Below are 144,179 nucleotides of genomic sequence, written 5' to 3'. Positions count from 1 at the left end.
TCTGGCAGGATGAAGATGGTGCCGTAGGCAAGGATGATGGCCGGCAGAGCTCCGACACCCAGCATGAGCCGCCAGTTGTAGCTGGGGTCGAGAAACTGGAAGACAAAGCCAACGACATAGCCAAGCAAGATGCCAACATCAACAAAGATCTCGGTGAAGGAGACAAGGAAGCCGCGGACTCGGGCAGGAGAGATTTCTGCAGAGTAGAGTGGTGCAATCATCATAGCAAAGCCAACACCGATGCCTGTAGAAAAATATCCCATCAAAAAGGGTTTCAAAGCTACATGCATAGCACTCAAACTTCACACTAACCAGTAATGGGGCAAGGATTCCATGCATATATGTGTGTTATAACCAGAGAAAGAATTGGACCATGTATACATGATTAGTACAGATCATGAGAAAGGTTTAAGGATTTCTGATTCATGTGATTAGTACATTATTTACGATTATGAGAAATATTTAAGAATTTGATTAGTACACTCTTTGTGATTATGAGAAAAAAATTAGGCTTTCTGATTCATGTGATTAGTACATGATTAGTGATTATGAGAAAGGTGTAAGGATTCTGATTCATGTGATTGGTACACTCTTTGTGATTATGGGAAAGGTTTAAGAATTTATGATTCATGTGATTAATGAATGTATATTTGACACAATTGGTTATCTGCTGTTTACATAAGAATCGATGCCGTTACCTAGTACGGACACTCATACAGAAAATTGTCACAAATAATTCTTGGTATTGTGACCCATGTAAAATTTTACTATATCAATTGGGGTCACTCAAATTCAATCATGATTATGTATAAGGAATTAATCCCGGTGAGCGAGAATTAACCCATGTAATTAATCCCTGTGATCAAGAAATTTATGTCATATCTATGTGACACTCAAGTTTGAGCATGTGCTATACTTTCTGTGAGGAAGTAGTTAATGTCATATTCATATGATCACTCAAATTTAATTCCTTACCTGTCAGAACCCTGCCCACCATAAGAAGAGAGAAGCCGGGAGCCGCTGCCAGGATGACAGCGCCAACAAAGAAGACGAAGGCGGCAAAGCCGAGTGTGTCGCGGCGGCCAAAGCGATTGGCGAAGAAGCCGGCAGCAATGGCGCCCACTGCTGCCACCAGATTCAGGGACCCTACAATCACTTCCTGCTTCAAGGTACTGAGCTTTAGCTCCTCTGTGATGAACAGAATGGCGCTGCTCATGATGCCGACGTCGTAGCCCATCAGCATTGCGCTCACGGTGGTCAGCAGTATACAGCACCATGTGTGGAACGTCAACCTTCTGTTCTGCTGCTCGTTTGTTGGGGCATCTTCCGAGACCGCCATAGCTGAGTGCTAGAGCTTTGCTGCGGCAAAGTTGACAGAAAGGCTCTATATTTAACGAGCACGCAGTCGTACTTTTTGCCACCTTTTACGTATGCAAAACATGAATGTCCTAATTCAATCCCAATTAGAGAGAACGCGTCCTCATGAAAGGTCCGTTAAGACGATTTTGGTGAGAGTGGAGCACCTCTGCAAAGAAACATTGAGGTGCACTAAGATCGCCACATGACTATTTGACACCACCTTGTCACGTGGGATCTGCAATCAAGGATCTTTGAGAGATATGGACCGTTTGTTTATTCTCAAGAATTAAAAGATTCTGACCGGTCTGCCCCCACGATTTAAACCCACCATCTTCCACACTAGAGCCGTCGGCTCTCCCATTAAGCTATCACACGTCACTTGAAAAGAGGGTAAGAACATAGTATTATATGGATAGTATTATATGACAAAAGTGACGGGGTGGGGATCATACGTTGTACACTTGGAGATCACTTTGGAATGGTTGGGGTCACACGGTGATCACTTGGAGATCACTTTAGAATGGTTGGGATCACACGGTGATCACTTTGGAATAGATAGGTTCACAGGGTGATCACATCTCAATTGGGAATCACACGGGGATCACTTACGATCACTTGATGTTCACATTGAGTTTCTTTGGGGTTCACTTCGATTATGATCACATGACGATCACTTGGGGATTAGTGGGGGATTAGTTCGCCATCGGATGGCGCAAAACCAATTCCGTCGCCCCCCATTAATAGCGACCATTGATCCCACCTGACACAAGTGGTGTCAAATAATCACGAGGGATAAGATGGGTAAATAAAGCGGTCACCGCTAGAGTCAACAGAGTTTATTTATTGTAGCTTTGATGGTGAAGAAGGTGTTTGTCCAATTGTTCCCTTTGTCCTCGATTGAGGAATGCATGCTTTCTTGGTATCCTTAATTCTTCTGGGTGTTCAAATTCCATCGGTGTTCAAATAAAAGGACACCTTACCAAGTTGGGTGCTTGATCCCCAAATTACCTCCTGCACTACCCCTTTGTCTTGAGCCCTCTTTCTCTCTTTCATATGCACAAATGTGCTACGGTGTTTGAGCAGTAGGAGAGAAGCCTATTATTAATAGTGAACGAGGTGGCAAATGGCTATCCCAAACCACATGCACTAGCTATTGGCCATATACTGTTTTGGATAATGTTGCACAACATGAGATTGTTAGGGGGGCGCCACAATGGATGTCCATAGCACAGTCTTCTAGCACTAACATACTCTTGTCAGTACTCAAGGAAGTGACTCCAATGGGACATGGAGACTCTTTGAGGGTGTCAACACCAAGAAGTGAACCTAACAAGCAAGGATGTTAATCTCTATAAGCTAATTAACAACTCAAAGACCAAAAAATCTGTTTATGTTCTATCGCACCGCTCTCGTACGTCATCATGTTATTTGAATGACTAAACGGATTCAGATAGCCACAAAAGTTTAGGAGAAGCTATACTAGGTCTAAGAGACAAGTCTACGTACAAAATTTGACAACATTTCGAAAAGGTAGAAAAATCACGATCCATCATGAACCAAATCATCAAAACAGCAAGAAAACCATCCAAACAGATCGCCCTATAGTCTAATAACACTCTTCTATAGTCAAAATGACATAAAACAAAGTTTTGATTAAGCACTCAAAACTGAAGACGTAGCTCGTAGACACTTAGTCACAAACCACCATAGAACTTGAAAAGCAAGAGGAGAGGAACACAATCTCAACACAATATTGCAAATTTCAAATTTTCAAATAGATTACCCATTCAAGAGTTATATTGACTACAAAGTAGAGTTGAGAAGCCGCTTGACATCACGCACAATGAGATATCTTTTGTTATCTTAAAAAAGTTGTAATTTCAAACTCAAGCTATTGTCTTATATACCTAGGGCTTTAAAAAATGGTCATTCACCGGCTACTTTGGGCCTTACATGCATAATAAGACATTTACAGCTCAAAAATACGTAGCTCTAGGATCAAAATGACATTAGCTTATGTACATGGCTCTCAAAAAAATCAATACAATGTATCAAAAATGTGGCTCTAAAATCTATGTTTGGCTAGGAGGTCTCCCATAAGCTATAATGGCCAAACACTCCCCCTTCCTAGCTGATGCACATCCTTCTACATGTTGGAGAATATCTATATCTAATTTTTGTGTCGCTTCTCAAGCGCTTCTCAAGATACTTTAGTAGTTCATTGAATTTTGATACACGTGCCAATATGTCCGCCTTATAGGAGAGCACTCGTAGAGGGTTGTTGAGCAGGGTACTTTGATAGGTCACATCCTCCCCTTGTTTCTCCACGTTGCTTTTATTTTTTCCATTGCTCTTGAGGTTAGCCTCTATTAGGTTCTCCAAGATATAGCTACCAATGTCGCACTTGATGACACGGCGCTCCGACAATCCGATAGCCATGACCAACACCATATGCAAAAGTGTCTCTTTGTATCTCGGCTTTTGTACTTTAATATGCTATGAAATCAACCTCAAGGGGAGCTCTGTTCTTGCATAAATCACATCGTTTGCATAATCATGAACTTTAATGCATCCTCTTGCTAATCAGGAGTTGCTTTGTATGTCCGCATCCAAGGAACACCTAGGATATATGACTGCCTCATTGATATTTGTATCTGCTAGGACATATAACTAATGTGGGCATTGATGGTCTTCAATAGTGATTGGTTCTTTGATTTGGCCTAAGCTCACAATCTGCCCTCAGTTTGTAGCCTTTGGTTCCATCTAATTTGTTGATAGTGGTGCATTTGTCCTCTTCCTATATGTAGAATAATTGACGACATTAGCTCTTGCTCCTACGTCCACAAGAGCTCATTATGTTGATCTTTCTGGAATCTATATTTTGATGAGTATGCCCATGTCTCCAAGCCAATTATGCTCCATATAAATGGCTTCTATTTGAAAAGGCTCCATTTGTAGTTGTAAATGAATTTGCAAGTTGTTTCTTTGTACTTTGCGGCTTAAAATCTTGAGCTTAGCTTCCTGTTGAGCCTTTGCTTTATTAGCCTTGAATTGTTTCCTTCTTTCAGTAGCTCATTCATCTTCTCCATCATTTTGGTGGTTAGTGGACATTGATATTTCTTTAACCTACATCCATTAATCCGGTTGAGAATCTCTTCTCCCTATATTATAACAAGCTTTATGGCTCCACTAGGTGATATGTCATGAATCACAAATGGGCCATTACCTCGCTTCCTTGATTTCTTGGAGTGTTGTTTCAAGGTGTAGACTAACACATAGTCTCCCCTTTTGAACTCTATATTAATCACATGTTGATCATGAAATTCTTCCGTGCGTCGTTTTATTGCATAAATGCCCGCGACAGCTCTTAAGCATGTCTCATCTAGATTCTTAAGACTATCTAACCTCTCACATAACGCATGACATGTCCAATCTAAGCCTTTGGCTACTCTAAGTGTTGGAATCAAGAAATCGATGGGCAATATGGAATTTAGACCAAACACCATATTAAAAGGCATTGTTCCAATTGATGTTTGGTAGGCCACTCTGTAAGCACATAAAGCTAAATGTAACTTTTGATCCCAATATTCTCTTAATTCACTTACTATCTTGGTGAGCATTGTGCAAAGATTTTTTTTATGCTCTCAATCTTTCCTTTAGCTTAAGGGTAATAGGATGTTGATTTGCAATGAGCCACCATGAAGTCATCAAGTGATATGGAGAATGAAGAGGGCTTAGACACTAATCAATTTGATGTACCCTCTCACTACAAGAAGTACAAAATACAAGATCAAAGGATAGTAGTTCAACAACCAATGTGGTCTTGAGAAAGCCAATCGCATAGATTTAGTTGAACCAAGAGAGGAATCAAAATCTGCAAACCTTTGCGAAGAAGATTACGAAGGAGATATACAAGCTTAAAGAAGCAGATTTTATCTATGAGATTAAGCACACACATTGGGTTTTACCAATCGTGATAGTAACCAAGAAAAATAAGAAGTTACGAGTATGTGTGAATCTTAAGTAGGTAAACACAACTATGATAAGAGACGACTATCTCCTAGCTATTAAAGATCATGTGATAGAACTAGTTGCAGAAAAGGATACTTATAGCTTTATTGATATCTTTTCAAGCTATTACCATCTTGCCATAAAGCCCAAGGATCACCATGAGATAGCATTTGCTACAGAATGGGGCATATTTGCTTATAGAATAATGTCATTTGGGTTAACAAATACATGTGCCACATTCTAAAGACTAATGAGCCATACTTTTAAGGACTATTGAAGACTATTCTTAGATACTTACATGGATGACTTGAAGATCTTTGAAAAGTGTAGAACATATTGTATTTGCTCAAATCTAGAGAAATGTGTCTTCATGGTAAGATAGGAAAGATTATAGGGCACATTGTATCCGAGAAATGTATTTCTGTTAAGTACGGAGCCTGATTTACCCCTTGTAGTTTTTGTGGTAAAAACGCACATTTGTAAGGCCCCCATTATGAGGAGAAGCCATCGTGCGCGAAGAAAAATCACTCGCCGAAAACCAAAATTTTCACGCCTAGTCTCGAGCCCAAGCTCGAGATTGGATTCACCGGAATATTATGGCCGGAGGGCGGCCAAAAAGTGGTCGAAAAACGATCGATCGGTTGGCCGATTGACCGGTGGCCGGTGGTTGGAAGTCAATGGTCGGTGGCCAGTGACAGAATTCAATGGTCAATGGCCAAATTCAAAAGTGGACTTGTCTTCTCAAGAGTGGCCACACATGGGCGGATTGGAGGGTCCAATTTGGACTTATCTACACAAGGGTGGCTACACATGGTTGTCTCTCATGAGAGAAAGCAGTCCTTTTGGCTTATAAAAGGAGTCCATTTCTACACACATTTCATAGTGTGAAGTTGATGCAACAAGGTGGCTGTGAGGTGGTGACAGTGAAGCAAGGTGGGAGCTCCAAAAGGGTATAATCCCTTTGTAACCTACTTCTTGTTTTGAAGTACTAATTGAGTGGCTGCTTTCCTGTGTGGACGTAGCCCACATTGGGTGAACCACATTATCGTGTGTAATCTCTCTCTCTCTCTCTCTCTCTCTCTCTCTCTCTCTCTCTCTAATCTCTTGTGTGTGAAAATTATCTCTCTCCATTAAGTAATCTACTCAATTATCTACTTCGCTATGTCATATTTCCTAACAACTGGTATCAAAGAAAGGTTTTCTCGTAGCTAAATTATATGACTCCTTGAATTGAGTGGGAGTAATGGAGGAGGAACGGAAGCTCAAGATCGATAAGTTCAATGGCAAAAACTACCAACATTGGAAGATGCAGATTGAAGACTATCTCTACCAGAAGGACCTCTATTTGCCACTAGGCGGTCTTGCAAAGAAGCCCGCAATGATGGCAGATGAAGCATGGATTGTTCTTGATCGAAAGGCACTAGGAACAATCCGGTTAAGTTTGGTGTCAACGGTGGCCTTCAACGTTTTGGAGATGAAGACCACGGAGGACTTGATGAAGTCACTTGACGACTTCTACAAGAAACCATCGGCATCCAATAAGGTATTTCTCATGAAGTGCTTGTTCAATCTAAAGATGGCGGAGAATGGTTCAGTTGCAGAACATCTAAATGACTTTAACACCAACATAAGTCAACTTCGATCGGTGTAAAGTAATTTCGATGACAAGTGCGAGCTCTCCTTATACTATCATCTCTACCAGATAGTTGGAACAGCCTTGTGATGGCTGTAAGTAATTTCTGGCACAAATACTCTTAAGTTTGATGATGTTGTGGATGTTCTACTAAGCGAGGAGATGTGAAGGAAAAGCATAGGAGAATCATCAAGTCTACAGTGTCAGTGGAAACAAGAGGAAGGCCTAAGGAGAGGTTCAAAAACCAAAAAGGTCGTGATCGCTCAAGACGGAGCAAGTCACGCACAAAGTCAGTTCTTGAATGTTGGAACTGCAGCAAAAAGGGCCACGTCAAGAAGGATTGATGGTCCAAGAAGGAGTCGGAGTCTCAAGACAACAAGCAACATCGGAGGCTAATGTGGCAGGTAAAGTAGAGCAAGATGCTCTAATTATCTCATTAATCAATGTGTCTATTTCCTGGATAGTAGATTCCGGGGCTTCATTCCATGCGACACCACACAAGCAACATTTCCAAGATTACACCAAAGGTAATTTTGGGTATCTATACTTGGGAGATGATGAAGCTTATGAAATTGTCGGCAAAGGTATAGTTTGTGTCAAAACTGCTAATGAAAATGAATGGAAGCTTAAATATGTTAGGCATGTTCCTTCTCTTCGCAAAAATTTGATCTCTACAGGACAATTGGACGATGAAGGTCACGCCAAAGGAGAAAAGGTTGGTACACTTTACTTGTGTACTGTTAGCACGCAACCTTCAGCTTGTGTAGCAACTACAGAAGTCGACAGTGTGGTGTGGCACTATCGGCTTGGGCATATGAGTGCCAAAGGAATGCAAATCCTTCAAACAAAGAAGCTTCTACCACGTTTGAAAGAAGTGGACTTAGAGTTCTGTGAAGATTATGTTTATGGTAAAGAAAAGAGGGTAAAAATTCAAAAATCAAGAAATGAAAGAAAAAATAAAAAACTTGAGTAAGTTCATTCTGACGTTTGGGGTCTTGCAAGTACACCATCACTTGGTGGCTCATTGTACTATGTAACATCCATAAACGATGCGACCAGGAAAACATGGTTTTATGTAATGAAGAATAAATCCAATGTGTTTTCCATATTTCAAGGTGGAAAGCCTTGGGGAGAATGAAACAGGTACTAAGGTTAAATGCCTCAGATTCGACAATGGAGGCGAATATTGCAGCCAAGCTTTTGAAAGCTTTTGTGCTAGCAATGGCATTCAGAGGCAAAGAACAACCCCAAGGACACTTCAACAAAATGGTATTTCCGAAAGGATGAACAAAACAATCATGGAGCGAGCACGAAGCATGCGGCTACATGCAGGCCTACCGCTTGAGCTTTGGGCGGAAGCTATAAGTACGTCTGTGTACTTAATCAACTGGTCACCCTCAACGGCATTGGATGGGGGAGTGTCAGAAGAGGCATGGACAGGTAAACCAGTGAATTATGCTTCTCAAAGTTTTTGGGTGTGAGGCTTTTATGCACATAGATAGAAGCCTAAGATCAAAGCTAGATGCAAAGTCCAAAAAGTGTTTCTTCATTGGCTATGGAGAAGGTAATTTTGGTATCGCCTATGAAATCCTGAAGATGGTAAAATCTTTAGGAGTAGGGATGTAATTTTTAACGAACAAAATATGTACGAAGATTACTTAGAAAGAAAACAAACAAAAGAGACAGGTGATGAGTACATGGAGCTTGAGGACGGTGAAGACTCAAGGACTGCAAATGGTGACAATGTGCAACAACGTCAACCAAATGAGGAGCCTCAACCTATTCCTTGAAAATCTACAAGAGCAAGTAGACATCCAGAAAGGTTCGTTCCATCCTTCAACCATCTCTTGATCTCAAATTCTGGAAATCCAAAATCATATGAAGAGGCTATGCATCACGAATCCAAAGAAGAATGGATGAAGAGCATGCAAGTGGAGATGGACTCACTACATCGCAACCAAACATGGGAGTTGGTTGAGTTTCCTAAAGGTAAGCGGGCACTTCAAAACAAATGGGTGTACAAGCTGAAGGAAGAAGAAGGTGGGAAAAAAAGGTACAAGTCTAAGCTTGTGGTAAAAGGGTTTTCTCAAAAGAAAGGTATTGACTTCAATGAAAGCAGGTTTGGTTTGGAGATCAGTCTCCAAGTGGGAGATTGTTGAGTATGGAGCCTGATTTACCCCTTGTAGTTTTCTGTGGTAAAAACGCACATTTGTAAAGCCTCCGTTATGAGGAGAAGCCATCGTACGTGAAGAAAAATCACTCGTCGCAAATAAAAATCACTCGTCGGAAACCAAAATTTTCATGCCCAGTCTCGAGCCCAAGCTCGAGACCGGAATATTATGGCCGAACGACGGTCGGAAAGTGGTCAAAAAACGATCGGTCGGTTGGCCAGTTGGCCGGTGCCGGTAGTCAATGGCCGGTGGCCGGTGGTTGGAAGATAATGGCCAGTGGGCCAGTGGCCGAATTCAAAAGCGGACTTCTCCGCAAGGGCGGACACACATGGGCGAATTGGAGAGTCCGATTTGGATTTATTTACACAAGGGGGGATACACATGGTTGCCTCTCATGAGAGAGGGCAGCCCTTTTGGCCTATAAAAGGAGGCCATTTCTACACACATTTCATAGTGTGAAGTTGATGCAACAAGGTGGGTGTGAGGTGGTGAGAGCGAAGCAAGGTGGGAGCTCCAAAAGGGTATAATCCCTTTGTAACCTACTTCTTGTTTTGAAGTATTAAAGCCATTGAGTGGTTGCTTTCCCGTGGACGTAGCGCACATTGGGTGAACCACGTATATTGTGTGTACTCTCTCTCTCTCTCTCTCTCTCTCTCTCTCTCTCTCTCTCTCTCTCTCCTTATAATCTCTTGTGTGTGAAAATTATCTCTCTCCATTAAGTAATCTACTCAATTATCTACTTAGCTACGTCATATTTCCTAACAATTTCTACTAATCTTGAGAAGATTCAAGTTATCATTGCTCTACCAAGACCTACAAAATCTAGGTAGGTACAAGCCTTGATGGGCCATTGCGGATATTGATGATTTATCTACATGTATGCAATTATTTCCAAACCTCTCTACTCTCTTATCACGAAGTTTGAGTGGACTAATGAATGTGAGGAAGCATTCCAAACATTGAAGCAAAGATAATTTTTGCTCAAATCCTAAAGGCTCTTGATTGGACAAATATTTCTCTTGTCCACATTGTTGCTTATGCTATAGGATACATTCTAGCACAGCTTAGAGAGACAACATGGAATTTTCTATATGTTACTCCAACATATAGTTGAGGAGTGCAAAAAATAATTATACAACCATGGAAAGAGAAGGATTAGAAATGATTTTATAATGTAAAGAAGTTTAGACACTTCCTTCTCGTAAACAAGCTTGTATTCTTTCTAGATCATCGGACACTATTGTACTTGGTGAACAAACCTTGCAATACATGGCCTATTGTTAGATGGTTCATTATATTGTTTGATTTCACAGTTTTGGTGAAAAAAGGAGAAACTCATTAGAGGGCTCATGGGGAAGCACCCATTCGGGTTGATAATGACTTGTTTGATTCATATCTTTCTAACATTGAGGTGGTACCGAGGTGGAGTGAACATGTTATACCTTTGCTCATAATTGGATCATTACAAGTTGAAAGGCAGCCATCTATCTTTGACAAAACCAAAACACTTGTGCTATTAGCTGGAAGGTTATACAAGCAAGGAAATGATAGCATATTATGACTATGCATAGAGCTAAACGAGAGACAGGTGTATTTGAGCCTTGCTCATGTACAAAGCACGGGGATTCACAATGGGGATACACATATATATCAAAGATTGAGGAGACTAGGTGTATATTGACCTAAAATGCTAAAAATTATTCATGACTTTATTGGTTTATGCAACATTTGTGCAACCAAAGCACCTATAGAACATGTGACATTATTCAAAATCTCTATAGCACCTAACTGGAGCTCGTACATTGTGAATTACCTTACAACAAGAATCTTTCCGGAAGGGTTGAGCAAAGTAAGGATTAGATCCCTTCATAACAAAGCAAGTAATTATGTATTGATTGAAGATCACCTCTATAGGAGAGGAAAAGATAATCAACTATGGACGTGTGCCATAGAGAATGAATACATTCCTATTCTAGAGCAGGCTCTAGAGCAAGCTCATGTTGGACAAGTAGGTGGATATTTTTCGACCTGACAAAACTGCAAAAGCAATTTTTGTAGCATGAATTTAGTGGCCTACCTTTTTGATGGATAGTGAAGCTTACATGAGAAGATGTAACAACTTTCAACAAGCAAAGGTACCGATGCGAAGAGATGAGATGCCTCTACAACCAATGATGAGGAAAATAGTATTTTGCAAATGGGACATAGATTTTGTAGGACCTATAACACCTCCAGAATATTGTACACATGCTGCAATACATTATAGTGGCCACAGACTATTTGACCAAATAGGTAGAAATAATGGCAAAAAAAATTTGATGTGAGAACGACAACATGTTCTTGTATGAGAATATCTTTACAAGAGAAATAATGGCAAAAAAAATTTGATGTGAGAACGACAACATGTTCTTGTATGAGAATATCTTTACAAGATATGGGATAGCAATTGAGATAATTAGCAACAGATGGACTCATACTATAAATGAAGTGATCTTTTCCAAGGTTTGTCTCAATTTTTGATATTCTCACTTATGCTCAGTTATTGTCATCATAGATGACGTCTCAATTGTGCCTTATCGGAGATTCCAAAGTTTGCAGTAGACCTTTCTTTCAAATTTTGGATAACCACATTAATGCTCTAGCACCTTCTCCTTCTCATGCTCTCCCCAATGTTGATCCTTGGCCAAAAACTACTAGAGAACCTCACAAGAATTTTGAATTCTATAAGTGGACCACTGCTTTGATCACTTTGCAAATAGGTGTTCCATTTCTAAGGGGTCCAACAACAATAACCATAAATCCTCCAATAACAACAACCGCAACATCCACAAGAAGTCCACATCGATCAATATAACCAAATGTGGACCTCAAATGAAAGATGACCTTGAAGCAAATTGCAATTTTGATAAGGCTTACAACCCAAGATATAACAATAATCACAATCAAGTTTCACCTAATTAGCTTACTTCTCCTCACTCTTTATTTAGTTAAAGGCACAATGCAAGGCACTGACATCACTTTTTTTCCTATGATGGGAGTAATCTTGATTTTATTTCTTCACATCTAGCACTATAGCTTTCACTCCCTTCGATCACATTAAAATACAAAGTAAAAAAAGGGTTTAATACCCACACGTACAATTGCAAGCACTATGTTGGAACAGATAAGCATGCTTATTGTCACACAACAAGGAATATTTTGGTTGCACCATTGCATGGTACTAATAGGATACTTTGTATTCCAATCCATTACTAATTCTTTTTTATGATTCCAAATTGGTGGTTTGGTCAACAAATCTTCCAAATTGGCAGGGGCAGGAGTCAACATAATGGGAGCCCACTAGGGATTGCACATGTAACTTGTGGGTTCTTTGAATTTCTATTCAATTCCCTGGAGATGACAATGTGTTGGACATTAGTGTGAAGGAGTGTAGACGGCTGGAAGTCACTATGTGGGAACGTCTTCTTAGAAGATGGGCAGCGAACTACTTAGTAATTACTATGGTAATTACTACAGTAAACCCGAAGTGTATAAATAGGGCCCATTACATTGTAATCAGGTTGGCAATTGTTATCACTTGGGTTAGCGCTTTGGCCATAATTGTACTTGAGAATCATTGGCAGTATTGTCGGCTGTACTTTCTCTCTGTAATCATATTCGTTGTAATCTTGATCTGTAATTCCAATCATGGCATATATTTCAGTTATACTTACTTCTCGTCCAGTCTTCTGAATCTGAATTTGAACCTTATTCCAGTACCTAAGTCTGATTCTTATTTCAATACCCACATTCCAGTTTAGTCTTTGATTCCTGTTCAGTCTGCTGTCTGAAATCTTCCCATACTAGTAGCTGAAATCTTTCAACACTGGAATTAGCTGTCTCAAGAGATCAACTCCAATTCCATTTTGGCGATCACGGTGGCTCGAGCTGAAGCTCGTTAACTGAAAGACTCTTCTCCCAGTTGAAGTTTTCAGCAATGGCACCAAAATCCAATCGTGGCCGGAAATATACCATTCGTGTGGACCCCATTCCTGAGGAGTCGGGAAGAGAGTCTGACCCAAAGCAAGAGAAGATGACTGACACTGAGGCTCACGAGGAGCATAGTCAAGCTGATGAGGCGCAGGACTCACAGCACTCCAGTCATTCTCGACGCCGACGGGCAGAACGGGAGGCACGGAAGGCAAAGAGTTCCAAGAATTCTCAATCTCGCTAGAGAGAGGAGGATACCAAGGGCAGTAAGGGAAGTCACCGTACTTCTAGCAGACACACCAGAGAAGACATTGACACTGAGGCAGAGACAGAGATTGATTGGGATGCTGACACTGACAATTGCAAGCAGGCTCCCAAGCGTCATTTTGAAGCCAAGAAGAGAAGAGGCAAGATCAGTAGTAATCGAAATGATTACACAGCTTCTCTGAAGATTTCCTTTCCAATATTCAAAGGGGGGAAAAAGGATGATCCAGATGTTGACATACAAGCTTTCGAGCAGTATGCTGAACTAAAAAACATTGATGAAGATGATATATTTTCCACAAACCTTGAAGGAGGCAGCGAGGAAATGGTATTACCATTACCCTGCATGCCAACTGAGATCATATAACAAATTGCTTAAGGCCTTCAGGTTGGAATATTCGACAATAGAGGGGACAAAGATATTCTCTGTGAATTAGATAAGATCAAACAGAGGAATTTGTCCGCAGCTATGTGGAAAAGATAAAAGAGCTAAGTAGGCAGTTGCAAGAACCGCCGTCTGAGAAGAGATTGAGGGCATGGTTCCTGAATGGGTTCAGAAGCAAGAAGCTTAGGGAACAAGAAGTACCAGCCCCTACAAAAAAATTCAATGATTTGGTCCAAAGGGCATTAAAGCTGGAACAGCAGGCTAAGAAGAAAAAGAGCCACAAGAAGCGAAGGACCGGTAGCAGTAGCTCTACTACTAAAACTTCTGATTCCAGTGAAATGTCGAGTAGCTCCGAGAGTAGCTCCAATGAACGAGCAAAGAAGAAATCAAAGAAAGGATCATGGACCAAGAAAATTGAAGAGATGGCTAGGCAAATTGCAGAAATTAGTCACACAAGACAGCCAGTCCGAAAGATGGAGACTTGGTGTTCAAGATGCAAATCCAAGGACCATATCTCCACTGAATGTCCACAATGTACCTACTGCAAGGCCTTTTGTCACTTATGGAATAATTGTGGCATCAGAATTCACCATTTTAAAAAAGGGAAGGATCTGTCAGTGGTTGCCTACACTGAACCAGTGAAGGAGAACCAGTCAAAGTAGCTCAAGAGGAGAGACCAGGTACCAGTGGTACTGGTCAAGGACGTGGCAGATACCAACCAGGATGTTGGAATTAGGGTTGCAGAGAAACACACACAGCTTGGAGAAGACGAAGGAAGCTCAAGGCACACAATAGAGAGTGTGTTACTTAGTGTGCAATGGAAAGATAGATAGCCCTAGAGTGATGGGCGTATATACAATGCACGGGGGAAAAAACCTCCTAAAGAGGGAAAAAATGCCCCGGCGGTCCTAGTGTGTTCACACACATCACTACCACATGTATATGGTAACAAATCCCCCCTGGAGTGATGCGGTGAACGAGAGCTGGCACATGAGTAAAGGGAAGTGCCATGCCCTGAGGACAGGATCAGTCCACAAAGGGGAGTAAGCCCAAAGCTTTGCGGAAAGCTTCAAGCTTCTCACGAGACAATGCCTTTGTGAAAAGATCTGCAAGGTTGTCCTGTGTTGGCACATAAGCCAAGCTGATCTTTCCTGCTGAGAGCCTCTCCCTGACATAGTGGTAATGCACCTCAATGTGCTTTGTGCGAGCATGAAAAACTGGGTTCCTCGCAACTGCCAATGCGATCTGACTGTCAGTGTAGATAGTGTTGGCAGTGTCCTGTCCAACACCCAAGTCAGCCATAAGGCGTCTGAGCCATACACACTCAACCGTAGCTGTGAAGACTGCCCTGTACTCAGCCTCACAACTCGAAGTGGCCACAGTAGGTTGCTTCTTGCTCAACCATGATATACATGAACTGCCAAGCATGAAACAAAAACCACTTGTGGACACTCACGTGTCAAAACAACCAGCCCAATCTGAGTCCGAAAAAGCATGTAAGTCTGGCGGCAATGATCCCCCCTTGGGATAAAACAAGCCAAGATGTAAAGTGCCACTAAGGTAGCGGAAAATCCTCTTGACAGCCTGCCAATGCTTAGACCCTGGGCTATGCATAAATCTGCTGACCTGCGAGACTGCAAACTGAATATTTGGCCTCGTGTTGCATACATAAATGAGGCAGCCAACAGCAGTTTGGTAAAGAGTGACATCAGCAGGATCGCCAGCATCATGTAGACTCAACTTCAAACCTGTTTCCATGGGAGTGGCAATAGGTTTGCAATCCTCAAGTCCAAACTTACATAGCAATGTCTCTATGTAACTTTTCTGACACAAGGCAATACCACCATCACACTGCTTAAACTGTATACCCAAGTAATGATGCAACAGCCCCAAATCTTTCATCTTGAAAGTAGCATTCAAATCAGCCTTAAATTCAGCAATATGTCTCTCATTTGGTCCAGTGATCAGCAAATCATCAACATAAAGAACCACAATGAGAAATACATCATCCTCACGCTTTACATACAATGTGCTTTCTGTTGGACTGTTACGAAAGCCTCGTTTAACCAAATGAGTGTCAGCTTTCTCATACCAAGCACGAGGAGATTGCTTCAACCCATACAAAGCCTTCTTACATTTGCACACTTTGTCCTCTTGTCCTTTTATGACAAAACCGCGAGGCTGCGTTACATAAACTTCCTCAAATATGTCACCATTCAAGAAAGCAGTAACAATGTCTGATTGATGTACATCCCAACCAAAATGAGCTGCCAATGCACATAGAAAACGCACAGTAGTCATACGACAAGTGGGAGCAAAAGTCTCTTCATAATCTATGCCTTTTTGTTGTGCATAACCCTTTGCAACAAGTCGAGCCTTATGGCGATCGATCTCACCATCCGGCTTGCGTTTCAACTTGTAAACCCACTTCGTACCAATGGCCTTTTTGCCAGGAGGCAAATCACATAAAGTCCATGTGTCATTCTCTATAAGTGCATCATATTCTGATTTCATGGCAGCAATCCAATTTTCTGAATTCTGTGCTTCATCAAAAGACAGAGGCTCCTCAACATCATGTAAACTAGACACAGCCAAAGCATAACAATCTGATGCATAAGATGCATGGCGAGAGCCTGAACGAGTACGACTAGATAAAGGTGCATCCAATTTACTGTCACGCAAAGTGTGCACCAGCCATTTTGGCATACCTCTAGCCTGCTCATTTTCAGCCCTTTCCTCATCAAGTACATCATGTACATCTGCATCAGTAATAGGCTGTTCTAAAACATTTTCAGAAACCCCCATAGGCTGTACATTTGCCTCATTGGAACTTACATTCGTATTTCCACCACTGAAAAGAGGCAACAAAGTGTCATAAATGTCCTGTGAGCTTACATTACTGTCTCTAGTACATGACAGCAAGGGTTGAACAGAATCTTCCACAAACACTACATCCCGTGAAACCAAAATACGTTTTGTTTGCGGATGATACAACCTGTAACCTTTGCTTTCAGCACTATAACCAACAAAAATACATTTGACAGCCTTATCATCCAATTTTCTGCGCTGCACTTGTGGCACCAAAGCATATGCCAAACAGCCAAAAACACGCATGTGCTCAATAGAAGGTTTTCTATCATGCCATGCTTCATATGGAGTAATAGACTGCAAAGCTTTCGTAGGACACCTGTTAAGTACATAAGTGGCATAGATAATGGCCTCAAGCCAAAAAGAATGCAGCAAAGCTTGACTTTTGACCATACATCGTGCCATTTCTGTCAGTGACCTGTTTGTCCTCTCAGCAACACCATTTTGCTGAGGTGTATAAGGCACTGTACATTGGTGTTTTATCCCACGACTAGCTAGAAATGCATTAAATTCATGAGACATATACTCCCCCCCTCGATCGGAACGGAGGGTGCCCATAGTACATTTCGAGACATTTTCAGCCATAGCCAGAAATTGTTTGAAGCACATAAAAACTTCGGACTTCGCTTTAAGCGGAAATACCCACGCATGCCTGGAGTAATCATCAATGAAAGTCACGAAGTACAGGTAATTGCCCAAGGACGGAGTTTGCATGGGCCCACAAACGTCACTATGCACAAGCTGCAACCTGCATGTGGCCCTAACTGAACCATCCTTTGGAAACTTAGAACGCTGCATTTTACCCAGAATACAGCCTTCACAAACATGTTTGATAGGTGCTTCAAGAGGCGGCAAAGAAGCAACCATATCAGATTTTTGCAAACGCAGCAAACTGGCAAAATTCAGATGACCAAAACGTGCATGCCAAAGTTTTGCATCTGAAATAGCCCTTGAATCTGCAACAGCATTTGCAAAATTTTGTCCACACTTGTCATACAAAGTGAGCTTATACAGCCCACGGCACAAAAGCCCAGATGCAACAATTTCATCACCAAAACTGAGATCATGAACTGTACATCTGTCATCCACAAATTTGACTACAAGTCCAAGTCTAGCAAGTGCGGATACAGACAAGAGATTCTTCTTGATCCCAAGTACATAAAGTGCATCAACAAGTGTGAAGGAACTGCCATTAGCAGTAGTGAGCACAATCTTTCCAACTCCCTGAACTGGATAAGAGGCGTTGTTGGCACAAGTGACTGAATTCCCATGAGGGACAGACTCGAGAGAGGTAAACAATTCACGATGTGAGGTAATGTGCTTTGTAGCACCACTGTCGAAATACCACACATGTGAATCTGCAGCAACTGACAAGCATGCATCATGGACAGCAGGATTGTAAGTGCACTCTGCGCTAAAAGCCCATTCTGCATCAACATCAGCATCACAATCTCCTTTCACAGAAGACTCAACAATGGCTGCATTTGTAGTGGAACCAGCATTTGCAGTGGAACCACCCTCTTTCTTCTTAGCCTCTTTGGCCTTCAACTTAGGACACGACTTGATCAAGTGATCATTGGCTTTACAATAATGGCAACGCATCTTCTTTTTGCCCTTATCACCAGAATTGCCAGACGAAGTGCTGCCAGCAGAAGCATTAGGAACAGAATTTTTGCCACTCGCAGCAGAACCATAAGAAGTGGCTGCATTACTGTTACCACCCTTTCTTTGAGAAGCAATAAAAGCCTGTTCAACTGCACGCTGCCTAGTCCTGTTTTTTCTAGAAAGTGACTCTTGCAACAGCAATGTGCATAATGCATCAAACTTGACAACTTCAGGATTTCCTTGGGTCATCAGTCTCCAAGTACTAGCAAAAGTCTGGTAGGAATCTGGTAAGGCATCAAGAACAGTCTGCACAAGGGAACTGTCAGAAATGACTTCACCTGCAGAAATGAGTTGCTCATTGATATCCTTGACACTAGCAAGGAAAGTGTCCATATCATCTTCCTCATGCATAATCTTCGACTCTAGCTCTTTACGCAGCAAAGCAATTTTAGCCTCATTGCGGCTTGCATAAAGACCTGCTAGAATATCCCAAGCCTGTTTTGCAGATTTTGCTGAACGGATGTGAGGAATAATGGTGCGCTTCACAGACAACGCAATCAATGCATGAGCCTGCGCATCCTTAACATCCCAACGAGCTTGTTCTGCTGTAGGCAAAACAACTCTAACAGCTGCAATCCTTGCAGCAAGACCTGCAACATCCTCAATATCGCCTACATCTTCAGAACCAGGACGTACATCAATGCCCTGCACAATGTTCCAGACACCTTTTGACACAAGAACGTGTTGCATCATATAAGCCCACATAGGGTAGTTGTCCCCATCCAACCTGTCCTCAGCAGCAAACATCTTGAACACATCTGTGTTGTTGTTGTCAGCCATGGTAAATGCTGCACCTGATGTGAAAACTGCCCGAAAATAGGAGAAAATGGAGCGGGAACAACTTGTGCTATATAGCACAAACCGTAGAAGACTATAAGGCACCTGTTATGCAGAAAACGGCACTGACAGAAAATCTGCACAAAATGACGAAATAACCTGTGCAGTACTGTCCGTAGTGGAAACGGAGGCCGAAATGAGCCCAAATCAAAATTCTGAGCAGACCGAGCTCTTTGAGCTCACCCAAAATATTTGTCGACCTGCGAACGCTTGCCAAAGCTCACTGAAATCGGAGAAAGTGAGCAGGCGTGTGCTGGAGCAGCTGGCGACTAAGCCCGGGAGGACGTGACCTGCTCTGATACCAATTGTTGGAATTAGGGTTGCAGAGAAACACACACAGCTTGGAGAAGACGAAGGAAGCTCAAGGCACACAATAGAGAGTGTGTTACTTAGTGTGCAATGGAAAGATAGATAGCCCTAGAGTGATGGGCGTATATACAATGCACGGGGGAAAAAACCTCCTAAAGAGGGAAAAAATGCCCCGGCGGTCCTAGTGTGTTCACACACATCACTACCACATGTATATGGTAACACAGGAATGGGCAGAGGAAGAGGAAGAGGCAATTTCCATAACACGAGCATGAATTGCTATACTGGTGGGAAGTATGGTCATTTTGCAACCCAATGTCTAGATGCACTTGTAACGACTACTACTGAGGCTAAGGCACCAGAGCCAGTCCCAGTCAGGGTGGTTACCAGGAGCAAGGGAGTAGTCATTAAAGAAATCCCAGACATTTCAGAAGTACCAATCAATCCTAACAGCAGCAAGTGGGCTCAATAGAGGGAAGTTTGGAAGGCCAAAGGTAAAGAAAAGGTGGTAGATGAGTGGCAAGAGCAGCAGGAACTAGCAGCTAAAATCATGGAGGATTTAGCTAAGAAGCTTCCAGAGCAGCCAGAAAGTTACGAAGCTAGAGTCATTCAGAGGATACCAGCCCAATCAACTGATAAAGATCAGTCAGTACCGGCCATGACAGAGACCATGCTGGCTGTGGTACATGGACTAGCTGATGAAATGGCAGTGGATGGAAAGAGTAGAAGCACTGCAAAAGAAGAATGGCAGTGTGAAGATACCAGTTCTTCAAGCTCTGACAATCAGTCTAACCAAGAGAGAGAAGAAATTCATGTGAAAATTTGTGATAGAATCCAGCAGCTGACCGTAGAGCTGGAGGATATAAGAAAGACCTTGCCTGAGGTAGCCAACTTTATCAGACAGCGCAGGAAGACTGAGGCAGAGGCTAGAACAGTGGACCTGACGGCTGTCCGGGATGATAAAGTTCCACTTATCCGGGTACACTACAAGGTCAGGAAGCAGTGGGAACCTCTTTCAAGCGTTATTCTGGATGCAGGGGCAGGAGTCAACATAATGGGAGCCCATCTTCAGCAAAGAATGGGTATCACTAATATGAAACCAGCACCATTCAAAGTAAGAATGGCAGATCATAGAGTCGTACAGGCGATAGGTATGATTGAAAACATGCAAATAAGAGTTGGGAGGAAGAAATTCAAAACCAGTTTCCTAGTCCTAGATGTGCAGGGAGCATATGGAATACTACTAGGGCGCCCATGGTTAAGAACAGCACATGCTGTTCATGACTATGCAAACTAAACTTTGACCATAGAAGGGGCCAGTAGTAGCAGAATCCAAATCCAGACCAACAATACCAGGAGCTGGAAAAAGGAACTGAGGCCGAAGGAGTTGTGTCAGAAGTACAGAGCCAAGAAAATCGAGCAAATGCTAGCGGCTATGAACATTTTCCCTTTGGCAGAAATCGACTTGAATGCAGTCTTGCTGAACAAAGAGCAGGCTGACAAGCGGAAGAGACAATTCCCTGATCAGTTTACCAAAGTCAATACAGGTGAAAGAACATTTCAGCTAACTGGAAGGATGGAGGAACCAACTGATACTGGTATAGTAGAGGAACCAGTATGTTCTGAGGAATACCCACTGGATCAGAATAATGATTCAAAAATAAATGGACCATCCTGCGACTACGCTGAAAAATCGACCAAACGAAAAGGAGGCGGACTAAACTGGTTGCTCCCAGATGATCAGGAAGTAGAAGAGTGGAACCTGGGATAAGAGGAAAATCCCAGAATGATCAAGGTTAACAAGCACCTCAAACCGGAAATGAAGGAAAAAGCACGAAAAATGTTCCAGAACTATAAAGATGTGTTTGTCTGGGAACATACAGATTTGAAGGGAGTAGATCCTGAAGTCTGTCAGCACCGAACCGGATGCTAGGCCAGTAAGATTACAAAGATATCAAATGAACCCCAACTATGCTAAGAAGGTCAAGGAGGAAATTGATAATCTTCTCAAGGCTGGGTTCATTACGGAAGTGGCAAGCAGTGATTGGCTATTTCCCATAGTTGTCGTTCCCAAAAAGAATGGGAAATTGAGAGTTTGTGTCGACTATAGTAAACTAAATGCCCAGACCATTAAGGATCCATTTCCCTTACCTTTTACTGATATGTTGCTTGATGAGATTGCAGGATATGAGATGTATAGCTTCATGGATGGTTATAGCGGCTATAACCAGTTATTACAGATCGCTTCTGAAGATAGAGCCAAGACCACTTTCATCCTCACTGAGTGGGGAGCTTTCATGTATCTGGTGATGCCTTTTGGCTGTTGGAATTAGGGTTGCAGAGAAACACACACAGCTTGGAGAAGACGAAGGAAGCTCAAGGCACACAATAGAGAGTGTGTTACTTAGTGTGCAATGGAAAGATAGATAGCCCTAGAGTGATGGGCGTATATACAATGCACGGGGGAAAAAACCTCCTAAAGAGGGAAAAAATGCCCCGGCGGTCCTAGTGTGTTCACACACATCACTACCACATGTATATGGTAACAAATCCCCCCTGGAGTGATGCGGTGAACGAGAGCTGGCACATGAGTAAAGGGAAGTGCCATGCCCTGAGGACAGGATCAGTCCACAAAGGGGAGTAAGCCCAAAGCTTTGCGGAAAGCTTCAAGCTTCTCACGAGACAATGCCTTTGTGAAAAGATCTGCAAGGTTGTCCTGTGTTGGCACATAAGCCAAGCTGATCTCTCCTGCTGAGAGCCTTTCCCTGACATAGTGGTAATGCACCTCAATGTGCTTTGTGCGAGCATGAAAAACTGGGTTCCTCGCAACTGCCAATGCGCTCTGACTGTCAGTGAAGATAGTGTTGGCAGTGTCCTGTCCAACACCCAAGTCAGCCATAAGGCGTCTGAGCCATACACACTCAACCGTAGCTGTGAAGACTGCCCTGTACTCAGCCTCACAACTCGAAGTGGCCACAGTAGGTTGCTTCTTGCTCAACCATGATATACATGAACTGCCAAGCATGAAACAAAAACCACTTGTGGACACTCGCGTGTCAAAACAACCAGCCCAATCTGAGTCCGAAAAAGCATGTAAGTCTGGCGGCAATGATCCCCCCTTGGGATAAAACAAGCCAAGATGTAAAGTGCCACTAAGGTAGCGGAAAATCCTCTTGACAGCCTGCCAATGCTTAGACCCTGGGCTATGCATAAATCTGCTGACCTGCGAGACTGCAAACTGAATATCTGGCCTCGTGTTGCATACATAAATGAGGCAGCCAACAGCAGTTTGGTAAAGAGTGACATCAGCAGGATCGCCAGCATCATGTAGACTCAACTTCAAACCTGTTTCCATGGGAGTGGCAATAGGTTTGCAATCCTCAAGTCCAAACTTACATAGCAATGTCTCTATGTAACTTTTCTGACACAAGGCAATACCACCATCACACTGCTTAAACTGTATACCCAAGTAATGATGCAACAGCCCCAAATCTTTCATCTTGAAAGTAGCATTCAAATCAGCCTTAAATTCAGCAATATGTCTCTCATTTGGTCCAGTGATCAGCAAATCATCAACATAAAGAACCACAATGAGAAATACATCATCCTCACGCTTTACATACAATGTGCTTTCTGTTGGACTGTTACGAAAGCCTCGTTTAACCAAATGAGTGTCAGCTTTCTCATACCAAGCACGAGGAGATTGCTTCAACCCATACAAAGCCTTCCTACATTTGCACACTTTGTCCTCTTGTCCTTTTATGACAAAACCGCGAGGCTGCGTTACATAAACTTCCTCAAATATGTCACCATTCAAGAAAGCAGTAACAATGTCTGATTGATGTACATCCCAACCAAAATGAGCTGCCAATGCACATAGAAAACGCACAGTAGTCATACGACAAGTGGGAGCAAAAGTCTCTTCATAATCTATGCCTTTTTGTTGTGCATAACCTTTTGCAACAAGTCGAGCCTTATGGCGATCGATCTCACCATCCGGCTTGCGTTTCAACTTGTAAACCCACTTCGTACCAATGGCCTTTTTGCCAGGAGGCAAATCACATAAAGTCCATGTGTCATTCTCTATAAGTGCATCATATTCTGATTTCATGGCAGCAATCCAATTTTCTGAATTCTGTGCTTCATCAAAAGACAGAGGCTCCTCAACATCATGTAAACTAGACACAGCCAAAGCATAACAATCTGATGCATAAGATGCATGGCGAGAGCCTGAACGAGTACGACTAGATAAAGGTGCATCCAATTTACTGTCACGCAAAGTGTGCACCAGCCATTTTGGCATACCTCTAGCCTGCTCATTTTCAGCCCTTTCCTCATCAAGTACATCATGTACATCTGCATCAGTAATAGGCTGTTCTAAAACATTTTCAGAAACCCCCATAGGCTGTACATTTGCCTCATTGGAACTTACATTCGTATTTCCACCACTGAAAAGAGGCAACAAAGTGTCATAAATGTCCTGTGAGCTTACATTACTGTCTCTAGTACATGACAGCAAGGGTTGAACAGAATCTTCCACAAACACTACATCCCGTGAAACCAAAATACGTTTTGTTTGCGGGTGATACAACCTGTAACCTTTGCTTTCAGCACTATAACCAACAAAAATACATTTGACAGCCTTATCATCCAATTTTCTGCGCTGCACTTGTGGCACCAAAGCATATGCCAAACAGCCAAAAACACGCATGTGCTCAATAGAAGGTTTTCTATCATGCCATGCTTCATATGGAGTAATAGACTGCAAAGCTTTCGTAGGACACCTGTTAAGTACATAAGTGGCACACATGATGGCCTCAAGCCAAAAAGAATGCGGCAAAGCTTGACTTTTGACCATACATCGTGCCATTTCCGTTACTGACCTGTTTTTCCTCTCAGCAACACCATTTTGCTGAGGTGTATAAGGCACTGTACATTGGTGTTTTATCCCACGACTAGCCAGAAATGCATTAAATTCATGCGACATATACTCCCCCCCTCGATCGGAACGGAGGGTGCCCATAGTACATTTTGAGACATTTTCATCCATAGCCAAAAATTGTTTGAAGCACATAAAAACTTCGGACTTCGCTTTAAGCGGAAATACCCACGCATGCCTGGAGTAATCATCAATGAAAGTCACGAAGTACAGGTAATTGCCCAAGGACGGAGTTTGCATGGGCCCACAAACGTCACTATGCACAAGCTGCAACCTGCATGTGGCCCTAACTGAACCATCCTTTGGAAACTTAGAACGCTGCATTTTACCCAGAATACAGCCTTCACAAACATGTTTGATAGGTGCTTCAAGAGGCGGCAAAGAAGCAACCATATCAGATTTCTGCAAACGCAGCAAACTGGCAAAATTCAGATGACCAAAACGTGCATGCCAAAGTTTTGCATCTGAAATAGCCCTTGAATCTGCAACAGCATTTGCAAAATTTTGTCCACACTTGTCATACAAAGTGAGCTTATACAGCCCACGGCACAAAAGCCCAGATGCAACAATTTCATCACCAAAACTGAGATCATGAACTGTACATCTATCATCCACAAATTTGACTACAAGTCCAAGTCTAGCAAGTGCGGATACAGACAATAGATTCTTCTTGATCCCAGGTACATAAAGTGCATCAACAAGTGTGAAGGAACTGCCATTAGCAGCAGTGAGCACAATCTTTCCAACTCCCTGAACTGGATAAGAGGCGTTGTTGGCACAAGTGACTGAATTCCCATGAGGGACAGACTCGAGAGAGGTAAACAATTCACGATGTGAGGTAATGTGCTTTGTAGCACCACTGTCGAAATACCACACATGTGAATCTGCAGCAACTGACAAGCATGCATCATGGACAGCAGGATTGTAAGTGCACTCTGCGCTAAAAGCCCATTCTGCATCAACATCAGCATCACAATCTCCTTTCACAGAAGACTCAACAATGGCTGCATTTGTAGTGGAACCAGCATTTGCAGTGGAACCACCCTCTTTCTTCTTAGCCTCTTTGGCCTTCAACTTAGGACACGACTTGATCAAGTGATCATTGGCTTTACAATAATGGCAACGCATTTTCTTTTTGCCCTTATCACCAGAATTGCCAGACGAAGTGCTGCCAGCAGAAGCATTAGGAACATAAATTTTGCCACTCGCAGCAGAACCATAAGAAGTGGCTGCATTACTGTTACCACCCTTTCTTTGAGAAGCAATAAAAGCCTGTTCAACTGCACGCTGCCTAGTCCTGTTTTTTCTAGAAAGTGACTCTTGCAACAGCAATGTGCATAATGCATCAAATTTGACAACTTCAGGATTTCCTTGGGTCATCAGTCTCCAAGTACTAGCAAAAGTCTGGTAGGAATCTGGTAAGGCATCAAGAACAGTCTGCACAAGGGAACTGTCAGAAATGACTTCACCTGCAGAAATGAGTTGCTCATTGATATCCTTGACACTAGCAAGGAAAGTGTCCATATCATCTTCCTCATGCATAATCTTCGACTCTAGCTCTTTACGCAGCAAAGCAATTTTAGCCTCATTGCGGCTTGCATAAAGACCTGCTAGAATATCCCAAGCCTGTTTTGCAGATTTTGCTGAACGGATGTGAGGAATAATGGTGCGCTTCACAGACAACGCAATCAATGCATGAGCCTGCGCATCCTTAACATCCCAACGAGCTTGTTCTGCTGTAGGCAAAACAACTCTAACAGCTGCAATCCTTGCAGCAAGACCTGCAACATCCTCAATATCGCCTACATCTTCAGAACCAGGACGTACATCAATGCCCTGCACAATGTTCCAGACACCTTTTGACACAAGAACGTGTTGCATCATATAAGCCCACATAGGGTAGTTGTCCCCATCCAACCTGTCCTCAGCAGCAAACATCTTGAACACATCTGTGTTGTTGTTGTCAGCCATGGTAAATGCTGCACCTGATGTGAAAACTGCCCGAAAATAGGAGAAATGGAGCGGGAACAACTTGTGCTATATAGCACAAACCGTAGAAGACTATAAGGCACCTGTTATGCAGAAAACGGCACTGACAGAAAATCTGCACAAAATGACGAAATAGCCTGTGCAGTACTGCCCGTAGTGGAAACGGAGGCCGAAATGAGCCCAAATCAAAATTCTGAGCAGACCGAGCTCTTCGAGCTCACCCAAAATATTTGTCGACCTGCGAACGCTTGCCAAAGCTCACTGAAATCGGAGAAAGTGAGCAGGCGTGTGCTGGAGCAGCTGGCGACTAAGCCCGGGAGGACGTGACCTGCTCTGATACCAATTGTTGGAATTAGGGTTGCAGAGAAACACACACAGCTTGGAGAAGACGAAGGAAGCTCAAGGCACACAATAGAGAGTGTGTTACTTAGTGTGCAATGGAAAGATAGATAGCCCTAGAGTGATGGGCGTATATACAATGCACGGGGGAAAAAACCTCCTAAAGAGGGAAAAAATGCCCCGGCGGTCCTAGTGTGTTCACACACATCACTACCACATGTATATGGTAACATTGGCATGTGCAATGCACCAGCTACTTTTCAGCGGTGTATGATGGAGATGTTTAATGAATTTCTTCATCGGTTCCTCGCCATTTTCATGGATGACTTCACTGTATATTCAGATGAGGACCAACACCTTCTATTCCTAGAGATGGTTTTTAAACGCTGTCAGGAGAAGAGAATTTGTTTGAATCCATTCAAATCTGTTTTTCTAGTATGGAAGGGATAGCTACTGGGACATGTGGTTTCCCGCAATGGAATAGAGATGGCCAATGACAAAATACAGTGTGTCCAGCAAGCTAAAGCACCCAGAACTGCTTCAGAGTTGAGTTCTTTCTTGGGTTATGTTAATTTCTATAGAAGATTTTTGCTTCTCAAGCAGTACCACTATATGAGCTTACAAAGAAGACCATTAAGTTCAACTGGATTGCTGAGTGTGAGGAGAGTTACCAGAATTTGAAAAAAGCCATTACCAGTAAACCAGTCCTTAGGCAGCCGAATTGGGATATTATTTTCCACGTACATGTAGATGCTTCAGGATTGGCAATGGGGACAATATTAGCTCAGCCAGATGGCAGAACAGACTATCCGGTTTATTTTGCTAGTCGCTCACAGATTCAATCAGGCTGAACAAGGCTATACGACTACTGAGAGAGAAGCTCTCGGAATGGTTTTTAGCGCCACGAAGTTCAGGCATTACCAATTGGGAAAGTTATTTCATTTTTATGTGGATCATCAAGCTCTTCTGTTTCTGATTAACAAAGTCATTATTCAAGGCAGGCTGATAAGATGGATGATGTTCCTTATGGAATTTGAATTCAGAATTTTCCATAAGCCTGGCCAAAACCATTGTGGAGCTAATTTTCTTTCAAGAAGTATGAAAGGATATTCAGAATCACCCTTGAGAGATGAGGCAGTGGATGCTGATTTATTTCAGTTAGAGACAGAAGAATCGGTGGATCCTGAATGGTATGATATTTATCAATTCCTTTCCCAAGGTGCCTTTCCAGAGGATTGAAAGCAAAATCAGAAGAAAGCTCTGATAATAAAAAGCCTGAAATTTACCATCATAGGAGGATTACTTTATAGACTGGGTGTGGACGGTGTACTTCGATGATGTGTCCCTATGGAAGGAAGAATGCAAGTGATTTCAGAAGCTCATAATGGTGAGTCTGGTGGACACTTTTCCAACGAAGTAACCTACAAGAAGATTCTGCAAGCTGGTATGTGGTGGCAAACACTGATTGATGATGTCAGAAGTTTTTGTAAAACTTGTGACATATGCCAAAGAATGGGCCGACCAACAGCTGCAGATATGACTCCCTTAATGCCAATACAACCACTGGGAGTATTCATGAAATGGGGACTAGATTTTATGGGACCTTTTAAGAAGGTAACTCCCAGGAAGAACAAGTACATAGTGATGGCTACTTGTTATGTTACCAAGTGGGTTGAAGCTAAGGCTCTTCGTGACAACACAGCCAAGTCAACTGCAAGGTTTCTGTTTGAGAATATTATCTGCCGATATGGATGTCCATTACAGATTGTGACCGATCAAGGAACACATTTTATCAATGACACTATGGAAATCCTATTGGATATGCTTTCAGTCAAGCATCGGAAATCTACTCCTTATTATCCCATATGCAATGGGCAAGCTGAAAGTAGCAATAAGACAATAAAGACTATTCTCACTAAGGTGGTGCAAAAGAAACCAGACCAGTGGGATTTGAAACTTCAGACTGATCTATGGGCTTATAGGACATCTTATAAAGTAACTATTGGAATGACACCATTCAGAATGGTATATGGTACTGAAGCTATGGTTTCTATGGAGTTTGTAATCCCCATTCTGAGAATGGCTGTGAAGTATGCATTAGATTTCAACCATAATCTTAAGAAGAGGTTGGATGAACTGATGCAATTCGATGAACTCAGGCAAAGGGCTATATTGGAACAAGAAATTGTTCAACAACGAAGGAAGCACTGGCATGATCGCCGAATTAAAGTTCGAGAATTCCAGAAAGGAGACTTAGTGCTTCTATATCAGTCTAGACTGGGTCCAAAGAAGCCGAACTTGAAAATGCCTAGGCAGGACCTTTCGAGGTAGACTAGGTCTTCTCCAATGGCACAATCAGACTCAAAGATTTATCCGGGTTGATGTTTCTAGAAGTATATAATGGAGCAAAGATCAAGCTTTATTATTTAGAGACTAGAGAAACTGAGCCGGAACAAGGTACTAAGGAACTGGAGGTTGTTGATCAAGAGATACCGGAATCAGACATTTTTGGACTTTTTCATGTACAACCAGTTCCAAGTTCAGAACCAGTACCAGAAGGACCAGATCAAGCTGACCTTAGAATCAGTACCAATATGGTCAAGCCAAACTGGAAATCAGTTAAGTACCAGTATGGACACACTTTCCAAATTTTAAGCGCCCAACGGTCAAATGGCACGCCAGTGGTAATTATTACAAGGATGGGTCGCAGTCTTGTCCAATGCATGTCTGCCACGACAGCAACGACACACAAAAGTCTAGGAGCGGCGAGTGGTGGAGCTTTTATGGCGCGAACGCGTATAACAGTCACGAGAGTTAGCATTTTTCCTCATAAATCCCCTGTGCGACGTTGCCCTCCTGTCAACCATTTGCCATCGCCGAGCTCCGAGGTTTCTTCGCTGCAGCCGCAAACTTCTACCTCTGATGAGACAGTTGACTGTCAGATAGTCTTGCCAGCGACACCAGGAAACGGCTTCGACACAACAAGTAAGTCATCTTCTCCTTCGCCTGTTTCATCGTCATCGATCTCACAATGCATGGGTAGAAAGAAACGCTCAGAAAAGATGCAAGAGTCTCTTGAGGAAACCCAGGCCATAGTTGCTGAGGCAAAGGCAAGCCTTCTTGTTATCCCGTACAGTAAAATTCAACATTATGTATTTACTGATCAAGCAATGACTCTGCTACAACTCTGGGATCTTCGAGTTGTATTGCAAGCCACAAGGATTGCTTTTGATGCAGACATCATCAAGCAAGTTCTTGATTCCTTCAACGCTGAGAATGGCAGTGCCATGGTAAATGGAAGGAAGGTGTCAGTAACAGCAGAAGCCATAGCATTTGCATTCCGGATGCCCAATGAGCCCAAACCTTCTGTGGAAAATGCGCAGCAAATAAGTATCGCTCTGAAGGAAGATGAAACGGCTATACAGAAGCGCAAGGCAAGTGCTCAAGGAGTTCCAGTAGTCAGACTGGAAGCCTCCGCTGCTTATAGGTTTGTAGCTGAGGCAGTAAGTCTTAAGAATAACCCAACGTATGTGTCAGAAAAAAATTTTGCTATGCTATTGGCCAACATACTGGATCCACAAGTCGATATCAACCTTTGTCAAATTCTCTCGCATAATGTACTCCAGCAGACTGCCAAGCTAAAATCTCAAATTGTTTTCAAAGCCTGGTATGTTTGGCAATTCCTGTATTGGGCTACTGCTGCAGATGTTAAGGAGCAAGTAAAGAAGGCTTGGAGTGAAAAACCAATTTCTGAACCAAAGAACATTGAACTGTCCTCAGACGACGAGGAAACAGACAGTCAAACCATTTCAGCCGGCGTGAAAAGGAAAGCAACTACAGAAGAAGCTGGCAGTTCAAAGAAGCAAAAAATTACACTGACAAAAAGCAGTGAATTTTTGAAGCAAATAGAAAGCCAGGTCAAGGCAGTAACCACTGAGAAAGCTGTAGTGAGTCAGACTGAGCAGCAATCTGCTCCAAAGACTGTGTCTGACCAGTCATTTGTAAAGAATACAGTTGCTACTGGGTCTGGAAAAGATCATGGCAAGCCAGTCACTGTGGAGCAGATAGCAGACCAGTCAGGGGACAAAGGCAAGAGTCAACTGGACAAAGGTAAAGATCCAGTGTTCTAGACTTTGCCTGGTGGAGTTCCTACAAATACTGGAAACCTTCTGCAACTGGTAAAACAAGATAAGCTGCAGCAAATGCAGACTCAGCCATTGAAAGGGCATCTTCTGCTCAGCAAAGCTGATTATGCAACTCTACCCTATGTGGCTCCTGTGGCAATATATGAGCCTATTGATTCTGATCCAACCATAATCAAAGATAGATGTTCAGTCCTTATACAGTCTTATTGGAATACCATTGTCAGTTGTATGGGACAATTTATGGAGGCTGCTGGATCAGAAGAAGAAGTCAAAAAGCTCAAAGAGGACTTGGCACAAGCACAGCATCAGATTGAAACGCTCCAGAAAGCCAAGGAAGTGCAGAACATACAACACAGGGTCTTGGAAGCTCAATCAAAAAGAACTAATGAGTTGTTAAACAAAAAGATAGCTAAGGCTGAATCTGAAATCATGATCATCAAGAGTCAAAGGAATAAAGCACTAAGAGCTGTCGAGCGAGCTGAAACAATGCTCAGGATGAAGCGGGCGGAATTCAGAAAACTGCTACTGCACCATACAGCTCTGAAGGCTTCTCTAATTGAAAGATACATCTACAATAGCTTGTCTGAAATTTTAAATCCATCAGGCAATGTTGTTTTCAATTTAGAGAATTTGAAGTCCTTGATGGAAAGTATGCAGAGCGATTTGCAGGACAAGATAAGTGAGTTCAATAATGCTCTGATTGAGCCAAGCTATAATGGATTATATTGAGCAGCAGACTTCTCCGGATGAGGATGAAGAAGACAAAGAAGATGAAGCTGATCAGGGGGAGGATGATCAAGAAGTTGGGCATACAAAGCATGATGATGATGCCCCACCACCATCTCCACCTCCAGGACCTGGTACTGGTGGAACATGGCCAAATGAAGGAGGCCACTCTCACAGCCAGACCAGCCAGATCAGAATGAGGGCCAGCAGGAAGGATAGGACAAAGAGCACCAATCAGGTGACCAGCAGATTGAAGAGCAACAGCCTAGTAACACTGGGAATCAGTCAACTGATTAGTCCCATCTCAGCAGAGATGCTAAAGGGAAAATGAAAGTACAGGATGAGAGACCAATTTCTCATCATTAGCATTCACTGCAGCTCATTACCCTGAATAGGCAACTGAGACATCAACAGGCCTCCATCACCAGACAGTATTTGGAGGATGATGATCTCTTGACTGACTTGGAAAGATTTCAAAGGCTATATGTGGGAGCCAGGAAAATGGTAGAACATTAAAAATCAGCAGCTTTCCATGATAAAGAAACTTGCCGACTACCTGCGCATCCCAGTACAGTCCAGCTGTTGGAACGAGTTCCTGAATGGATACTCAATGCTGATGAGAAAGTGGTAAACCCGCACTGGCAAAGGCAGTCTACTGCAGATTGTCACTCCCTAGCTCTGGAACTGGAACTTCTGTTGGGTAACAAACCAACTTACCGTTGTATGAGGGTACAACTCAAGGAAGTTTTTGTGCAAATGCAAACTGCGAGAGTTGTTTTGGATCAGAGAGTTAAAGCCATTCTTGAGGACCAGACAGCCACTAGCAGAGGACCTCAGACACGAATGTCAGTCAGAGCACAAGCAACTGCTCTCCAAAAACAGTTCCAGCTAGTGAGAATCACTAGAAATATGATGCAGCAGGAGAACCAAGTTTTTCTCAATTTCTTAGAATTTGTGTCTGATTCTCCAGTTCTCTTGTATGTTGTTCCAGCAAGAGAAACCGAGCTGCCAAGATTCTTTCCAGCTCTGTATCCTCAACATCAAGAACCAGTTGATCGTCTCACATACTTCAAAATTACTGATGAGCTTCAGGATTGGTATAAGCGGTCAACTGTGGAATGGAAGACTTGGCTGACGTTGTTAGTTGATGCTCTCCAAATCAATGACATTCAGGCACTAAAAGAGGAGATGCAAAGGATCCAGCTGTGTATGGGCCAGTGGAAGATTCAAGTCAGAGGACTGACCAGGATTACTAATCATTTGCTACAACTTACGGTCGAATCTTCCAAATTACCAGAAAAAAGACATTGCAGCAAAGCCGGGTCTAGCACCACAATATCGGGAGATGGCTGAGATTCTTTTCGAAGCTCGAGTCAAAACTAATCAGCCTCTTCCAGAAGGATGGATCCATACTGCTTCGCATTGTCATAAGCTGTCCAGAACCAGACTGAGTAAGGGCAGGCGTACACTCTATGATCCTGACACCAAAACCTATCATTCTCTCACGCCTTATGAAGAAGAGATGACCACCGTCCGGCGGGATCAACTGGAGCAGGAGGTCATTTACCTACTGATTCAGAAGGAGAATGCTGGTACTGGGACTTCTCAAGCACCATCCCGGTCAAAAGGCAAAGGCAAACGAAAGACGTTCCAATGGAAGGATACTGGGTAGTTCCATCTCAGAATTCAGTGGCGACTTTTCTTCTCAGCAAGCAGGGAGAGATGAGAGCTCCACCTTGGTCTTTTCTGCACCCTCTCGCAATCCCTGGTCCTTCTTGAACTCCTACTCGTAATCCTTGAATGGCCAGTCTATCAGTGGTCAAGCCGACATCTCAACACCAGAACCAGACGATGGATTTTTCAGTCTCACATCAGATTCAGACAAGGGAATTTTTTTTTTCAGAAATTTTGGAGTCTTGTCAAAATTCAAGAAAGAAGGGAAGGATGTAGACGGTTGGAAGTCACTATGTGGGAACGTCTTCTTAGAAGATGGGCAGCGAACTACTTAGTAATTACTATGGTAATTACTACAGTAAACCCGAAGTGTATAAATAGGGCCCATTACATTGTAATCGGGTTGGCAATTGTTATCACTTGGGTTAGCGCTTTGGCCATAATTGTACTTGAGAATCATTGACAGTATTGTCGGCTGTACTTTCTTTCTGTAATCATATTCGCTGTAATCTTGATCTGTAATTCGAATCATGGCATATATTTCAGTTATACTTACTTCTCGTCTATGCTTTTGAATCTGAATCTGAATCTGAACCTTATTCCAGTACCTAAGTCTCATTCTTATTTCAGTACCCACATTCCAGTTTAGTCTCTGATTCCTCTTCAGTCTGCTGTCTGAAATCTTCCCATACTAGTAGCTGAAATCTTTCAACACTGGAATTAGTTGTCTCAAAAGATCAGCTCCAATTCCAAGGAGCTACCAAGGGTGCAAAGAAGCATGGCCCACTCTTACAAGGAGGGGCACTCCAACCAATGCAGGTATTGGGGCATCATTCAATTTTTGCAATATGGCATGCAATGTGTGGCTTCCCCCTCCACACTCTCATGTCTTATTCTCTTCCTCTCTATAGCATTGTCTCATTCTCCACCTCTCTCTCTCTCTCTCTCTCTCTCTCTCTCTTTGGTTGAGGCTGCAAATCCCCCCAATAGCTACACGTTTATTTTTGAAGTACATAATTCAAGAAAACTTGATTTATTTCAAGCATAAGCATTCTTTGACTAAACCTTTTCATCTTATGATTATGGAAGAGTTGCAAAATCCTCCTTATGCTAGACATCAAAATTTATGTCATCATTTCTTATGGCCAACTATGAGGATTGATGTTAAGAAATATATTTCATCCTTCTAGGTATGTAAAACAGTTCTCTATTTATACAAGTAAAACTTTTGATCTCTGGCACCCTCTTTGTATTGTTGGGAGACCTTGGGAAGATGTTTGAATCGATTTTCTCACTTGTTTTTATGTCATTGTTCATAAACATGATATGATTTGGACCAAAGATGATCGATTTAGCAAACAGGCACACTTCATTCCTTGTAATTAAGCTCATTGCCCATCAAGCCGCACTTGTGTATTTAAAGTTCGTTTTCACACATCATGGCTTACGTTAAGAGCCAAAATTGATGCATCATTTGAGCAGATGATTTTGGACTCTTGATAAAACATAAAAGGCACATAAGGCTACACATGGAATGACTTAGGATCGATCATGGGAAACACACTGAACGATGTTAAGTGCAAAGGAGGGGTGGTTTTTGGAAAAATATATAAGCATATAAGTTAAAGGTAAGAACGGTTTCCCAAACTCATGTGCATACAATTTTTAATATATAAATGTGGCAAACACTCTTATATTCAACTTGGAATCTTTATTTGTGGTAAGCACAAAAAACATAAGAACATAGGGGTGTCTTTTCATCATAAGGTTTGTATGGCTTTCTATTATGGCAGTCATAGATTTTGGCTTGATGCTATGACTCCTCTTTGCAACCCGTGTTAATGCAAAATGAATCATGGACACTAATTTATCTTGGAATTTACTTTAAAGACAGCTTCTTTGCCTGTTGTGCTATATTCTTATTAAGAAGGTCGAGGCTTTCTATGGATGACATTGATGTGTGATCTCACTCTAGGAAGTTAGACATCAAAACTGCTTTTTTCGCTTGTAGTGTTTTATTGCCCTTCGAAGGTCAGCATTGTTGTAGAGGAGTTTTTTGTGTGATCTCATTCTTCGCAATCTTGTTTCCCACAAGCATTTATGGACATACCTGAGTGTAAAGCTTAGTCAACCTTCCCATGCTCTATGCTTAAAGCAAGATCTATATATAGTCTTGGTTAGATCCTACACATTTCAACCAGCCCCGTATTCTATTGCATGGAACCGATTGGAAGTCTTGAATTTTACTATGAAATGTCGACATGCTCTCCCAAACCACCTTTTTGTGGTGTTTGAATTTTGCTTGACAACTTGTGGTTTGGCTCAGAATCCTGCTAGGAAATACTTCATTGAAGTTCAACAGCTCCTTTTGAAGCACTAGCACAACATAGTGTTCATAATGTGTATGTGCACTGTCAACAATTCGTCCTATTGGACACCTTGCTAGATGTAACCTGTACCAAGCTTGTTGTAGACACCAATAAGGAACCTTTTCATTTGGATGTAGCATGCACAGTCAACATGTTTTTCATTTGTCTATGATTGGCTATCAAATATATAGAGATCAAACTAGGCACTATTTAATAATAGTCGCTTACAGAGGCATCACTTTTGTCATACCTTGCATCCAAAACATTGTTAAGACTACAAAATGTGAGTGGCTAGAAACTTGGCCATTGCCACTATACCTAACGCTTAATGGTTTAGGTCTCATGGCAGCACGTATCTACCCATCAAAGAATAGCTTGGGGATCAATTGTGGATTAAGAGACATATATAATAGCCCATCATTGGAGCCTTTTTCACAATATATGTGTTTATTCCATGGAGCTGCAAGTTTAACCGCAACTATTTAATATGTGAAGCGTGTCTTCCACACTGCAAGACTGTGAGAGAGGCACGCACCATGGTAGCATATTGCATGCAAATCACCCATTCATATGTAGGAAAGCTCGTTGCTTACATGCTTAATGCTTTCAAGATGGCAAGAGGTATTTAAGGTCATAATTTCAAGCCACCACATGCATCAAAAAAGAAAACTCTCCACAATTTGAGGTGCTTGCCAATACTCTTTGAACATCACTACCAACGATTCAAATACAAGGCTAGGCTAGGTCTTGTTAACCTCTTCAATGCCATTTTACCACATCACAACTATCTTTTCTTCCTTGGTAGTGTGCGCCATGTTACCCTCATCGGTATCAAGTCTTTTGGAGCAACATCATGGTTGCCTGTCCTCTTTTAGTGCTCCATGCCATGCTCACTAGCCACCCTTTCAAAATTGAAAGTCAAATGCAAAAATTGCCGAGCCTTTATTTCCTGTCGCTGGCAAATCTCTTCCCCCTCATGACTAGGCTTTCAAGAAGCACTCTCATGCACCTCATCGTGAGCATTTGACACGCTTCTACACAACTGAAATTTCTTGCATAATGTACCAAGAATGCGTCCATTGTTTATGGTGCAAGTGGTACTCAAATACATGTATTCATATTGCTGAGGGCATTTTGCCTTAAGATCACTATTGAGCAAGAGGATAAATTCCATGGCAACTGCACTGGTTTTGAGAAATGGCATCTTGGTGAGGATAGTCACTGGCTAACTTTCTAGCATAGCTACTTTGTTATCCTGGTTACTTGTATCATTAGTTTTCAACGCATCTTTTACAAAGAAAAAGGGGAGACAAGTCTTGTGAAAGTATATCGCATGGAAATTGTTCATATCAATGGAATATAAACAATTAAGTATAATAAATCACTTGTGCAATGTGTGCACCTATATAGATGCTCACCCCTACATAGCTTTTACCTGCACGATAGCTGGAAAACTGTTTGCAAAAGTATAAAGCTTTAAACTCAAGTTTTGCAACACTCATTTTCCTCAAGTATGTCTAGAGTTCGAGAGCAATTCTCTGACCATCAAAATGGCAAAAGTCGTAAAAAACAATTGATTTGACTTGCTTTCAACTCACAATTTTCTTGTGATTTATGTATCCATTGAATTGACTTGCTTTTATTTCACCAATATGACAATTTTTCTTGGGATTTACCTGTAATTTTAAGTAAATTGTACACAAGGTGATTACCAAATCATACAGTGAAGAAAGAAATCAGGCCTGGAGAGATGTTTATATCATCACTTACTCAACTTCAGCTAAAAATCTCAAGTCCAATTGAACACCATTAATCATTTGACCAAATCTTTCAACCCTTGATGGAGGACTCTAAACAAGCCCCATGACCATGAGAGAGCTGTGTGCTTAAGGTGAACATATTTGGAACTCCACACTCTCAAGAACACAACAAACGGGGAAAGGCCCAAACACTCAGAATAGAGTTGTATCTCCACCATAGCAACGGCCAGTTGCGACCAGCATCGACATTCAAAAGTTCATTAGGGCAAGATCACATCAGAAAAGAGCTCTGACATAACAGCAGCTCACCGTTATTTACTCTGCATCTGAAGTGAATTTTGTCCAAGAGAACCGTGTCGACGTCAAGGGGGTGATCCACTTGTGCTACTTGATCATCAATCGTGAAGAGTGGAATGCCTGGAATAGATGTCAGTTTGTCAGATGCGGTCTCCAGCAGGGAGACTCCACCTGCCTTTCTTGCTCCATTGGATTTGGCACTCCCAGGCCTATAAAACTGATCATTACTACCCCCAGCCCGATTGAATGAAGCACTTCGGCCACTGCTACTGCTTGCTCTCGGCGACGTATGCTTCTTCGTCACCTACAAAAGAAACAAAAAGGACTGTGATCATACCTAAAATTCATCTACAAAGCACAATCCAAATCTCAAACCCCTGCTAATCATCCACCAGATCAAGTAACCACTAACTCCATCCATTGAACATTACATCATCCTATCATCAGTGCCAAATAGAGGGTGTAGAACTATGATCACTATAAGCTCCTACACACACCAAACCACAGCCATATGAGCACTTGCATACGCAAGAGAGAGTACAGTAAAACAAACATGTGTACTCACCTCGGGGAGTGCACTAATAAGAAACCATCTATATCATGTGCGTTCAAATGTTGTTGAAAATACCCCTGTACTCACATATTGTGAGGTAATAAAATTACCCCCTTTTCCTGTTCAACTTATGGGCTTTTCCTACTTTTTTGTGAGTAAATAATCTAAAATAAAATAAATTTGATAAATTAAAACACCCCTCCTTTAACATTTTTTGAGGTGCACCCCCTAATGTACTCAATGACTTGCATGGCTCTGAAGATGTAGGGAAAGCAGCCATACTGAGTCCTAGCACTAAACAAAAGAATCAATATAAAAGTGATGTAGTGAGTACTTTGACTACTCACAGGGTTGTCCTCACAGACTGAAAGCAGCTATAGCAAAATCATAACCGTAAACACTTTATTTTGTCTCATCTCTCTGCATTTGTAAGTTGTGTTTTTTAGGTAAAGCAAGCCGTTTTGCCTCTATACTTGTTAAGTGAAGTTTCAAAGCCCATGGTAATACCGGTTTACACCCTCTCCTCAAGCAATCTGAGGAAGAAATTTTTCTAGTAACGATGGACTTCAAAAGACACTTGCAGCTGGTCTCAAAGGTGGCCATTACGGAAGAGACACCCCAAAGACGTGAAAATTCCTACTTAATCAAGGGTAACTACTCAGCAGCTATTTCAGCAGTAACTAGTGCCACTCAGACAGCAGTGGAAGATGCACACAATGATATCTATGACTCCAATCATGAACAACTGCAAACTTATAACACATTGCGCTAGAAAGCCAACAAGAGAAGGGTATGACACAGTCCATGGAGCTAGAATGCTCTTGCATACGGCGAGTCCATGGCCCTAAACCGCCACTGTCAGCACCGCAGTGAGTGTTCTTTTTAATGCTATAGCACCTAAGTCTCAGTCACAGGAAACGAGAACGAGACGGGTAAGTGTGCAGTTTTGGCCAAACAAGCATACAAAGCATAATACTGGTCGCCGAGAAGACACCGATGGGATGCTTCTGGTCCAATCGTGAATCTGAATAGGAATCCCTGTATGTCCATGCATCCCCTTCTCCCCCAAACCTATTGAGAACCAATGCTGTGAATCAGCGCTAATCCGGAGAAGTAAAACAAGGGGTCCTCTGTGATGGGTATGGGCACAGCTTGAGTCGGAAACTTTGTACTGAGATCGATGTGGAAAAACCAGCTAATAGAATTACTCTTTGAAGGGTTCCTCACTGAAGGACGCAAAGACAGAAATGACGATAGCATAAATGTACATGCCAAGACCTGGAGAAAGCAAAGATGGCAATCTGGCAATAATTGATGGAGAAAGAAAGCGGTTGCGCTTGATTTGAAGTGCAAGCTGATGGCCTGATGGGAATGTTTTTTGATGGACGGATTTGAAGGACATGGCAAAACACAGCGAGCAAAAGGTCCACGCCACGCCACAGGATTGTCGCCTACCAATCCATCATCGATAGCCTCTACATCGTTATTGGTGAGAGTTCCACACCCGTAGAAGCTCGTCGGCCCTTTCGTAAGGGGGAGGGAAAAATTGAACAAGCTAAGCATACTCTTCTGCTAACCTTCCGTGATGATGGAGCCGGAAACACGATTTGGTACAATTGACAACCTCTTGTTGATCTGAGACTCAAGCTGCGGAGAGAGCAGCGCCTTATACACAAGCTCTACAGAATCAGCTACAAAATTTTATCTACTCTCCTCCTTGAGCCTTAGGGGGTTCTATGCAGAACTATCCCTCTATCCCATTTCAGACTCTATTCCCAGAGTTCGTTTCCATAGAAATCCTAACAGAGGCTCCGCTTTCCTAGACACGAAGTCCTTCCTTGGAAGTCAACTTCCGGATTCCGACTCTAGAGTCTAGCGCTCTATGATTCGTGAATCTTCTTCCCAGACTCAGGTACAAAACCCTTGGGCGGATCTCACTCTAGTTCATCAAAGCGCTTTTCTCTTGCAAAGGCTCATGCCTTCCTCTGACCCTACCCCCTCGCGAAGAGTGCAAACAAATAATCAGAGATCAAAACATGAGACACACTACCTTTGAAGTCTCAGTGCTCGAAAAGCAACTCGATTCTCAAAAAAAGCAATTCCCTGAAAGAGATCTCGTCGCAGAAAATCCTTTCTTCCAATCCTACACACTGAAGAGGTGTGATCTTGGGTTCCTTCTCGCAAATCAGCACCGTCTACGACGTTTATGCCCTGAAAACAAAGAAAAACAGCACTTCTTCGCAATGGAATTCGCCTACATGGTCTGGGCGTCATTTGGTACACACAGAACAACCATGTGTATCACCTGCGGCGGCATCTGAAACCGGCCGTAGGACGGTACACTTTAGCTTTCACCCGAATCTTGACATTGTTTACTTGAACTTTACAACACAAAGGAACTTCACGAATACAACACTTCAAAACAAAACACGACTTGGCAGCTAGAGCGCTTCCAAGAAGACACCGACACCCTGTTGGCCCCAAAGGATGGCGCCCCTTTCGATATTTCTTTATTCTTATTACACTTAAGAAAAACTTGTAAACTTCTACAAGCTGTCCCACTTCTATTGGGCTGAAATTCCCCTACTCTACCCCGATTTCGGCAGATAACCACAATAGAAGTCTCCTCGAACAAAATCCCAAGTAAAAAAGATGACTTTCCACGCACTTTAGAGCACTTTACAAAACCTAGCGTTAAATTACAGCACGCTGAAATCTCTATTTTTGGCTTCCAGTTTGCGCCAAAACACCTGTTCAATAATTCCCTAGCTTCCCCGAAGCTCCTCAGCTAAACTTGATATAATTCTCTCTTTTGCACTGCGATTTGTGTGCCGATCATTCTTGTAGGTAGGGTAGCCCTCGAGCTCCCGCACCTGTAGGGTCACTTGCCCCTTGAATTAAACGAGATTCCTCGCGGAAAATCTCTCTAAACTGTCTTGAACAAGCACCCACAGTTTTCCCGAGGCTCCTCTGACGATAACTATGTGAGAAACCCTAAACCTACAGAAAACCACAGTAGGCTATAATTTTCTATTTCGCAACATTGTGATGAAACAAACACGTCTACACGTGTGTCAAGAGCTCCCGCACACAATGGGACACTTCTCTTGTAAATCGGACGAGTTTCCACGTGAGAAAACTCTCCGGTTCTCATTCCTTCGCGATGGAGCTGTGCGTACCTGAAGGGAATTAGCTAAAAAAATGTTCTTGCGTTGGCAAATGCGCATAAAACCCCCAAAATTGTACACTGTCATCTAAGAAGCCCAACTAGTGGGGCATTACTATATGTGCAAAGGGGAGAGAGATGCGCGAGAGAAAATCATCGCGCTACATGAGTCAAGGGAGAAGGCAAGCTTTCCATTAAAGCTGTGAGCACCTACACACACACTGTGTGGCACTTATGATAAAAATCAACTTTCTTCCTCACTTTTGGACGCCACCTCTTGGATGAGGCTTCTGCAAAGTGTGTGTTGGCTTGCATGCAGCTCTTCTGCAGCCATGTGTCCAGTTGACTCCCTCTGATTTAATTTCCTAGTACCCACCAACTTATAACGTCTTGCTGAGGGGCCTAAATGACTTTAAACTGAGCCTAGCCACCTTTTACTCCTCGGATTTCAGTGTCGATTGGCCCGACCATCTCGTGACAACTTGCCCTTCCTAACTGCGGGTGAAACTCTCAGCCGACGGTCGTTTCACATTGGCCATGCAATGTCCGAGCATTTCTGATTTTAACAAGAGGGTCCCAAAAATTAAATAAAAAATCAAGGGAAAGAAACCAACAAATATATATAGTGGTTGTCACAATCTCGTGACATACCCCCATCTTAAGATCGCAAACGTCCTCGATTGCATGCCATAGATAATTTAGTGTCGTTAGCACCCTTTTATCATCGCATGTATCCGCAAGAAAGATTGTCAAGCATGTGTACAAATGACTTAATGAGACCTCATACTTTTGTCAAGCAATGTACACTTCTATTGCACTGAATCCTTACGTACATGTGAAGTGCTAGCTCTATCATCACCGCTCTTTTAAGCATGTGCCAAGCCCTTTGACCTTTGCTCTACTAAAGTGACCTGAGTTGAGGGATACGTGGGTTGCAAACCAAAAGCTTCAAGATAGCACTGCAATACATTGGTGACTGTACATACCATAGATGATTTAGTGTGGTATGCACCCTTTTATCATGGCATGCATCCGCAAGAAAAACTGTTAAAACATGTGTACAAATGACTTAATGAGACCTTCATACTTCTGTCAAACAATGTACACATCCATTGCATTGAAACCCTTGCTGGATGCCAATGTTACCATACATGGGGTTTTGCATCATGCCTGCATATCCCCAAAGACTGTTTCTAGCATATATTGCTGGTTTACAAGCGCATAACCTGCCATGCTATGAAACATTGTTCCACCCCCGAAATTCCCAGGATGTACCTTAAGTGGTGGTAAAACCCGACACATAGCCTGACCTCTCCATTTAAACCAACATTTGGACTCCAAAAGGTGGATGGTTGAACCGGTATAGCCTATGGAACTAGCGTCCTAACCACCTGTTCGGGGATAAAACGAATTTGCCTTGGAGCCCCAACTCACTCCGCAACATGTGCGTGCTCCCTGCCCTTCTAGGATGCATAAGGGACCTGGGCTTGAGCCTCAACGGGCTCTCCTACATGACAAAGTTGCCTTGTCTGTTGTGACATTGGTAGCGCTTGCAAGAATTCCATAAACCTAGGATTCTGAGAAAACGCTTTCACAACAACAACCAATTGTGTCCTAAATGCATCCTCGTCTAGTTGCCCAATCCTAAACCCTTGAACTTGTGAAGCATTCACATCAACAAAAGGTACGGACAGTGGTGGCCGTGAACTCTTGCCACGCTCGAACACTGGAAATACAACTTGTCTGTACTATGAAGAGACCCTCTTCCCTAGCCTCATTGCCTTGTCAACCATAGTGTAATTCCAAGTTCATGTGCTTTGTGTCTTTGCCGAAACCAACCAAGGCTCACTTCTTGAGAAAAAAGTAATTATATCTCGACGACAGAACCATGAAACCGGCCCGTAGGGCAGTAGACTTTAGCTTTTACCCAATCATTACTTTAACTTTACGACACATAGGAACTTCACGAATAAGCCTGTGACTATAATTACACTTCAAAACAAAACACGGCTTGTCAGCTAGAGTGCTTCCTAGCAAACATCGACACCCTGTTGTCCTCAAAGAATGGCGTCCCTTTCGATATTTCTTTAATCTTATTACACTTCAGAAAAACTTGTAAACTTCTACAAGCTGTCCCACTTTTATCAGGCTGAGATTCCCCTACTCTAACCCGATTTCGGCAACATAACCACAGTAGAAGTCTCCACGGACAAAATCCCAAGTAAAAGAAAATGTTTTTCCACGCACATTAGAGCACTTTACAAAACCTAGCGAGAAATTACAGCACGCTGAAATCTCTGTTTTTGGCTTCCAATTTGCGCCAAAACAACTGTTCGGTCATTCCCTAGCTTCCCCGAAGCTCCTAAGACTTGAAGGCGTCAAAACTAGCCAAAACCCTAAACCTAAACATATTTCAGCAAGCTGTAATTCTCTGTTTTGCGTGTGGATCATTCTTGTAGGTAGCCCTTGAGCTCCCGCACCTGTAGGGTCACTTGCCCCTTGAATTAAACGAGATTCCTCGCGGGAAATCTCTCTAAACTGTCTTGAACAAGCACCCACAGCTTTCCCGAGGCTCCCCTAGCGATAACTTGCAATTTAGGTGCGAAACCCTAAACCCGCAGAAAAACACAGCAGGCTGTAATTTCATCCTGAGCGGAGCAAACATGTCTACCTGTGTGTCAAGAGCTCCCACAAGCAATGGGACAGTTCCCCTATAACTCTAATGAGTTTTCACGCTAGAAAACTCTCCGTTTTATTATTCCTTCGTGATAGAACTGTGCATACATGAAGGGGATTAGCAATTAGCTAATCTGGTTCCTGTAAAAAAAAGGCTCTTGCCTTGGCAAATGCGCATAAAACCCCAGAACTGTACACGGTCATTTGAGAAACCAACTACTGGGGCATTGTCACGTGACACATCCAACCCTATGTGTCCGTGGACAAGCTACACCATAGCAGGGTTTCCTTCAGTCCAGTCAGTCTAGATTAGAAATGATCTGGCACCTTTGTGAGTCTATTCGTAGACAGTGCATGCCCAATCACTTAGTATAGATGCATATCCTCTGGTTGCACGCTGCATAAGCATAAGCATTTACATCAGATTCCATCAGAGTCAGTTTGGGGATTTTTCCAATGACTATCCTATTTTCCCTATTTTTGACATTTTTCACTTATTAATTTAAGTGACTTCCCAACAAAAGTAGGTAGTGCAAATTGGGTAAGAAAATATATAAGCAAACCCAAGTTAGCACTCTTGGGCAAATGAGCAAGGAGCACAACAAGCCCTCAGGCAACAGGTTCTCTCTCTCTCTCTACAAGAACCCATCAAGCACCTTCCCGCCGGCATCCTCCCAACCCTAACGTTTTTGCCATCGCCAGCCTCCACCACAGCCTGGCGTTTTCAGCATTCCCTGACCGCAGATGACCCCTACCCCCTAGCGTTTGTGATCGCCATCAAAGGCTGCCATTTCAGCATTTTATTCCTCAGCGTTTTCAGCCCTAAAAACACAGCAAAAACGCAGCCTTTCAGCAGGTTAAACAGCGTATGTTTTCAGCCCTAGGCCACTGCAGACAGTACGTTTTTTATCAAGAAGATCAGCCCTCAAAACGCAGCCACAACAGGGATTTTTCAGCCACAAGAACAGCAACAAAACAGTCATTTTCAGCACCCCAAAGAGGTCCCAGAATTTCAGCCATTACCCCTTTGTGGACAGCAGATAGAAGAACATCGATTTAAGCCATAAAGTCATCGTCGTCGTCACCGACATAGTCACAAATTGCATCAGTCCATGCATCATCATTGTACACCTTTGTGCAATCAAAAGTAGACCACTCTCACCGTCGAGAGTGGGGCCTTCGGAGGAGGGTTTTACAACCTCTCGGGTGTCGTATCTCTCTTCTCTCTTTCTCTCAGTCTCATACACTTGCACGCACAATATCCACTCACTTTGTTCGTGATCATAGCACTCTCCATAAGGACGGAAGGCTCTCCCTTCTAAAAGGAACCTTGAGCAAATATAGATCACTAATCTTGAGAAAATACAACATTCATTCGGCTGCACCTTACAGGCATTGACAACAAGCTTTGCATCTTCATGTGTTTTCCATGTACGCAAAGGTGTACATAAAACTCATGCTATGTTAGAGCTTTTGTGAACTCCGAAGATTTCCTTCCCTTCCAAAGATCCTTAGAGCAAAAACGCTTAATGTGATTATCCCTCAACTTGATCTAAGAGCAAACCCGCTCATCAAGTAAACTGGGACTTCAAATCTGGAATTCCTAGAGCACGGGCCATAGCCGTCTCTTGCTCCTTCTTTCATAAAGAGAGTGCTCATTCACTTGTGCGAAAAGCACTACCATATCTTTCCTTACTGGGTAGGGGGTGGTTCCTTCATAACGTCCTACCCGTAGTAGCAAGTAATCTGTTAGAAACTACCAGATACTAGATCAATCAAGGACCTTCCAGATGGTTGAGCAAACCAGTTCATCGCATAAAACAATGTTGCAACTCGACTCTACTCTCATAAACACTCCTGAGTGATCAGTCCTAGTTAGACATATGCATCCCTCGTGCGGAAAAAAAAAAAACGCACTTTAAAATTTCCTCAAAGATGAATCTTTGATCAAAGACCTGCCCCCTCTCACTTAAAGTTTGAGGGCCTTTTGTTCAGAATCTCAGAAGTTAGATTGAATGCCTTACTCCAAAACTTTCTCCGGATAACAACGCATCCTTCGAGGAGAGGCAGCAAAGATTTGTTGTTTCTATGTTCAATGGTTCCCATCCCACCATGGGAATCAAATTCTATGTACACTGATGTGTACACTTTCAGCTTGTATTGTTGACTCCACCATCATCTGCAAAGTATCTTGCGCAAATATCTACATGCTTCTACGAAGTTCAGATAGAAGTCCGTTGTTAAACTTCTTCATCTTTTCTCCCTCAAAGAGGTTCAAGAATGGAGCCACCTTGGAAAGAGTGAACCGATACGAATCCCGAATCTGTGGTACCCATCAATTCTGGTTCATAAGAGAATAATGAAGATTCTAACAGACATGCCATCTCCACCTACTAAGGACAAAAGGATGGAAATGCAACGACAACAGCAGGTTGACACTTGTACCCAGCAGATGCTTCAGTACTCCAAGGATCCTCAGTATGCGAAATTTTTGGCCAAGCACCCACTTGACGAGATGCATTTCAGATGACGCACCGCCATCCGATCACCTTTGAAGTCAGCCTTGAAGAAGACGACTACACCAAGAACTCCCGCTCCAAAGACGTATTGAGAGGATGAATTCGAGGAAGCAGTAGAACGACGAGTCAACAGGCTCATGAATACCAAGAAGTGACCACGGAAGCAGAGTCTATCCGGGCTACTTGGGTCGGAGATCTACTTTTGTGAATTTCAAGAAGGCAAAGAAACGTGTGAGGTTCGAGAATGTCTTCAGTTCATCCTCATCCTCTTTTGACAGCTTGGACAATTCTTTACCTCTAAGTCCAATGGCGAGGGAAGAAAGAGCAAGAAGAGGAGAAAGATCTGGAGACATAGCAAAGGCAAGAAGAAGGCGAAGAAGAGCTTATCCCATAGAAGATCTCGGAAGTATTTTGACATATCAGACAATGTTTCTTCTTCCTCGAATAGCACAGATTCTAATGAGCCAATGTTTTCAAAGAGGAAGCACTTTTACAGAGCCAACCACTATAATTTTTTTTGAGGACAAGAGCAAGAAGCCCAAGGATTTCAAGGAGGGCGGGCAAGCAATAAAGTTCAATACTTTTTCTCGCTTTAAGGATACCCAACAGGCCCTCACTTTTATCCAACAATATGACATCGCGTACTCTGAAGGACGCTATTCAAAGGATTCCAAGGTCCGAAGGGAAGCATCTTACCTTAAGGGGACGCACAAACTTGGTGGTCTACCCTACTGCTGCGCAGGGAGGCACCAACAAAGTGGCTTCAATTCAAGCGAAACTTTACTTCCACACGGCTCACTCAAGAATACGAACACAATGTGATCACAGCTTGGAATCGCTTGAGGGTGACCAAGGAAGACACACTAGAAACTTGTTGTAAGAGATTCTGGGACACTTTCTTACCGACCTCTTCTTCCAAGAAAATTAGGCCAAGCAACAGAAAGAGCGATTTTGTTGTGGTCTACCTAAAGAGATACGGGATTATTGTCTAGCAGAAGTCAGAGTCCATGCAACAATTGATGGGACATGCAAAGCAAGGGTTTGCAATGCATGGGGGCACTCTTACGTACTCGGATAGATTGGTCACAATTCGGACCGAACAAGATACGAACAACAGTAACAAAAGGAAGGGAAACAACCCTTGATTGTCAGCGGAGCAACGCTCTGAATACTCGAAAGAGGGCAATGTTACGATTGTAGGGAACACGAGCATGTGATTGCTTAGTGCCCTAACAAAGCACCAAAAGAACAGCCAGAGGACAAGCCAGAGAGTTCTAAAGCAATAGAGGAGCGAGCAAAGGAAGGAAAGACAAAAGCAAGACTGGTAGCAAATTTTGTGGGGATCGACCTTGAGCAAATGGATGAAAGTACAGAGCTCCGCAAAGCGTGGGGCAAAGTACAAGATCAAGAAGCCCTTATCTTCTTCGACGAAGGAGCCAACGCCAACTTCATTTTGATTGAAATGGCGGCTCAACTGGAAATTACAACCACCAGTTGAGGCAATTGTCACAAATCGCTAACGTCTCAAGCCACTCAAGAACGGAGCAAACCTACAAATTCCAGCCGAGGGGCCTAAACCCTAAGAAGACACAACAGAAGAAGTAGAAGCGGCACAAGAACTTTTACCAACTTCCAAGTGACAGTGGTATCAGAGCCACGTTACAAGACAAATGCAACACGAATGCTCACATATGCATGTTACAAGACACAACGAACAACGCCGTTGAGTACTCCCCTGAGACAGACGGTCTGCGGTATGAAGCTACTCAACGACCACCTCGTCGCTCCCCCCGCAAATAACCTAAAAAGGTCCGGGCCATGAGCTCAGAGGATCGATACAACCAAATGCTCTCCAAACTACAGCCTGCGTCGCTTGAAGATTCAAGCATACAACCAAACGCTCCCTAGACATCCCGTCTGCGTCGTTCCGAGGTTTTCAAGCATACAACAAAACTCTCGCAAGACATCCCATCTACGTCGTTCCGAGGTTTTCAAGCATACAATGAAACGCTTCCCAGACATCCCGTTTGCGTCGTTTCAAGGTTCAGACAATAGCAATACAGCATTTCTCGCTACTCCACCAGCATTGAAACCAGTAATGAAACCAAAGTCAAACAATTCAAATCGGCACCAAGACAAGTCCAAAATAGATACCATCCAACAAGATCACCAATCGAGTTCTCAAACAAAATTCGAAAGATTGAAAGCATTCTCGACAGTAATCGAGCTCAAAAGTCGACAGCGTTTCCATCCTAAAACCTGCACCAAAATTAGGGTTAGATTTCTTCCAGAAGGTTGTAGCCGACCGCAGCATGGTCCATAAGCTCTCGAATAGTCAAAACAAGCCTCGACAGACATTGTTCCTGTGGCAGTGATGGTAGTCCCAAGAAATAGCACTCACACTAGATCTCCAAGGTTTTCGGTTTGAAACGCCTGCTGAGAGATGTCGAGAAATTTCAAGTTATAATCTGCTAGGGTTTCCGTGGCAAGCATTTCAGGAAACCCGACTCTGCCAGAAGCTACACTCCGAAGAAAGATGTCCATAACTTCAAGCAAAAAAAAATCTTGAAAGTTTGCCAAGTCCTTGGAGTGTGCAGCTTGGTAGCTATACACATCCACCATTGCATGGCACTGCCTCTGGAAAAACGACGGCTTGAAAAAAAAACATAGATCCTTCTCTTGCAAGTAATCTTTATGGCTTATGCCCGGTAAGACGGAACGAACAAGACGGGAGCGTGCCTGATTCGTGATGAAGCAAGGGTGGGAGTGGCTAGTAAGTCCGGGTTCGGAACACAAAGATTCTTTGTGAAACTTGGAAGCACCATCTTGCTTTGTCTGCTCTTTGGTAGGACCAGTATGCTTTCAAAAAAGCACACACCTGAAGCTCTAATACAACTGTCACGGGGATGGGCACCACGTGCCAAACAGACTGAACAACTTTAAGCACTTCAAAATAACAACTAAACTCAAAGAGATGCACGACACGAGACGGGAAGTGGCGGAGTTCCACCCCGAGAGAGCACTGGCCCCAAACCTTGGCGCCCCTTTCGGTATTTCTTTATATTGCTTGAACTCAGTACAGCGTCGGTGCTCCATCCTCTACACCTCTACGCGCGAGCACGCCAGAGATTGAGCCCTTGGCTCATATTTAAAGGCCCTTGGCCTATGAAAAGTGGTTACATAAAAAGCTCCAAACTCAAAATCATTTGACCCTAAAAGCACTAGAGCCAAAAGCTTCCAACGTGTTTTGCGAAAATCAGTATAAGTGCAACGTCAACACAGCCAGCGTAAAACGCGAAATTCCGTACTGTCTGCAATGTCACCACAACCAACGCAAATTGCATAAATCTATCCGTACAACTGCCACATCATTAACTCTCCACGCAAAAGATTGTGAGTGTGTGTGTGCGCGGTCCTACTTTATTTTAATGCCTTTATGTTAGGGAATAAAGGCCTAAGTGCCTTGTACTTATAACTTATAAGTTAAAAAGACTTATAAGTGAGGGGGCCCAAGTGTGAATGGCCCCCTAGTCACTTACTCATATACTCAAATGTGAAGCCCAAAAAAATAATAACGTGACTTTTCCCAAAAACTTCAACGAGCGTTCTCTCTCTCTCTCACGTTCTTCCCTGCGTGTGCTTCTTCAACGCTTATCTCCCCTTCTCCTTCACTCTCATTGCATAGGACAGCAAGTGGGCTCTCTCTCCTGCTCCCCCACACATGGTATCAGAGCTTTAGGGTTTCCAAGAGAGCCATCTTCGCAACACAGATCAGAATTCTGTTCTTGCTCGCTGCGGGAAGGATATTCAACCGTTTTCGATCAACTCTGTCGCGAAGGGATCCTCTCACCGTGTAGAATCGACCTCCGGTGACAGTTTCCCCAAAATTAGGGTTTCAAAAACTGGCGAACAGCAGCCTATTTCTGCTGAAATTGACCAATTTCGGGGTCAATTTGATGCAATTTCATTAGGGCAAGTCTCACAGGTCAATCTTACAGGTGTTTCCACCAACGAGGTTCTGAAAATTCAGCAAAATAGGTGTTTACAGGTCTGATTTTTGCCCTAAAACAGGGAATTTCAGCAAGCAAATGATGTATACACCTTGTGGAAACCTTTGGTAAGGGTTTGGCAGTGAATGTACGCTGTTTTGGGGTGATTTCGCGTGAAATTTGCTCGCTGTTTTTCTGTAACAGCAAGCTGTTTTTTGCCCGATTGCGCACATTTGGGCGTGTTTAGGTCGGCAAAACAGGGTTTCAGTGTTTGCAATCACTCAGAATGGCTTCTAGCAGTGAAAGTGGCAATTTGTTGCACATTCGCAAGCTTGAAGGTGCCCATAACTTTGCTATATGGAAGAAGCAATGTTATAATGTGATGTTGCAGAAGAAACAGGCGAAACCTATTAAGTTACAGGGTGTGAAACCGGTTGATATGGAGATTGAAGAATGGGAAGAAGTGGACGAGTTGGCTCGCTCCACGATCATGCTTTCGGTGTCTGACAATTTACTCTTCAATGTAGAGAATGAGCAGACAGCATGGGGCATGTGGAAGCGTTTAGACGAGTTGTATGCACAGCAGAGTGCTGCCAGTAAAGTGTATTGGCTCAAGAAGCTTATGGATCTCCGCATGAAGGAGGGCACGCACATGTCAGTGCACCTCAATGAATTCAATTCTATTTTCAGCCAACTGACAGAGCTGAAATTCACGATTGATGAGGAGTTCAAAGCTACTTTTCTGCTATGCACATTGCCCGAGAGTTGGGATATATTCCGGACAGCTCTTAGTAACTCAAGTGCGTCACTTAAGTATGCAGATGTAGAGAGTTCTCTCTTGATGGAAGAGATGAACAGGAAGAACACCACAGGTGGTCTTCTAATGCATTGCACTTGAGAGGCAGGTCTCAACAGAGGGAGAAATCTGACAGTAAGGACAGGGCACGCAGCAAATCTCGTAGGAAAGATGTTGTGTGTCATCATTGTGGAAAGAAAGGGCATTATAAACGGGAATGCTATGAGTGGAAGAAAGAGAAGAACAAGGGTGCTGAAACTGATGCAAAGGACAAGGGAAATGCCAAGAAGAGCACTGTGTTGATTGAGGAAATCAATGTTGCTAGTAGTTGTGACAGTGACAGCAGCACTGATGTACTCAATGCCTCTTCTGTGGATGCACATACCCTTGCTATGGGTTCTGATGTGGACATGCATACTTGGATTCTTGATTCAGGTGCCTCCTTTCATGTATCACCTCATAGGGATTGGTTTACACAGTACTCAGGTGAGGTGCAGGGCACTGTTTATTTGGGAGACAACTATGCATGTGACATTGCAGGTATTGGCAGTGTCCAGTTTTCTTTTGCTGATGGTATGACTTTTGTTTTGCACAAAGTGCGTCATGTGCCACAACTCAAGAAGAGTTTGATTAGTACAAGGCAGCTAGATGATGCAGGCTATCACACCACTTTTGGTGATAGCAAGTGGAAAATTTGTAAAGGGGCCCGGATTGTAGCCAAGGGTTGTAAATCGGACACTTTGTATCCTTTGCATGTATCTAGTGTGCGTGACCATGTTGTCGCCGTAACCGAGCAGCCAAGTGTCTCTTTGTGGCATGGCCGGTTGGAACACATGAGTAAAAGAGGAATGGAAACTCTGTCTCGTTGTGGTTATTTGCCGTGTTTGAGGTATGCTAATTTTTCTCATTGTGAGCACTGTATTTATGGTAAGCACAGTCAAACACCGCACAAAAGGTCACTTTCTTTGAAGTCTGACAGGTTAGACTTAGTGCATTCCGATGTATGTGAAATGCCACAGTTGTCCTTAGGGGGAAAGAAATATTTTGTCTCGTTTATCGATGATGCTACACGTAAGGTGTGGGTGTATCCAATACGTGCTAAAAGCGATGTTTTGGATACTTTCAAGAAGTTTCTTGCGCTTGTTGAAAATCAAACTGACAAGAAGCTTAGGTCTTTGCGCTCAGACAATGGGGGGGAGTATGTATCAAAAGCATTTATTGACTTTTTTGCTACTAAAGGTATTAAAAGAGAGCTCACGGCTCCTTTTAATCCCTCTCAGAATGGAGTTGCAGAGAGGTTGAACCGGACTATCCAAGAGAAAGTTCGGAGTATGCTGTCACATGCTGCATTACCTCATGGTTTTTGGGCAGAAGCTGTGCAAACAGCTATTCACTTGATTAATCGCTCACCTAGCAAGGCTTTGGGTGGAAAGGTGCCTGAGGAGGTGTGGTCTGGCAAGCCACCCTCATATGCACATTTAAGAGTGTTTGGTTGTGAGGCCTATGTTCACATCCGGAGTGAACTGCGCACCAAACTAGAACCAAAGTCTCATAAATGCATTTTCCTAGGATATGGTGAGGATGGTGAAATGGGGTATAGATTATGGGATCCCGCATTACGGAAAATCATACGCAGCAATGATGTCATCTTCAATGAGAATTGCATGCACAAACAGCCCACAAAGGTCGAGGAAGTGCGTCGGGTTGTTTTTCGTGAAGATGTTACATATGGACAGCCAAGAAGGCCCAATGTTCAGCAGCCTTTACATGCTGAAAATGGTGCTGAAAATCAGCCCCAACAAGTTGCCATTGATGCACCACAGGTAGGGGCACAGGTTGATGCTCCTAGACCGCCCGTTGTTGCGATGCAACCGGCTGAACAGCCTGCTGTTTTTGATGGTTTACAGGCTGAAAATCCACCTGTTATGGATCATTGGGTGCGTAGGTCTACTCGGGTGACAAGGCCCCCCGATAGATATGAACCGTCTTTGGACTATGTCATGCTTACTGATTGTGGTGAGCCGTCTTGCTATAAAGAGGCTATGCAACGGGAAGACAGTAAGAAATGGTTCAAAGCAATGGTTTCGGAAATGCAGTCTTTGGAGAAAAACCATACATGGGACTTGGTTGATTTGCCTAAAGGGCATAAGGCTCTGCCATGTAAATGGGTTTACAAGACCAAGGTCACATCTGATGCTTCTTCTAAGTACAAAGCACGTTTGGTTGCTAAAGGGTACAAGCAAAAGCATGGTGTGGATTTTGATGAGATTTTTTCTCCTGTTGTAAAGCTTGCCACATTACGTCTTGTTTTAGGCCTGGTTGCTTCTGAAGATATGGAGTTAAAGCAAATGGATGTCAAAACAGCGTTTTTGCATGGCGATTTGCTTGAGATGATCTATATGATGCAGCCAGAAGGTTTTGTGTCAAAGGGGCAAGAGAAGAAAGTATGTAAACTCTTGAAGAGCTTGTATGGTTTGAAACAGTCTCCCCGTGCATGGTATCACAAGTTTGATACATTCATGAGGTCTCAAGGATACAAAAGAAGTAATTCTGATCACTGTTTGTATATCAAAACGGCAAGTGATGGATCTCTTCTATTGCTGATTTTGTATGTTGATGACATGCTTATTGCGGGTAACAATGTCACGGAGTTGGATGCACTACAGCAAAGCTTAAAGAATCGCTTTGACATGAAGGATCTTGGTAATGCTAATCATATTTTGGGCATGCGTATCTCTCGAGATAGACTCAACAGGCGTCTGTATCTATCTCAACGAGATTATGTTAATAAGGTGCTACATCGTTTTCATATGGATGGGGGAAAGGCACTTGGTACTCCGCTGCCTCCATATGTAAAACTGACTGCACATGACTGCCCAAACACAGATGATATGCGGGCTGAAATGGCCAAGATTCCTTATGCATCAGCCGTTGGCAGTTTGATGTATGCTATGGTTGCTACACGTCCGGACATTGCATTTGCGGTGGGAGTGGTAAGCAAGTATATGAGCAATCCTGGCAAAAAGCATTGGGAAGCAGTGAAGTGTATCTTGAGATACTTGAAAGGCACTAAAGACTTGTGCATTTGTTTTGGGAAGAGTGAGACATCTGTGCATGGCTTTACAGATGCAGATTTTGCTGGACATCCAGATTGCAGGAAGTCTACCTCTGGATATGTGTTTACATTCACAGGAGGTGCAGTTTCTTGGATTTCTAGACTGCAAAAATGTGTTGCTTTGTCTACCACTGAGGCTGAGTATGTGGCTGCCACTGAGGCATGCAAAGAAGCCTTGTGGCTCATGCGTTTGGTAGAAGAGCTTGGCATTAAGTCACCCGTTCCTGTGCTACACTGTGATAGTCAAAGTGCTATTATGCTTGCAAGGAATCCTGTTTTTCATGCCAAGACAAAGCACATAGAGGTGAAGTATCATTTTATCAGGAGTGTGCTTGATGACAAGAGCATTACACTTGTCAAGGTGCACACAGATGACAATCCTGCAGATCTTTTGACCAAGAGTCTTCCAGCAGAGCGGTTTGCATATTGCCGTCAGATGATGGGTGTTGGATGAGTAAGTGCATGATCAGCTGTTGTATTATAGTTAGCTGATTCTTTGATCTCCCAAGGTACATTGCCTTTAGGTGGGAGGTTGTTAGGGAATAAAGGCCTAAGTGCCTTGTACTTATAACTTATAAGTTAAAAAGACTTATAAGTGAGGGGGTCCAAGTGTGAATGGCCCCCTAGTCACTTACTCATATACTCAAATGTGAAGCCCAAAAAAATAATAACGTGACTTTTCCCAAAAACTTCAACGAGCGTTCTCTCTCTCTCTCACGTTCTTCCCTGCGTGTGCTTCTTCAGCGCTTATCTCCCCTTCTCCTTCACTCTCATTGCATAGGACAGCAAGTGGGCTCTCTCTCCTGCTCCCCCACACTTTAGGTCCCTGGGCCCCACTGGACGGGGTCCCATAAGTTGGTGGGAATTCTTCTTTAAAAAGAAGGCCACTCGACGAGACTTTGCAAGTTGGTAAAACTTCATGTGCCGCTTCCATTTCTTATGTTGCGTCTTCTTAGGGTTTAGACCCCTCGGTCGGGATCTACAGGTTGGCTCCGTTCTTCAGTGGCTTCACAAGTCAGTGATTTGTGACAACAGTTCTAGCGGCGATATTGCCATTACACCTATCATCGGCAAACTTCGGTTGCATTGCCAGGGGTATATAGGGCACGAGTACTTTTACATCATGCCCTTGGAAGGGTGTGACGCACTTTTGGGAATCCCTTGGTTCCATAAGAAAAATGTGGTGGTCGACTACAAGGCAAGAAAAGTAACTTTCAAGAATGAAAAGGGTAGAGATATAGTTCAAGCTGTGAAATGAAGGCCGAGTCAGTCCCATTCGTATCGACTTCTCAGCTATTTCTAGATTAATGAAATCCAATCCGTTTGTTTATTCAGTCTTCTTACATGAAATAGATGACAAGAAAATGTCAAATTTGTCCAACCTTGAGAAGGAATGTTGCAAGCTCACGCGATGTTTCTCTGAAGGCTTACCAGGAGAATTACCTCTTCAGCGTCCTAAAGATCACACCATTGATTTGATTCTGTGCAGTACGCCACCGAACTGGCCACCTTACAGAGTAAGCAAAGCCTAAAATGAAGAAATTATGAACCAAGGAAAGAACTCTTAGAGAAGGGTCTCATTCAACCCAATACATCACCTTACTGATCACAAGTGTTGTTGGTTTTAAAGAAAGATGGATCTTCGAGAATGTGCATTGAATACAGGGCTCTCAATAAAATCACCATCAAGAACAGGTTTCCTTACCTAGGATCGATGATATACTGGACAGGTTACAAGGTTCTATGTGCTTCACTATAATCGATTTGAGAAGTGGCTATCATAATATTAAGATCGCTCTTGGAGATGTATACAAGACCGCGTTCACGACGTCCTTTGGATTGTACGGGTATTTGGTGATGCCTTTTGGTCTCACAAATGCTCCTCCAACGTTCAACAGAATGATGGATAGGATTTTTCAAGAATATAGGTCATTTGTGGGCACCTTTTTTGACGATATCATTACATTTTCCAAGAAGGAGGTCGAGTATCGACACCATCGATTACAGCCTTTTCAAGCACTATGGCAACATCGGTAGGTGGTTAATGGAAAGAAGAGCGAGTTTTTCTTACCAAAGATCCAATTTTTGGGATACATCGTCTCTGCAGGGGGTGTCAAGACTCAAAATGGATCCGGCCAAAGTTGAAACCATTCGAGATTGGCCACATTTGAAGAATGTTCACGAGGTTCGAAGGTTTTTGGGTTTGTGCTCTTATTACCGACGATTCATTCGAAAATTCGCAGAGGGGTTCTTTTCACATGGGGATCATCAGAGATTGCTACCTTCAAGTCTCTCAAAGAGAAGTTCCAGTGTTGCTTTTGCCAGACTTGCAAAAGCCATTTGAGGTATACAGTGATGCCTGTGGTTGCAATCTGGGAGGGGCCTTAATGCAGGAGGACCATGTTATAGCTTATGAGGCCAGAATGTTTTCCAAACCAAAACGTGTTGCACAGATTTATGAGAGAGAGCTTTTGGCAATTATCCATGCTCTTACTCAGTGGCGACACTTTCTACACGAAGCCGATTTTACAATGTTCACCAATCACCAGAGTTTGTGATATTTCTTGTCTCACAAACAGCTTTGGACAAGCAAATGCCGTGGGCAAACATTTTGTCACAATTTCACTTTCACATTGTGCATGTTTAGGGACAGAAGAATGCGGTGGCCCATGCACTATCTCGTAAGCCCTTGGTTTTGGCTATTTTGGCAGTTCATCACCACCAGAGCTTCAAGGATATGGTACATCAGTATGCCACAGATCGGTTTTTGCAAACATCTTTGACCGATTTATAGAGTGGGGAAGTAGTTGCGGGCTATTCTCTCAAGCAATGCTATTTGATGTGAAAAAACTTGTTTTGTGTTACACAAACACTCTGCGGAATAAGGTTTTGACAGAGTGCCACTATCCACTCTTTTTGGGCCATCACGGCACAGAAACCACCTTGAAAGGTGTTGAACGGTTTTTCTATTAGCCAAGGCTCAAAAAGGTTGTGGACAAGTTTGTTCGCATTTGTTTAGTATGCCAGAAGGTCAAGTTTGAAACACACCAAGTCTTTTGCAACCTTTACCTATACCTAGCCGACCTTGGGAAAGTATAGCAATGGATTTCATTTTTGACCTTCCAAAGAGTCACAGCGGGTACGATAGCATTTGGATAGTCGTCGCCAAATTTAGCAAGCAGGCTCATTTTGTTCCAACAAGAAGGCAGATAAGCTAGATCATTTGGCTAAACTGTTTGTCTCACAGATATTTCGACTACAAGGCATGCCTCAGTCTATAGTTTCAGATAGAGATCCTTGTTTTACTAGTTTCTTTTGGAGGGCAATGCGGGAGAATATTGATACTCGGCTTCAATTCTCGTCCTCTTTCCGTCCACAGACAGATGGGAAATCGGAGATAGCGAATTCAATGGTTCTGGACTTGTTGAAGTCTTACATCTTTGATCAGAAGGCTAAGTGGGAGAAGTATTTGCCCTTGGTCTACAACAACACACGTACGGGAAGGCACCATTTGAGATCATCAAGGGTGCTAAGAAGGTTCCACCTCTGCTAAGAACCAAGGATAAGAATTTTGAAGCAGATCGAGAGGTTCAGGATCTCGACACTACTTTTGCAAAGAAGGTGCGCGAGGCTCTTGAGACTTCTCAAGCACGGCATAAGAAGACAAGCATCGACGTGACTTGCATTTGAAGGAAGATGACTGGGTGCTTCTAGGGTTTGAGAAGGCACGCCTACGGAAACAAAAGGATAAGGAGCAACTTTTTCCAAAGTTGAGTATGTGATACTATGGCCCTTTCCACATTCACGACAAGATAAATGATGCATCCTTCATGCTGATGTTACCAGATACTTAATAGATTCACAATGCATTTCATGTGAGTTTGTTGAGACCTTTCAAAGGTGACATGCCAGTCGACAAGGAGCCAAAGGAGCAACCTGAGGTTGAAGAGACAAAGGAGATTCTCATTCCAGAACAGATACTCGCTCACAAGGAAAGGAAAGTGAAAGGTAAGCTGATACGCTCGTATTTAATCAAGTTTAAGAACTATCTGGCATTGGTTGCGGAATGGATGGAGGAGAAGGACCTAGCAGATAGTAGATACTCCACGGATTTTAGAGCTTTCCCTTGAGGCTTTTGGTCTAGCTTTGATTATTCCAAGAGTTACCGATAATCAGTGGGTCAAATTCGGATGCGATGCGGACTTCGCAAGAGGGGAGTCACTCTACTCCTTTGTCACAAGAGGGGAGTTACTCTGCTCCCATATGGAATAAAGTCACTGATTTCTTTTGAGATTTTAGAGGTACTGACGGGCTGACAGTATTCTGTTGTATGACTTTATGAAAAGAAGTACTTTGAAATGAGAATTCCTAAAATGAATCTGTTATATGTGCTTTCTCATGTGTGTCGTGTTTGAGTGCATGTTTGAAAGACGAAATGACTGCAGCATTTCGGTCTTCCTCACTTGAGGGGTGATGTGGATATGATAGTAACAAGATTTCGTCAATCAAGACATCCGCTAGAAATCGGTGAGATCTGGATGTGATTGCTAAATACGTTGCGGTGATCATGATTCTTATCTAAGATCTCGACGGGGATAGTGATGTGAAAGTTTAGTGGTTGTCGTCTTCATGCAAGTATTGGATATGGTATTGTCTAGTGCGTTGGTACTTATAGTTATTGTCTATTGAACTGATTTTTGGCTTATGTTGGTTTTTCACGCATAATCGAGGGCGATTACAATTCTTTCAAGAGGGGTGTATGTCACAAAGTGATGATGTGGCATGACCTAAAGGAAAGCGGACTCGAGACAAAGAGAGGTCATAACCCTACAGAAAGATGCAGAAGAAGTTGTACCAACTTGCAAAACCATTCCGAGAAGCCTTAAATTAAAGGTCATCAATTTTATAAGTCGTTCCAACTTATGGGGCCCTGTTCGATAAGGCCTAAGGGACACAAGGTTTAGAGTGGCGTGGAGTGCAAATGACGTGGCAGTTGTACAGATGCCCGCAAATTCTGTTGATGATATGACAGGCCATACGGAACTCCTTGATTTGCGTTGCTGACCTGGCACCTGTACGGATTTCCACAAATCGCGTTGACTGCCCCTAGTGCTCGCTTGTGGGCCAAGATGCTTTTAGACTTGAAGCTTTTCATGTGTACTGCTTTTGGAAGGCCTAGGGCCTATAAATTGAGTGTCAGGGTCTCAATCTCAAGCAGATGAGCTTGGGAGCATTGCTGAGACGATATTGGACTTAGTGAAGCATTCATCATAAAGAAATACCGAAAGGGGAATCAATCTTTGGGGCCGGTCTCTCTGGGTGCGGAACTACGCCGTGCCGTGTCGTCTCTCTCAGTTTTGTTTAGTTCTTATGGCCTCAATGTCCTCCATAGTCAGCTCTCTAGGGGAGCTAGCTCAATGTCACTAAACAATGCTCTCTAACCTCCAATATAGACCTTGTTTGTGATGTGAAGATCCTTGCATCCTCGAGCATTGTGAGTGGCCAAGCTAGATGGCTCGATCAAGAAGGATCTCCCAATGAGGGTGTGACAAGGTAACCTGTGGTGGGCCATCCCCAAAATAGTCCCTCTGTAAAAAGAAGTGATCTGCCTTTCTGTGGACCCTCTAGGTGTAGGTCCTCTACTCTTGAGAGGTCTCTGGAGTCTAGGGATCTCTAGCAAGAAGAGACCTAGGCACCTTTGATCATAGAAATCCATGATGCGGGAAAATGGGCCAAATCTCTCTCTTAATAAGCAATGAAAACGCACGTGGATCTCATAGTATGTTGTGCACCGGCAAATATAATGCTCCTCCGTCTCTAGCGCTCTCTAGCAAACTCGGCCTGATCTCTCCTTTGGGGCTATACCTCTATATTGGCCAGTCTCTTATTTCCATGAGATGAGGGGCGTAGCTAGCCAATAACACATCTAATGCCATTAGATAGGTGGGAGTGCATATACATGGGGCGAAAGATAAACCCATCATCTGTCGTGCAGAGAAGATGGCCTCGATAAAAAGACATCTACATCCCCAACTCATGTGATGGAGACAGCTAAGTCCTCCTAGTATCCAACTGAAGGAGATCATGTTTGATAATCTGTCCATACTAAATCCATGTAGCTCAAACCAAGATGATATCTGTGCAAACCAACATGAAGTATCACCCTCACTGGCCAACTGTCGTGATGACTCAAGCACTAGTCGTGCATATCTATCATGTGGGAGCTCTGGTGCACCAATCTCAGCTCTAATACTCTCATGCAGTACTGAGGCTTTCGCCCGGCGATCAGCCTAGAGATCATGGATACAAGTGCATTTGCATTCCATAAAGCATGGTAGAAGTGACCAAAGTGTCAGATAGCCACAACTTAGTGCGTGGCCCCTGAAATTGCACATGTGAACATGCGCGCTTCGCTCACACAGAATTGCCCAAAGAGAATTTGTTTTTAGGGATAGGTGAATGAAATGAAATGTTTATTTTTGTCTCCAAAAGTTCTAATAGACCTATGAGACAAGAAAAATACATCATCGTCATAAGTTTCAAATGTCCAGTACAAAAAATGTGAAAGAGAGAAAATCAGCCAGCTTTTCAGAGAGAGAAAGTGGGCTTGATTTTAAAGAGAGAATCTTCCAAGAGAGAGAAAACTGTTCAAAAAGCACATGGTCTAGAGTGTGGATCGATTTTAGTGAGAGAAACTCAGCAAACTCTACTGAGAGGACAAAGGGTCAATGCAAAGCTATCAGGACTTTCACTCCAACTCAGAATTTCGCATGGACCGCCCCTAAAACCTGTCACGCATTTCATAACTCTATTAACATAATTTACCAACCTCTGGCATTTTTGAACTGATTGAAGAAAAGTATTGGTCTTAAGAACCCAGCAACAAGGCTACTTGAAATGCCACTACAAAAGTTACACCTTACCTGCTTTGTGCTCTTGTCACTACCACCAGTCTCAGATTCCCATTTTAGCCAAGGAAGAACAACTCCATCACTTCCAATCAACATATCTTTCATCTGTGCAGAACCTTTGACAGAAGATTCGCCAATAGCTGGCTCAAGAGCTGCTTCTAAGTCAGCAGATCTACCTCTTCTGCTTGTATTTGTGCTTTCCTTCACACGCATGGAATCATCAGAGTCCCCATGGCAGTCGAAGGACGATATAGAGACACACTCTTCAAAGTATTTCTGTGCTTCAACATCCAAACTCTCCAAGACAAGTTGCCTTTCAGCACTATTCTACAAACAAAAAGCCAAAACCTGTATGAGAGACTCACACGTGACGCCCTATTAATAGGACTTGATATGAGAGACTTACCCTTCTTCTGGGAGGCCGCCTTCCACTGGAAGAGACCTGCGGCGTAGAGGTTTCCAAGCAAGCAGGAGGTGGTGTTGGTAACAGCTCATTGACTATCTTAGTAAGCTCTAAGCAGCGTCTTTCTTCTACAGCTATTTGTGACCAAAGCTCCCGTACCTTCCTTTCAGACTGCAGGAAACATAAAATTCAGGGGAAATACTATATATAACAGAGAGCACTAAGGGTTTACAAGTAGCGCAAGCCGGTTTACAATTGGTTTGTTCTCTATGCAGAAGGTAGAAGCTAAGAACACTTTTTACAGACTCCCTTCCCTTTTATCCTTAACGCCACAATGAAATGTTATCAATAAGCAAAACCTGAAACATTTCATGACTCGCAACTGCGTGGATAGACTGTAGAAAGTAAGCTCAAATAAAGCATTCAACCTCCTCAATTGGAAAGGACGCAGGCACCTTGCTAAAGGGGGAGAAAATGTAACTTGGCAACACATTTCTGTACAGAATTTTTGCACATTTTACCTCCTCAAGTTTTGTGGTGTACTCATTCTGAATATCAGCCACAGAACGAATCACAACTGGTCCTTCTGCCTCCCTTCTGCTCACTTCATCAGAGGCAGCAGATCCAGCTTCATTTCTTTGCAATGCCTGGTGAAGGGGCAAAAAAGACCTTAGCTACCATGCAAAAAGGATAAAATGTACGAGTATGGCCCCCTTCACTCAAAGTTATGATCCTAGTAATTATCCTCAATTTCTCAAGCAAGATAAATCAGCTGTGAAGATCCAGGATTGATTGGTGATGCTGATTATCACCTCTTGATCCATTACCATCTGAGTCAGCCTTCAGGCCAAGAACAGCTTTGACTGAATTCACCCGGTATAACAAGGCTAATTTTGCAAAATTGGAGAAAGATAATCACAAGGCTTGACTTTTCTTTTGAAAACCTGAAATGTTTTGTTCTGGTCCTATCAAAACCCAACACGGTCAACTATGCCCTGTTCTCTTACATGCACACACACACACGCACGCTTCCATCTTTCATGCAGAAAGAAACATATACATGATTAGAATACATTTATGCTGAACACTAGTGGAGGTTCAGCTGGCAAACGAGTCATAAACACTTGATTAGAAAGTCATACTGGGGTCTTATCCAATACTTTAGCAAGAAACAAAGGACATCTAAAGGAAGTACAAGTATCAAAGGCAGAACACTCGAGCGGCAGCGTTACTGAGTTTGCACAATGTCCAAAGAACCCAGATAAAGAAGGTGGCATAATGCTATAAGCGTCAAGATAACACCAAAAATCGAAAACTGTTTCCCACAATCAAAGATGGAAACAAAGGTGAAGGGATAAGGACAACAGCTAAATGAAATTCTTTGAGCATGAGCAAAGATGCAGAGTGGTCTCTAATGTGGCTATACATCGTGGACAAGATGCAGAAGATAACCTTTTTTTAAAGACAAGTGACCCTGAAGGGAAACTCCAAGCAAATACCACCATATAATCAATCTGTCCTATACTGGCTGATCCTTAGTTCTACTCTTCTTTTCCAGACAAGTGGTTGCAAAATCTGTACAATGCAGTGAAGAGTTGTTCATACGAAGCCATGAAGACATGCATGTTCAGATAACCAGGGTTTTGGTTGCAACATCAGATTCAACCTTTTGGCTGTGCAATCATAAAGAGAAGAAGAGATAATTGAATCCCATAGCCATTCCTCAGAAATTCAGGACTGGAACAAAATAAATGTCTGAAGTATTTGCTGCATTCATGCCAGAGAGTGCGATAGGTAATAGCCCAATCCACACGTTTGATGAGCAACCAGAAAGGACATGACACTACCTTGGTTGTAAGAAAGTGAACTTCACATGGTTCACCAAAGGCGGAAGGTGGGTGAAACCAGCCCGTAGGGCGGTAGGCGTAGGCTTTCACCCGAAACTTTACTTTAGACTTTCCGACACAGAGAAACTTTGCAAATATAACTTGTAACAAGAATTGTTACTTCAAACACACACGGCTTGGAAGCTAGAGCGCTACCAAGCAGACGCCGACACCTGTTGGCCCCAAACACTGGCGCCCCTTTCGGTATTTCTTTATTGTATTCAAAGAGGGAATAAAACCTGTGGTTTCCTACATGCTGCCCCGCATAATCCGGGCTGAAAATGACCTGTTCTGGCCCGATTTCGGCAACATAACCGTACTAGAACGCTTCACAAACAATATCCTCACACAAAAAGTGACTTTCCCGGCGCATACGAATACTTTGAAAAACCTGGCGAGAATCTGCAGCATGCTGAATTCCCTATTTTCTGCCCTGAAAATGTGCCAGATCACTCGCACAGCAGTCCCCTCGGGTCCCCAGACCTCTTGGGGGTATTAGGGACCGTTTAGGGCCGAAACACTAAACCTGCAAAAATACAGAGCAGGCTGTACTTTCCTGTCTTGGGCTCTATTTCGCCAGCCGGTCGCATCAAAAGCAAGTCCTTCAGCTCCCGCACCTCTAGGGCTCCTTGCCCTTTGAATCGGCCAAGATTTCTCGCGTGAAATCTCTCTGAATTCACCTGTACCTGCGAGAGATTAGCAACTAGCTAATCCAATACCTGTGCAAGAGGCTCTTGCATCGGTAATCGCACATGAACCCACACAACTCTTACAGGTCAAATGAAGAGCCCTCTTGTGGGGCATCACATAACTACACGGAGGGGAGAGAGATAGAGAGAGAGAGCCGTGAATGTTGTGCAAGGCTTCAATTCTTGCACTTCACTGTACATAGAGGGTAGGCAAGCACACAGTCGCTTTGGTACCTACGACAATCCACCATACGGCTGAAAATGCAGCCCCACGTTTAATTTCAACGCCTCTCTCTCTCTCAAGCTAGAAAGTGCCCAAAAATGTGCCAAATAGCACTCATGCATGGTTTTTCTTTGCACCTTCCGTTCTAAAGATATCTCAATCGGTTGCTCGATTGACTTAGCGGCAAAGTAATAAAATGTTCCTCTTGTCATTCCGGAGCTAATGACGCGAACAGATTTCATGGCCCAAAATAGCAGTTTCCTAAATTTTAGGAGATGCTTCCATGGCACTTCCACTCGTCATCTGACCATCTATCACCACTGGGACCACATCCAAAAATGCAACGTAGCCCAGTTATCTGGTGATCTTCTCTTCAAACTTTGAGTAGAGCCTAGAAATACTTTTACTGCTCAGATTCCAGGGCCGGCCGGCTCGACTCGTTGCGACAAGGCCTTCCCGTCAGCGGGTGAAACTCTCGGCCGTCGGCCGTTTCACATTGGCCATCCATTTGCAATTCCAAAAAGAGGGCCCCAAAAATTAAACAAAGATCAAGGAAAAGAAACCAACAACTAAGGTAAGAAACCAACAACTAAGGTTAGCAGTTGCCACGTCCTCGTGACAGTAGGCTTGCTACAATGCTTTCCAAATGCAAGGAATTAACGTCCAGCTCAGTTCAATCAGTCCTTTCGGATTGATTGGCCAATTGCAGCCAGAAGGCAAGACGAATAACACTTTTAAAGCAGCCCAATATCCAATCTTCGCACATATAATCCAATTGCCAAAGACATAAATTTGTCAATATCAACCTTGGTGCAGACGATCAACAGCAGATAAAGTCACATGTATGATGATTGCTCAATTCTAGGCCACATATAGAGTGTTCAATAGTCTCTCTCCTTTTCAATCTATATAGAACTTGATTTAACATCTACTTAAATATATATTCCAGCCAACACGACATCTTAATTCCCTCTCACGATGAGGACACTCTCAATGCAAAAACACCAAGGGCAACTGTTTAACATTCAATGCAAGCAGCTTGGTCTTCTGGAAGTTAACAACAAGTAAACCAGCAACCAACACAAAAGAACTCAGCTAGATTTCCATTTCCGGGTACCAGTAGAAGGCAAAAGAGCAACAGCAGATCGCTTGAACTCGCGGTGCACCTTCTCAACAAGACGGCAGATCACCTAGCGTTTTCAGCCAACGGAAGTAGCTAGGGTTTTTGGATCCCAGATCCCTTAACGTTTTTCTGCAGTAGATCTTCCCCGTCGTTTCCTCCAGCAGCAGAGCTCCTACTTTTGCAATTCCGTCGCCGGATCTTGTCCAAATAAGGTAGCGTTTTCAGTTTTCAACCCTTAACCTTTGAAGATTCAGCCCCTAGCCTCGCAGATCTCACCAACGCGCAGTAGATCCTAGCTGTACCGTCGGATCAACCAGTGTTTATAGTTTCAGCCGATTGTTTTCAGATTTCAGCATCTTCATTTTCAGCGCATCGTCGTCGAGTCGTCATTGTCGCCAATACAGTATCAGTGTTTAGCAGAAAGTCAGTGTTTTCCAGATTTCAACATTTCAGCCCTAGCGTTTTCAGTTTCCAGCCCGGCCTCGTCGTCATCATCATTGTCGTCGACATCGTCGGCAAGTCCATTGCATCTAGACCATTGTACCAGATTTGTGCAATCTATAGCATAGACCTCTCTCGCCATAGAGAAGAAGCCCCTTGGAGGAGGGTTTGAGAACCGTTTGGTATCGTATTCTTCTCTCTCTCTTTCTCCACTCTCAGTAATTTCATTCACAATAGCATTCCCTTTGTTTGTGATCACTACACTCTCTCTCTCTCTACAGGAACGGAAGGCTCTCCCTTCCGTAAGTAAAAGGAACCCTTGAGCACAGTTCGGAGCAATCATCTTGAGCAATATCAACTTTCACTTCCGCTACACCTTACATTGGTATCAGAGCTTTTTGGCAGTGTTCTGTATCACTCAAGGAAAGAACGAGTGGGCACAGGGGAATCGACATCACTTTCGAAAAAAAAGAAATATTCTTTTATTGGCCTAAAATGCGAAAAGATGTGTTTCATTATGTCACACATTCCACTATTTGTCAAAAAGTAAAAGCTCCTCGGATAAGCAGCAAGGCCTCTTGCTACCGCTGCCTATTCTTGACGGGGCTTTTCAGGAGATTTCTATGGATTTTGTGATTAACCTTCCACCTAGTTTGCATTCAAGGAACACTCAATGTTTGACAATTGTTGACCGTTTCAGAAAATTTTACATCTTGAATCCTTGTAAGGCCACAGTCACAGCACAGGATGTAGCACGGTTGTTCATTAAGCATTGGTATCCCCCTCTGCGGTTTGCCAAAGTCAATCGTTTCAGAAAGGGATGTTAAGTTCACGTCAAGTTTTTGGCAAGCTCTCTTTGAAAATTTTGGCACAAATTTAAATTTTTCATTTGCTTTTCATACACAGTCAGATGGTCAAACAGAAATTTACAATCAGTTGGATTTTGATACTTTAAAGTCATATGTGTATGATCAACACTCTCATTAGGAGCTCTATCTCCCATTGGTCCAAGCAATTTTGAATGACTCTTAATCCTTTGCCATTCATAGAACTCCGTATGAGGCAACGTTGGGCCCTCCGTTCCAGTCACTTTTGACTCGCTCGGTCAATCAAATACCTGATGCCAATGCTGAAAGTAAGTCAGTGGATGAGATTTTTGAAATGCTTGATGCCAATGCTGAAAGTAAGTCGTTGGATGAGATTTTTGAGAGTGTGAAGCTTCGGCTAAGCAAGGCTCAAGAATCTTACTCACAACACGCTAACAAGCATCATCAGGATGTTAGTATCAAGGAAAAGGATTTGGTCTATTTGAGAATCATGAAGCAACGTCTTAAACAAGTCAGAAACAAATGTCCTAAGTTGTCTTTCAAAATATATGGTCCTTTTCCTGTCATTCAAAAGATCAATGAGGTTTCGATGAAATTACAATTGCCTAACTCATGGTCAATGCACAACGTTTTCCATGTTTCTTAAAAGTGTTTCAGGGTACACCTCCATAGGACATTTCCAAAGAAGAAGAACCAGAGATCACCATGGCTCAAAGAAGCAAGTGCGACAATACTTTTTGAAGTTCAAGGATCGAGGAACCCACGAGGCAGTGTCGGTAGAATTTTTCCGAGATATTTGTTGTTGGCAGACTACAAGGAAGCCATGCAGCTCGGTACCAGTACCTCACTCTAAAAAGGAGGGGATGTCACGTGCACATCTAACCCTATGCGTATGTGGACAAGCTATCTCAGGTCTAGGGTTCATATCAGCCTAGGAAGTGTTTTTGCATACTTGTGAGCCTATGAGCAACACATGCATGTCCAAGCACTTAGAGTAGTTGCATACCCTCTGATTGCACAACCATTAGTGCCCAGCATGATCATTTTCCAACCAGTGGACATGATTTGGGGATAGTACCTAATTATGGCGACAACTATGACTTAATTAATCATTTAGGGGGTCATTTGGCTGTTGGTATACCTGCTCGACCCAGTTTGATGTACATATATAAGGAGGGCCCTAGTTTGATGTACATATATAAGGAGGGCCCTGGGCGCCAATTGTAATGGAAATGGCCTATGAACTTTGAGAGTAGCGGAATTAGAAAATTAGGTGAAGCACTTTTGAGAGATTACTTCGTGAGCATAGCAGGTGAACTTAATCGATGGTAGCAACATAAACATGGTACTTAGTTAACTTTGCATGAACAATACTTTTGCAAGAGAGAGAGAGAAAAGAGAAAGCAAATGCTCTGATACCAATGTAATTAAGGACCTCTCTTCTTAAGCACGAAAAGAGAAACCAAATGCTCTGATACCAATGTAATGGAAATGGCCTATGAACTTTGAGAGTAGCGGAATTAGGAAATTAGGTGAAGTACTTTTGAGAGATTACTTTGTGAGCATAACGGGTGAACTTAATCGATGGTAGCAACATAAACATGGTACTTAGTTAACTTGGCATGAACAATACTTTTGCAAGAGAGAGAGAGAGAGAGTTTAGAGAACATGACAATAGTTGAGGACCGGATTCATATGGAGCCGGTCCCCTCTCCAATAGGCATTTGTATTATAGTTTCTCCCATCAAGAGAGACTTGGTACAATACAATCTTTGTGTTCCTTGTAACCTAGGTGATGCAATGAAGATGGAAAGCTTCATGTATCACAAGCATAACATAAACTTGAAGAAAGCATTAACTATCCCAAGCCTCAGTCCCAAGGCCTCAAACACCTTCGAAGGTAGAGAGAGCTAGCGGGCAATGAGGATAGGGAAGAGAAAAAAGAAACATTCCATAGAAGAAAGAAATAGTTCCTCACTTATAATTACTCTTCTTGCTATCATACATAATAGCATAGTAAGGAAGATGGAGAAGATGGCAAGCTTAAGCATTGAAGCACGACTCTTGGTTGGATTTGCATTCCATAGCCAAGAGTATTGGTGTAGACTTGACTCTCACAAGCATGGAGAAGGAGATGGTGTTCCTCCACTTTCACCAAGTGAGAATTGCCTTGCAAATGAGCGTGTGTGTGGAGTATATCCCCCTAGCACCCCCTTCCTTGCTTTGGGCGAAATTTCTACATGCTACAAGCTCATTGGACCCCTCTCCCCCTAGCCAACCACATGCAGCCTGCAGTCAAGCACATGGGTAGTCGTTTGACAAGTGTCCTCCTTACCCCCTTAGAGAGAGAGAGCTTGAAAATATCTAGATATTTGTTAGATGGAAGTAGAATCTCATTCGACCCCTCTTTAGCCCAACCAATAGCATTCAAGCACACCATGTGGTTAAGCTTAGTGAGAGTCTGACATGTGTGCTATGTGCTCTTTTAGAATTCCCCTAACTTGGAGATTTTTATGCATAAGAAGTTTCTCAAGCAACTTTCTCATTAAGTGTGTAGGTTCTCTTTTTGACTCAAGCATCTTACTCCCCATGCATAGGAAGCTTTTCAAGCAACTTCTTCATTAAATGTGACAAGTACCTCAAGTACCTTAGTCATCAAGCATGACAAGCACCTTAAGTGGAGTTCCCACCTCAAGCACGGCCCTAGCTTGCTTAAGGTTCCCACCTCAAGCACAGCCCTAGCTTGCTTAAGTTTAGGTCGGGTTTCCACCACCTCCAGCACAGCCCTAGCTTGCTTAAGTTTAGGTCGGGTTCCCACCTCAAGCTCAGTCCTAGCTTGCTTAAGGTCAAAGGACTTTTAACACTAACCATTGAAGGTCTTTAATGAGGCTAACCCTAAGGTCTTTTAAGCTTCATTAGTTAACCTTGCTCTTTGACAGACCATCTCTCATTTGACCCCTTTACCATTGGCCCCGTGTTGAGATAGATCCGTAAGCACATACCTATATTCTAACCCTTGTTCCCGTTTATTATCCCATATTAAATGATCACTTTAATATGAGAAAATCATTTGGGTTGGTTAGATATTAGATATTTAAGGACATTACCTCTCTTTTGAAATCATAGTCGTCCTCGACTATGAGGTAAAAGAGATAAAGTCATAGTCATTAATCAATTTGTCTTAGCGGGTAGAGGATCCCTTTTTACCCTATGACATCATTCCAAGATAGATGACTAATCCATTTGGTGCTTAGGAGACATAGCTGCCACAAGCATGTCTGCTCTTTAGTCCATTTCATCCTCCCAAGTAGAGTGACAAATTCTACATGGTGTTTGAGAGACGTCGTCATCCCAAACATGATTCTTAGTATGCATACTCTGTGCACAATAAAGAGAGAATTATTCTTATAAGACATAAACATTGATCATTTAGAAGAAACATGTACATTTGGTTACTCTAATGTAGCATTGTAAGCATTGACAAGGTTCATACTATCCTTAAGCTGGATTCCTTGCATCCATCTAGCATCTTCAAAAGGATAATTTTTTAACTTAATAAGACACCGTCGGATAATCTTACCATACCGTAGTGCCTTGTCTTCATGCCGAAGGATAGCTTCGGGTTGTAGTACCTCTTCTTGATCTTCGATTTCAGAAGGGTCTTCATTTGGAGACTCTCCTTTGTAAGGCTTGAGTAGGCTCACATGAAAAACATGATGCATAAGCCAATAATTGGGCAACTTTAATTAATAAGCCATCTCATTGATTAGCTTAAGAATTTAAAAAGGACCATAATATCTTTCTGCTAGTTTAGCATAATACTTTTGATGACCCATTGGATTTTTGCCCGTCATTTGCCTCAATCGAGCCCTAGGAAACTTAAGTAAGACCCAATCATTTTCCTTAAAGGCTAAGGCTCTTCTGTGCTTATTAGTAGCAGCCCTTTTTGCCTTTCCTGTGAGATGGATATAACCCTTTTAATCTTTGGAAAAGATTTTTGTAGGTCTCGGCTATATTCATCAGCAGCGGAGATCTTTCCATGTACTTTAACTAGTAAGGGACTTTTGGATCTTCCTTCTTTAACCTCAAAAGGTACTTTTCCCATAGAAGTATGTACAATATCATTGTACACATATTCTATAAGAGGTAGGTACTTCTAGCATTGAGAACATTGATCTACTTCCATGACATAGGCTTTTAGTAGATCAAGAATCGTTAGATTAGTTATTTCACTTTGGTCATCCATTTGTGGATGATAGACCGACTTCCTAGATTCTCAAAGAGACCCTTCTAGAAATTACTGGTCATTCTAGGATCTTTGTCCAACACTATGGGTGTTGAAAATCCATGATGCTTGAAAATTTGAGATCTGAAAAGGGTTGCCATTTGATGTGCCTCAATATTCTTTTTGACAGGCATAGAGTGTGTTTTCTTGTTAAGCCTGTCGACTGAAACAATCCAAGTTGCTTTCCTCGATCAAATTTCAACTTTTGGTATACCACGCATTTTGAAACATACTCTTGTATGTTTACTTTTCATGGTAGACCAACAGAAATACATTTCTACTCCTTGAAGAGTAGATTATGGATTTCCTCTTTGCCCCGCATAAGGAGATGTATGGGATTCATGCATGACGTTCTTATTGTATGGGTGATTAACACATAGCCGATTGCCATTTGGAAGATAACCATCAGTCAAGGTGAATGGTTCTTGTTACTTCCCTATTGCAAAGGTTGTAATTACGTACTTAAAGTCTCGGTCAGTAGCAAACTCATCTATCATAAAAGATAGATCATTGTGAGTTGCCAAAGACACCACATTTACCCTTGCTCGTCGTGAAAGTACATCGACCACTTGATTGTGCTTGTCAACAATGTGAGCAATATGAAATTTAAATTGCAAAAGAAATTTTGCCTTCCTCATTTGTTTGTCGGAGAGCTTGGTTTGCGTCATGAAGTTCTTGAGGCGTTTTGATCCGTTCGTAGGATGAATGGAGTCCCCAAGAGATAGTGTTTCCATGTGTTTAGCGCATATAGAATAGCTAGTAGCTTTTTTTTTGTATTTGCCCATTACTCACTTATTGAAGTTGAGTCTTTGACTCTCATATGCTATGGCATGCCCTTCTTGAAGCAAAATAGCTCCAAGGCAATCACCACAAGCATCAGATTGGACCTCAAATGGCTTTGAGAGATCTAGTAGTGTGAACACACGTTGAGAGATAAGCTCCTCAAAAGCTTCTTGCACTTTTGCAGTCCAAGAATACTTAATGTTTTTTTTTTGTTAAGTCATGTAATGGGCCTGCTATTAGAGAGAATTTTTTCTATGAAGCATCTATAGTATGCACACATACCTATGAAGCTTCGTACCTCCTATAAATTCCTTGGATTAGGCCATTCTTTTATTATCACTAATTTGTTGCATCCATATGGGTGCCATCTTTATATATAATGTGACCTAAATATTGAATCTCTTGTAGGAAAAATTCTCTTTTCTTTTTATTAATGAAAAGCTTCTCTCTCACAATCTTGAAAGATTACCTGGAGGTGTCGCTTGTACTCTTCAAGAGAATTTAAATGGCCTGAAGATTTTTTTGTCCATCATGAGTTTGAATGCATCTGGAGCATTTGTCAAGCCAAAACTTGTAAATTATCAAATAGATCTTCTACCCGCAGCACGGGAAATCTATTTTTTTGATAGTGATCTTATTTAGTGACACACACATGTGATATGTGTGGTCTTCTTTTGCACTAAAAGCAACGGTGAACAAAATGGAGAGGAGCTAGACCTCACCATCCCTTTTTTTTTTTACCACTTCGTGCACTTGCCTCATGATCTCCTCTTGTTAAGCTTGTGAAACTCGATAAGGAGGCTTGTTAGGCAGTGAGCTTCTTGGTAGGAGCTCAATTGCATGGTCATCATCCCTCATTTTAGAGATAGCTCACTAGGGATGTCATCAATGAAAACATCCGATTAGGAAATTAAACAACTCTAATTCCTCTTGATTCCCTTTACAGCAAGGATATGGTGTTTCTTTCCCAACTCATAAACATCTATGTGCATGCTCTTTTCCCTGTTAGGTGAAGTAGATTCTCCTTTCAAGGAGCTTCATGTTGGAAGCCATGCGGTTAAATCATGGTGCCCCAACGATAGCATTCTCATGTTTGAGAGGGAAGATGAAGAAATCCTCTTTGTTCAAATAGCTTTGGACATGAAGCCTTAATTTTCCAATGAAAGAAGTAACTGAGACATCTTGTCCCTTGATAGCTCCATTGGCTTTCAATGCATCTCCCATCTTGTGGGCTTGTATGCCTAACTTAGTGGTCAACTCCGTGGATATGAAGTGGTGAGTTGCACTAGGGTCAAACAAAATAAAGGCATCATGCTCTTGCATCATTCCCCAAGCATAGGAAAGGAGAAATCGTTGGCAATGAGCATCCTCTTTTGGAGCTTCAAACATAGGGGACTCTAGGAGTCTCATTGCGGGCAATTCTCTTTGGGCAAGGACAATAACCATGGCCTTGCTCCCCACAATTAAAACATTTGTGATCCTTACTAAAAGCTTCTAGCTCTTTAGGAAAGAGTTTATATTTATCTTAGCGAAGCAACCATGTGTGGTGGATTACTTTGGTGATAGAACCAGGCCGTTGAGAGTTGACTCGGCCATCTCTTTGGGTAATCCCGCACAGAATTGCTGCTTTTGCTCGACAAAGTCTATCTTTTGAAAGATAGTAACCTTGAGATGTAAATCCCAAAACTTGTCCACATATTTGTGGATAGACTCATGAGAGAGAAGCTTTAAACTTCACCATTTGGTAAGCACTTTTTCATTTGCATCACTTGCAAGGAAATGCTTCATGATGGAAAATCGTAAAATTTTCCATGTCTTTGGGGCTTCGCCGTTGCCACGAAGGCTATCCCACCGTTGACGAGCCAATTTTTGGAAGTGCATAGCTACATGGTGTAGCTTGGAGGACTCCGTGAAGCCCTCGTCTCCAAAGGCCCATCAAATTGTTGGATGAAGGCCAATACTTTGTCGGTAGCACCAAAGGTGCCATCATAGGTGAGAAAAGAGATACTCTTTCCTCCCTCTTTGACCTTCTTTAGCTTTTGTGACCTTCGCCATGCAGGGTAAGATTTGCGATGCCCTCCCCTCTTGTATTCTCTAGGAGAATAGCCATAACTTTCATCGGTAGAGGAGGAAGGTGAAGAAGACGCAGAAGAGGGTGACCTCTTTCTTGCCATTTTCTTCCTTGGTTTCCTCTCTTCCGTTTTGGAGTGACGAGGAGAAGGACTATGGGTTAACCATTTCCTCTTGGGAGGAGTTGGCGATCGTTTAGTCCTCCTTCTTCTTGGAGCCACATCTTCGGAGGAATTTAGGGATTCATTGCTTTCTTGATCTTTGGATTCTTCCTCTCGTATGGGAGAGAGTCTTCTTTTGGGGCTCTCATCAAGAGGCCTCGTAAGCTCTCTCTCCTCTTGGAGAGGAAAGCAAATCCCATAAGCACGAAGTTGTTAAGAAACTTCGGCTTGCAAAGTGGGGTTGCCCATAGCTTGTTGCAACGTAGTGACAAGATAATTAACAAACATGGGGGCATCATCATTGGCACCTTCATGTGCAAAATCAAAGTTATCAATGTTCATTCTCCTCTCTTGGTTATTGTCAGCCATGCTAATTAAACTTATGTATTTACCTAGTGTATGCTTTGGCAATTCAAAATCTTAGTTGCTACTCCTCTTAGCCTTTGAAAATAGGCACTTAAGTATCTACACCCACGGCTCGAATTGGTTAATTATAGAGAGTAGTGGAGTGAGTTTAACATAGCGAAGTTGTCGAGGGATAGCTCCTTTCGGACTTCTTATGGCTCAATAATAGTAAAACCGTAGGCAAGTCTAAAAAGAGTCCATTATTAAGACCAAAGCTCCCGAGGTGTGCACCATATTCCACATAGTGGGCTCAACAAAACCGGTAATAGATCCAAGCCCACTTACCCTAATATAAGTAACAAAAACAACCATTGATAGGCTACTTAAGCACCTCTATTCTTAAGCAAGAAAAGAGAAACCAAATGCTCTGATATCAATGTAATGGAAATGGCCTATGAACTTTGAGAGTAGCGGAATTAGGAAATTAGGTGAAGCACTTTTGAGAGATTACTTTGTGAGCATAACGGGTGAACTTAATCGATGGTAGCAACATAAACATGGTACTTAGTTAACTTGGCATGAACAATACTTTTGCGAGAGAGAGAGTGTTTAGAGAACATGACAATAGTTGAGGACCGGATTCATATGGAGCCGGTCCCCTCTCCAATAGGCATTTGTATTATAGTTTCTCCCATCAAGAGAGACTTGGTACAATACAATCTTTGTGTTCCTTGTAACCTAAGTAATGCAATGAAGATGGAAAGCTTCATGTATCACAAGCATAACATAAACTTGAAGAAAGCATTAACTATCCCAAGCCTCAGTCCCAAGGCCTCAAACACCTTCGAAGGTGGAGAGAACTAGCGAGGAATGAGGATAGGGAAGAGGAAGAAAAAACATTCCATAGAAGAAAGAAATAGTTCCTCACTTATGATTACTCTTCTTGCTATCATACATAATAGCATAGTAATGAAGATGGAGAAGATGGCAAGCTTAAGCATTGAAGCATGACTCTTGGTTGGATTTGCATTCCATAGCCAAGAGTATTGGTGTAGGCTTTCACTCTCACAAGCTTGGAGAAGGAGGTGGTGTTCCTCCACTTTCACCAAGTGAGAATTGCCTTGCAAATGAGCGTGTGTGTGGAGTATATCCCCCTAGCACCCCCCTTCCTTGCTTTGGGCGACATTTCTACATGCTACAAGCTCATTGGACCCCTCTCCCCCTAGCCAACCACATGCAGCTTGCAGTCAAGCACATGGGTAGTCGTTTGACAAGTGTCTTCCTTACCCCTTAGAGAGAGAGAGCTTGAAAATATCTAGATATTTGTTAGATGGAAGTAGAATCTCATTGGACCCCTCTTTAGCCCAACCAATAGCATTCAAGCATACCATGTGGGTAAGCTTAGTGAGAGTCTGACATGTGTGCTATGTGCTCTTTTAGAATTCCCTTAACTTTGAGATTTTTTATGCATAGGAAGTTTCTCAAGCAACTTCCTCATTAAGTGTGTAGGTTCTCTTTTGGACTCGAGCATCTTACCCCCCATACATAAGAAGCTTCTCAAGCAACTTCGTCATTAAATGTGACAAGTACCTCAAGTACCTTAGCCATCAAGCATGACAAGCACCTTAGGTGGAGTTCCCTCCTTAAGCACAGCCCTAGCTTGCTTAAGTTTAGGTCGGGTTCCCACCTCAAGCACAGCTCTAGCTTACTTAAGTTTAGGTCGGGTTCCCACCTCAAGCTCAGCCCTAGCTTGCTTAAGGTCAAAGAAGTTTTAAAAATTAACACTAACCATTGGAGGTCTTTAATGAAGCTAACCCTAAGGTCTTTTAAGCTTCACTAGTTAACCTTGCTCTTTGACAGACCATCTCTCATTTGGGCCCATTTACCATTGGCCCCGTGTTGAGATAGATCTGTAAGCACATGTCTATATTCTAACCCTTGTTCCCGTTTATTATCCCATATTAAATGATCACTTTAATATGAGAAAATCATTTGGGTTGGTTAGATATTAGATATTTAATGACACTAGTAGAATGCAGAAGAGCAACAGGCGATCACTTGAACTCACAGTGAATTATCTCAACAAGACGGCAAATCATTTAGCGTTTTCAGCCAACAGAAGCAGCCAGCGTTTTTGAATCCCAGATCCCTTAGCGTTTTCTGCAGCAAATCTTCCCCAGCATTTCCTACGACAACAAAGCACCTAGCGTTTTGCAGTTCCGTCGCTAGATCTTGTCAAGATAAGGTAGCGTTTTCAATTATCAGTCCTTAGCCTTTGCATATTTAGCCCCTAGCCTCGTAGATCTCACCTACCCGCAACAGATCCTCGCCATACCATCGGATCAACCAACGTTTACAGTTTCAGCCGACTGTTTTCAGATTTCAGCATCTGAGTTTTCAGCGCATCGTCGTCGAGTCATCGTCATCGCCATCCTCACCGACACAATGTCAATGTTTAACACTAGCGTCAAGAAATTGCTCTTTGTGCAAGCCATTTTCTTAAGGAGGTGTAATAGACCTAGACACCCCAAGCAGAAGATCTACAGCAACAAACGTGAAGGAAATTAAAAACAACTGAACAAAACTTAAAATAGAGGGAGAAAGAAGAGGAAAGACAATACGGCACGGGGGAGTTCCGCACCCAGACGCACTGGCCCCAAAAATTAGCACCCCTTCTTGGTATTTCTTCATTCTTATGCTTCTCAAAGTACAATGTCCAAGGGTCCTCCTCTCATCGCGCTCTGATGCAAAACTCAGCAAAAGTGAGGCCCTAGGCACACTTATAAAGTGACTTAGCCAAACTTAAAAGCAGTTACATGAAAAGTTGTTGTTCTAAAAGCTTCTTGCCCCAAAACCAAGTGCCCCATGGGTTGTTGCTCCGTTGCTGCCACGTCATCATGCCTCCACAATTTCCGCCGCAAAACACGGGCATTCGTACAACCTCTTTACGCAAATTTGGATTCCCGCTCTATTTGAAAAGTTTTAGGCCCCTCGGCCGGGTTCCATAAGTGGGGATAGGTTAGGTTTGTAAACCTAACCCTTTCTGAGCCGCTCGACCATAATTTGCAAGTTTAAAAAACTTCTCCTGGTTCTTCCAGAGTGTTTCGACCACCCTCTAATTGGGCTCTGTCCTTTAGGCCATGCCATATCATCACTCTGTGTGATAAGATTCCTCACCCATGTCCTCTTTGTAGCAATCTACATGAGATCCTATCTAAAAGTCTTCTTGCTCTTTGTAATGTTGAATGTGTCACAAGTTTGTGACGTGGCATGCCTAACTGAAAGGACCCGCCAAGAGGTAAAAAATATAATCCAAAAGAACCTGAACATGTAGCAGTGCGGCCTGAAGGGGTCAGGCATTTAAAAACCTAACCCTATCGACTTGAAGAGCACAAGCCGAGGAGCGTAAACCCTAAAAACAAAATCTTGCAGGCTGGCTGGCTGATTTACGTAAGTTGCGCTAACATGGCACTGCTGTACAAAATCAGCAACTTGCGCTGGCAACCTTTTACAATGTTGGCGCATGCTTCAAAGTGCAGATTCTTTTGGGGTGAGTGCTTTAAAATCAACTGTTTTTGGGGCTCTACTTTTGGGCATCCCTGCTACTGTTTATAAGTGCCCAAAGAGCCACTCTCTGGGAGAGTCTGGATGCACAGTCTCAGGAGAGCTAGACCCTAAGGCATTTGCGAAGCAATAATAAAGAAATATCGAAAGGAGCGCCAGTCTTTGGGGTCAGTGCATCTCTCTCTCTCTCTCTCTCTCTCTCTCTCTCTCTCTCTCTCTCTCTCTCTCTCTCTCTCTGCCCCGCCACCCTCAGCCAAGCCCCACGCACCCCTCTCAGCCCTGCCCCCTCACGCCCCCCCCCCCCTCCTTGCCCTGCCACCCTCAGCCCAGCCCCTCGCGCCCCCTCAGCTCAGCTCAGCCCTGTCCCCCCCTTGCACCTTCAGATTTCAAACCTGCAAAAATAATTCAAACTCAAAAAAATTCAGAGATTGAGCAATTTCAGAGAGGCAAGAAATTTTCTAATTTTCAGACTTTCAGAAATTCAAAGAGGCAAGAAATTCTCGAATTTTCAGATTTTCACACTTTCAAAAATTCAGAGGTGCAAAAATCTTCAAATTTTCAATGACTTCAGAAGTGAGCAGAAATTCTCAGATTTTCAGTAATTTCAGAATTGCACAGAATGTAAGTGGGTGTGGCATAAGCATGTATGCGTGATGTAGGAGCACAATACACATGTATGCATAATGAGAAAGCACGTATCTGCACAGTGACCCCTCCCTCCCTCTAGCTTTCAGTGACTATCGAGCATGAAGAAATAGAGTGACAAAGCTTACCCCTTAGAGAATGCCATTCAAAAGTGCAGTTTATGTGACATGATTTGAATGTGACGTGGATGTTCAGTACTGTTGTCTTTGTGCAAGTGCTGGATTTGTCTCGTCTAGTGCATCGGTACTTAAGAGTCAGTGTCTATTGAACTGGTTTATGTCTGATGTCTGATTTTGCAAGCGTAATCGAGGACGATTACAAATCTTTCAAGAGGTAGGTGTGCCACAAACTGATGACCTGGCATTCCCGAAAATGCTGACATGGACAGCTTTACGGTCGCCCGATAGACGCGCTGACATGTTGACATGGCAATCCGTACAAAATCCCGCAAAACTCACTAACTGATGACATGGCACTACAAACCCTTGCTCTTACTTCTGTTCTTGCCTCTATTGTTTGCATTATTCTTCTTTTCAGACTTGCCTCTTACATTGTACGCTGACCCGCTGCTTTCACCACTGGTCTTTCTTCTAATCTCTTCATTGAGAATAGAACCTCGTACACCATCCAATGTCAAAGCAGCATTGTTGCTCAAAGAGACAACCAAAGCTTCCCAACTGTCAAGCAAAGTCATCAATAAGAAGATGCTTTGAGCTTATCACCAAAAGGCTGCAAACCGGAGTCTTGCAATTGAAAAAAGACACTTGTGAAAGCACTCAAGTATTCAGATGCAGGCTTGGACTCACCCAACTCCATCTTTACAAGCTTTCGCATAAGATGCACTTGATTCACAGGAGTTGTGTTCTCATATGTATCTGTCAATTTCTTCCAGATAGCATAAGCAGTGTCAAGACGCTTGATGTCTGTGAGCACATCATCAAATACCGCCATCTTGATGTAAACAATTGCTTTCTTGTTAAGTCTAGCCCAATCTTCATTTAACAAAGCTACAGGTTTCACTTCCAAAAGTGCATCGTCGCAATCTTTCAGGAATATGATTCCCTGCATTCTATCTTTCCACAAGTCAAAGCCAGAGCCATCAAACCTTTTGATTTCAAGGAGAGACTTCGACTCACTGCTTGTAGACGCATTAGAGGCCATCTCGGTGCAAAAAGACTCAAAAATTCACTGCTGTAGTTTTATGACAGCGGGCTGAAAACTGAGATTTTAGCCTCTTACGGGCTCAATACTCAATGTAGAAGAGCAAGGGATTATTAAACCGTTAATGGCACTTTACCACAAGTGTGCAACAGTAAAGAAGGATAAATTCAGCAGTTGAAGCTGAAATTTTAGCACACAAATAGGAAATACAATTCTTGCATGAATACTCCCACTTCAGCAGTGTAACCAAAATGCATATCGATCAACCTCAAATCTACAAATGGATTAAAAGCTGTTGCAAATGTAATACATCAACTCAATGGCGAGCATCCCGCATGTAAAATACATAAATGTGTACCACATAAGCTTTCCGATGCGTATAAGCCTGCATTTTCACGTAATTTCTTGAAAAACTCAAGAATAAACCTCAAATTTTCTGCTCAAACTGTTCACAAATTGCAATACATGCACAAATGTCTGCAAAGTAATGAAATTTCAGCAAAAGCTCCAAATATTGACGGTCAAAATTTCTACAAATTTCAACAAAAGCCCCAATTTTCCTCAACCTATAAATGCAATTTCCACTTGTAAAGCATCAAAATGTTGTAAAATTGCTGAAATTTCAGCCACCTATAAAATCCCCCTTTCTTCTGTGATTGATTTTGCCCATTACTCCCTGCTGTATCGCGACACGAGACTCACAGTCTCAAAGCTTCATCAAGAAGCTGTGGGCTGTAGTGAGAGGAGAGAGCTGAAAATCGTAGAGAGAGAGAGAGGGAGCACTGAACTCGAAGAGTGAGAAAATAACTGTTGCTGCTTCCCGGCGCGGAGACAATGCTTCGTAGCAAGGCTCTGATACCAGTTTGTAGGAAGCGCTTGTAGCAGGAGAAGGGTAGCGCTGGTGTTTCTGCAAACAACGATGGAGAGAGAGAGAGAGAGAGAGAGAGAGAGAGAGAGAGAGAGAGGATTCGTACGCAGGTGTTAGCGTCTGCTATTCGACACATTTACTAATGCAATGTTTTATTATTATGAGGGTGCACACTATAAGGGTCACATAAGTGACCCTAGGGGTGGTTCACACCCAAAGAATAAAATAATGTATACAAGGGTGGCCAGAGGGCCTTTAGACCCAACAATATTCACACTGTGGTCCTCTCATTGACCTAGCATTGGAGCTAGGGAGATCGAGACGCCCACAACAGAGGAGAGGAGCTTCACAACATCGACGCAGACTGCAATAGAGGATTCAAGCCATACTATCTCGACATCCACAGTACAGATGAGGATGGATTCATCACCCATTATATAACCCTCTTGTATTGGGCACCCATTGTATCAGTGGTCACACATACCCCACATAGTTCCAGCTAGTAGCACTTCTAGATTCATTTTCATATCTCTTTTTTTGTACCCAGACATTGTATCAGATTCACCAGTTTGTATCGGTTTGGTCTCATAGGTCATTTTGGCCTCTTGAAGACATTAATATATCATTTCTCTCTCTCTCTCTCTCTCTCTCTCTCTCTCTCTCTCTCTCTCTCTCTCTCTCTCTCTCTCTCTCTCTCTCTCTCTCTCTCTCTCTCTCTCTCTCTCTCTATAATGATGGAGAAGGTCCAAGTGATGCTCAAATCAGAGCTAAACTATATGAGGGATGACATCAGGAAGGAAATGCACGCGAGCGCTGAGAGCTACAGGAACTCCATGTATGGAGACATGATGAGAGAACTAAGGAGAGAGGTCCGGGGGACACAGAATAAGGAAATTCAGATCTTGAAAACGGAATTACGAAACCTAATCAAGGCCGAAGTAAATGTAACCGAATGCGTTATGTAAAAGAAACTCGATGAGGCAGTAGCAAGTTTTGAAGCATGGAGAACAAATATGGAAAAGCACATGGGGGGAAAAGATATCGAGGAGCTAAAAGGAGAACTTGCGGCTTGCAAATCTGCAACTAAGAGAAGGGAGACGACCAACCTTTGGTGCTGAAGGAGCTCGAGGACATGAAGGATCAGATGAAAGCTCTACGGGAAGGAGATGAACAAAAATCGAAAACGGCATCTTCATGGGCGGAACGTCTTTTTAAGACACAAGAAAAGGTTGATGAAGCAGAGAAATGGATTGAGGATGCGAAGAAAGGGAAGGCCCAGATGCCAGACCACACCTACCTCCACCATTATTAATATGACCATTGAGGAAGAGCAAAAAAGGAAGAATCGGGCTCTGCATATGCGGGTCACAAGAGTCAAAGACAAAGAGAATGTAGATGAAGAAGTGAAGGAACTGCTACAACGCATGGGCATCACAGAGCCTACTCACACAAGTGCATGGAGAGTGGGCAAGAAAGGAATCGATGAGAAGAGAAACGTAAAGGATAGGGCACTTATTCTCCGCTTCCCGAATATAGAAATAAGGAAAGAATTTCTAAAGAAGAGGCCAACTCTTAAGAAAAACTGTATTTTCCTGGGAGATGACCATACATTGGCACAAGTGGCACACATGCAAGAGTTGATGCCAGAGATCAGGGCAGCAAGAGAAAAAGGGAAAATCGCCTTTTGTAGAGGAGGGAAAGTAGTGGTTCTGGAAAAGTGCTCATCATGACGGTGCGAGACCTATGGGGCGACGCTCCGAATAGCGGCGTGGAATTGTAATGGATCATATAGGCTAGATGTAGGTGCCTTTGAAGACAGCTTTAGGGACAGAGACATAGTTTTCTACTCAGAGACACACCAGATACCGGGACAGCTTATGCCACATGTGAAGGGTTATTTATGGGAAACAGCTGGTCCGTCAGACAAGAGATCTCTACGAGGTAGCCGGTCGGTCAGACAAGAGATCTCTACGGGGTAGCTGGTCGGTCAGACGAGATCTCTACGGGGTAGCCGGGGTTCAGGAGGAGTAGTAGTCCAATTTAAGGAGGAGCTGAAACCACTACTACAGATTATCAGGAAAGATGAGCAAGCAAGGTATATGTGGGTGAGAATGAGAGCCGAGACAGGTAGATTTCTATATATCGCTATATGCTACTTCCCTCCAAGTACATCAGTCTACTCCTCACCTAAAGGACAGTCCCCTTTCTCCATATTGAATAATGACATATGGGAGTTCTCTAGAGATGGAGACATTGTTCTCTTAGGAGACTTTAATGCCAGAACAGCCAACTCTCAAGCAGTATTCTATGATACTTCTGAGGAAATGCTCAGAGAAGTGGATTTATCACAGAGGGGGCTTACTAGAAACTCACAGGATAAAGAACACACTGAATATGAGAGACATCACATGGAGATGGCAACTATACAGGGTTTGGCCATACTTAATGGTCTAGAGAATTTCCCTTTATCAAGGGGATTCACATGCTTCCCGCACAGGCATGGGGCCAGTACAGTGGATTATGTCATGACTTCACCAGGCTTTATTTCTAGTATCGAGGACTTTTAAGGTGGGACCCAGACCGGTTGGGATTGCAGTGGATCATGCTCTCTTGACCTTATCAATCTCCTTCCAATACAATGCCTCTCAAGTACAAAGGAAGAAGACCCACACAAGATATACTTTCAAGCCAGAGACTGATTCAGTCTATGTGGAAAAGATCTATAATAGGATGTGGGCAGCCGAGCCAGTATATACTGTAGAGGAGATTACCTCTCAGTTAACAGAGATACTACATGGAGCAGCACTAGAGGCATACCCACATACTCAACCTGATCAGAAGAGAGGATCTGGGAACATGCCTCAAAACAGTTGGTATGATGAGGAATGCAGAGAGACGAGAACCAAGGTCCAGAAAGAGCTTACACTTGGGATCATCACATATAAGCAGTCTCGGATCTTTCTTCTATGTATAGTATGTCGCAAGAAAAGGGCATTTTTAGCCAAACTGGAGAAGGATTTATATCAGCTCTTCTTGAGTCACGACTCACATGAGGCCTCGCGTTTATTTCACGAGCACTCACCGCCTCCGACGATTACTTCTCCGGAGATTTGGGGTCAATATGTAACATCATTATATATGGTATCTGGACAACCTCCATTACGAGATCCGCCAGAGCCATGCCCTGCTACTAGTACTTTCTTTACTACAAAAATGGTGGGAAAAGCCATTGATAAGATGAAGACAAGAAGAGCATATGATCATGATGGTTTAGTAGCAGAACATCTGATCCATGCCAGGGATCTACTTTCAGAAGTCCTTGCTCGTCTGTTTAATCAGGTCATGTGTGAAGGATTACCTGAATCTTGGAAATTATCTACTATCGTACCTATTTTCAAGTCAGGGGATCCTATGATACCCGGGAACTACCGTACCATTATGGTAGGTCACACATTGACCCGATTGTACGCATCCATTCTTGAACAAAAATTGAGTAGATGGGCAAAGAATGAGGGCATAAGGGCAACAGGACAAGCTAGATTCAGGAGGGGTTATTCCACTTTAGATCATATTCTTACGCTCAGAGCCATTATTGAGGAAGGAAGAGCAAGCGGGAGAAGGATGTATTGTTGCTTTGTGGATTTTCGGAAAGCTTTTGATACAGCACCAAGGGCCAGATTGATGCGCAATGCAAGATTGATGCGCAATGCAAGAGTTAGGGGTCCCCAAGGAGATTATTTGGGGGATCATGGCCTTATACGGGTCAGTAACTGGTTATGGACGTACTCCAGAAGGGGATTCCGACATTGTTCATTCCACCGTTGGAGTAAAGCAGGGATGCCCACTGTCCCCTACTTTATTTGGTATGTACATAGATGAGGTATCAAATTACATTGATAGAGAGGGTGACAGAGGTGCTCAACTTGCAGGGTCATGGATCCCTTTGTTGTTGTATGCAGATGATATTGTATTGATAGCAGAATCACCAGATGGAATGCAGAGGCAGCTAGATGCATGGCATAAATTCGCGGAGGACAGTGGACAGTCGGTAAACTTGGGTAAAACCAAAGTTATGGTGTTTAACACCACACCGCAGTGGGTTAGGAGATCGGCACCTACATTTGCATATGGCCAGGCTACAGTAGAGTACACAGATGCATACACATACCTTGGTGTGGTATTTGTAGGACCGAAGTTTACTCTTAAGAAAGCAGCGGATGCTAGATTGTCCAGAGCCTCTGCGGCCTTGGGAGGGTTGGAGAGGATGTGTTCACAAGTGCATTTTTAGGAACCACAAACAAAACTTTGGCTCTTTGATACTGTGGTGGCTTCGGCTATGCTTTATGGGGTCCAGATTTGGGGACCATATGTGGATCAGGATAATTGGAAGTCAATGGAGAGACCTTTGGTATCTATGATTTCCCGAATGGTTAGAGCCAAGGCCTCCGTACCACACGCGATTACCCGAGCGCAACTGGCTGCCCCTCCGATAGAAATTGAAGCTCTTACCAGATCAATGTCCTTTATGCATGGTTTGTGGGATACAAATAATTGCCGATATACTAGACTGGCCCTCGAATCCTCTTGACAATTAGCAATGAAAGGGGATACATCATGCTGGTATGCGCAACTGTCCTCGTGGTTTCAAAGACACGGGTTCAGTATGGAAAGATTACCCCCCTTCCAATACTCTCTTGAGGCTCCATCACTGGCAATTACATGAATGGAGATTAATAAAATCATCTGTCAGGATCTTATACAGTTGGATACTAAGAGGACATGGGTAGACCCTACACAAGAATTGGGCACGAAGATGGCCGACTACAACGAAAACTTCCTACAGCTATCTGAAGATGGGTTTGTGATTCGCCCGAGCTACATGGATACCCACCTATCTCATGGTTTGAGATGTGCTATTGGTCAGATTCGTACATCCTCACACCAGCTAGAAATTGAATTTGGCAGATTTAGGGGAATCCCACCTGAGAGCAGAATTTGCAAGTTATGCGGAATGGAACCGAAGACAGAATTACACTACATATGCCATTGCACCGTATACTATGAGATACGTGGGCGTTTCCATTGCCTAATTAAAGAAGGCTTTGGACCTCTAGATAGAGTCATGCAATACCAAGATCAAAGATGCTTAGGCTTGTACCTACTGGAACTACATCGGCACAGGGATAATCTAATGAGAAGACAAAGAGCACTACAACCTCAGAGGCAGATCACAGATTTCTTCAGATCAAGAGAAGCAGGAGTGGACGGAGAAGCAAGAGGCCAGCAGCCAGCACAAAGGAGTACCCACATTCATACCAAAGGCACCCTCATTGACAGGGCGATTGAGCTTAGGAAATCGAGACGACCACGACCGAGATGTAGAAGCACACTTCACCGGAGGAGACTACAACAAAGGATTAGAAGCATTCTAGCCAGACACCCAAAATGCTCCTAAGAAGTTTATTTAATACTTTGTATTTAGTTTTTCACACTTTTCACACTTAGTACTTTAGTACTAAGGTACCCAGACATTGTAACAGATTCACCACTTTTGTATCATTTTGGTCTCATAGGTCATTCTGGCCTTTTGAAGACGTTAATGTAACATTTCATTTCATATCTCTCTCTCTCTCTCTCTCTCTCTCTCTCTCTCTCTCTCTCTCTCTCTCTCTCTCTCTCTCTCTCTCTCTCTCTCTCTCTCTCTCTCTCTCTCTCTCTCTGTGTGTGTGTGTGTGTGTGTTTTACGTGCTAAAAATCTATTCCAATCTGTTCTTTTCGATTGGAAGGTGGTGTCGTTCCGTACAACATGTATGTTGTGGAGCCATAGAGAGATTCCTGTTTGTCACACCAACAGAGAAAGTGCACTTGGAAGTTGGTAACAACATAGGTCCCCCCCCCCCCCTCCCCTCACACACACACACACACACAGAGGAGCATACGTCAATGCGATACAAAGATCTGCGCGCTAAGTTTCTATCATCGCTCTAGAGATGCAGGGCAGGAAATCCCATGACTGAATGAAGCCATACATGAAGAAACCGAGACAATAAACAGGTGCTTGATAGGGCATAGGAAATTTTATTATCAATTGGTCATAACTCAAACAAATACTTCACAGTGTGAAATCGTATGTACGCTATACAAGTATAGCATATGCCTAGGAAAGAAAATGGAGGTTACAGACTTATGGCAGTTACAAGACAGCAACACAAAGTGACCATCAGTTCCATCATGCATAATAGTGGCAAAATACTGCAACAACCCCAAGCTTTACCACCCATGTCCAATAGTGGGTGTAGAACTAGGAATCAATATGGATACCGACACACACACACCTCTACCTCACCTCTGTTATTTGAGGTTCTTTCCTAAACTTATCGTTTCTTTGGTCTTACTTTTGCAGCTTCTTGAGTCTCATTTGTCTTTGTCAATCTCATTCTCCTGATAAGGACGTCTACATAGCCCCATTTCTTCCACTCATGTCTTCACTCTCTGTGTATCAACCACATTCCCAGATACAACATCTTGTTTACACAAAAGATGTGTGTTGACTGCTACAGCTCAAATTCAAGTAACATGAGAGCTGATGCCATTTAAATTAAACACAATACCTCCTCGAGTTCTGTTCTGATATCAGACACAGCACGCCTTACTTCAGACCTCATAGAATCAAGAAAATTTGTCATCCCTACATCTGCCACAGGGGGTTCTGCTCGTAACGACTGCTGCCAAAAAAGAAGACGTTTGTTTATGGTTGAACAGCAACTGACTGAACTTCTCTCAGAGCAATACCTTCATTTGATCGAAGACAGCCCTGATAGTTTTTTCTTCAACCAAGTCTTCTGAATCAGCTGTGCCAAGTTTTTTCTCAGGAACCACAACATCAAGCTCCTGAAAGAAAAGTACCAACTCTTTGATCAATGCGAATGGTTGTTCACTTTAAGATGTTATTATCAATGCCAGCAACACTCACAAATCCCTTTTGGTGATTGATAAATTGCCCAATGCATCTAAATGTTGAGTAAAATAAAATTTCTTTTCTCTCTTCCCTGCAAGCTCCTCAATGTTATGACCTAACTCAACTCTATTCATCCAAACGAAAAACAAAGAGTAACCTGCAACACAAATCCAGACTGCTCAAATAATGTTGGTACATTCCCCGCTGTATGAGCAAACTGTCAAAATGTTTGAATGATTTTTTACCAACACAAAGTTCCATTTGGAAGAGTTTTAGGACTGCTAAGAGTGAGGGAAAGACAACTGGCCTCAATCATACTGTAAATAAAACCAACCCACGCACTTGTTGCTTTTGACCAGACAGCCTTGAAAATTTGAGTTGCACAGATTTTATAGGGACTTTTAAAATAAATAAAACACTAATGACAATACCCATACAATTTTGAAGTGTTACAGCTCAAAGCATCATAATACTGACCATATTACTACCATACTGAGACATGTCATGGCTGCTTAAAGTTCTTCTCAGGCGATTTTGCTGAGGATCAGGAGCCTTTGTCACTGAAAAAGATGGTTTTTGAGTCCTTTCATCTTCAGACTCTGCAGCCCATCTACGACGTGGCCGCTGTGTCGTAGAGAAATCTGGTTCGTTCTGTACAAGAGAAACGCCTGATCTATATTTAGGAACATCTTATGATTATCAATCAATGGTTTAAGACATCAAAATAGTGACCATTTTGCATTGATTGGTCAGTAAAATACGTTGTCCAAAACACGCGGCTGATGAAAAATCTACAATACCATGTACTGATTAACTATTTTGAGTATAAAATCAAAACAGAAATTGCTTAAACAAATAAAGATCCTAAAATCCAATGACAAATCTCTTATCGTAAAAACTCAAAAAACTATTAGAGTGAAGATCCAAAGCACAACAACTAAAGATGTGTACAAACTTGCTAAAAGGATCTCGCTACAGAAATACTTTAATAAATAATAACATCCTGTTTTGTTGACATTTTGCTCAGAATGAGACTTTTCCCCAATGTTACGGTCACACTAGGGATTTCCTGATTGAGATGTCTACCTGTCTCCACATTCGTTTGTAGGTGTCAATTATTAATATACAGTATTTGGTTACTTTGGCATCTTCATTGTAAGGTGCAACGGAAGTGAATGTTGATAGTGCTCAAGATAAGTGCTCCGAACTGTGCTCAAGGGTTCCTTTTACTTACAAAAGGGAGAGCTTTCCATTCCTTTAGAGAGAGAGTGCAGTCAGTGTTCACAAACAAAGTGAATGCTATTGTGAATGAAGGTGCTGAGAGTGAGAGACAAAGAGAGAAGAATACGACACCATACGGTTCTCAAACCCTCCTCCAAGGGCCCCCCTCTCTATGGCGAGAGAGGTCTATGCTATAGATTGCACAAATCTGGTACAATGTTCTAGATGCAATGGACTTGCCGACAATGTCAACGACAATGATGATGATGACAATGACGAGGACGGGCTGAAAACTGAAAACGCTAGGGCTAAGATGCTGAAATCTGGAAAACGCTGACTTTCTGTTGAACACTAACACTATGTCAGCAAGGATGGCGATGACGACTCCTCAACAACGATGCGTTGAAAACGCAAATGCTAAAATCTGAAAACAGCAAACTGAACTATAAACGTTGGCTGACTCGATAAAACGACGAGGATCTGCTGTGGGTAGGTGAGATCTGCAAGGGCTAAGTGCTGAAACCTAAAAACGTTGATGGTCTTGGCTGATTTAGCGTCGGGAAACTACAAAGCGCTGGGCTTGATCTCCAACTAAAAACACCAGGAAACGCTGGGGCTGATCTGCTACAGAAAACGCCAAGCTGATCTTGTTGGCTGAAAACGTTAGGGCTCTCTGTCGGTCTCCCTGCTGAGAAGGTGCACTGCAAGTTGCTGGAACTTCTTATGCCTCTTCTTTTGCTTCTATTGAGTGATCACTGGGTTTCTTTTATATTTCCTTAGCAATTTGCCCTACTTACTTCTCCAACAAAAGTCACTTATAAAGAAAAATGTGTATTTTGGAAAAAAGGGTTCTATGCTTGTGTAAAATGCTCATGATGGGTACTGAATGCCATGCTGATGATTATGTTGTGTGCAATCAGAGGATATGCAACTAATCTAAGTGCTTGGACATACACGGCCTGTGCACAGGCTCACAAAGGTGCCAGAACACTCTCTAAGCTGACCTAAACCCTAGAACTGAGATAGCTTGTCCACATGCAAATAGGGTTAGATGTGCACATGACATCCCCTCCTTTTTAAAGTGAGATACTAGTAATGAGTTGCATGGCGTTGAGGGAGTGCGCCAACAACTCCCGGAATCCTGCGAAGAACTCTTTGCCAAGAACTCTTTGCCAGCCCACTCTGATGCGTGGGTCGTGCGATACTTGAACTTCATGAAGGTCTGCAATGCTTGCTTTTTTGGGTCGTGCTGTCGAAAGCGACACAAAATGATATGTTGCAGCTTCAATGCTTCAACTTCGGCTTCAGTTTGAGTCTCCCTGAGATTTAGATGATTTAATGGATTCACGTGTTTATGCAAATGTTGTTTTGGAGCTGACGCCGTTGTTAATGTATAATTGGTCATACATTTGTTCTAGCCTCCAATATATATACCCCTACATTTATATGCTAATGTCGTTGTTAATGCATTTTTTGGTCACGGAGATTGCCTTTTGAAGTTGAGTGGTATAGTTTGTCGTTTCTAGGAGTTTGAAAGGTTTTGTACAAATATATATATATATATATAATGTATATATATATGTGTGTGTGTGTGTGTGTATATATGTGTGTGTGTGTGTGTATATATATATAGATATATATATATATATATATATATATATATATATATATATATATATATATATATATATAGAGAGAGAGAGAGAGAGAGAGAGAGACATCTACTCACTAAGTTTGCACAATCAAAATAAAAAGAGATGATTTTGAGGGGAAACACCTCTGAGTCGCTTGGGCAGACAGAGCGCCTTCCTCCGTGTATGTCTGAAGTTCTTCGGTAGGAAGAGCGGTACTCTGATGTTGAGGAGCAATCAGACAAGTACCTTGCTGAGAAATCTGTCATGCTGCTCGATCGTCTGTGGGAACCTTGTCCACTAGGGGAGGGATCACGCTTGGACCTAGGTGTAGATGGTACACCATTGGCATCTGTACCTGAACCAGAACAACCTCTCCTTGTCGTAGAACGAAATGCCGATGTAGCCATTCTTTTTGCAAGCAAATAATATATATGTTGTTGACCTCAGCAACCCTTCTTCACTGCAGCCTTGTGGGCATAACCTCTTGTACAATGGAGCACGTTTACACAGAGCTTAAAGTGTCTGCAAAGCATGCAACTTAATCACAAAATACACACATGGATACATACATTCGTAATTCGTGGTTATAACTAAAAAGAAGTACATCCTTTGCCTCTCTGCCACATTCACAGCTTAAAAAATGTGTCTGCACAGCATGCATATTTCAATGTTTGTGTGTGCGCATGCACAGAAATAAAGCTGCAGCATGATCGAGCAAACTACAGCTAGGAAGAAACAGATGAATCAGCCATATAAAAAAGGCTACCTGCATCCTTGTGCGTATGTGTATCCAACGGCCCCATGAGCGAGCAAACAAACAGCTAACAATGAGCAGAGTGGCTCTCTCTCTCTCTCTCTCTCTCTCTCTCTCTCTCTCTCTCCACAAGAGATGAAATGGCTTACTATCAGATCGAGAAACCTTGACGGTTCAAGGATAAGAATTGCGATGCCCACAAGATTTGTCGCCCTTGAATCTTCCTCAAACTCCGAAGGCTCGTCTGCAGGCGCCAGCTCGTTGTATAGACCGAGATAAAAGGTATTTCGGCCATGGCCCTTTTCATAATGAGAATGTGGGCACAGGGGGGAATATGAATGAACGTGCACCAATTTGAAATTAATGCTTTGGTTGTCTCTCGCAAAAAAAGGAAAGTCTCAGCTTAGAGCTGCGTCCCGCCAAGCGCTTGGAGAGGGATACACATGATGGTCCTGCTAACTCCTTGTAACTGCTTATGGGCCTAAATAAAGTATTTCACAGATTAACTGCTACAAGCAATGACGAAAGATTGCATTTTGAGGTTTTTCCAACCACTTTCTCACATGCAATCAATGAAAATGCCCACTAACCCGCTAGACAAGTAGCAAGCACTAACATTCCAAACTTTGCAATTTGTTAGAGAGTTTACAATGTGATGGTGAAGTCTTGGATGTGTCATAAACACTCAGTGGAACCCCTGGACAATAGGACAGTGAAGGCTTCAAAGCTCTATCCACTCAAGGGGACATGATTCTAAGAGCGAATGTTCAGCAAAAGTGTGTCGCAACTAACAATCGTGATGCTTTAGGATTGAAAATTTCTTGTTGGCAGCAACATAAAAAGGAAAAACTAACCTATATTTTGAGGAAAACAATGCAAAATTCCAAAAAAATAGCTCAAATTTGTAGGATTCCTTTGGATAATTCATACATGGAGATTGTGTATGGTTGCAAAATTGAATTTTCTTTAACATTGCTTAGTAAACCTCCACATGATGTGTTCCAATTCCCTTTTTTGGGTTCAAATTTGTAGGCCACTTTCACATAGTGGGTTTGGCCAACACACAGGGAAATGTTGACCACATTATTGCCACGAACCGGCTTGTTCCATGTGATCATTTTGTCATGTGTTATTATTTGTGTGTTACATGATGAAGCAACATATTAAACCATGTTCGAGTGTGGCCTACACACATTTCCACCATCTCAATGCATAGACGGAAACTCTAGACTCTCTCTCTCTCTCTCTCTCTCTCTCTCTCTCTCTCCACACACACACATTAAAGCAACATATTAAACCATGTTCGAGTGGCCTACACACATTTCCACAATCTCAATGCATAGACGGAAACTCTAGACTCTCTCTCTCTCTCTCTCTCTCTCTCTCTCTCTCTCTCTCTCTCTCTCTCTCTCTCTCTCTCTCTCTCTCTCTCTCTCTCTCTCTCTCTCTCTCTCCACACACACACAAATGTGTAACTCTTTTGAAACTAATAAATGTAGACATGTAGTAGTGTTAGTGTGTATACGCGCTTCACCAGGGGCACTTTTCTCCCACTATGTTTTTCCCCCTAGACATCTGGTGTGAAAGGACACCTTATCTCTTATAAGCTTTGTAGCTCTGAGTTTGTAAATACTCTATTATTCTAATACAGAGAGATAGACTACAAAGATCTCGTACGCAAGCTCTGTGTCTTCTCCTTCTCCATCTTCTTCCTACTCTGAGTTGCTATCTTCCTTCTGTTTCCTGTTTCATCATCTTCAACAATTGGTATCAGAGCAAGGTGATTTCCAGAGCCTCTACTTGCGTTTTCGCGTCCGCCCGCGCAATCGCAGTTTTCAGGCAGTTTTCGAAAAATCTGCTCGTGGAGTATCCTCGACGTTCCGGGAGTATACTCATCAGACGACCTGGGGTTTTACCCCCCTTTTGAAGCCATTCGAGCCCTCAGAATTTTGTTCTGAGCAGCGTAGCAGAAGTTACTTTTCAGAGGCGTTTAGATCAAGAGGGTGTGCTTTTTGACAGATTTTCTTCAGGTAAACAGTTCTTTTGGGAAGCAGCTTGTCTTAGCTTTGTGCTGAGATTTTGTGTAGAGTTTTGCTTGCATTGGAGAGGAGATTTGTGAATCTCTTGGAGGTTCTTTTTCTCTCTTGTGTGCATCCACAATATGGCTCAATATACGGAGAAAGAGATTTTTGGTGTGTTTACATCTGAAGACAAATTGCATGGTACCAACTATTCTCTTTGGTCTTTTATGGCCAAAAATGTTTTGGTTGGTAAAGGATTGTGGGATTATGTATCTGGAGATGAAGTTCGTCCAGGTAGCATTGCACCTGCCACGCCTGGTCGTGGTGCAGTTGTTGGTCAAGACCCTCACAAGTCACTCCAGAGCAAAAGAAATGGGATACTAAAGATGCACAAGCTATGGCTGTGATTGCCTTAACCATAAAGAGGACAATCACACCACATATCAGATCTTGCTGAACTTCTGAGAATGCTTGGAACACTCTGCAAGCTATGTTTGGAGGAAGAAACGCTGCCAGAATAGAGTTTTTGAAGAAACAACTTGACAAAATACAGATGGATGAAGGTAACGATATCGTCGAGCATCTTACAAAAATCAGGGATCTTAAAGAGCAATTGCTTAGCATTGATGAAGTGATTCCAGAGAAGGACTTGGTTTCCAAAACACTCAATTCACTACCACCATCTTATTTGACTTTTCAGACTTCTTTGACTCTGTCTTTGCGAGTTAATCCTAAGCCTCTTCGTTTTGAAGAGTTAGTGGCTTTGCTATTGCAGGAGGATCAATCACGTAAGAACAAGTCTTTACAGGTGGATGGTATGGATCATGCTCTTGTTGTACATAACAAAAACAAGGGTAAAGAGAGTGCTCATCACTCCAAGTCTGGTGTAGGACAGTCTTTAGAGAAGTCTAAAGGTGATTCCGACAAGTCCAAGAAGAAAGGTAAATGTCACTACTGCAAGAAACCTGATCACTACATTAGTGAGTGTAAAAAGCGAATTGCTAAAGAAAAGAAGAAACAGTCAAGTTTGGTTGTTTCAGCTTCTGGTGATTCTTCTACAGCTAAAGAAGAGTCTACAAACTTTGTGCAGGATTCTAATGCTTTCTTAGTATGTTCATATTTTTTTGCTTACAGTGTTGACGAGACACAAATGATTTGGTACTTTGATAGTGGTGCATCTAGGCATATTACTTCAAGGAAGGATTTGTTTTGTTCATTGGATGCAGCTCCAGCAGGAAAGAAGGTGACATGTGCAAATAATGCTTCTTATCCAATCAAAGGCATTGGTAAGATTTTGATTACCATTTCCGATGGTTCAGATTTATGCTTGCCAGATGTCTTATATGTTCCAGGGATCAAGAAGAATTTGTTGTTTGTATCCTCTCTTGCAAAAAATGGTCTTCGGGTCATTTTTGAGGATGACAGATGTGTTGTACGAGATCGAGAGAATGGTTATTCTCTTATCACTACAGGTACGCTGGAAAATGGACTATTTGTGCTAGATCGTTATGCAAAGCAGATTCAGGTATGTATTGCAGAAACAAAGACTCAGGCCATGCAGGATGCTGAGTTGTGGCATGCTAGATTTGGGCATGTTGGTTATGGCAGTTTGATGACTTTACAACGTCATAATATGGTGCATGATTTGTCTTTATTGGAGATGCCACTAAGACATGTATGTGAAGGTTGCGTTCTTGGAAAGATGTACAGATTTGCATTTTCGCAGGATGGTTCAGTTAGAGGGACACGAAAGTTGCAGCTTGTACACAGTGATGTATGTGGTCCTATGAGGACGCCATCTATGGGAAACAACCTTTATTTTGTGACCTTCATTGATGACTTTTCCAGGTTTTGTTGGGTGTATCCACTCAAAGCAAAGTCAGATGTATTTGCAATTTTTCAACATTATGTCGCCATGGTTGAAAATGAAATAGGTTGCAAAGTACAGACTCTTCGTACCGATCGAGGAGGTGAATACATGTCAGGTGCATTTAAGGATTTTTTGGGAAAGAAAGGCATTAAACACCAATGCACTATGCCATACACACCACAACAGAATGGTGTTGCAGAAAGGAAGAACAGGTCTTTAATGGAGATGGCTAGATGTATGCTCAAGGCTAAGAGTTTGCCTCATAAGCTATGGATGGAGGCAGTTGCTTGTGCAGCACATGTTTTGAACAGGTGTCCTACTCGTGCCTTGAATACCATTACTCCATATGAAGCTTGGTATGACAGAAAACCTTCAGTCAATTATCTTCGTGTTTTTGGTTGTCTTGCTTATGCTCACATCCCTCAACAGTTACGTGGGAAGCTTGATGATAAGGCAATCAAATGTATATTTGTGGGGTACAATAGTGGAAGTAAAGGTTATAGACTTTACAATCCTGCTACAAGCAAGATTTTTGAAAGTCGTGATGTAATTTTTGCAGAAACTACTGCTCAACCTATGGTTGCTTTTGATGTACCTCATATGCAGACACATGATGTATTTGAAGGTTTGCTTCCTTCTTTTGTGGAGGATCAAGAATCACAACAGGTTGATAATCTTGTTCAATCTTTTGATTAGCATGTGACACCTCATGATGTAGAGGAAATTGTGCGTGAAGAGCAAGAAGTTCTCAGGGAAGAAAGAACCTTGCCTAAATGGGTTCAAAAAACTTTGCAGGATAGCAAGTTGGATGCACCGTTGCCACGAAAAACACGTGCTAGTACTACTTTTGGCAGAGAGCAAGTAGATTTGGCTTGCTTTAGCACTCTTTGTGATGCAGATGAGCCTGATTCATTTGAAAAGCTTTAGAGTGTGTTCAGTGGAAAAATGCTATGCAGCCAGAAATTGATTCTATTCATAAGAATCATACATGGGATCTAGTGGACTTGCCTACAGGTAAAAAGCCTATTGGTACAAAGTGGGTTTTTAAGGTAAAAAGGAAACAAGATGGTATTGATGACAAGTACAAAGCAAGGCTTGTGGCAAAAGGCTATGCGCAACAGAAAGGCATAGATTATGATGAAACCTTTGCTCCTACTTCTCGTGCGTCCACAGTTAGATCACTAGTTGCAATTGCTGCTCATCACGGTTGGAAAGTGCATCAGTTGGATATCAAAACTGCTTTTTTGAATGGTGATTTGCAGGAAGAAGTTTATGTAAGTCAACCAAGTGGTTTTGTTGTAAAAGGTCAAGAGCAAAAGGTATGTAGATTGCGTAAAGCTTTGTATGGTCTCAAACAGGCTCCAAGAGCATGGTATGAGAAGATACATACTTATTTGATTGGCCAGGGATTTCAGAATAATCCAACAAAAAGTACTTTGTATGTCAAAAAGAGAGATAGAGTTCTCATTATGCTAACACTTTATGTGGATGAGATGCTTCTTACAGGCAATACTGCAGATGAAATTGAAGCGTTTAAAGATGCTTTGAGAAAAACCTTTGAGATGTCTGATTTTGGTTTGCTACATTATTACTTGGGTATTCAGTTTGTGCAATCAGAGGATGGCATATACATGTTGCAGGCAAAATATTTGCATAAAATTTTGGACAAGTTTGGTATGCAAAATTGTAAACCAATCTCTACACCCATAGAAACTGGATCAAAGTTGAGCATGCTCGATGCTGGAGAACCTTTTGATGTACATACTTATGCAGCAGCGGTTGGTTGGTTGATATATTTGGCAGGCAACACTCGTCCATACATTCAATTTGGGGTTTCACAAGCAAGCAAATTTATGCACAGCCCATGTATGCATCATTGGCAGGCTGTGAAGCGCATACTTCATTACCTTTAAGGTACCCCTAATCTTTCCATGTTCTTTCCAAGGGGGGATATGTATGGAAAGCACAGTTCTATGCAGCTTCTTGGTTACAGCGATTCAGATTGGGCTGGTGATTTTGACACACGACATTCCACAAGTGGGAATTGTTTTTTCTTGGGAAATGCATGTATATCTTGGCTAAGCAAGAAGCAACCCACAGTGGCTACATCAACTTGTGAAGCTGAGTACAGGGCAGCTTTCACGGCAACAGTTGATTGTGTATGGATACGCAGGTTATTGGCAGATCTTTGTGAGTGTCAACACGCACCCACTACCATTTTCACTGACAGTCAGAGTGCTATGGCAGTTGCAAGGAATCCAGTATTTCATGCAAGAACAAAGCACATAGAGGTTCACTACCACTATGTCAGGGAAAGGCTACATGCAGGGGAGATCACACTAACTTACTGTCCTACACAGGATAACATTGCAGATCTATTTACGAAGGCGTTATCACGAGAAAAGTTTGAATCTTTCCAAAAAGCTTTGGGCTTACTCTCATACACATGATGATCTGCTACCTTGTACGGATTCACACTATCACTACAGAGGGGATTTGTAGACATGTAGTAGTGTTAGTGTGTATACGCGCTTCACCAGGGGCACTTTTCTCCCACTGGGTTTTTCCCCCTTTGGACATCTGGTGTGAAAGGACACCTTATCTCTTAGGGTCTCATATAAGCTTTGTAGCTCTGAGTTTGTAAATACTCTATTATTCTAATACAGAGAGATAGACTACAGAGATCTCGTACGCAAGCTCTGTGTCTTCTCCTTCTCCATCTTCTTCCTACTCTGAGTTGCTATCTTCCTTCCGTTTCCTGTTTCATCATCTTCAACAATAAATAGGATCACATGGGTCCACAAAGGGATCCATGCGGAGGGGAGTAACTTTTGCTTTTAACTCTGGTATCACTCTTCTCCTCTCCTCTCTACTACCCGAGGCATGGAATCCTAGCACTTCGTTGTGGGAGGTGCGCATGTCGAATCAGGTGACGATATTTATGCTTCTTTGTTTCCAAGAATAGTCAAATTTTGGCATAATTTGAGTCCGCCTCCGTTTTGTGGTTGAAGTTGTGTAGAGTAGGAAGCACTTTCTTAACCTTATGTTATGCCCTAGGTGAGCAAGCCTTTCCATGGGTTAGTGAGTAGAGGTAGCCCATAAAATTGTCCTAGCCTTTGGAGGGTACATCAACACCTAGAAAGAGTGAGGAGACTTCATGCTCGATTGCTTACTAAAAAGGCTCCATGCCTGAGAAAGAGCCAGATTATTTTTTGTCTTATTTACTCCTTATTTAGAGTCACACTACTTTTCAAAAGTATCAACCATCAAGAAAGGGAATCATGATTCCATGCACAGCTCAAATTATAAGTGGAGCCATATTTTTAGAGATGTACAAATAGATTCTTTTCCCTTCTCACACGGAAAGCTTATGATGCAATTTGCCTTTCTCGTGTTACGAAGCTATCCATTAATAAAGAAAACAAACGATTTCATATGCTTTTTGCTATGAATCTCAATTACGCTTCAGCAAAACTTTTCTTTGAACTATTTCTCGAGTCTTATGTCTTGTAGAGCTAGGACACACATCAATTGTGGATAGAATGCTTTGACCAAATAAAGCATTCCATTATCTATTTATGTATCCTCAAAGTCTATGCATAGGGAGCCATTGACAAGGAAAATTGATTCATGAATAAATTTTAAGGTTGGCATTGTTTTGCTTGTTGCTACTAAATCAATCGATGAGAAAATGTTGCTTACAGTTGAGAAGACTGTAAACTCTAGTAAGGATTGGTAACTGAAGGGAGAGGGGGCGGAGAGTTGAAACTTGCTCTAAGGTTTTAGTTACTTGTACCTTCAGTGCATCCAAACCTACAAATAATTTTTTATATCCAAGATACATTCTCACTATTCGCGTACCATATTGTAGAAAAATCATATCGACGCCACCATTTCTATAAACTTCAAGGCAATGAATTCCTCCCAATCATTCTAATCCACAAAAAGGAGAGTGTCAAATACTGGAGGAGAAACAAACATGATTGTCCAATGAAGGAGGATGAGCCTATCATGACCTTTCAACAATGAAGAAGAAAACAAGTATATATCCATATATTTTGTGTTACTTAATTTTGTGTAAAGTCGAGTAAATACAATACCAGACATTTGAGCGGACACATACTTTGTAGCTCTCACCCGTTGTACAACTAAAGATGATGATATACACTCTCTCCATTCATGCAATGTCCTATTTCTCATGAAACACTTCTAAATTTGACATTCTTTGGTAGCCAAAACAATTGTTATTTACTTGTACGAGTTTTCAAACGATGTTATGCTTCAAAATTCTAGTGGGTATTACTATGGAGTCAGATTATAATTGGCTTGTCTACTAACGAGATATGAAGTAAACCTCGAGGTATGCCAATTTATCGATGATTTTTAATCATGTCGATCTAAGAAGAGCATTTTGAATTTGATTGACTTTGACTTTCGATGCACATAGGCATCAATATTGTGCATAATGCACTAACCTCGTGTTGGTTTTGTTTTTATTCGGCTTAAGAACAACATTGGGAACCATCTTTTAAAGCATAGGCTTGTATAAATGCATCAACCTCGTGTTGCTTTTGTTTTTATTTGTCTTAAGAACAACATTGGGCACCATCTTTTAGAACATGGGCTTGTATTTTAATCTAATATACTAATTATGCTCTCCTTAACTACTTTGTTGTCAAGTTAGACTCTTCACAAATAAAGCTAAGCAAATGAGGTAAAGCAGTTTGAGACCAAGGACAATATTGTTGTGAGTCTATTTTTACTCTAACCAACTCAAATTTTGCATCAAATGAGTGGCAAATATGTTGTAAATAATGTGTTTTAGCCTATGCTATCCCAAGTCCATTGGTCACATGTACAAATTTGTCAATTTAGGCAATGTACATTTTTCATTTGGGTGTCAATTCCTTAGTTTAGGCAACACCGAGTTTATAGTGTAGATTCCCTAGATTAGGCAGCACTTGTGAAGATTATCCACTATAGGGAGCACACCCTCACTACAAATACACCGATTTAGACAACACCAATGCCTTTTTGCATGTCTAGACCTCAGTGTAGATTCACCAGATTAAGTAGCAGGCACATTTGTTATTGATTTGTATGCTTAGGCAGCATCAATTACAAAATCATATTGTATGTGACTAGCCACCATTATTGACAGTGTTACCATATACATGTGGTAGTGATGTTTGTGAACACACTAGGACCGCCGGGGTATTTTTTCCCTCTTTAGGAGGTTTTTCCCCCCGTGCATTGTATATATGCCCATCACTCTAGGGCTATCTATCTTTCCATTGCACACCAAGTAACACACTTTCTATTGTGTGCCTTGAGCTTCCTTCGTCTTCTCCAAGCTGTGTGTGTTTCTCTGCAACCCTAATTCCAACAATTGGTATCAGAGCAGGTTACGTCCTCTCGGGCTTAGTCGCCAGCTGCTCCAGCACACGCCAGCTCACTTTCTTCGATTACAGTGAGGTTTAGCGAGCGTTCGCAAGTCGACAAATATTTCAGGAGGGCTCGTAGAGCTTAGTTTGCTTAGATTTCTGAGTTGGACTCATTTCGGCCTCCGTTTCCACTACAGGCAGGTCTGCACAAGCAATTTTGTTATTTTGTGTAGAATTTTTGTCAGCGTCATTTTCTGCATAACAGGTGCCTTACAATCTTCTGCGGTTTGTCATATATAGCACGTGTTGTTCCCGCTCCATTTCTCCTATTTTCGGGCAGTTTTCACATTAGGTGCAGCATTTACCATGGCTGACAACAACACAGATGTCTTCAAGATGTTTGCTGCTGAGGACAAGTTGGATGGGGACAATTACCCTATGTGGGCTTATATTGATGCAACACGTCCTTGTGTCAAAGGGCGTCTAGAATATTGTGCAGGGCATTGATATACATCCCGGTTCTGAGGATGTAGGCAATGTTGAGGATGTTGCAAGTCTTGTTGCAAGGATTGTTGCTATTAGAGTTGTTTTGCCTATGGCAGAACAAGCTCGTTGGGATATAAAGGATGCGTAGGCTCATGCATTGATTGGATTGTCTGTGAAGCGCACCATTGCTCCTCACATCCATTCAACAAAATCTACAAAACAGCCTTGGGATATTTTGGCTAGTCTTTATGCAAGTCGCAATGAGGTTAAAATTGCTTTTCTGCATAAAGAGCTGGAGTTGAAGATTATGCACGAGGAAGATGATATGGACACTTTCCCTCCTAGTGTCAAGGATATCAATAAGCAACTTATTTCTGTAGGTGAAGTCATTTTAGACAGTTCCTCTGTGCAGACTATTCTTGATGCCTTACCACATTCCTACCAGACTTTTGCTAGTACTTGGAGACTTATGACCCAAGGAAATCCAGAAGTTGTCAAGTTTGATGCATTATGTACATTGCTATTGCAAGAGTCACTTTCCATAAAAAACAGGACTAGACAAGTGCAGTTGAACAAGCTTTTATTGCTTCTCAAAGAAAGGGTGGTAACAACAATGCAGCCACTTCTTATGGATGGTTCTGCTGCGAGTGGCAAAACTTATGTTCCCAATGCTTCTGCTGGCAGCACATCGTCTGGCAATTCTGGTGATAAGGACAAACAAGAAGATGCGTTGCCATTATTGTAAAGCTAATGATCACTTGATCAAGCAGTGTCCTAAGTTAAATGCCAAAGAGGCTAAGAAGAAAGAGGGTGGTTCCACTACAAATGCTGGTTCCACTACAAATGCAGCCATTATTGAGTCTTCTGTAAAAGGAGACTGTAATGCTGATGTTGATGTAGAATGGGCTTTTAGTGCATAGTGCACTTACAATCCTGATGTCCATGATGCATGCATGTCAGTTGCCGCAGATTCACATGTATGGTATTTCGATAGTGGTGCTACAAAGCACATTATCTCAAATCGTGAATTGTTCACCTCTCTCGAGTCTGTCCCTCGTGGGAATTTAGTCACTTGTGGTCAACAATGCCTCTTATCCTGTTCAAGGAGTTGGAAAGATTGTGCTTACTGCTGCTAATGGCAGTTCTTTCACACTTGTTGATGCACTTTATGTACCTGGGATCAAGAAGAATCTTTTGTCTGTATCTGCACTTGCTATACTGAGACTTGTAATCAAATTTGTGGATGGCAGATGTACAGTTCATGATCTCAGTTTTGGTGATGAAATCGTTGCATCTGGGCTTTTGTGTTGTGGGCAGTATAAGCTCACTTTGTATGACAAGTGTGGACAAAATTTTGCAAATGCAGTTGCAGATTCAAGGGCTATTTCAGATGCAAAACTTCGGCATGCACATTTTGGTCATCTGAATTTTGTCAGTTTGCTGCGTTTGCAGAAATCTGATATGGTTGCTTCTTTGCCGCCTCTTGAAGCAACTGTCAAACATGTTTGTGAAGGCTGTATTTTGGGAAAGATACAGTGTTCTAAGTTTCCAAAGGATGGTTCAGTTTGGGCCACATGCAGGTTGTAGCTTGTGCATAGTGATGTTTGTGGGCCCATGCAAACTCCGTCCTTGGGCAATTACCTTTACTTCGTGACTTTCACCGATGATTACTCTAGGCATGCATGGGTATTTTCGCTTAAAGCGAAGTCTGAAGTTTTTATGTGCTTCAAACAATTTTTGGCTATGGCTGAAAATGTCTCGAAATGTACTATGGGCACCTCCGTTCCGATCGAGGGGGGGAGTATATGTCTCATGAATTCAATGCATTTCTGGCTAGTCGTGGGATAAAACACCAATGTACAGTGCCTTATACACCTCAGCAAAATGGTGTTGCTGAGAGGAAAAATAGGACACTTACGAAAATGGCACAATGTATGGTCAAAAGTCAAGCTTTGCCGCATTCTTTTTGGCTTGAGGCAATCATGTGTGCTACTTATGTACTAAACAGGTGTCCTACGAAAGCTTTGCAGTCTATTACTCCATATGAAGCATGGCATGATAGAAAGCCTCCTATTGAGCACATGCATGTTTTGGGCTGTTTGGCATATGCTTTGGTGCTACAACCACAGTGCAGAAAATTGGATGATAAGGGTGTCAAATGTATTTTTGTTGGTTATAGTGCTGAAAGCAAATGTTACAGGTTGTATCATCCGCAAACAAAACGTATTTTGGTTTCAGGGGATGTAGTGTTTGTGGAAGATTCTGCTCAGCCCTTGCTGTCATGTACTAGAGACAGTAATGTAAGCTCACAGGACATTTATGACCCTTTGTTGCCTCTTTTCGGTAGTGGAAATACAAATGTAAGTTCCAATGAGGCAAACGTACAGCCTATGGGTTTTTGAAAATGTTACAGATCAGCCTATTTTACTGATGTAGATGTACATGATGTACTTGATGAGCCATGCAATCAGAATATGATGTATTTATAGAAAATGACACATGGACTTTATGTGATTTGCCTCATGGCAAAAAAGCCATTGGTACGAAGTGGGTTTACAAGTTGAAACGCAAACCGGATGGTGAGATTGATGGCCATAAGGCTCGACTTGTTGCAAAGGGTTATGCACAAAAAAAAGGCGTAGATTATGAAGAGACCTTTGCTCCCACTTGTCGTATGACTACTGTGCATTTTCTATGTGCTTTGGAAGCTCATTATGGTTGGGATGTACATCAATCAGACATTGTTACTACTTTCTTGCATGGTGACATATTTGAGGAAGTTTATGTAACGCAGCCTCGCGGTTTTGTCAAGAAAGGACAAGAGGACAAAGTGTCCAAATGTAACAAGGCTTTGTATGGGTTGAAGCAATTTCCTCCTGCTTGGTATGAGAAATTTGACACTCATTTGGTCAACCAAGGCTTTCGTAACAGTCCAACAGAAAGCACATTGTATCTAAAGCGTGAGGGTGATGTACTTCTCATTGTGGTTCTTTATGTAGATGATTTGTTGATCATTGGACCAAATGAGAGACATATTGTTGAATTTAAGGTTGATTTAAATGCTACTTTTAAGATGAAAGATTTGGGGTTGTTGCATCATTATTTGGGCATACAGTTTAAGCAGTGTGATGGTGGTATTGCCTTGTGCCAGAAAAGTTACATAGAGACATTGCTATGTAAGTTTGGACTTGAGGATTGCAAACCTATTGCCACTCCCATGGAAATAGGTTTGAGGTTGAGTCTACATGATGCTGGCGATCCCGCTGATGTCACACTTTACCAAACTCCTGTTGGTTGCCTCATTTATGTATGCAACACGAGGCCAGATATTCAGTTTGCAGTCTCATAGGTCAACAGATTTATGCATAGCGCATGGTCTAAGCATTGGCAGGCTGTCAAGAGGATTTTTTGCTACCTTAGTGGCACTTTAAATCGTGGCTTGTTTTATCCCAAGGGGGGATCATTGTCGCCAGGTTTACATGCTTTTTCGGACTCAGATTGGGCTGGTTGTTTTGACACGCGAGTGTCCACAAGTGGTTTTTGTTTCGTGCTTGGACAATTCATGTATGTCATGGTTGTGCAAGAAGCAACCTACTATGGCCACTTCGAGTTGTGAGACTGAGTACAGGGCCGTCTTCATAGCTATGGTTGAGTGTGTATGGCTCAGACGCCTTATGTCTAATTTGGGTGTTGGACAAGACACTGCCAACACTATCTACACTGACAGTCAAAGCGCATTGGCAGTTGCGAGGAACCCAGTTTTTCATGCTCGCACAAAGCACATTGAGGTGCATTACCACTATGTCGGGGAGAGGCTCTCAAGAGGAGAGATCTGCTTGGCTTATGTGCCAACACAAGACAACCTTGCAGATCTTTTCACAAAGGCATTGTCTCATGAGAAGCTCGAAGCTTTCCGCAAAGCTTTGGGCTTACTCCCCTTTGTGGACTGATCATGTCCTAAGGGCATGGCACTTTCGTTTACTCATGTGCCAGCTCTCGTTCACCGCATCGTTCCAGGGGAGATTTGTTACCATATACATGTGGTAGTGATGTGTCTGAACACACTAGGACCGCCGGGGCATTTTTTCCCTCTTTAAGAGGTTTATCTTTCTATTGCACACCAAGCAACACACTCTCTATTGTGTGCCTTGAGCTTCCTTTGTCTTCTCCAAGCTGTGTGTGTTTCTCTGCAACCCTAATTCCAACAGACAATATCATTTTGGTAACTAGTTATATTACAAAAAACAATTTATATTATATTGCAATGGGTTTGGATTTGGTTTACACTCCTAAAAAGTTTGCGATAATAAAATTGTTATGGTATTAATAAATCTTAATTGCTGGATGATGATTGTCACCATTGATATACTAATACATCAAAATATGATGCATACTACGTATTCTAGTGGTATGGGACACTAGAACATGAAGTATGTGGGGACTTATGGCATAAGCAAAAGATTATTCAAGTTTCAGATATTCTTTTTGATGTGTTATAACCGTAATATGCAATTTCAATTGCTTTCTTCTCGATAGAATTTTTAGTTGTATTTATTTATAGTACACTATACACACACATAGACATCTATATATATACAATATAATGGTTGACAAGTTGAAAGCATCTCTACCACTGGGTTGCATCTCAAGGTGTAATGGATGATGTTAGATGCACGTGGATAAAGCTCTATTATTAATAGCACCTCTAGTTATGAAATCTCTATTGTTATTAGGAGAGACACCTCTATTTATAAAATCTGTGTGTGTGTGTGTGTGTGCGCACGAGCACGCGTGCGTGCATGTAGACATAACCCTTCTAAATTAATAAAATAGGCTTAGATGTGTACCGATGTGGTGGGGGAGTATCCTTAGTTTGGTGTAGCTCTTCTTCTCTCCTCTCTACCTTCACATACATGCCTAGCATTGCACTCTAGGACGTGCACATGTCGTGTGCTTGGAGCTCTTAGCATGTGGAATTGAGCCACAGAGTGCAACAGATCTAAGAGGTGGTGGCTATGGAAGCTTTGACATAGCTAGAGCTTCGAGCAGATCTTGAATTAGAGCATTCCGACGTGTGCAACCCACCTGAGATTCAATGGAATCTTGAGATTTTTTTTGGGATCTGCAAGTCAAACGTAGATCAGTGAAAGGGCTGCATCTAGGGTGGATGTAGAGAGAGAGAGAGAGAGAGAGAGAGAGAGAGAGAGAGAGAGGATCGACACCAAAGAAAAGAAAACCATGCTATATTCTTGTTTTGATTTGTATCTAAAACTTGCCATGTAAACTCAACCTAGAATTAAAGTGCAACAACATGCCTCTAAAGCACGTTTTCACACGGGTGTAGACGTCGACTTGAAAAACCCAACAATCCCGCCCTCAAGCCCAAATCATGGACAATGGACTTGGTATAAACCATGGCAAAGTTCAATCACCTGAAACTATGAGTAGAAGCCCTCCCCCCCCCACCACCACCCCGGCCCTCCACCACCACAAAAAACATAGGTGTTGAGAGGCGGAAGTGCAAAACACATTGGGTGGCCTCTACACCAAGACTATGCACGATGGCCTCATCATGGGAGGTACACAATAGGAGCATCACTTAGCAAGATATGCGGCTAGGACGCACACATATACACAATCAAACATGCCATGGAAAACAATTTCAAGATCCACGCCCAGGTGTGGGATGGGGTGGTCGGAGAACAAGATGAGAGGAATGGTGAGTGAGTGAGAATGGGCTTGCTACTCGTGCATGTAGTAAGGAAGATAACTATGCTCACTTCTCACACTAGAGGTGGAGAATCCGCACACCTGAAGATACAAGTAGCAAGATGATAGGAATATGAGAGAGAGAGAGAGAGAGAGAGAGAGAGAGAGAGAGAGTATTGTGGCGAATCCGCACACCTCAACATAAGCAAAATGGAAAGAAACAAGCATAAACCATACTCACAATGAAGTATATATATCCCAAACGACACAAGATATGGCACCAAGATGGAATGTGTTGATTGCTTGCAAAAGATGAATACAATAGGTAGCATAGGGCAAGAAGATGATTCTTGAAGAATCATGCCTTCAATCCTTCATTACAAATGTGTTGAGATATGGTGCTCATGTTGTGCATGGTGACATGGTGTTGTGATTATTTGATTAGGGTTCATGCTACTAGCATGTAACACAAGGGTGTGTATGTGTAGGTAGGTGTGTGTGTGTGTGTATAGTGTGTAGTGTCGGTTTTCAAAAGAGAAGGCCTGCTTTATAGGCCAAGAGAGTGATTAGGTAAGAGATTATGATCAAAAGGAGTTATTACAAAGTAGCCTTGGTTTGAGGCATTCCCCCAATGAGAGCTCTCCATGTGCCCTACTTATTGAACAATTTTCTCCTAATCGTCTTCATCATGGCGAGTTTTGTCTCCATGCCTCCTTCCATAACTTGAGTCCAAGAGCTTCCTTATAATATGAATCTTGATAAAATAAGAGAAAATACATCAATAATGGAGAGAAAACTATAAGAAATTGTGTGTGTGGAGTTGGATAATCATGACTTCTTCCCATGTGGACAGATAGGTTCCACCATTTTGGCCATATCTCCCATAGATTTTTTTGTGACTTTCATGCATTAGGTCCTTCCTCCTCTTAGGGTCCTTGGAGCCTTGCCACCAAGTGCATACCAAGAGAGAGGTGGAGCAAAATTTAAAAAGCGGTCCTCCCTCTGAAGCTAGAGGCATTTATGTCTCTAGATCTGTACTTGATTCTTCTTCAATTGAGGTGCAGGAGTCTCCCTCCTCAAGGATTTCCATCATAGGTGCTTTATAAAAATTCAAAAACTAGTGCTTCAGCCTCCATCCATTGACACGTGTTTTGTGGAGCAAACCATCTGCATCCATCTATCGGTAACTGCCATTGTTGTACCGCTTTCTAATGACGAATGGAGTACCCTCCCATCTGGGTGAAAACTTTTTATCCTTCCTAGTGTCAAACTTGTTATCATACCTTAGGACCAACATACCTTTCTTGAGACCTTTTGCCCTAAGTCCCTTGTTGAAGGTAAGTTAGCGTTGCTCTGCCTGTGCTGCATAATAGTTAATAGCATCTTCTCTGTCTAGTTGAAGCCTCTCTAGATCAAGAATGTGGTAGTGAAGATGAGCATTAGGGCGGTCCATCTGCTTAGCTAGCACCCTGAGACTAGCCAATTCTACTTCAATGGGTAAAATAGCGTCCTTACCATACACCAAGTGATATGGCGTAACCGAAGGGATGTGCGAAATAAAGTGTGATAAGCCCAAAGTACAGCCATAAGATGCTTGTCCCAATCACTTTTTGTGATTATTTACATGTTTAGTGATGATCTTGTAGATCATACCATTTACCTTCTAGTGTCGTCGTGAGATACCCCTCTTCTCCATCAACTCTCCTATTAGGTCTCCTCGAAACCTTGTCCCCTGTAAGAAATTATTTTAGAGAGGAGTGCCAAAACGGCAACAAATGTTTTCAAATACAAACTTAGCCACTTCCTTAGCTGTAATCCGAGTGGTAGCAAATGCTTCAGCCCACCTGGTCATGTAGTCCACACCCATGATGATTTACAATTTACCTGATTGGCTCCTTGGCAAAGGCCCAATGGCATCAATTCTCCATTTCTCAAATGTTCCATAAGAGATAATAGGAGTTTGTGGCTCGTATGTGAGTCTCCTATCACCAGCCTTCTGAAACTCTTTGCATGTTTTGCACCAGCGATGCACATCTCTCTGTAAACTAGGTCGCACAAACCCGGCTTGTCTATAGAACCTTCCTACTGGTGCAAAGTGCCCTCCACAAACACCACCATGGCAACTTGAAATTATTTATGTGGTCTCTCTAAAGAGAGATACATGCCTAAGAATTTGATCAGTACCCTTGTAATAGAGGTCATCATTGATAAGACGGTATTTTGTTGCCTTGTGCACAAGCCACTGCTTTTGGCCCTTAGTAAGATCTTTAGGACACTCTCTAGTGTCCAAGAAACTCATGATGTCAGGAATAGCATCGCTACCTTGGAAGAGAGGCAACTTGTTAACCCTCACGGCACACGGACACCTGATCACCTACGACGGACGTGTATTATGTATTTGGTAGAGTCAGGTACCGGGCTTGTCGGACCAATAGGGAAAGGTAGAGTGATCGCCGATGAGAGGCGCACTTTAACTTGGACATTCAAGGGGTTAGTTGGCTAAGCATGGGCGCCCAAGTGTGAATGGGGTGAGCTCCTATAAAAGCCAACTAAACCTAATTTTTACTCATTCTCTCATTTGTGCAATTGAAGAGTGCTCTTGCTCCATCTCCATCTTCTTCTTCTTCACCTCCTTGTGTGTGTGTGTGTGAGAGAGAGAGAGAGAGGGAGAGTGTGTGTGCGATCGAGCATTGCGAAGGCACGACGGCGGCGAAGCGGTTGAGCGCGGCACGACTGCAGCTTCTTCTTCATCGCGGCGAGGAATCCACCACGAAGGCGAGCGTAGAGCGGGGAGTGACACACCCTTTGTTTTCTTGAGCTTGCTAGTTTAGGCTTGTTGTGTGCTTGGAGCCGTTTGTGGCTCGCATACGGTGTATTGGCAAGTCCCTTGCTTCGACAGTGCGGCAAGGAGCGCACATTTTTGGCGCCGCTGCCGGGGATATGCCCTACACTAAGCTCGGTTAGCACTTCACGCTTCCTTGTGGTGCAATTTCTATCATAGGAAAAGCAGGGAAGGGGTGTGTGGAGATATCTGTTTTTTGCGTTTTCTGCAATTGCTGTCAAATTTCAATTTCTGCTATTGTCTGCGTTTTTCAATTTCTGCAATTTCAAGTTCGGCGTTTTCAATTTCTGTCAAGTTCTGCAATTTCTGCGTTTTTTCTGCATTTTCTGCATTTTCAGCAATTTCTATGCATTTTCTGCATTTTTTTGCGGTTTTCCTGCATTTTCTGCATTTTTTGCGTTTTTCTGTCAGTTTTCTGCAATTTCTGCAATTTCTGCTTTTTTGCGTTTTTCTGCATTTTTTTAATTGCTGCGTTTTTCTGCGTCAAAAAAAAATAAAAATAAATAAAAAATAAATAAAAAATTCGAAAAAAAAAAGTTTAAAAGAAAAAATATTATTTTGGAAAAAAAATTTAAATTTTAAAAGGAAAAATTTCGGAAATTAAAAACGCGAGCGAGTGGGCGGCGATATTTTTCGAAAATAAAAAACACGACTCTTAAAACGTACGGGTTGGTTTACGACTCTTAAAACGTACGGGTTGGTTTGTATAAAAGGTAGATCGGGATCGGGATCATTTTCCCAAGCCCAAGCCCAAGCCCAAGCCCAAGCCCAAGCCCAAGCCCAAGCCCAAGCCCAAGCCCAAGCCCAGGCCCAGGCCTCAGTCTTATGATATATACTAGACTCACTCTTATATATATACCCTACTCCCTCAAGAGAGAATGAGAGCATGTGGGACAAGTCCTCCACTCTCCTCCTTTCTCTTCCCACTTGCACCCTTAGACTTTCTAGTTTGGGCCTAGTTCCCTACTGGAAATTGACAGTTTTAGGGATTCCGAGGGCATAGAGTGACCAAACGGAGGGCTGTAAAGCACGGCACGACCCTCTGACCGATACGCTCGTTTTGAGCTATCACACGGCCCATTCCACGACACGCTAAAAACTAGTCACAAGGCCTCCTAGAGCAGCTTTTTGACACCTTAGGGTATCAAAAGCACATGCACTTACGCTCTGGGCGGGTGCTAGAACACGAGCATATTGAGGGTGCCTCTGTTCATACGGACACCCATTACCCATCCACGATAAGCTCTAGACCCTCAGCGGGGACACAAGGTAGCACCACCCAAGACCCTAAAATAGCCGCTAGTGATTCCTCCTCCGACTCAGAAATCATGGAAGCATACCCTACCCAAAACACTGAGAGAGAAGGCCATGCACCTCCCGAAGCTCCACAGCCTAGTACTAGTATGTTTAGCCGTTTCATGGAAACATTAGGTAGAGCTACTCGCTCGGAACCTGATGCAAATGAAGCACACGAAGGGGGTGGGGAAGTGGACTCTCCTTTCACATCGCACGTGGACCCCACACCCCCAAAGAGTGTCCATGTGGATATCCTACCAACTTCTTACCAAGAAGGCCCTGTTGAGCTGCCTCCTTCAGAAGTTCCCTCTAGAGTACCGTTGGTGGCAAGTAAAACCACGGGGAGCAACATTGCTTCTACCTCACAAGAAACCGTTAACACGTCGACTCTAGAAGGATTGTTCATTAATGATCATTGGACATACAACCTCCACACTGAGGTGTTGACGGATCTACACTCTGGCCACGCCTACCATGTAGGATGGATAGAGATTGTACAATCCACCTCTAGTGCCACGAGCATCGAAGATCAACAGAAAATGATCTGTAATGTTATCCATGGCATTATTCAATTAGAAAGGCAAAACCGAGGGGTAAATATACTCTCAACTGGCCCCATGAGATTTCTGGATACGAGCAAGGCTCAACAGCCTACTCTATCTCAAATGGAGACTCCTCTAATGAGCCCCATGGACCCATCTTACGTCATTTCACCTGGGGTCTCTATGCAATCTGAGCCTCCGAGCGAAAACTTTAGCTTCCCTAACTTGGCTCAACCCTCTATTAAGGAAAACACAGTGCTCACTCCAGGGATAAGCCTGACAGAGAATGTACCGATGACATCTACGGTTAGCGCAGTGCCACTACCTAGTGTCGTAGTACCTAATATGGGGCCTCGACCATATGTGCCTCTAGCCCCTTATGCACACATGGCCCCCACACCTCCAATTGTACCACTTGCTTATGCTCCTCGAGTGCCGCTCCCTAGCCCTTATCCAAGTGGACCTATGCCCGGTTATGTTCCATATCCTGCATCATCCACACATATGCCAAGACCGGTACCCGTTCCTCTCCCACATATGATTCCAAGAGTACCTCCACCGGCCCTGCCTCCTCACATAGGTGACTTGGCAGCGTTTGCTCAAACCATAGGTCGATCTATCGCGGAAAATATGCGTCATGCTTCTGATAGAGAGCCTAGAAGTAAGGCAGTACAAATTGCCAAACTCACGCAAAAATTCAATGGGGACGAAGATGCTAGGAAACACATTGAAGTGTTTGAACAAGTATGTGATTCCTTAGGGGAACGCAACGAACTACATAAGTGCAATGCCTTAAGCTTGACATTAAGTGGGAAGGCTGGAGATTGGTATAGGACCCTAAGGGTGGACGAGAAAACAATCTACCCTACCCTTCGAAGGTTGTTTCTAAAAGAGTACATACGAGAAGGTGTGCTTTGGGGTGTAGCATCTCAGCTACAGAAGGCCGAACGTAAGGAAGGAGAGTCAGTAAGGGACTTCATTAGTCGTCTAAAGCACTTAAACTCTCGCTGCCCTGTAAACGAGCGCTTCAACAATAACCAACTGCTTGATCGATTCATTCGAGGGTTGAGGAATGAAGGAATCTATAATGGACTAGTGATTAGAGGTATCACAACCTGGGAAGATGTCACTGCCAATGCAATCCAACTAGAGGACAACTTGATGATAGCAGGCATGAGGGTGTCTACTGACACGAGATCCACTAGCTCACAAGCCATTGAGTATGAACCCATGACTGCAAAGCCCATTGCCAATGAGCCAAAGGTATTTGAGACATTCTTGACAGACCTCACCAAGGCAATCCAAGAGTCTCTTAAGGATAATCGACCCCCTCAAAATAGTCACATGTATCCAAGAAGGGAGCAACAATGGTGTTCCATTTGCTTAGGTCCACATAGCACTAGTGAGTGCCCTACGTTTAGAGTAAAATTTAATGGAACTTGCAACGCATGTGGTAGGTATGGTCACCAAGCTAAGGATTGTTTAATGATCAAACGTATGATGGCAAATAGACCACCTGTAGCCTGGACGGATGCGCCTCGAGCTCCTGTATTGATGCCTACTCCACCTGTTGAGCAACTACCGCAACACATGGTCCCTAGACCTCAAAATGTTGTACAAGCTACACCGTTACCACCTCCTGTGCTAGGACCGCAGCCCCCGCATCCAAGAGTCGCCCCTATGAACCAAGTGGGTTGCGAGCCATCAAACGCTTATGCAGATGGTTGTGAGGAGGAAATAGACACTAGTATTGCCTACGGACTTGATACATTGGAAGAATGTCCTATATACTACATGGAAGATTGTTGGGGACAAGTCAAGCCGGTTTATCAAGCTGCTGCTCTCGCATCCAGAGGTCAAAATATCAACACCCAGGCTAGGAGGCCACCTCTTCAATGCTACGAGTGTGGTGGACCACATCGAGTAGCGGAGTGCCCTATTAGGCTGCAAAAGAATGCTGCACAGATGCAAGTGAATCAAGGGAGCACGTCTGCAATGCCAATACTCACATGTAATCGTTGTGGCATAGATCACTTGATTGCCCAATGCCCCTATAACCCAAATGCGCCTAAAATCACACCCCTGAATTTGGTCGAAATTGCTAGTATGACATCGCCAATACCACCCGTCGCACCCGCTTATGCGATTACACGGTCCATGCTTCAAGGGCCAGGACATATCCTCGAAAAGAGAGATACCGCGTCAGTTATCCAAGCAAAGAAAAAGAAGACACGAAGGAAGAAGTCGCAGAATACGGAAAATTCAAAGCCAAGTTCCAAAACAAACATAGGAACAGGAGATGACCCCGTGTATATGAATGACCTCGAGGATGATTCAGATTCAGTCGACACAATGGAGACTAGAACCAATACCACAAAGGGAAAGACTGACAAGGAAAACCGTAACATGGAACCAAATGAAAACCGAATGAGAGAAAACCATAAAGAGCCTCTGAAAACACCACAAGTGTTTCCAAATCCAATCCAAGACCCCCAAGATAAACCGCAGGGGCAAAAAGGGAAAAATCGTAAAAAGAAGATTGGGACGTATCCAAACCCAGTAGACGAGATTGAGCAGGTGAAACATCTAAGAGGTTTAGTGGAGGAGACTCAAAGGAAACTAGAACCAGAACCCATGCATATCAAAATTCATGACACAGTGTTTCCCACGCAAGTTCATCCACCCCACATGAACCATAGACCGTTAGCCATATCTAGTATCATCCAAGAAGGGAGTGAGGACGGGACATCAGAAAGTGAGCATACACCCTTCTTATTGGAAAGGATGTTTAACGAAGGAATACCTGATCCCATTGAGGAATATGAGATTCCATCCTCACCAGTTCCTAGTCAAGGACCTACACCCTGCAAAACGCCAATGAATGTTGCCAAACTAGTGGACTTCATGTCTTCTGAGGTCCGAACCACGATCATAGCAAAGCTGTATGGAGATCCTGAGTTATTCCTTGCACTTCGAGCATTCCTTAACGGAGAGCTACGAACGGGATTACCGCAGTTTGCGCAACCAAATAGGCCTGACTCGATTATGATTGATGAGGAAAATCATGTGCAATCACTTGACTTAGATGGACACGAGTCTGTGATCGAGGTACCCATTAACGAATTAGGGCAGTATTTTGAAGGCGACGAGTCTAATGCGACCCTACCCATCACTACCAAGGGATTAACTATAAAGGGAATTCTTGATGGTGGTGCGGGAGTTAGCATCGTTACAAAAGATTGTTGGGAATCCATGGGAAAACCCCGCCTCAGTGTTACTAACATTGTGGTAAAGATGGCAAATGGTACCATAGCCAAACCTATGGGGATGCTCAAGGATCTTAAGATCAAAGTTCTAGGATACAAGGTGCGACATACGTTCATTGTAATGGATTTCTCTAAACACCTTATGTCATATGAAATGATTTTAGGACGACCATTCATGAGGGAAGCACAAATGGTTCACGATTGGTCTAAAAATCATGTCTATTTGCAATTCCAAGACTCTGTCCTTAGAGTGGATTTGGTGACTGGTAAGGTACACCCCTTAGGGAGTAAAACCATTATTGATCATCGCTCTGACACCACAGTTCACTCGGCCCCACTACAATATTGTTACACTTGTAAGAAGGATACAGACATTGGCCAAGATTCTCCTTATATGGATATCCTACCTGGGATGACTGAGTCGGACAATGTGGATTGGGTACACCTAGCTGCAACCATAGATACCTGGGGAAATAGAGGAACCACTTGGGTCACACCAGAGGGGGAAGAGGTACCACAAATTGCACCTCTGAACATGATAAGTGCCATACATGCATCTTCTAAGGGCAAGGCAATTGTGGACCAATCGGACAGTGACACTGATAGCTCAATAGAAGACTTTGACCAACACGACTTGGACACTGACTCCCAGAGTGAAACGGATTCTGAATCTCATGAATTAGAGAGTGGAGCAAGTTCACAGTCAAAACATTCGGAAGGATCGAGCACATCAACCGATGATAGCTCCTCCGAGAGTGAAGAGGACACCAACGAGGACTCCTTTAGTGAGCCAGATCTAAATGAAAATCAAAAGCAGGTCTCAAATAAGAAAAAGAAAAACCTTAAGAGGCGTCGATATCGAGCCAATGTACGTGCTAGGATAAACAAGAAGAGATCCTCAGCAGAATGGCTCAGTTATATAGGAGCATGTGCTGCTCATCGAAAATTGGTAGACAATTGGGGTGAATATCTCCAAAATGTTATGTGGTGTAGACCACGACCCCATGACATAGCCCAATTAGAGATCATAGACAAGCCAAAGTTGAGCCGCACTGCAAGGAGGCGTCAAAACCAAGAGTTAGCTCGACAACACAAGAAAGCAGAAATGGAAGCACAAACCAACGCACAACCAGAATCCACAGACTTGCATCCTGCACCAGAACATTTCAAATCTTACACCACAGGGGAAGCAAAGGTTGTGTACACAAAAGCCCAAAGAATACCTATCGATGGGAATAATGGAATCTATGATGGTCCGGCAATAGTTAAAGAAATAGAATTAGCTGACCCCGGTGAAGAATCAAAACCTGTTTTTATTGCCCAAGACCTCACAGAAGTTGAAGAGGCGGTCCTCAAAGAGCTTCTCAAGGAATTCAAGGACGTATTCGCTTGGACATACCATGATATGAAAGGTGTTCCGCCTTCTGTGGTCCAACATACAATCCCTATGATTAGCACTGCGAAGCCCGTACAACAAAGACCCTACCCGATGAATCCTAAGTACGCAAAGATCATTCAAGAAGAACTAGAAAAGCTTATCAAATGTGGGTTCATATATCCTATTGAACACTCTGAATGGGTGTCGCCAATAGTTATCGTGCCAAAAAAGAATGGGAAACTCAGGGTGTGCGTGGACCTCAAAAAAGTTAATGCAGCTACTAGAAGAGACCATTACCCCCTACCATATTCCGAACATGTACTCGAAAGAGTTGCAGGCAAGGAAGCTTATAGCTTTCTAGATGGGTACTCAGGCTACAACCAAATCACGATAGCGCTAGAGGACCAAGCTAAAACTGCCTTCATCACAGAATTTGGCGTGTTTGCATTTCGTGTGATGGCTTTTGGCTTAACAAATGCCCCTGCTACATTCCAACGATTCATAAACACTGCTTTTAAAGAATATTTGAGAGAGTTTTGTGAAGCTTTCTTAGACGACCTTTGTGTTTACTCTTCTTGGAAAGAACATCTATCATGTTTGCGGAAGGTGTTTGAAAAATGTAGGTTATATCGTATCTCATTGAACCCGTTCAAATGCCAATTTTGGGTCAAGCATGGAGTTATTTTAGGGCATATAGTATCCAAGAATGGTATCTCAACCGATGAGAGCAAAATTAAAGTGATTCTAGAGTTACCACCACCAACCAATTACAAGGGAGTTCAAAGGTTCATGGGACACGTGGGTTATTATCGACGGTTTATTTTATTTTTCGCTGAGATAGCACGTTCTTTGTACAAGCTTCTCATTGAATTTAAATGGACTGAAGAGTGTGACCAGGCCTATGAACAATTGAAGAAAACACTAGCAAGTGCTCCGATTTTAAGGACACCTAACTGGGATGTCATTTTCCATGTGCATATTGATGCATCAAACTTTGCTATTGGGTGTGTTCTCACTCAACCAGGAGAACATAAATTGGACTATCCCATTAGCTTTGCAAGCCGTCAATTGAACGATGCTGAAAGGAACTACACCACTACATAGCGAAAAGGTTTGGCAATGGTTTATGCAGTAAAGAAATTTCGCTACTACCTTCTGGCAAACAAGTTTGTATTTTATGTGGATCATCAAGCGTTGCTGTATCTGGTAAACAAGCCATGCTCCACAGGAAGAATCACACGATGGTTGTTAATTCTTCTTGAGTTTGATTTCACGATTGTAGTGAGACCCGGTAAAAGGCACGTCATGGCTGATCATTTGTCTCGCATACCCAATGGTGAAGCCCCTACAGGAGTTGATGATGAATTACCCGATACTTCCCTATTCATAGTTGAGACTATGCCTGAATGGAGTGAGAACATTGTTAACTTTTTAGTTAATGGTTTTCCACCCAAGGAACTTCGTAAGGATATCGCTCGAAGGCTAGTAAAAGAATGTGAATCCTATTGTTTGATTGCCGGAACCCTGTATAGATTAGGCAAGGACGATATTCTTAGGCGTTGTGCCCGCGAGGATGAATATTTGTATATCTTGCAAGAAGCACATATGGGCATAGCAGGAGGACATTTTTCAGGGGACCTGACTGCTAGAAAGGTGCTGCAATCAGGCTATTGGTGGCCAACTTTATTTAAGGATGCATCACTTTTTACAAAAGGGTGTGATGAGTGCCAACGTTACAAGACCACACAGCGCAAGGACAGAATGCCCTTACATCCTATTAAAGTAACCCAACCATTTGAAAAATGGGGCTTAGACTTTGTAGGTCCAATTAGTCCCGCAGCTCGCAACACTCAATCTCGATATATTCTAGTTGCTACGGACTATGTAACAAAGTGGGCTGAAGCTAAGGCTTCACAAAAAGCTGACGCGAGGACAACAGCTAAGTTTCTTTTTGAGAACATTATCACAAGATTTGGTTGCCCTTTTGCAATTGTTAGTGATAATGGTACCCATTTTATAAATGAGGTAATAAGAGAGCTTACCACGACCTTTATGATATCCCACCATAAGTCTACACCTTATTACCCGCAAGCTAATGGACAAGCCGAGAGCACCAACAAGACTCTAATCTCTATTTTAACCAAGACGGTAGAAGCTCATCGCACTGATTGGGATTTGAAGTTGACATCTGCTCTATGGGCTTATCGTACTGCTTATAAAGTGGCTATTAATTGTACGCCATTCAAAATGGTATACGGCCAAGAAGCGGTTATGCCTTGGGAGTTTGTCATTCCTAGTCTTAGGGTAGCTTCGCAAGAAGGATGGAATGGTAACCCCTTAACCGAGCGTTTGTTTATCTTAGAAAAACTAGACGAAGAGAGACAGTTGGCTGTGCAAAATGCTCTTGTGGAAAAGGATAGGAGAAAGAAGTGGTTTGATCGCCATGTGAAGGACAAGGATATCAAAGTTGGTGATAAAGTCCTTATGTATGGAGTACGTAAAGAGAAGAAAAAGTTGAAATATGCTGGTAAAGGACCATATAGAGTATGTGAAATTACCCCACAAGGTACCCTTCGTGTGGAAACTCTTGATGGAGTTGAAACCATTGGATTCCTCAATGGGAGTAAATTCAAAAGATATTATGATCCTTTAAGCCAAGAAGAACTACGGGCCATTCATCAAAAGAAGGCCGCCAAAGCACAAACCGAGTTAAACAAGATACAAGCTCAAGCTGAGGCTAAGGAGCGACAACAACGTATAAGACAAAAACGAGAGGCTAACCTTGGGGTCACAAATGCATTCCACGTGGAAATCGAAGAGGATGGGTTGGACTCTGACACACCTCTACGATACCCCATTGAGTTAAATAGTGCCTATGGAAAAGTGCTATATAACGCCTTATTGGACACGGGTGCTAAATACAATCTGCTATCCTATGGGGTGTGGTGTCAGTTAGGGAAGCCACCTCTATCTGAGAGTATTATCCAAGTCAAGGGTGTCAACAAGAAAAAAACTGCGGTTTTTGGAATCTGGCACACTTCTGTCAGTTATGACAATGGGGTGGTAGCTCAAGACTTTTTGGTCATGCCTACTGGAACTATGGAGGGTAATATAAACCTAGGCCGCACGTGGATGATAGCCACCAAATGCACTATTGATTGGGGGACTGGGGGTGTTACAACGCAAAAACCAACTCTTAGCCCTACCACTCAAGCCATAGTCCCTGAGATATTGCCCAAGGAAATAAAACCCAAGACATTGCATGTCCAGGAGGTTGAACCATACGTCCCCATAGCCCAACTCTCTAGAGCTTCAACTAATGTAGTTGAAAGAAAGCTTGAGACACACAAGAACCATCCTAATATAACAGAGAAAACATACAAGTGGGTCCCTAAAACCTCTGTAGTGAGCATGGTTGATGCAAAAAAACGGAAACCTAGTAAGAACCGTACCACTCACTCCAAGAAATGTAAAGAAACGCTGCGTTGGATTCCTAAACGACTATTGGAAGCCCAAGGATACTATGAAGGAAATGATCAAATCTGGGTGCCCAAACGTAAAGTGTACTCTTACCTGTCACCTGGCCCATGTAAACCCAATCCTGTGGCTCCAAAACAAATTGAAAATCGCGGAAAGGAAAAAATCATGGAATGTTACACACCCGTTCTAGAGCTAGTTTGGGTACCAAAGAAAGAACGATTTGTCCCACCTAGCTCAGGAACAGGGAAATCAAATGAAGCTTCTTGCTCTTCATGTAGTTCCTATATGCAAATAGAAGCTTCGACACAACCTCCACCTACCACTGTACATATCCATCCAAGCACGAAAGAGTTTGCACCTTCCGGGGTAAGTTCACCACCTACAACAACGTTGCAAATAAAATCCTGGGAGAGTACCTTGCCACCCTTGCAGCTTGACGAGGCACCTAGGGTAATAGAAAACTACTGGCAAAAATCCTCACCTATTACCAACTGGAACAATTGGTTTCAAAGGGTGACAAGCTCATTTCAAACGGTATGATCTACCCAAGGAAGGGGGGAGTGTGTGTGGACATCCATCATTCACTTGCTTCCCTCTCAACCTTTTTCCCTGACCTCTTAATCTCCGATCTTAGGGAATGTATATATATAGCCTTATACTCACAAAAAAAGAAAAATAGTAAAGAGCAAGAGCTCCTAGCAATGAGAGAGCACCCTATCAGATCTTACATATAAGTCCAAATTCACCGTGTCAAGTCAAGCAACACACAAAAACAACTCTTATGTTTTAAAGGCCTAACCAAATCTATCTGTCTTGTCAGAAATGGCTACTTCACCAGAGGCATGCACTTCTATTTTTGATGAAAGGTACCCCTTGTCTTTTCAACAAGTGTTCTACGTATGCTACCCTATACTTTCTTGCGAATGGGATTTGATAGAGAGCCTTGCATGTGAGAGAAATTTTGAGGAGTTAGAATGGCTGATACGTCTATGGCTAACTAGTGATCCCTACCCAGTGGCGAATGTGTCTCCAATGGCACATGCTTATTCTTTTGCACAAGATGAGTATCCACGCATCACGAGGTTCTTGATTAGCATGCTTGCACAAGAGGATGATGAAGAGGAACTAATAGAGACCGAGGAAGACTATGGCCTCACGGACAATGATTTTATTTATCTAGATGATGAGGATAGAGGCCTAGCCTTAGGGTGGCCACCCGGTTTATATAATATCCTCTTTCCTTGATTCTAAAAGGGGTGACAGATAGGTAGGTTAGGGGTCTAGATTGTGTTTTGAGTTTGTTTTTTAGGAGTTTTAATTTTTCCCACTGATGTGCCTCCTGGAGGTATTCCTTTTGTTTCCTAGTGTGTACAGGAGCGTGTTGCTATTGCTAGGATTTGGACCTTCATGGAACCTTTCTCTCGTTCACACTTCATATCAAGCGCGACCATCAACACAAACAGGTGTTTCTTGTCCATTAGCATTGCCCTTATCTTTTTTGCATCCATGTTTGTCTGCTTTGATTGTGATTGGTAGCATACTATTCAGCGCATTGGCTTAGTATCCAACATTTAATTCAATGCAATCTTTTGTCATAATCACTTGTTTAGGTGTAAAAATCAAGCAGTCCGACTAAGCTAGTTTGACCAAGTTAGGTGTTAGAAATCTTCTCTTAATACCATGGGGAATGCCTTCCTAATAAGCAATGGTTACTTAGGTTCTTAATCCGATTTAGGCAGCATTGTATGAATTGTACTAGGGCTTTCTAGTGGGCTTAACCCTATTGACCTTTAGCTTAAGTATTATAAAGGGAGTTTACTAATGTGATGAGCCTTGGGAGGGTAACAGTGTTATATGACCCCCCAAAGTTACAAAATTAAAATGATGAAAATGAACAAACAAAAAATCAAAGTGCCACAATGTAAAATTTTAAGCTGGAAGAGAAATCTCAGCTTGATTTGGTACTTCACTCACATGTATTGCCTATGGTACTAGAGCCCTAGAGGTTCCCAGTGTGGGCGCTTTTCCTTGAAAAGCAAAAAACCCAAGGCATACAAAATAAGCACACACATCATAATTGAATCAATGTGAAAAGACTTTGGGGGGTCAAAGAAAAAGTAATCAGCCAGGCGATGATTTCATGAGAAATTCCTTTTATGGTAGCTTAACTACAAGGTTTTCTAGATATAGCCTCTAGTCAGCCCTTGAACATGAATACTTGGCTCTCGCGATTAAACAACTTAATTGACCATAGAAAATTAAGAAGCTTACCCATGGTATTAATATTCGATCTCTAGTGCTTTTCGACCGTCAAATTAGCGACCCCAGACTTGTTTAATTTTTTGCCTTTACATCTGTTTATGCATTTGATTACATTGCAATTTAATGTTCATTGCTAACAAATTGTTTGAAATTCTTTGACCAATCAATTTTTCTACCTAAAACTGCATATGCTTTTTAAGAGAATGCCATTACTGTGCCAATGTTGTTTGATTTTGCAGTGACTGAAGAAGGCTAAGGACATTCATCTCAAATGCTCTTCCACCTCGATGAACCAGCTTCAACTCAATAGCTTCCGAGGACGGAATCTACATCAGGAAGGGGGGCATGTTAACCCTCACGGCACACGGACACCTGATCACCTACGACGGACGTGTATTATGTATTTGGTAGAGTCAGGTACCGGGCTTGTCGGACCAATAGGGAAAGGTAGAGTGATCGCCGATGAGAGGCGCACTTTAACTTGGACATTCAAGGGGTTAGTTGGCTAAGCATGGGCGCCCAAGTGTGAATGGGGTGAGCTCCTATAAAAGCCAACTAAACCTAATTTTTACTCATTCTCTCATTTGTGCAATTGAAGAGTGCTCTTGCTCCATCTCCATCTTCTTCTTCTTCACCTCCTTGTGTGTGTGTGTGTGAGAGAGAGAGAGAGAGGGAGAGTGTGTGTGCGATCGAGCATTGCGAAGGCACGACGGCGGCGAAGCGGTTGAGCGCGGCACGACTGCAGCTTCTTCTTCATCGCGGCGAGGAATCCACCACGAAGGCGAGCGTAGAGCGGTGAGTGACACACCCTTTGTTTTCTTGAGCTTGCTAGTTTAGGCTTGTTGTGTGCTTGGAGCCGTTTGTGGCTCGCATACGGTGTATTGGCAAGTCCCTTGCTTCGACAGTGCGGCAAGGAGCGCACACAACTTCAACTTGATAGCACCCATCACTGGAATATCTTGTAGCTTCTCTCTAGCTAGAGCATCTGCTTCTTAATTTTCTACTTGAGGGACATGATGTAATTATATAGCTTGAAACTTCTCTAAAATTTTCCTAACTTGCTACAAATGGCCTAGCAAGCTATGATTTTTACAAGCCCAAGCTCTTTGTATTTGTTTTATTAAAAGCATGGCATCACCAAATACATTTAACCATTGAATAACTTGTGTCACACACCATTCTAACCCAAGAGTTAAGGCTACATATTCCGCTTCATTGTTGGAGTGGAAATCCAAGAGATGTCAAATGGAGAATACCATTTCCTCTTGCTTGTTGAAGATAATAATGCCTGCTGCAGCTTTGTCCACTGTCCTCTTATACGCTCCATCAAAGAAAAGAGAGTGAGCCCTCTCTATCTTAGGGACTTCCAACACAGGTGTTACTTCTTTGTCAGTTGTCTTGATCTTCAACTTCTTTTCATAGTGGCGATGAGCGAGAATGCCTCCTAGACTGGCTCTCGTGGAGCTCTCTACTTGCATTGTGTAGTCAAACTCTTGCAGCCTTGTGAGCCATTTGGAAATCCTAGAAGAAACATCCATGTGCTGCATTACATAAGGAAATACTTCTTCCGTTGATAAGAGTATGAATGGTCTAGACAATAAATAAGAGAGAAATTTAGTGGTAGCAAACATTAATGCAAGCACCGTGTGCTCCACTGCAGTGTATCCCTTTTCTGATGGAGTCATCATGAGACTAGAGAAGTAGATAGGACGCATGAAATAAGTTTGAAGATCCTTTTGCATCAATACCGCCCCAAGTGTGTCATTGCCCACACTAGGGTTTACATAAAATGGCTCGTCCCACTTTGGAGGTGCAATGTCGGCGAGTGAGCCTAGAATTTGTTTTATCTCGTTGAACTGTTGTTCATTTTCTTCACTCCAAGTGAAGATTTCTTGATGGGTAACTTGTTGTAAAGGGAGAACCACTTGAGAGAGCAGGTGAATGAACCTACTCAAATACCTTACCTTTTGAAGAAAAGAGACCAACTGCTTTGTTGTTGTGGGAGAGGGCAAAGCCACCAAGGCTTGAATCTTGCTTGGGTCAGCTTCAATGCCCCTGGCAGAGATCACATGGCCAAGAAGAGTAACCTTGCTTTCATCAATGTGGCATTTCTCCATGTTGAGTTGGCCACCCAAAGCTTGCAACCTAGCTAGACCTTCATAAACTTTCTCCAAATGAAGAGAGTGGGAGATATAGATACAAAATTCATCAATAAAAACACTAATTAATTTTCCAAAGAATGGTTGAAAAACAAATGTCACATAGCGTTGAAAAGTGGTTGGAGCATTGGTGAGACGTAAAGGCATAACCCTGTAAGCAAAACATCCCCATGGTGTGATGAAGGTTGTCTTCTTTTTATCTTCTTTAGCGATGTTAATTTGAAGTAGCCTAAGTAGCCATCACATACCGTGTAGTGCTCATGTCCTACTTCCTCATTGAGAATTTCATCTTGAAAAGGAACAGGAAAATGATCCCTCTTTGTGACTGCATTAAGGGGCTTGTAATCAACACAAACCCTCCACTCACCATTCTTTGGTGTGACTACCACTTGAGAAACCCACTCTAAGTCTTCAACAAGATAGATAAAACCTGCTTCTAGGAGTTTCCTTACCTCTTTGAGCAAGGCCTCTTGTTGAATTACTCCTAGCCGCCTCAGCTTCTGCACTACAGATTTACTTTCCACCTTGAGCTTAATGTGATGATGAGCTAGTGTGATGCCAATGATTTTACCATATTCATCAGTAAAAAATGTGGTAAAATTACTTAGCATCAAAATATAATCTTCACGCTCCTTCCCACACAATTCACTAGAGAGCATTCGATGTAGCTTACTTGCTTCTACTAGAGGTTGTATACCTGGTGTCTCCCCTTGGTTTGATGATGATGCATAAGGTTGCTCCATCTGGCTTCCCTTTGGCATCCTTCATCTGGATTATTCTGGTGTCCCGGTCTTGCTTAGCTCTCATGGCCATAAGCCAAGGCCTCCCTATAATGATAGGATAGCCCTCCCCCTTGTGTGGCATGACAAAAATGTCCACTTCTACTTCGGTGTTGAACGCCTTTATCCTAACTGCATTTATAACACCAACACATTGAACTTTTACATTATTTGCCATTTTGGCTCGGCATGGTGCCGGCCTACTCACCTCTAAACCCAAAAGCTGCATCATTTTTTCACTCATGACACATATTTGTGCGCCACCATCGATGTAGATATTGGAGATGTGTTGCCCTTTGATGTGAGCATCAATCACTAGTAGTATGCCATCTAGATTCCTCCCAGAGATAGCCCCAACTATCTTTGGCTTTGGTCTTCTCGTACTAACCATCATTCTCCATTGTCTTCTCACCCTAGGTGCTAGGTGGAGTAACTCGGGCTATGTGATTTTTGGGCCCTGTATAGAAACATCTTGAATCGAATCGTATGGTTTAGAGCATTCACCCAAAGAGAAATCTACAATGTCAACTTTACGTCGTGACTTCGACGGCTTTTTCCTAGATTCCCCTCTAGTTCATATCTTTTCATCTTTTTGCGAGGCTTCACCATGCCTAACACGCTTTACCCCCATGGCATCTACTCCTTTAACCTTGGTCTTACCTTTCGCCACTCCCTTGATATCCCTCTCCACTTTCTCCTTTCCCTTACCTTCAAGACTAATGACACTTACTGCCTGGTTACTGACTCGTGGTGGGGGTAAGGGTGGAATGAGAGGTTGTGGTGCTAGTGGATGTGGTTGAACGGGTGGTTGTAGGATTTGAACGGGTGGTGTTTGTTGTGGTGCCCTCGGTGGTGGTGGTCTTGCTCTCAGTGGTGAAATCTAGTATTGTTTGGCTCCTCTGTTGAAATTATGTCTCCTTGGGTGTGGGCTACTATACATGCCATGGCCATCTTTCCCACAATTATAGCAGTGGTATTCTTGGTTTTGCCTTCGTTGTCCTCTCCCTTGCTCTTGATTGCGGTTGTGTGCATGCCCTTGTTGCACCAAATGCACAAATACATTTTCAAGCTGAGTAGTCATGCGACTCAACAGGTCTTGTTGCTCTTCTGATGCCTCTTGTGGTTGGGTTGTCTGAGCGATTGTTGCAATTACTGGGGTTAGTTGGACTGAGCTTGATTCGTCTGACTTGTTGACTCTTGCTTGCATGTGCAGCTTCTTGTCTTTAAGACATGCTACTTCCACTGCCAACTCACACGTTGCAGGGAATCTCCCCTTTACCTTCTCCTGAAGCGGCGACCACATGCTAGCAATGGAACGGTCCTTCTTCAAGAAATTAGGCGCTCCTTCACCTTCCTCCAGTGAGGCAACCCATTGCTCCCACAAATCCACGAACTTGGATTCGTAAGTGGCGTACTCTATCAGACCTCTTTGCTTTAACTCTGTCAGCAGGCTGCCATAACTTTTTGAGGTTGTGCCTCCACCAAACCTCTTCTCCTTAAGCGGTGACAGTTACTAGGGTTAGTTGGATTGAGCTCGATTCCTCAGACTCATTGACACTTGCTTGCATGTGTAGCTTCTTGTCTTTAAGGCGGGTTACTTCCACTGCCAACTCATACGTTGCAGAGAATCTCCCCTTCACCTTCTCCTTAAGCGGTGACCACATGCTAGCAATGGAACGGTCCTTCTTCAAAAAATTAGGCGCTCCTTCACCTTCCTCCAGTGAGGCAAACCATCGCTCCCACAAATCCACAAACTTGGATTCGTAATTGGCGTACTAGCAGACCTCTTTGCTTTAACTCTGTCAACAGCTACCATAACTTTTTGAGGTTGTGCCTCCACCAAACCTCTTCACAAATGCAACACGTAGTAAGTCCCAGGCATCCTTGGTAGCTTGGGACAAAGCATTGTACCAAGACTTGGCCTTTCTACTTTCATAAGTAAAGGAAATATTTGCAACCATGAGGCATCGTCATCCTTGTTGGAAACCACACAAGCGATGTCAAAGTTATCCAAAAAATCGGTAGTGATGTCTTCTTCCTTCTTGCCATTGAATCTGGGAAAGAGACACTTGCCATGGTAGTAAATCAATGAGCAAACAATTATTTTTTATTTTAATTTTTATTTTTTGGAATGACTTAGTGATTCATAAAGGTTTTTACATGGGTGGAAAACTTGAGCAGGAGCTAAGAAGATCGCAAGGCTAGAATAGAATAAGATGCTTACATCAAAATAGTGGTAGTAATCAAGAATGGGCAAGATGAGTGACGTGGGGATCTAAGGATTTCATCAAGCATCTCTGCTGCGAATAGGAAAAGAATCTTTTGCTAGTAGAATATCTTTCTATCAATGTACACATTTACATGCATGTGCTGCAAGAAACAAAAAGGAAAGACTTCTGGCCTATTCTTATTATCCATGTTGAGTGTAGCGCAAGGCTCTGAAGACTAGCGTTGCATACCTTAAGTGTTCACAAGGTGACACCTTCACCACAGGCCTCTACCTCTTGTTGAAATCCACATAATCCTCCATATTGGGTTCAAAACAGATTGGGCAAGAAGAGTCTACCTCAATTGGCTTTCCATTCTGCATGCGATAGCGACGCTTGGGTGGTCGTACTTCACTCGAACTCTCTAGGCATAGAGAGAGCGTAGGCCCACTTGCTTCCACAAAATGATTTAGGCTTTGTGGCTTGGACTTTGTGGTTGATGTAGTTGACGACTCTTCTTTAACCATTGGAGAGAAAACACTTGGTGCTACACGAAATCTGATTGATGTGAGAGTGTTGATGCGGTTCTCAAAAGCAAAACTTACCGTTTTTTCTTCACCTCGTCTATCGGCACTCATTGATAGAATGATTTGGTTGACAACAAGGATATGCATGACACTACAACTTGGCAGTAGCACTTTGATGAAGTCCTTGAGTGCTTCTACAATCCCCTCTTTTTCAGTTCTCCAATTTAAAAACTCTTATAGCCAATCGTCCATGATTGATGGCATGCATCGCTACTCTTTGTTGACTGAAGGTCTTTGCAGAGCCCTCCTCAGTGGGGGCACCAAATGAGAGACGGAAGTGCACCAAGACTATGAACGATGGCCTCATCATGGGAGGTACACAATAGGGGCACCACCTAGCAAGATATGAAGCTAGCATGCATACATATACACAATCAAACATGCTGTGGAAAACAATTTCAAGATCCACATCCAAGTGTGCTATTGGGTGGTCGGAGAACAAGATGAGATAAATGGTGAGTGAGTGATAATGGGCTTGCTACTGGTGCATGTAGTAAGGAAGATAAGTATGCTCACTTCTAATACGAGAGGTGGTGAATCCGCACACCTTATGGTTTTAACCTAAAGTAATAAAAGTTTATTATGAAGGATTAAGTAAATGTTATTTTGAGACCAATGATAGAAGGGATTATTTAATTTGTGTTTGAATTTATTTTTTTTAAGTCCTGCAAACTAGGAGATGTTTTCGTCAAAAGGCAAATTGCCAGAGAAGGTTACATAAAGGAAAAAAAGTTCTTTTATAGTTTCACTACAAAAATGTCACAAGGAACAGACATTGTTGATAGGTAATCATTGTTGTTTCAAAGTACTTTTGTGGATTGACATATTACTTTTGCTTTAGAATGTTTAATGTTCTTTTAGAGTCTCATTTATTTTTGAAAATAGATGATATTGTTGACACATGGGACCCACTTTGGAAAGACATAAATAAAGAGTATGAAGAGGAGTAAGCATTGCAGCCACAACTAGAGTCACTGCTTGGTAGAATGTTCTACGTGTGGGAAGGCAATCACAGGATGGTAGCATGGCAAGAAGTTGTTAGAGAAATGTTTTCCACTAGCAGGGAGAAGCATTGTAGGATCTTGTGTACTATCATCGACCCCACAAAGGTTTTCGAAATAGCATTATTGACGAGGCTGCAACGCATGAATTTGTGAGTGATACTATACTCTTGTGTGTAGGTAAACTTAAAATGATTGAAGGTTGACTAACTTACTAATATTTTCATCAATATGAACACCCATGCTTTAGTATCTTCTCATCTACAAGATGAGTTGGTGAATTGTGAAAACATTTGCTCTTCAGATCATGAAGATTACCTTTGTGCATTACAGGAGAATGACAAAAAAATTGATCAACACTTTGTGCAAGAGAACCACAAAGGGAGAGGAGCCATGGCATCCTCTTACACTAAGATATCTAGCTAGGCTTCTTTTTTATGTAAGTGTGTTTGACATTGGATCTCTTTATTGTATGCTTTATTTGAAGCTTTTTGTTTGGAAAAGTATTAGTTTATTTTGAAGGTTCAAATGTCAAAAGAACTATACACTAAGCTAGAGAGCAAGAAATCATTGCTTTCTAAAGAGGACTTGAAAAAAGAAGAGACTAAGATCATGAATGGTCTTTATTATAAATCTGCAGATCATGTAGGGAAGGTATATAACCATCTCTTGGTGTTTTCTTTGATACATGGTAAGATGCAATTTTAATTGACTAATATTCTTGTTTGGTAAATTCCTAACATTGTTGGTCCAAGGTTAGGAAAGGATTGGTTTGATCGTGTGATGAGCCTTCAATGGGGGGAAGATAGTTGGGCCACTCTAGAGAAACTTAACTTAATTGCTCTACATGATGCTTCCATAGAAAATAAAAACTTATGGGTGTCCTTACTAGAGGCAAGCAAGATCACTCGTGCTGCTTATTACATGGTGAAAGGAGACCACAAGTTTCGAGGTGAGCATCTTGATGCGAAAGGTTTATGATTGAACTTGTGAATGTTATTAAGAAGTTTTTTTATTTTTTGCATGCTTGGTGTGAAAGGTGGCTAAAACGAGAGGGAGCTTTGCAAAGGATCTTAGATAAATCTAAGAAGCTTCTTGTGGACTATGTGGGTGTATTTGGAGGGATTGATATTCCTCCCTCGTGCACCATGCATATGTTCTACACGGAGATTGTGGTGGAGCAACGAAAATTTTTATTTCCTCTAGAGGTGGCTTTGGAAAACAAAACGAAGGATGTAGAGTTGCAAGCCTTAAAGAGGATTGACTATTGCCGCATGGCTTCTCAGTGACTAGTTTACAGGTAGATAATGATTTGATTATTTTTGTATCATAATATGTGCTTCAACTAATATTGCGTATGGATTCCTATTTGAGTTTATAATAATTCTTTGTTGGCTTTTGTAGATACTTTGCTCACCTCGTGACCATGCATCACATTGTTGTGATACATGTGCTTGCACGTTCTTGGACACACAATAAGAGCGATGAGGGATGCATGTATCCACCAACCATGCATCAGCTCTCGCAGTGGGAGCTTGAGCATTGCCCTTGGTGGACTGACATGGATAGTGGCCATGTCCTTGCTACAGAGAGAGAATTGCATAATATGAAGTTTAGAGGAGTCGCATCTACGGATCTTCCACCACTCAAAGCCACAGATGTTGCTGATCCATTTTCTCATCCTCTATCATCTCGTCCACCTACTCGAACTTGTGAGTTAGAGTCATTCTCAATTTCTATGTGTCCTCAACTTTGCTAATTTAGAATTTTTAATAATTTTGACTTTTTTTTTCTAAATTTAAGCAACAAGCTTTTTGGATAAGGATCAGAATGCATCTGCCACTGCAGACCATGTGATTGATGATCTGTCGTCTATCTTCGGTATAATCTTGTTTTTTTTTTGGAGTCTTGTTGTTGCAGCTCTATTATATTACTCATATTTATATAGTTAATGTGTTTGTTCATGTAGAGAGTGGAGGCACACAGAGATTGCGGCGTGCCCTTCAATTTGTGTATACACCATTGCCTCTTCAACGTGTTGTGCGGAATGATTGCAGCAATGAGACTAGGTGTGTTGCTTTGCGTAGCGGTGTGCAATCTAGATCATGGATTCCTGTACACAAGCATATGGCTAGAGCTCTATCTACAGAGATTACATATCGAAGGAGTGGTAGATCAGTGTCGTGGGCAGCTGACTTTATCTTTGTTGACTTACCTTTTGCAGGCTTTCTACACTCACCATCACGTCAACCTTCATGGATACATGTACAGAGGATCATGTATGATCAGCTATTCATTTGAGCCATAGTACCTTGGCGGACTCGAGGTGGCTACTTGTGATGGTGCCTCTTGCATGTAAGAAAATTGGTCCTAGATATTGATATTATCATTAATATGTTCAATATTAATCATTGATGACTTTTGTCCTTGTAGGAGGCACAATATTTTGGGTTGAGCGATTTTGCAAGGCATCAGAGTTGATTATCCATCGACGTGTAGTGGTTTTGCATCATGCACCTTATGGATATGTAGTCATCCAGCGAGCCACATGAGGTGATCCCTCTTTCTATAATTTCATGGTAAGCAAGCGTCGATGTGCAGTTTTTGAAATTGATTTTTTGTTTCCTTGTAGTGCGACACTTCTATCATGTTCTTGGTCCATAGACACGGACCACCCCCACCACTTTACATTGTAGAGAATGCTTCTTTGTTTCATGCACTAGGGATGAGTGCCATGGATAGCACTATGCACCACTAATTGCCAGATTCAGGTCGAGTCCTTATGGATTCCGGATTGCTACGGAGAGGGTCTGCACAGAAGAGCCATACTTTTGTGGCATGTTTTATTGAGTTGTTGTGTCATCCTAGGGGTTATGCCTTGAGTTTGGATGTGGGACGGCTCCTATTTTGACAGGTTGTTTGGTCTCTGGTCGTGCATGTGCATCTCTAGATTTTGACGAGGCACTTGTTTCCGCTTGCTTGCAGCCCTTGCTTCGACCAAGGAAGCGAGGGAGAGAGGACGCAACCACATCCATAGATGTGGTGGACGAGGGAGACCGACCCGGGGGTGGGAACCCTTTTGATGATTTGTGAGATTCCCATTCTCGACTTACCACAAGACATTCATAGTGTTTTCCTTTTGTTTGGGTTATGTTAGCGGACATTTATGGTTGATTATCTTCTTGTTGTCTTCCAAAACATTGTATGATTCATGGATAAACATTTCTATTACCACTTGTAGGTTTTTTTGCATATGAATTTATGGGCCATGGTTGTTTTGTTGAGTTGAAATTTGTGTGTATTTTGTTTCTTTGAAGTGCATTACCTGAATACGTTGAGGCGAAGGCGAGACGCATGACATTGGACCCACGTTACGACGGTCGTCCAAAAGATAGGCCTCAAAGACAACATCCCTTCATAGATGACGAGTGTGCTTCAAGTTAATAATTTGTATGTAACCAATGGTATAACGTGGTTTAGACTATTGATCCAGAGTGGGGTTTAGTGATGTTTTTTAGCATCTCTTTCTCCCAGTAAGTTCCACATATATTATTGGGTACCTGCTCATGTCTATCTCTCATGTATACCAGGATGTCTCCACAATAGAGTGACTTTGTTTTTTAAGTGTGTGTGTGTGTGTGTGTGTGTGTGTGTGTGTGTGTGTGTGTGAGAGAGAGAGAGAGAGAGAGAGAGAGAAGCCTCATTGGGTTGGCACACGACCATCTAGTGCAACTACTTTTCAGTTATCGAGAAAAAGAAGTGTAAATTTAATTTCATTCATTTTTAAAGCCAGTTTTGTTCTTGAAATCTAGTTTGGCTTTTGACTTTTAAGCTAGTGATAATATATTAAAGATTATTTTTTCAAAAAGCTCTAATTATAGCAGTGGTCTAGTATTATAACCCAAGGAGCCTTGGAGGAGCATCATAGGGAATGTATGTGATGTTTGATTGTCGCAGCTCCATGAAAAATCAAGAAGAGGTAGACGGTAGTAAGTGGTGTGGCTACATTTGTGCTAGTAGAGTGACCTATTGTCAACTCATATGGTAGATTTTGAACAAAAGTTATTTAATTAAATCAAGCACTCGATGTGTTGCAACCATAGGTCTCTCCCCTAAGCATGGACATAGGGTAGTGTTCAATTGCATTCTTTCTGGTGGGTCTTGCTCGGTTTTACCATTCGCTTGGTAAATTTTGCTCAGTGTATCATAAGACTCATGCATTTCTAGATGGTCGTGGGATAAAGCACCAATGTACAATGCCCTATACACCCTAAAAAAAAATGGCGTTGTTGAGGAAAATCCATATCACTTATGGAGATGGCACGATGTATGGTCAAAATTCAAGCTTTGCCACATGCTTTTTAGCTAGAGGTTATTATGTGTGCTACCTACACACCTAACAGGTGTCCCACCAAAACTTTGTAGTCTATGACTTCGTATGAGGCTTGGCATGATAAGAAGCCATCTATTGGTCACTTGCATGTTTTTGGTTGCTTGGCTTATGCTATGATGCCACAACAACAACATAAGAAATTGGATTATAAGGCTATCAAATGCATCTTTGTTGGTTCCAGTGTTAAGAGAAAAGGTTATATATTACATCATCTACAACCAAAACATATATCGACTTCTTGAGATGTTGTTTTTGTGCAAGATGCAGTTCAACCCTATGCTAAAGAGACAAGTGTGACATTTTTGATACCTTGTTATGTCTTTTCAATGGTGGGAATAAATGTAAGTCCAAATGAGGCAAATATTTAGCCCACATAGGTTTCAAGTGAGGACACAAATCATTCTATTTTTTATGCAAATGTACATGATGCACCTGAAGAGGATATGGCTCAAAATGAGGAAGCTAGAGGTATGCCCAAATGACAAGTACATACTTTACGTGATAATAAATTGGATGCACCTTTGTCCATTTGTACTTGCTCTCGTTCTCATCGTGCTTCTTATGCATCAGATTGTTATGCTTTGGTTGTATTAAGCATGTATGACGAGGATGAACCTCTTATGTTTAATGAAACAAAACAAAAAAAAAAAACTTGGATGGTTGTTATGGAAGATAAATATGATGCACTTGTGAAGAATAGTACTTGGGTCTTTATAAGAATTTTCTCACGGCAAGAAGGTCATTAGTACAAAGTGGATTTGTAAGCTAAAACATGTGGAGGATGGTAGTATTGATCGCTACAAGGCAAGGCTTGTTGCAAAAGGTAATACTTAACAACATGGCATAGATTGCTACAAGGCAAGGCTTGTTGCAAAAGGTAATACTTAACAACATGGCATATATTATGAAGAAACTTTTGCTCCCACTTGTCAAATGACTATTGTTCATGTTATCCATGCATTGGAAGCTTATTTCAATGGGATGTACATTGATTGGACATTAAAACTTATTTTGTGAATGGTGACTTGTATGAGGAAGTCTATATAATATAGCCTCATGGTTTTGTCAAGAAAGGACAAGAAAAGAAAGTGTGCAGATGTAATAAAGCATGTATGGTTTAAAGCAATCTTCTTGTGCTTGATATGAGAAAATGAATAATCATCTAGCTGCATGTGGGTTCTAAAATAGTCCAACTAACAGTACCTTTGTATATAAAATGTGCGAATGATCCATATCTTATCATTGTTGTGGATGTGGATGATTTATTGCTCATTGGTCTAAATGTGACACATATTGCTAAATTTATGGCCGATTTGAATGTATATTTGAGATGTTCATATTTGAGGCCTTTGCATCATTTGAACTTTTAGTTTACGCAATGTGATAAACGTATTGCATTATGTCACATAAAGTCTGTGCAAACTTTGCGAAGCAGATTTGGACTCGATGAATTGCAAACCAACTATCACTCCTAAGGAGACATGCTTGAAGTTAAGTCTACATGATGCTAGAGATCCTACAGATGTTATGCTTGACCAAACAACTATTGGTTGCTCCATTTATGTATGCATTACAAGGCTAGATATTCACTTTGCAATCTCACAAGGGAGCAGATTTATGCACACCCCAAAATGTAAGCATTGGTAGACAATCAAAAGGATCTTTCACTACTTGAAACTATACATCTTGGGTTGTTCTATCCCAAGGGTGAATCATTGCCGTCAAATTTACATGTTTTTTTTGACTTGGATTGCACCAATTGCTATGACACACAGTTGTCCACGAGCAATTTTTGTTTCATGCTCGATAATCCTTGCACAACTTGGTTGAGCAAGAAGCAACCTATTGTGGCCACCTCAAGTTGTGAGGCTAAGTATAAGGTAGCTTTCACAACTACGATGAGTGTGTGTGGCTCATATGCCTTATGACTGATTTGGGAGTTGGTGAAAGGACGAGGGACTGAGTGTTCATTCCCCACCGAGTCAAATCTCTTCTATAGACATCCTAGCCTACCTTTAGGGAACCCACACAATGCTCAAGCCTAATGTCATGCCCCTCATGGTCCTACACTTGTCCTAACATTACTCGCCCTTGGAGAAGAGTCTTCATCAACGGCTTCTTAAGCACACTAATGTCTTCCCAAGTGGCACCCTCCTCATGCCTATCTTTCTACTTGACAAGGGATCACTGATGAACATGATTACGTGTTCATCACTTGTGGTGATCCAGAATCCTTTCTAGCTCATGAGGTTGAGCGAGTGGCTCAATTGTGTCAACCAAAATGTCTGAATAAATGACATATTTGCTTACCCTATCCATTCTTGCAAACGACTAACATGAAAGACAAGGTGAACTCTAGAGTGTACAGGTAGGGCGAGTTTATAAGCACATTCAAGCCCACCGTTCTTCTTAAGAATTTGAAATGGACCACAATACCTAAATCAAAGTTTAGGTTTGGGCCCAATTTTTTGATTAAAACATCTATTAGAATCTTGCAAATCCACTAATCCATGGTCGTTGTAGAATTTATCATTGTCGGATGCCGTTGAAGTGGAAGTGGAAAGCTTTAAGCACTAGACAACACAAAATCAAAACATCACATTTGTATCCTTCGTGCAACATGGTCGGATTATAGACTATATACAAGCAAGTTTGCCAACGCTGAGTACAAACTGCAAATAGATTTGACATTCAACAATTTTCCATAGCCTTGATGCTTGATGTCCTTTCTCTATGACCAAGAGGTTGCCCAAAAAATGGATGAAATCACATGTGCAACTGAGGACAAGAAAAATGGACACCTTGGCTCAACTAGAGAAAGATATAATTTTCCATAGGAAAAAGAAATAGTTCCTCACTTATCATCACTCTTCTTGCTAGCATACATAATAGCATAGTAATGAAGATGGAGAAGATGGCAAGCTTAAGCATTGAAGCGTGGCTCTTGGTTGGATTTGCATTCCATAGCCAAGAGTGTTGGTGTAGGCTCCCACTTCTCAACAAGCTTGGAGAAGAAGATGGAGTACCTCTACTTTCACCAAGTGAAAATACTTCAAAAATGAGTGGTGAGAGGTGTATGCCCCCCCCAAGCATACCCCTTGCTTGCTTTGGGCGAGCCCTCCTTTTTGCTCAAGCCTGAAGCTCATTGAACCCCTCCCCCCTAGCCAATCACATGCACCATGCATTTCAAGCACATGAGTAGTCTTTGGTGGAGAAGTGTCCTCCTTACCCCTTTGAGAGAGAGAGAGCTTAAAATATCTAGATATTTGTTGAATTGAACTAGAAGCTCATTGGACCCCTCTTTACCCTAGCTAAAAGGATTCAAGCACACCATGTGGCTAATCATAGGGAGAGCTTGACATGTGTCCATGTGCCTCTTGAGAAAGGGGGTGCCCTTTGGGTGAGTGGGAGGTTAAGTCAAAGATTCCCCTAACTTTGGGGCATTCCCCTCCTTTGTAGGGTCTCTTTTTTACTCAAGCACCTTATCCCCCATGCATGGGAAGCTTCTCAAGCACCTTCTTCATCAAGCATGAGAAGCACCTCAAGCACCTTAGTCATCAAGAACGGCAAGCACCTCAAGCACCTTAGCCAGCAAAAGCACGACAAGCACCTCGAGCTTAGGTCAGGTTCCCACCTCAAGCTCAACCCTAGCTTGCCTAAGGTCAAAGGACTTTTAACACTAACCATTGGAGTTCTTTAATGAAGCTAACCTTAAGGTCTTTTAAGCTCTATTAGCTAGCCTTGCTCTTTGACAGACCACATCTCTCATTTGGACCCCTTTACCATTGGCCCCTTGTTGAGATAGATCTGTGAACACCTGTCTATATTCTAACCCTTGTTCCCGTTTATTATCCCACATTAAATGATCAATTTAATATGAGAAAATCATTTGGGTTGGTTAGATATTAGATTTTATAACATTACCTCTCTCTTGAAATCATAGTCGTCCTCAACTATGAGGTAGAAGAGATGAAGCCTTAGTCATTAGTCAATTTTTCTTAGTGGATAGAGGATCCCTTTTTACCCTACGACATCATTCCAAGATGGATGACTAATCCATTTGGTGCTTGGGAGACATAGCTACGGCAAGCATGTCTAGTGTTTAGTCCATTTCATCCTCCCGAATAGAGTGACAAATTCTACTTGGTGTTTAAGAGACGTTGTCATCACAAGCATGATACTAAGTATGCATATGCATACTACTTAAATTTGTGCATAATAAAAAAAGAATTAGTCTTATAAGACAAAAACGTTGATCATTTAAAAGAAACATGTACATTTGCTTACTCTAATGTAGCATTGTAAGCATTGACAAGGTTCATACTATCCTAAAGTTGTCTTCCTTGCATCCACTTAGCATCTTCAAATGGATAGTTGGATAATCTTACCATGTCGCAGTACTTTGTTTTCATGCCGAAGGATAGCTTCGGGTTGTAGCACCTCTTCTTGGTCTTCGATTTCAGGATGGTCTTCAATAATTGGTTCGCTTGGTGGCTCTCCTTTCGTAGGGATTAAGTAGGCTCACATGAAAAACATTGTGTATGAGCCAATGGTTGAGCAACTTGAGTCGATAAGCCATCTCATTGATTGGCTTCAAAATTTGAAAAGGACCATAGTATCTTTTTGCTAGTTTAGCATAATACTTTTGATGGCCCATAGGATTTTTGCCCGTCGTTTGCCTCAATTGAGCCTTGGGAAACTTAAGTAAGACCCAGTCATTTTCTTTTAACGTTAAGGCCCTTCTGTGCTTGTCAGCAACAGCTTTTTGCCTTTGTTGAGAGATGGATATAGCCTCCTTAATCTTTTGAAAAGATCCTTGCAAGTCACGGCTATGCTCATCGGTAGCGAAGATCTTCCCATGTACTTTAAGTAGCAAGGGACTTTTAGGTCTTCCCTCTATGATTTCAAAAGGTGCTTTTCCCGTAGAAGTATGGACAGTATTATTGTACGCATATTCTATAAGAGGTAAGTACTTTTCCCATTGTGAGCGTTGATGTACTTTTGTAACATAGGTCTTTAGTAGATTAAAAATTGTAAGATTGGCTATCTCACTCTGGCCATCCGTTTGTGAGCGACAGTCCGAAGAGATTCAATCTTGTACCTAGATTTTCAAAGAGACCTTTCCAAAAATTACTGGTCATTCTAGGATCTCTATTTGGCATGATGGATGTTGGCAATCCATGGTGTTTGAAAATTTGAGATAGGAAGAGAGTTGCCATTTGGTGTGCCTTAATAGTCTTTTTGACAGGAATAAAGTGTGCTTGCTTGCTAAACCTATCAAGTATTGTCTATGTCCATATTCCCGTATTCCCATGGATAGACTTGGGTAATCCAAAGATAAAATCCATGGATATTGTCCATGTATATCAATTATTGTCCATATTCCCGTATTCCCATGGATAGACTTGGGTAGTCCAAAGATAAAATCCATGGATATACTCTCCCATGGTGAATTAGGGATTGGCAATGGCTGTAGTAGTCCAGGTTGCTTCCCTCTATCGTACTTACTCTTTTGGCATAGCACACATTTTGAAACATACTCTTGTATGTCCACTTTCATGGTAGGCCAATAAAAGTACGTCTCTACTCCTCGAAGAGTAAGTTGAATGCCTCTATGCCCCACATAGGGAGGAGCATGGGATTCATACATGACTTTCTCACGAAGAGAGTGGGTAACACATAGCCTAATTCCATAGAGAAGATAACCAGCATGCAAGGTGAATGGTTCCTCTGTCTTCCCCACAGCAAGGACTGATATTATGTCTTTAAAGTCAGGGTCAGTAGCATACTCATCTATCATAGAAGATAGATCATTGTGAGTTGCTATAGACACAACATTAAGGTTTGGTCATCATGAAAGTGCATCAGCCACTTGATTCTGCTTACCAGCAATGTGAGCAATATGAAAGTAAAATTGCGAAAGAAAATTTGCCCACCTCATTTGTTTGTTGGGAAGCTTGGTTTGCATCATGAAGTACTTGAGACTTTGGTGGTCAGTTCGCAAAATAATTGGATTCCCCAATAGATAGTCCTTCCATATGTCTAGGGCATGTAAAACAGCTAAAAGCTCATTCTCATAAATGCCCAAGGCTCGTTCATCCATATTGAGGCTTCGGCTCTCATATGCTATGGCATGCCCTTCTTAAAACAAGAATGCTCCAAGGCAATCACCACAAGCATCACATTGCACCTCAAATGGCTTTGAGATATCCGAAAGCATAAGGACTGGTTGGGAGGTAAGCTTCTCTTTGAGCTTGTCAAAAGCATTTTGCTCCTTAGCAGGTCCATGAGTACTTAACGTTCTTCATTGTTAATGGTCCTACTATTTGAGAGAATTTTGCTATGAAGCGTCTATAGTATGCACACATACCAATAAATCTTCTTAGCTCATGTAGATTCCTTGGATTAGGCCATGCTTTTATTACCTCCAACTTTGATAAATCCATACAGATACCATCTTGAGAGATAATATGACCTAAGTATTGAATCTCTGGAAGGAAAAAATCGTTTTTCTTTTGATTGAGAAAAGCTTGTTCTCCCTCAATGCTTCTAAAATCACTTGGAGATGTTGCTTGTGTTCCTCCAAGGACTTGGAATAGATGATGATATCATCAAAGAACACCCCAGTGAATTTGCGGTAGGGTCTAAAAAATTTCTTCATTAATCGATTGAACGTGGCTGGTGCATTAGTCAAGCCAAAAGGCATGACTAAATATTCATAAAGGCCAAACATTGTACGAAACACGGTCTTGAAGATATCTTCATTCGCTATCCTTATTTGATGGTAGCCACTTTTAAAGTCAATTCTACCGAAGTAGGTAGAGCCTTGAAGCTTATCAAACAGATCTTCTACCCGAGGCATGGAAAATCTGTTTTTGATAGTGATATGGTTTAGTGCGTGATAGTCCACACTCATTCAGTATGTACCATCTTTCTTTTGTACTAAAAGGACTGGAGAACAAAAGGGAGAGGAGCTAGGCCTCACCATCCCTTTATCTACCAATTCTTGTACTTGCCTCATGATCTCCTCTTGTTGAGCTTGGAAAACTTGATAAGGAGGCTTGTTAGGCGGTGAGCTTCCTGGTAGGAGCTCAATTCGATGGACATCATCCCCTCGTTTTGGAGGTAAGTCCATAGGGATATCATCGATGAACACATCTTCGAATCCTTTTAGAAAGTTAGATAAGTTTAACACTTCTTGATTCCTACCATTTACACTTGATGAAACATTAGGACATTTTAAGGTCTCTTTGACAAAAATCATGTACGCAGAAATTGAGCTTTCCATTGATTTGTCAAAAGCAGGAGGATTTACAAGTGGTATAGTACAACCAGACTCACTAGCATCTATATACATGCTCTTTTCTCTGTAGGTGAAGTTGATTCTCATTTCATGGAACTTCATGTTGGTAGCCATGCGGTTGAACCTTGGTGCCCCTAGGATGGCATCCTCATGTTGGAGAGGCGATGAAAAAGTCTTCTTTGTCAACATAGCTTTGGACATGAAGCCTCAATTTCCCAATTAAGGGAGTAATGGAGGCTTGTTGTTCCTTGAAAGCCGTGTCGGCCATTACAGTATCTCCCATCTCAAAAGCTTGAATGCCCAACTTGGTGGCCAGCTCTGTTGATAGGAAATTGTGAGTAGAGCCAGGGTCAAACAAGATAAAGGAATCATGCTCCCTTATCTTTCCCCAAGCATAGGAGAGAGGTGATCCTTTGCAATGAGCATCCTCTTTTGGAGCTTCGATAATGGAAGCTCTAGGAGTCTCATTGCGGGCATTTCTCTTGAGGCAAGAAGGATAACCATGTCCTTGCTCCCCACACTTAAAACATTTGTGGTCCTTGCGTAAACCTTCAAGCTCTTCAGGAGAGAGTTTGTTTTTATCTTGTAAACTCCCTTCTCCTTGGACTGATTGTTGTTGTTGTTGTTGCCTTGGGAAGAATTTTGGGCTTTGGTTTTCCCCTTGGCATCACTTTTGTCTTTATTTTCCATGGGCTTGACATCCCGTCTAGGCCCTTCTTGGAAATTGATGCGCGAAGCAACAATGGTGTGGTGGATTACTTCCGTGATAGAACCAGGCCGTTGAGAGTTGACATACATCTCTTTGGGTAATCTCGCACAAAACTATTGCTTTTGCTCGGCAAAGTCCACCTTTTGGAAGACACTAGCCTTGAGATGTAAGTCCCAAAACTTGTCTATGTATTTGTGGATAGACTCATGAGAGAGAAGCTTCAAAGTGTGCCATTCGGTGAGCACTTTGTCCTTTGCATCGCTTGCAAGGAATTGCTTCGTGATGGAAACTCGTAGAGTTTTCCATGTCTCTGGGGCTTCACCGTTGCCACGAAAGCTAGGCCACCATTGACGAGCCGATTTTTGGAGTTGCATATCTACATGGCGTAGCTTGGAGGACTCTGTGATGCCCTCATCTTCAAAGGCCGCATCAAATTGCTGGATAAAGGCCAATACTTTGGTGGTAGCACCAAAGGTGCCATCATAGGTGAGAAAAGGGATACTCTTTCCTCCCTCTTTGAACTTCTTGAGCTTTTGTGACCTTCGCCATGCAAGGTAAGTTTTACGATGTCCTCCCCTCTTGTATTCTCTAGGAGAATAGGCATAACTTTTGTCGGAAGAGGAGGAAGATGAAGAAGAAGGAGAAGAGGGTGACCTCTTTCTTGTCCTTTCTTTCTTTATTTCCTCTCTTTCCTTTTGGAATGATGAGGAGAAGGACTATGGGTTGACCGTTTCCTCTTGGGAGGAGTTGACGATCGTCTAGTCCGCCGTCTTTGTTGAGCCACATCTTCAAAGGAACTTGGGGATTCATTACTTTTTTGTTCTTTGGATTCCTCCTCTCGTATGGGAGAGAGTCTTCTTTTGGGGGTCTCATCAAGAAGCCTCCTAAGCTCTCTCTCCTCTTGGAGAGGAAAGGAAATCCCATAAGCGTGAAGTTGTTGAGTAACTTCGGCTTGCAAAGTGGGTTGCCCATAGCTTGTTGCAACCTAGTAACAAGATAATTAACGAACATGGGGGCATCATCATTAGCACCTTCATGTGCAAAATCAAAGTTATCAATGTTCGTTCTACTCTCTTGGTTATCGTCAGCGATCTTAATTAAACTTATGTGTTTACTTAGTGTATGCTTTGGCAATTCAAAACCTTAGTTACTACTCCTCTTAGCCTTTGAAAAAGAACACTTAAGTATCTACACCCACTTCTCGAATTGGTTAAGAGTAGTGGAGTGGGTCTAACATGGCAGAATTGCCGAGGGATAGCTCCTTTCGGACTTCTTATGGCTCAATAATGGTAAAGGCGTAGGCAAGTCTAAAAAAACTCCATTATTAAAAGCAAAGCTCCTGAGGTGTGCAGCATATCCCACATAGTGGGCTCAACAAAACCAATAATAGATCCCAGTCCCACTTACCCTAATATAATTAACAAACTCAACCATTAATAGGCTACTTAAGGACCTCTCTTCTTAAGCAAGAAAAGAGAAACCAAATGCTCTGATACCAATGTAATGGAAATGGCCTACGAACTTTGAGAGTAGTGGAATTAGGAAATTAGAAAAAACACTTTTGTGAGATTACTTTGTGAGCATAGCGGGTGAACTTAATTGATGGTAGCAACATAAACATGGTACTTAGTTCACTTGGCACGAACAATACTTTTGCAAGAGAGACAGTTTAGAGAACATGACAACAATTGAGGACTGGATTTATATGGAGCCGGTCCCCCCTCCAATAGGAATTTGTATTACAGTTTCTCATATCAAGAGAGACTTGATACAATACAATCTTTGTGTTCCTTGTGACCTAGGAGATGCAATGAATATGGAAAGCTTCATGCATCACAAGCATAACATAAACTTTATAGAAAGCATTAACTATCCCAAGCTTCAGTCCCAAGGCCTCAAACACCTTCAAAGGTGGAGAGAGCTAGTGTGGAATGAGGGTGGGGAAGAGGAAGAAGAAACATTCTATAGGAGAAAGAAATAGTTCGTCACTTATCATCACTCTTCTTGCTAGCATACATAATAGCATAGTAATGAAGATGGAGAAGATGGCAAGCTTAAGCATCGAAGCATGGCTCTTGGTTGGATTTGCATTCCATAGCCAAGAGTGTTGGTGTGGCTCTCGCATCTCAACAAGCTTGGAGAAGGAGATGGAGTTCCTCTACTTTCACCAGTGAGAATACTTCAAAAATGAGTGTGTGAGAGGTGTATACCCCCCCAAGCATACCCCTTGCTTGCTTTGGGCGAGCCCTGCTTTGTGCTCAAGCCTGAATCTCATTGGACCCCTCCCCCCCCAGCCAATCACATGCAGCATCCATTTCAAGCACATGGGTAGTCTTTAGATAAGTGTCCTCCTTACCCCTTTGAGAGAGAGCTTGAAAATATCTAGTTATTTGTTGAATTGAACTAGAAGCTCATTGGACCCCTCTTTAGCCGAGCCAAAAGGATTCAAGCACACCATGTGGCTAAGCATAGGGAGAGCCTGACATGTGTCCATGTGTCCCTTGAGAAAGGGGGTGCCCTTTGGGTGAGTAGGAGGTTAAGTCAAAGAGTCCCCTAACTTTGGGGCTTTCCCCCTCCTTTGTAGGGTCTCTTTTTGACTCAAGCACCTAACCCCCCATGCATGGGAAGCTTCTTAAAAAGCACCTTCCTCATCAAGCATGACAAGCACCTTAATTAGCAAGCACGACGACAAGCACCTAAAGCTTAGATCAGGTTCCCACCTCTAGCTCAGCCCTAGCTTGCGTAAGGTCAAAGGACTTTTAACACTAACCATTGGAGGTATGTAATGAAGCTAACCCTAAGGTCTTTTAAGCTCCATTAGCTAGCCTTGCGCTTTGACAAACCATCTCTCATTTGGACCCCTTTACCATTGGCCCTGTGTTGAGATAGATCCGTAAGCACATGTCTATATTCTAACCCTTGTTCCTGTTTATTATCCCACATTAAATGATCAGTTTAATATGAGAAAATCATTTGGGTTGGTTAGATATTAGATTTTATGATAGTACCAGTACTCAATTAGCTGCCTCG

General features: G+C 42.4%; 2 protein-coding genes across 4 annotated transcripts in view; both read right to left on the bottom strand.

Annotated features, from left to right (window-relative positions):
* Nucleotides 1-1,374, bottom strand: part of LOC147428048 (putative polyol transporter 4) — a 2,383-nt gene extending 1,009 nt beyond the window's left edge. The window contains exons 1-2 of the mRNA XM_086496704.1: nt 976-1,374; nt 1-244 (exon numbers count right to left, since the gene is read on the bottom strand). The exon at nt 1-244 is cut by the window's left edge and continues 1,009 nt beyond it. Of these exons, the coding sequence (XP_086352830.1) occupies nt 1-244; nt 976-1,339 (608 nt within the window). The 5' untranslated portion in view covers nt 1,340-1,374. The remainder of the gene's footprint in view (nt 245-975) is intronic.
* A 36,007-nt stretch (nt 1,375-37,381) lies between these two features.
* On the bottom strand, nt 37,382-91,793 carry LOC147428047 (uncharacterized). Of its 3 annotated transcripts, XM_086497538.1 has the most exons (10): nt 91,625-91,793; nt 91,488-91,542; nt 90,865-91,243; nt 88,344-88,517; nt 87,701-87,799; nt 87,520-87,633; nt 62,359-62,484; nt 61,841-62,008; nt 61,447-61,761; nt 37,382-38,013 (listed from the first exon to the last, which is right to left on the bottom strand). In XM_086497538.1, exons 3-10 carry the CDS (start codon nt 91,126-91,128, stop codon nt 37,684-37,686), a joined length of 1,590 nt encoding a protein of 529 aa, XP_086353664.1. In that variant the 5' UTR covers nt 91,129-91,243; nt 91,488-91,542; nt 91,625-91,793; the 3' UTR covers nt 37,382-37,683. The 3 variants fall into 3 exon arrangements, with proteins under 3 accessions (XP_086353664.1, XP_086353663.1, XP_086353665.1); XM_086497537.1 differs by lacking the exon at nt 91,488-91,542; XM_086497539.1 differs by lacking the exon at nt 91,488-91,542 and having other exon boundaries at nt 87,520-87,630.
* Nucleotides 91,794-144,179: the final 52,386 nt, after the last annotated feature.

This window comes from Adiantum capillus-veneris, chromosome 23 (genome assembly GCF_014529385.1).
Source record: "Adiantum capillus-veneris isolate H3 chromosome 23, ASM1452938v2, whole genome shotgun sequence".
Classification (NCBI taxonomy): domain Eukaryota; kingdom Viridiplantae; phylum Streptophyta; class Polypodiopsida; order Polypodiales; family Pteridaceae; genus Adiantum; species Adiantum capillus-veneris.
Note: the sequence above shows the minus strand (reverse complement) of the source record. Positions and strands in the feature narration are given on the sequence as shown.

Excerpts from the sequence above, each read along its gene's own strand:
- LOC147428047 (XM_086497538.1), bottom strand. The coding sequence starts at position 91,128 with ATGGCTACATCGGCATTTCGTTCTACGACAAGGAGAGGTTGTTCTGGT. Across the intron at positions 88,518-90,864 it reads TCTGCCCAAGCGACTCAGAG|AACGAACCAGATTTCTCTAC; the intron begins GTGTTTCCCCTC and ends TCTCTTGTACAG. Across the intron at positions 87,634-87,700 it reads CTGTCTTCGATCAAATGAAG|CAGTCGTTACGAGCAGAACC; the intron begins GTATTGCTCTGA and ends CTTTTTTGGCAG.